This window comes from Chelonia mydas, chromosome 1, assembly GCF_015237465.2.
Source record: "Chelonia mydas isolate rCheMyd1 chromosome 1, rCheMyd1.pri.v2, whole genome shotgun sequence".
NCBI lineage: Eukaryota > Metazoa > Chordata > Testudines > Cheloniidae > Chelonia > Chelonia mydas.
The window spans coordinates 8,589,910-8,699,912 of record NC_057849.1 but is presented as its reverse complement, the minus strand read 5'-3'; the positions used below and the strand labels follow the sequence as shown (position 1 = coordinate 8,699,912).

Here is a 110,003-nt window from a genome sequence, read left to right as displayed (position 1 = left end):
GCTATCTTTAGAGTGCTAGCCACGCCCCGCTACCAGGCTGGGCTTGCCGGTGCTCAGTCCCGGCACCTCTTCTGTCAGTGGTGTTTAGTAACGCATGCAACTTTACTCTTGCAAGCAAGGTCATGCCATTTTGAGCCTCGGAACCTCTTTCTTTACAAATGAAAGCACTGGACGTATCCTCATGCTCCTAGAGTCACAAAGGGCAACCAGAACAAGACTGGCTTCTGCTGTTGCTCTCCCCTTCCAATAGCGGAGCAATGCTCTGTACTCCTCTGCACCCCAGATTTTGGATGCAGTCCTTTCTAAGCAGCACAACACATCTTGTCCACACTAGGAAAGTGACCTGTTGAGAAGCCGGCGCTCCTGGTCTTCCCTCCATAGATACTGAGGAGGGTTGGTTGTTAGTGTAGACAGAGCCAAACCATTTCCAGCTGGAGTTGAGGGTGGATAACCACCATTCTTTATTTTTCAGTGTAAATAAAAAAAAAAAAAGCATCTCGTGCCCACTAGGTACATGTACAAAAAGCTAAAAACACCATTAAACACAGCAGCCGAGCCAATCACTGCCGACCAGTCCGAATGATCTCCCTCGGCCACACCCCAAACTCCGGTCAGGAAAAACCCAAGAGCGAATGGATTGATTTTTAGACCACATTGCAAGGTCTGACTCTGGCTCTGTCCAAGCCAGGGGGCGTGTGCACATTGCGAGGGCCCAAGCAACTTCCAAAGCTGAGGTCTGTCCAGCAAGAATGGACCCGAGCCATACTGTCTGCTCAAGTATCTCAGTTGATCTGGGGGTGGGGGGGGGGGGGAGGGAAGACAGAGGGGTGGGGGTAAGGGGCGTGGAGCCCAGAAATTGCTCTGGACCAAAGGGCTTTGCGCTACAAAGGCCCATCACCGTAAGCTGCTGAAGAAGGTCGATAAAGCTGCCAGTGCAATCTTTGGAGGACAGGTGTAACATGCTCCACGTGATCAGCACTCTTAGTAGAGAGGCAGCTGCATTCTGCAGTAGCTTACGTCTCGGTGTAGTCTTCACTTGTAGCCCCAGGCACACAGAGGTGACCAAGGAAGGAGCCACAGTGGTGAGGTCCACGTGCGATAGGAAACGGTCGCCCTCCTTAGCCAAGTGAAGACTGCAAAAAAGTATTCTTGGCTGCCCTTGCGGCTTTTTTGGCCACCTAGAATGCAAAGGGCCTCCTGGACTATGGGCAGAGTAACAACAGGCTGTCCCACACCCTCAGCCGCAGGGGTGACACCAGCCTCTGTTTCCAACAACCGACCAGTAACACCTACGTTGGGATTCACTCGCTCATCCAAGCCCCGTCGGCACCAGATACCAGGAGAGCAGGAGACCCGACTACCTAGGTCCAGGGAAGCAGAACTGAGATCATCAAGATACCAGCAGAGAGATTGTTTAGCCTGCAATTCTCTTGCAGCTGACAGACATATCAAGAACCATACGAGTTCTTCTCCTAGGGTAGATGCACCATGAAGCGTGCGGCAGATCAGGTGGGACTTTAAGGCTCCAAAGGCGGCCAGCTGATCTGGAAAAGGTTAAACCTTGAATTCCCCAGCTGTGGTCTATGTTACACCAGGACCACTTTGGGAAGCCCTTGGAAGCATAGAAGACCACCAGAAACCATTACAATCCGCTGTGCTTCACAGAACAGATACGGACAGAAGTACTCCCTAATAGGTGTTCAGTTTAACAAGGTCTACTGCACAAAGGAGTGTGCAAACATTCCTCTGAAGATCCAGACTTTTGACCGCAATGGCCCCATCTGCGTGAGTCCATGATATGGTGTAATCAGCATCAGAATGGGACGTGTACAGCGCTTAATTTGTGCCAGGGCTGAGCGGTGGCACTTCTAGGCTTCACAGTTCATAGTCCCAGCATTTCTGGGCTTGCCACATCAGTTACGAATGTAAAAATATTGCTTAAGCCCTGGCACCTCTTTCATTACAAATTAAGCACTGAGCACCTATCAGAACTGGTTACAATTAAGTTACTTCCTATGGACATAGCCCCATTTTCAAATGCTGATACGAGGGCCTTGGGTCCTCCTTGATCAAAGAAGGCTAGATTAGTCTTTGCTCTTGAGTAGCCATGCCAATCAGTGCGGTGTGCTCCTGCCTCCTACCTTCTGGCATTAGAAAAGGTTCAGAAAAGGGCAACTAAAACGATTAGGGGTTTGGAATGGGTCCCATATGAGGAGAGATTAAAGAGACTAGGACTTTTCAGTTTGGAAAAGAGGACACTAAGGGGGGATATGATAGAGGTCTATAAAATCATGAGTGGTGTGGAGAAAGTGAATAAGGAAAAGTTATTTACTTGTTCCCATAATATAAGAACTAGGGGCCACCAAATGAAATTAATGGGCAGCAGGTTTAACAGAAATAAAAGGAAGTTCTTCTTCTTCACACAGCACACAGTCAACCTGTGGAACTCCTTGCCTGAGGAGGTTGTGAAGGCTAGGACTATAACAGGGTTTAAAAGAGAACTGGATAAATTCATGGAGGTTAAGTCCATTAATGGCTATTAGCCAGGATGGGTAAGGAATGGTGTCCCTAGGCTCTGTTTGTCAGAGGGTGGAGATGGATGGCAGCAGAGAGATCACTTGATCATTACCTGTTGGGTTTGCTCCCTCTGGGGCACCTGGCATTGGCCACTGTCGGCAGACAGGATACTGGGCTGGATGGACCTTTGGTCTGACCCAGTATGGCCGTTCTTATGTTCTTCCAGAGCAGACCAGCGCCTGCCCGTCCGAGCCCAACCCCGCCACTCCCCATTCCAAAGGTGTTATGTAGCCACCCAGGCCAAACGGTGGTCTAGATTTTTGAGAATGGCCTAGTGATTTTGGGTGCTCCACTGGAAATGCCTTGACAGGGCCTGGTTTCCAGAGGCTGGGTGTGCTGCCCTTTGAGTCTCTGCTCCCTTTAAGGCATTTGCAGTTGAGCACCTAAATAAAATCTCTAGTCACCCTTGAAAAATGAGGCCCGAGTGGTATCACATAGTATCTGAATACTTTATATAGCACTGGTTCTTTGAGGTCTTCAAGGGCTTTATAAAAGGGTGGCTAATAGTGATCTCTACTACACAGCTGGGAAAAACAGAGGCACATGGAGAGGAAGTGACTTGACCAAGGTCACACAGCAAGCCCGTGGCAGAGGTGGGAACAGAATCCAACAGCCCTCTGCTGGAGCCCTATACCACATGGCCTCTTAGAGCTCAGAAAAGTCACACTTTACCGCAACTGAACACGCAGAGACAAGCCAGCCAGCCAGGACTGGCTGTAAAACTGGTCCCAAACCGTAAGACACATGGAATTCACTTAACCAAAGTAAAATTGACAGGGGCAATGGGCATGGCCTGAACAAGTGACCCCACCCCACGTACTCACCAGAGCTCTTGCAAGGTAGCTGCAGAACCCGGCAAGCAAACAATGGATTTTTGAGTTACTCAGCCAGCAGCTGAGATCAGAATCCAGCCATTCCCTGGGCTGAATTGCTCTCAGAGCCGTCCCTTGGGTAGGTCGAATTGGGGTGAACACCCCAGGCCCTGCGCTTTGATAAAAAAAAATCGGGACTGTCCTGGTATTTAGCCCTTTATCCTGATCAATGTACGATCTGGACGCCATTTGTCCCGATATTCCGGTGAGGTGGCGGGCGGGGTGAAGAGGCGAACGGGGAGGTGAGTGGCAGGCGGGAGGGGGGGCGAGGAGCGCGGTGGTCAGGGCGCTGGACGGAGAGGACACTAGCAGGGAGGTGAGTGGCAGGCAGGCGGCGAGGAGGAGAACGGCAGGCGGGCGGGCGGAGGGGAGGCGAGCAGCGGCCGGGCGCGCTGGGCGGACAGCGAGGAGACTGGCAGGGAGGCTGATTTGTCCTGGGCCCCGCGTCCCCTAGGCACGGCCCTGCTAGCTCTAGTGTCAGGCGCTGTTCAGTCAGCTACTCATTAACAGCAACGAGCAGCACAGGGCTTGGGGAAGGTGACAGGTTTATGACCTAAACTAACAGCCACATTTTCTCCCCTTTCCGACAGTGTAAATACCTAGATAGATCTAGTTCATACTGATAAAGTGACCCAGACCCATCACTATTTGCCCTGCTACTTTACATCCCCCCCCCCCCCGCCCCATCTACGCTACAAGTAGAACCAGGGCTTGACATCCAGATCGTGTCACTCATACCTGGTGAGTCGGAGCCACCAACCATTCTTGTAACAGCCACGTGTCATCTGGGTTTGTGACTCTGCATCTACACATTGCATGACCACGTTCACATGGGTTTAATGGGAGGAAAAAGGGGGAAAACCAGCCAGCCCACAGTGGGTAGGCATAGATTGGTCAGAGGATGTTCGTACAGAGGGACAAGAGCACAGTCTAGTGGAGAGAGGGAAGACAACTTCACCAGCCATGTGACAGTCTAGGCCGCTATTAGGGGAGACATATGGTTCGCTGCCAATGGAGTATTAACCACATGTGGGGTGGACACAGGTCATGTTTACAGCCAACCATGCCAATAACTGGTTAATGTATCAATCCGAAGGCTTATCGTTGCCTGAACTTTGAACAGAAACAACAACAACAACAAAAACAAACACAGCACTAGTTACTATCAAGGACTCTATTTTGGTTTTTGGCACAGAATTTCCAGTGTTGAGGTTTCACTTTAAAAAAAATAAAAATAAAACCTCAAATCAACGGTGAATAGGGTTACAGGCAAGTCTGATTCCTTCCAGAGCAAATAAAAGATACAGTTAAATGTTGCTTCAGAGGGCTCACCAAAAGGTTGGGGAAAAACATGGCTTTTGTTCAGAGGGAGAGCTGCTTCGGCTGCTCCTGGACTTCCCTTCTTTCCGCACCGTAAGGTCTGACCGTCACTGATAAGACACCGTTTTGCTCACCCCAGTTTGAATTCACCTGGTTTCCCTGCCCCCAGAAGTAACAACACACTCATGTTCAACGGGCAGATTTAGAAACGATTTGGTTTTAAACCCCCCACAATGTCTTTTAGAACAAACAAACATCCATGGAAGTGCTCTATTGATATATACAGTACATGCACGGAGTAAGGTAAATATGCAGCCCATGTAACAATAAGAGCCAACCTGGAGTTAATTGAGTGTCCATGAAGGAGTAACAGTGGTCTCAGTATAGCATTCTCCTTAAGAACCCTGCCAATGCACCTCCATAACCTTGTGGCTCACCATGCTTCTGCTGATCCTGGGACCTCTGCCTAGATCTGCCAATGTACCTCATTCCTCCAGCACCATCCTTTGCTTCTCCTGACACTGCCAGTCTTATGGGAACGATCATTAGCTCAGGGAACCATGCGGCAAAGAACCATTGATCAATCAGAATATTGTGCTGTCTATTGAGAGTCATCTAGCACAGAAAGATGTGCAGCCCTTCACAAGCCTTGGCTACTGACTTGCTAACTCTCCGGGCACTGAAAGACACGCGGGCATCAATGCTTTTCCAATGCGTCGCGGTAAAGATGAAGATGAAGATGGCAGAGCTCATTCACAAAGCCCTAAACGACCGTAATACGTCAGGACCTCACGCTGCCACAAGCGGTCACATGCTGTCTGGAGAATTGCAGGGTCAGGCTGTGGAGCATAGGCAGATGGGACACATCCAAGGACTGCTGACCACGTCCCTATTCTCCGACACGCGTCTGAGTTTTTGTTCCAGACACGCTTCCAAAGACCTGGCCGATCCCTGTGTAGAACAGTCCTCTGGCTGTATTGCAACCAGACTGCTGCACGCAGCTCCTTATTATTCAGACACTTGGGGAGGATGTTAAGTATTTCTTTATAGAAATTAGACGGGACGGGGATCGTAACCACCACAAACAAAGGTAGATTTAGCTTTGTTTCCAGCAGACATCAGATTTATTGGGAGACCTTGCAAGCCCATTCACAAGCTGGGGAGGTTAACATGAAAGCCCACCAACACCATGACTCCTGGACTGCGCACTGAGGATGCCCAGGCTTTCACAGAAAGTCAATTTGGAAGGAATATGCTTGAACTGTTTCCTGAAGACGTCTCTTCAAATCATGAGCTCATTTGAATGCAATAAGGCAAGCTCCAGTCAGACGTCACTCACTGTGTGCTATGCACAAGGAGTGGCCACCTCATCCCCATCCGAGACTGAGTCAACCGTTACAGGAAGGTCTCCAGTTACTAAGACACGGATGCTTTAATAATCTAACTCATATATCACATGTTGGTAAAGCAAAACTTGTCAATCAGGGCCTGAGTCTGACCTCCCTCCCTCCCCCGCCCCCCGACTCAAGATGAATCATGCATTACCCCACAAAGGGTTCCACTGAATTCAACGGGACTGCTGAGTTAGCTAGTGAAGAGGAGTCATAATCTGGCCCTACATGAACAGACTATATTGATAAAGTCTTTTATTAAACTTGCCAAATAGTAAAAGGCAGTCACCCCCATTGGGCGCCCCAGGCACCCTGAACCAAGGTTCTGCCGTCCTTCTACAGAAAAAGAGCACATCTCTTTAAACACCCTTTGGTAGGGTATTTGGATTTCAACACACCAAACAGGGTTTTTCCTCCAACCACATTCAGAGAAAGCTCCCAAAATGGGGCAATTTGACACTTACCCCTTAAGTAGGTTTGTCTGTTCTGAGCTGTGGGGAAAAGCAAACAAGCCCCAGCAGTCTGTTCTGCCATCCCCTTTTTAGGATGATAGTTGGGGGGGGGGGGGGGGGGCTCAAACCAGGCTAGGTCATCTCAGCGGGTAGAAGATACACTGCCATAGAAAAACGTTGAAGTACACAGAACATTCCAAAAAAGGGAAGAGCGCAAAAAGAGATGGCTTGCCACACAAGACTGCGTCCATAACAGAGGTCAGACTATCGGGTTCATTTCCTCTGTTTAGTACCTGGCTCGCCAAGTCGGGAGGTGAGTATGCTCTAGTTCATCCCTTAGTGTTTTGCACTGGAGGCAGCTGCATGTCCCCGGTGTAGTCTGCAGGCTGTGATGTTACCCTCCCTTCCCTGTAGTTGGCTACCTGACTGCATTCCACCTTTGTCGTGAGCCCCTCAAACACGGGCCCGGCGTGCTGCATCTGTTCTCCTGGGCAGCGCCAACCACAGCTGGATTCCTAGGTCGTTCTGCATGTAGATGCCTTTGACAGGGCATGTGATGTTAAGTCCTAGCTCTCATGCCTCCAGCTGCGCAGTTCTGAGCTTTGCTCACCGCAGGCGCCTCTTCTCAGGTTAACTGCATTTACTCTTTCAGAATCCTGCCCTGACTACTGGGGAATCCAGCTGGCTTTTACAGCGATCAAGGGCCACAGGAGCCCTCTGCCACCAGCTTACAGCAGAGTCGCTAGCAACTGCTGTAAAGAAGAGACCTGAGCAAGTGGTGAGAGATCTGTTTTAGCCAGAGAAGGTGGGAAGGTACCTAGCAAGCTGCCGTGGGTTTCTGTGAGAGGTCTCTGCTAGCTTCCAAAACCAGCTTGGCTTTCTTTGTTCTAGGGACATAAGACAACTATGTAGAGAGGTGGCTGGAGGAGGGAAGTGGGACAAACATGAATTTCCTTTTTAATCTGCAATATAAAGTTTTAAATACGCTCATTAAAATAATTGTTTTAAAAAAGAATACCCTTCCCCCGCCCCAGCATAAACCCGCTTTGCTGGGAGCTGGCCAGCACAAAGTCTCTCCCTTCGTCCCTGGAGACACGTTGTGGGCATGTAAGATCCTGAGAGGTGAATGATACAAGCAAGTCTTCCTGGCCAGCTGCTGCCCTCCGCCACAGCTGTGGAAGTCCTGCTGTGATGTCCCCGGCTCGCTGGCCGCTCAGGATTTATTCCAGCCCCAGGATGTAGTTGATACCTTGTACCAGTCCAATGATAACGGGTTGCCAGGCCACCAGGTAGCGTAGCCAGTCGAGCAGCTGCCCGTACATGACGTGGGGCCTTTCCCAGCTGTATGCGGAAAGAGTTAAAGCAGCAAAACGGGGAAGCAGAGAGAGAAACGGGGGGCTGGCTCGGAAGGCTGCGGGCAGGTGTCTTACCTAGCTACAGCCTTCTGTATGCAGCCCTCTTATTTGCACCAGGCACCTTTGACTTGAGGATGGCAGAACAATAGGTAATGGCAGAAAGGTTAGAGGAAGTGGACCTATGACACGGTATCAAGATGACAACCCGAGATAATAGCAAAGAGGGACCTTCCAAAGCAGAGATCATACAGCTGGGCTTTCATTTCCTTGGGCTACGGGCTCAGGGTAGGCCGTGCCAGTAGGGGACAAGGGCAGTGCTGGAGTCTAGCATCGCTTGATAACCCTTCTTGTGTGTCCAGAACAGTGACCTTCTGTGCACTGCTGATGGAGTCCCTGGCACTAGCCCCTCGCCCTGGCACTCAGAATAGTGCAGTCCATGGGCTGAAGCGTATCCCCACACCACAGCTCAGTGCTGGAATGGGAGCCTGGGAATGGAGGAAGGGTTTCTGGGCTGGAGAACTACAAGGAAAGTAGTGAGGGGGGGAGGGTCTTCACCCCATAAGGCGCTATGCTACACAGCTGTGCAGCGATGAACAGGTAGTGTAGAATATCCTTAGGCACTGTTCTGATGAGGGTATGATTAGAACCTCGCCCTCTTTCAACCCAGCTTTGTAGCAACAACGGTACTAGGAACAAGCAGTCAAAACCTGACATTACAGCAAGCAGTCAGTAGCCCATGTATATCCGATCTGCTGAGTAAGATGGGGCCATGTTTACCAAGTCAAGCCAGACATAAAATTCCCCTCTTACCTGCCAGAATAAAAACTAAGCATAAGCACTAATTGGGGGGGTGGAGGGGAGACAGAGAGAGAGAAGTACTTGCCTCATCCCTATGAGCTGCCTGCCGAGGGGATGTGATAACAGGGTACACATTGAGTGAGGGGGGTAGGATCTTTTCAAGGATGTCTGACAATTGGCCCTACAACTTTACCTGAAGTGGGAGCTCAGGTGTAAGATGTACATGTTCATAAGAGGATACAATAACCTCTAATAACCCATGTTGATGGGAAAAAGTACAAACGGGAGACAGATGAAATCAGTTCAAATAAAAAGCGCTGAAAATGATGCTGGTTAAGAACAGGAGACATGGAGCTAGAAGTTAATGAGCCAGATTTGGTGTACATGATAGTCAGCTTGATTGGTGGACAAAACAGCGAGGGGAGCGGCTATTCCAGCCACCACTCCCTGTTTGGGTCCGTAAGAGAACAGCTTTTGGGGGGGAAGACAGATAGCAGACAAGGCGGTGGCTAGTGGAGTGAGCTTCACCATCCTGGCTGCCACCTGCACCATGTCCTGCGACCCCAGGGCCTTTGTCACCCTGACCCTGCGAAAGGTCCTGAGCAGACCAGAGAGGGGGCCCAGATGACACCGTCACTCTCCCAGCTCCAGCTGAATCCCAGCCAGCACCAGGACTGAAAGGACTTTAAACAGCAGCAGCACCAAGAGCTTCGATGCCATCTCAGAGACTGTCACACAAGGGGGTTTTCCCGTCTAAAACTCCTTCCAGCTAACAGGAAAGGTCACGAGGGATACTGTTAAAATAAAGACCTGACTTAATACTTCACATTTCCACAGCTTTAACTGGTTTCTCTCCGTTTCTGTATCTTTAAGAAAAGGTTACAGGGATTTTTAATGGTGTGTTGGCCAGGGTACTAAACCGGCTGCGGTCTCAGTATACCGAACCCCTTCCTTGTTTAAACCTGGGTTACGTTAACACCAGCAGCCCATTTATTCCAGCTACATTCATACAAGGGGAGAATAGAAAGTTGATGCTTAAGACAAGGAAAGCAAAACTGAGGTGGAGAAACATATCCCTGGTCCCCCTTACACAGGGCTTTATTTTGAAGCACTATGCAAAGGTCATCCAGGCCTCCCCCGACCCTTGTGACGGAGCGAGAAAGACATCCCATTTACAGATGGGGGATGAAGGGCAGGGAAGCGTCATGTCCAAGGCCATACAAGTTACCAGCAGAGCTGGGATTAGAGCTTGAGGCTTCCTTACTGCCAAGTAGGCTCATTCTTCCACCCCAGGCCACCTTCGTGATTAAGGGATCCCGGCTTGCTGCTGAAGTAAATGGGCGTTTTGCCATTGATTTCAAGGAAAAGCCAAATGCACCTAGGGTGAGCCAGGGAATCAGTGGAAGAGCTGTGATTAGAAGCAAGAAGCTCCTGGAGACCCAACCCTCACCCATCTCCAGCGCAGGGCTGTCATGTTGATTCATTAATAAATTTGCAGATCACCTTTAAGGTGCAAGGCAAACAAAAGAGAAGTTGCTAGGATTTGGTCACAAGGCCAGAAAAGGATACGGGTTACTGAACATTCTCTTGAGATCCACCTTCTCTTTGCAGTAGGGACACGTCTGTTTCTTCCCAACGATGCACCAGCCTCGGATGCAGAACTCGTGGAATCTGAAGGGTGACAAGTTAAGGGAAGCTGCTCTTGGGGGGGAAAAAAAAACACAGCAAAAGAGCGGAAACACCGGGATTAGAACTCAGCACCCCAAATACACGAGTCCCTGCTCTAATCACAGAGGAAGCCATTCAGATCTGCCCGAGCGGCCACGTATTTGTTCAGTCTACTTAAACACATTTTGGCAGCCAAAATGGGAAATAACTCTGCATGAATTTAGACTTGCTACTATGCACTGACCTCACTCCTGGGCCAGGCGTGCTCTACTGTTCACATCACCCTCCCCTAGGAGATAACAGCGCCACCTGAGTAGCCAAGTCACCGGCAGAACCAAGAACATAAACCTGGCCAGTTAATCCATCAGGATTTGGCGTGCAGGACAGGTTTAACAGTGGAGTAGACAGTGGGACAGGCACTCTGACTTGATAGTTACAGGTGGTGCAGGTAGACACATCGTCAAGGCTGCCCTACAGGTTTCATTGTAAGACAGTTTTCAGTTGCTTGTAACTATGCCTGACCTAAATCATTCAGGATGAAATTAAGGCCGAGCATGGATGGAACCGGCGATACGGACAGGCTGGAGGGCCAGGGGCAGAAGGGCCTGTCACCACTACAGAATGCTCCCCTCTTGAACCTAGAATTGAGCCCATTATTCCCAAATCTCAACATTCCTCTGCTGTCTAGCAACTCGCTGGGAAACCCATACTGCATAGACCTGACACTAGAGGAGCTTGTGAACTGCACCAGGTTCACCCGTATGCACACAGCTCCGTGAAGCAACTGCCAACTACTATCCCCAGCGGGCCATGGAAGAAGAGTGGAGTACAGACCGGCCCTCCTCAGGAGAAAGCAGTGCCCACCACCTAGTTTGGAAGGAGTGTAGCTAATGAGGCAGCGGACAGCTGGAAAATAAAACGAAATGCTGGTTCTACTATGGCTCCTTGGGGCACCTCATTAGCCTCTCCCACCACGTTGGAAGTTGACCAGTTGTTCCTGCTGCTCTCTGAGCCAGATTCCAGATCATTACAGCCCTCTACCTCTTACCCTACAACATCGATTCTTTAACAGACTCTTGAGGGATTTTAATCAAAGGATTTTAGAAAGTCCCAATTGTATCTACTGAGGCACCCTTATCTTCTATTTTGACGACTCCATCAACTGGTCCAAGTCCAGGGGTCGGCAATCTTTCAGAAGTGGCGTGCCAAGTCTCCATTTATTCCCTCTTATTTAAGGTTTAGCGTGCCAGTCATACATTTTAACGTTTTTAGAAGATCTCTTTCTATAAGTCTATAATATACAACTAAACTATTGTTGTATGTAAAGTAAATAAGGTTTTTAAAAAGTTTAAGAAGTTTCATTTAAAATTAAATTAAAATGCAGATCTTATCAGTTTAGTGTGATCCTTGCCCTTGCTTTTTCTTGCTAAGTTTTCCAATATCTGGCACGTATTTGGATACTTTAAGCTGCATGCAGGCTTCTGAGTAATCAGTTGTTAACCAGCTCCGAGAGGGACAGAGGACAGATTTCATACGTGAAAATACCTGTTCACACAGGTATGTGGATCCAAATGCTGAAAGCATTGCAAACACAATTTTCTTCAAAACAGTTACATTTCACTGGCAGGCACGTCCAGCAGGTGAGAACAGAGGCCCCATGATCTCTCTCAGTAGCTTCAAGTGCGCTCCGCAGATCTCCAAACGTTGATGCCCACAATTCTGAGCTTTTTAACTGAATGAGCTGCATTTTGACATCTTCAAGAACCCATCCACTGAAATACAGACAAGTCCAAGTCGCTTTTGTTGAACTTTTCAGGTTTAATTAGAAAAGAAAGCATTGGGCCAAATCGCTGGAAATCTTGAAATCTGTCAGAAAATTCTGATTCCAGTTCTTGCCCCCTCTTGCCCATCTGCACCCCTCACTGTCCCAGGCTGGGGCCAGTGGGCTGCAGCTGGGGTCGGTAGAAGAGCCCCAGGCCGGTGGCCAGGATCCCAGGCCGGCAGCAGAGCCCCCAGGACCGGTGGCTGGGGTCGGCAGCGGGCTGAGTGGGGCCGGCAGCGGAGCCCCTGGGACCGGTGGCCAGGACCCGGGCAGTGTGAGCGTCACTGAAAATCAGCTGGTATGCCGCCCTCAGCACATGTGCCCTAGGTTGCCTACACCGTGCTAGTCTGCCTGCCTAGCACTTGGGCCGCCCATCTCGTCATGGCATCACAAGTGCACAATCACGCTCTGGGGAAATTCTAACCATGACTAACATCCCATATATTTAGAAGTTCAAGATTATATTAGAGAAAGGAAGTTAGAGTAAGAAAAATATATGGTCACCTTGGCAACTGTCACTCAGTGTCAGATTGAAAAGGAGAACTTGTGGCACCTTAGAGACTAACCAATTTATTTGAGCATAAGCTTTCGTGAGCTACAGCTCACTTCATCGGATGCATACTGTGGAAAGTGTAGATGATCTTCTTATATACACACACAAAGCATGAAAAAATACCTCCTCCCACCCCACTCTCCTGCTGGTAATAGCTTATCTAAAGTGATCACTCTCCTTACAATGTGTATGATAATCAAGTTGGGCCATTTCCAGCACAAATCCAGGTTCTCCCCCCCCACAAACTCACTCTCCTGCTGGTAATAGCTTATCCAAAGTGACCACTCTCCTTACATTGTGTATGATAATCAAGGTGGGCCATTTCCAGCAGAAATCCAGGGTTTAACAAGAACGTCTGGGGGGGGGGGGGGGTAGGGTAGGAAAAAACAATGGGAAATAGTCATTATGCAAGGTAGCCTATTTCCCATTGTTTTTTCCTACCCCCCCCCCAGACGTTCTTGTTAAACCCTGGATTTCTGCTTGATTATCATACACAATGTAAGGAGAGTGGTCACTTTGGATAAGCTCTTACCAGCAGGAGAGTGAGTTTGTGGGGGGGGGAGGGGGAGGGGGTGAGAAAACCTGGATTTGTGCTGGAAATGGCCCACCTTGATTATCATACACAAACTGCTCAGCCCATGATAGAGAGTCATGTGCTAGGGCCAGTGTTCACACAGGGCCAGAATATTTATTCAGAACGAATAAACTCAGAATGGTGATTATGGCCTTAAAGACAAGGGCAGCCCATAGCTTCAGGCATGCTTTCAATGTGGCCCTTATTTAGGGCCAAGTTTAGAAACTCTGGCTCTGCGTCAATGGCTCTCAACTCGCGGCCCATGTGACATCCTCAGGGCCATACAGGTAGTATTGGATGCGGCCCACAATGGTAAATAGGTTGAGAACCACTGCTGTAGCCCATAGGATTATTTTGCTAGCTATTATATCCTACTAATCTAGCCAGCCGTATTAAATACGTTTCTTTTTCTGAATGAATCCATTCTTCTATTTTATCAGTATTAATTCCTAATTCCATGAGTCTCCTAGTAAGTTTTGCTGAAATGCAAGAAGCCTACCGCCCTGTAACATCCAGTAAGATCCGCTATATAGCTACAAGTATAATCAGTTAAGAGAAACTCAGCATAAAAGCTGGTAACCTTCGGCATAGATGAGAACGGTCCCTGAACTTTGGGGAACCAAAGGGAGGAACTAAACACAACACTGAACAGGTTTATCCGGTGTCTACAACTGGTTGGTAACCACAGGGTACACCACAACTTGGAAGTCGCCAAGAGAGCCTACGTTGGCAGTTTTGGAGTGAGATAATCCTTATTCATATATAGAAAGTAAGTGTCATAATCCACTAACCTACAGGATAAGGGTACCCATACATTTCTTAGGGTAAGGAAATAAGATTTGGGCCTGAATTACAGTGTCAGGATCCTATAAAATACCTTGTATGGAAGAAGTCTGGAGCGCTCTTCTAGCTTCTTTCTAATTATCAGCCTTTTCCTTTTAACTCTCTTTGAGCTCACTCTTTTAGCGCTTTTTTTAGTCTTTAGCTCTTTCTTTAATCTTTGTTCTCCCATATTCTATAGACTATCTTCTCTCATGCTCAGCTTGTGCAGTATAGTATAACTATGGGGGAAGTCAGCATCATCGTGTTATGGGGCATGCCAGGAGTAAGGCTGGTCCTTCACCTCCTATTACTGGATCCTCAAGGAAGGGTGCGAGTATGTTAAATTATGGTACTTATAATTGGAATGTTACCACCAGAAGTTTTGGAATTCTTTTATTGTTTTTCAGTTTTAAGTTTCAAAGCATTTATTATTCTTTTGTTAATCTCAATAAAGTTTTTATCAATTTGGTATTGTCCTCAGTGTAAGTGTTTTTCCCAGGCGCGCCGAGAGTCCTCTCCCGATATAGAACTCTCTGAGTTCTTGAACCCTGTAGTCTGAATTGGACAAGAACCTATAAATCTTCTGGTCGGATGCAATCCGTGGCAAGCCATAACTAACCCATCAAATTCAGGTCAACGCTGCGCTAGGTAATCTAAACTGTGTGTCAGGTTTTTAATTGTGCTATCAGCAGAAAACCCACAAGACCTTTAGTAGAGACAGCCACGCAAAGTGTCACACGCATGGGACCAGGAAGCCCCAGCATCACTGGGGCACTGTGTGGTTAACAACTTGCAAAGTAAGACGTGCTTTGAAAACCACAGTATTTTCAATCTGATCTGTATGTTCCGAAGATTTCCTCAAACACCACCTACACCTGATGTACACAGAGCAAAACTGAACCGTGACAGAAGCAAGTAGGACAAGTCCCCCTGCCCAAGAAAAAGCAAAACACAGGAAGAAGCAATGGTGCAAATTCCTCCAACACCGTCCCTTCGGACCTGTCTTGAGGGACAACCTCTACTGGCTGAACGGCTATCCCAAAGCTTTGGCCTCTGGACAAAGTGCATCAACAATGAGGGTCTACTAATGCCTGTTTTGATGGTGCGGACACTTATCCACTAGGAACTGGACCATAACCAAATTGGTTTCCCATAGATGACCACACCATCAGATGGCAATGACTTTCTTATTGCCAGCTTGGGCTGGGTTTAGAACTGGTGACCCAGAGGTGGAAGGTTCTCACTTCCACTGGCAAACCCCTTAGTGACTCAGCTGTCTAGTTCTAGGCAAACTTACACTGAGCCTGCTCCTAAAGCAGAGATAGAGGGAAGCAATTCCTGGAAAATATGTATGCTCATACATAGCTCAACCCGTTCCTGAAATGCAGCCACTTCAGAAGAGAGCTGCTGCCATGCAACTGGTTCATGTTTGTTCTTTTTCTAGAGATATGAACTCAGGAAAGGGGGAATTCTGGGAAGTAGAATGAAGTTACCCAAACAGCAATTCTGATCAGATTCCAAATAGTGACTCTCAGCAGGTAGCAGGCTACTTGAGGTGCTAGCTCTCCGGTTGCTCCAGGAAGAGAAAAGGATACACATGATTGCAGGAAAGCCTGTACGTGTTCTCTATGATCCCTTCTTCATTGACATCTACAAAGATCTGTTGGCCACACACAGCACAGACGCTGTCAGAAAGGTGCTTCGTTGGCATTCCTGATGCACTGTAAAACTGAACAGGATGACGGGAGGGGACAACATAAGACAAAAACTAGTCAGAATTAATGTGCATTCACTAACAAAGTCTTTCTCCTCTACAGTTCAAGCTAAAGGAGTCTGCTGCAAGATTAATTGGCAGATAGCGTGATCCACTGGTCACAGCAAGGACCTGGGAATATGAACTTCTGGCTTCAGCCACAGGTCTCCAGGGGCAGGCTTCAGCCCCCCTCCCCTGGTTCAGCCAGAGGCTCTGGCAGCAGGTTTCAGCCCCCCGCCCACCGCCATGGGGCTTCAGGGGTGGGCTTCAGACCCCCCCTCTGCAACACTCCAGCCGTGGGGCTCTAGCTCCAGGCTTCAGCAGGGCTGGCCTTACTGAGCACTATGGGCAAGAAGCAAGGAGCAGGGTGAGCCTGGGGTGCGAGGCAGCAGAAGGGAGCTCGGGGCAACGGGGAGGGGAAGCAGTGGGGATTGGGCGGGCATGGGCACACAAAAATACAACTGGACATTTTTATTATTGAGTCTGCAAAAAAAAAATCCTACATAAATAAAATTAAATTAAATTATTTGGAGACACATATCTGTGCATATTTATTTTTTTCCCGCTAAGTTAATTAAGTATTTTAGGAAAATGAGTCAGCCATCGCCATCAAAAAATGCGTTGTGAGAACCCGTCCTAGAGACTGTTACTGAAGGAAATGGGGAGGCTGCAGGCACAGGCTTACACACCTGTCTCAGTTACAGCTAGGGTGACCAGACAGCAAATGTGAAAAATTGGAACAGAGGGTGGGGTAACAGGAGCCTATATAAGAAAGAGACCCCAAAATTGGGACTGTACCTATAAAATCGGGACATCTGGTCACCCTAATTACAGCCCTCCCTGCCAGAAACACCACACTGGGGGTCCCCTCAGGCCACACACTATTGCCATTAGAGCTGGTCAGAACATGGCTGATCTCTTCTAGCAGCAGGTAGAATTTTGGCAAAAAAAGTAAAAGAAAACCAAAAAACCCCCAAATATTTTGATTCTGGAATGCCACTCCCGTGCCCCATGGGCTAGTTTGGATTCTCCTGTATAGCTCACACTCACTAGTCAGATTACTTCTCCCATGAAGCACCACTGTCTCTCCTGTTGGTGAAGGGAGGTAGTGAAACATGCCTGCAATGCATCAGGGGAGATTACGGGCTGGGCTCCCCAGCTGGATTTTGAGGTGAATGGGAGCATGAGGCACCATAATGACAGGTTTCAGAGTAGCAGCCATGTTAGTCTGTATCCACAAAAAGAACAGGAGTACTTGTGGCACCTTAGAGACTAACAAATTTATTAGAGCACAAGCTTTCGTGGGCTACAGCCCACTTCATCGGATGCATAGAATGGAACATATACTAAGATATGTATGTACACATACAGAGAAGGTGGAAGTTGCCATACAAACTGTAAGAGGCTAATTAATTAAGATGAGCTATTATTAGCAGGAGAAAAAAAACTTTTGTAGTGATAATCAAGAAGGCCCATTTCGACAGTTGACAAGAAAGTGTGAGGATACTTAACATGGGGAAATAGATTCAATATGTGTAATGACCCAGCCACTCCCAGTCTCTATTCAAACCCAAGTTCATTGTATTTAGTTTGCATATTAATTCAAGCTCAGCAGTTTCTCGTTGGAGTCTGTTTTTGAAGCTTTTCTGTTGCAAAATTGCCACCCTTAAGTCTTTTACTGAGTGGCCAGAGAGGTTGAAGTGTTCTCCTACCGGTTTTTGAATGTTAGGATTCCTGACGTCAGATTTGTGTCTATTTATTCTTTTGCGTAGAGACTGTCCAGTTTGGTCGACGTACTTGGCAGAGGGGCATTGCTGGCACATGATGGCATATATCACATTGGTAGATGTGCAGGTGAATGCCTGTTCTTTTTGAGGCACCATAGTGGCATTTTGGAATCAAAATATTGTGGTTGTTTGGTATTTTGATGAAAAAAAGTCAGTTTTCCATGGAAGCCAGTCATGTTTCAGAAAAGGTTTCATCTAGTCAAAAAGAACCAATTTCCATCGAACACTCCTGACAAAGTTTTTGACCAGGCCTATCCTAAAGCATGGGCAGTAATCAATTATCACTACTGTGGACTCTACACAGAGTGACTGGTGATTTTGGGAGCCCAACTCCAGACAGCTTAGAAAATGCCAAGCACCAGCTCTCTGAAAAATCAGGTCCCATTGAGGTGTCATGCTAGATACCCAAAGACCACGCTGCCCATAGTCACTAGTGGGTCCCTTTTGAAAATCTTGGCTGGTTAAATATAAATTGGGCACTTACGCAGAGCGATGGTCAAACCTACAATTTGATATAAAGTGCTTGAGTTAAAAAAAAAATAAAAGCTGCTATTTGAAGGTAAGGTTTAACATGAAGGCCAACGATCTTTATAAACACCACACCCAGCAATCTCTAGGCTGGCATAAGGCAGCCATTTAATTTAGGGAAAGAAGTGAGCCAAGTTACCAAATCCAACTGAAATGGCAGGTGGGGTTTGTGAGCAGCTGTGACCACCCACATAGGAAATGAGGCAACACCCCTAGTTCTGTGGAGAGGGCCATGGAAGCTTTACTGGCCACAAGGGAGCAGGACCACTGTCAGACCCCTCTTCAGCAGCACAGCTCCCCCAAGCACTATGCTGGGGCATGAGTCCAGGGAAAAGGCAGCCTACTGAGTCACCAACACTGGACGTCCCTTTTAGCTACAGCTAGGCGTTGATATGAGACCAATCAACGCAGTAGTTGAATGGCTGACTGCCTTGGGAATCTCTCTTCCAAATACTAATCAGGCCTGTTCCTCTTTAGCTGATGAAAGAACAGCTTGAGCTGTATGTTGGCAGGAAAAAAAAAAAAACCAACCAACCAGTACACTGTCTTTTAACCAAGGCCACACTTCGTTAATCACTTTAGCTGTGTCTGATTGGACAGCGTCTCTTCACCCTAAAGAGGTGGGAGACTGGAACAAGAATACTATTTTACGGCCTTTTCTTTCCCCAGAGAAAGGATTCAAACCCAAGTCACAGAACAGTGCTTGAAGTAGCAGAAATGTTTGATGACACAGGAAGTGCCAGACTGGATGAGGCCAGGGGTCAGTCTAATCTATAAGCTGTTCGCATCCAACAGTAGCCAGTACAAGTTGTTTTAAGGAAAGTGAAAGAAACCCTGCAGTAGTTATGCAATGGTCTTCCCTTGAGGAAGTTTCTTCTTTACTCTCAAAGAGCAGCCGGCTTACATCTTGGTTAGAAGGTTTACAAATCGGTCTCTCATTTCCCATAGTTAACCTTTAGTCAAAATGCAGATTAGCAGAATGCAAGAAAGGATTAGTCATATCTAAAGCTCTTGGTCTCAGTAGCAAGGAGTTCCAAAGGTTAGTTCGGTTGTGTACAATCTGTTCCCTACTCTCAGTTTTAGTGTTCTGCTTTTCCGTTTCATTGATGTCCTCATGTTCTTGTATTATGAGAAGTGCCCAATTTACCTTCTCGTTACCCTGCTCCCTCTTATTTATCTCCTCTCCAAACGAGACAGTTCTGACCTTTTCAGTCTCCTATGCCTCTTGCTATTTTTGTTATCTGTCTCTGAACCCCTTTTATCTGAGAGGTGCCCACAACTGAACATGCTATTCCATGAGGGCAAAAAGTGGATTCCTATAACCACACAGTAGTTTTTACTATTTACTCCACTCCACATGCATCCTAACATTGTTTTCTTCACCACTGGCTGCACGCTGAGCTAGACGTTTTCACTGAACCACCCGCAACTCCTCCCAGGCCTTTCAGTGTCCTTTCACAGACAGACGACTGCCAAGGCCCGGGCTGGCAAGGCCGTCTTGGAAAGGAAGGGATGGAGCCTTCGTTCCCTTGCTCTGCGGGCTCACGGTGTGAAGGCCTAATGCAGTGATAGGAGGAATGGTCTGCCTCCCAGGAGGATGGAGTCTGTGCGCATGCCTCTGGGAAAGTGGAAAGGCACAACATACTGACTAGAGCCATCCTTGGGTTCTTTGGAAGCTGGCTGTGGCCTATCAGAGCAGCTCAAGATTCTAATCCAGATAAAGTTAGAGGCCACCTCAAAAAGGTGACTTAATGTGGAGAGCCAAGATGGTCTGGGACACAACCCCGTGTTTTGGGAGTCCCTAAGCTTCTGATTGCCAGAAGCTAGAACTGGACGACCGGGGATGGATCAGTGGATAATTACCCTGTTCTGTTCAATTCCTCTGAAGCACCTGGCACAGGTCATTGTCGGGAGACAGGACACTGGGCTAGATGGACCATTGGTCTGACCCACTATGGCCATTCTTATGTTCTTATGACAAGGGACCCTTATGACCACAAGCCCAGCAGCCAGTTTTCATGTTTAGGATTGGAGATGGAACTCAATTGTAGACAAAGGAAACAACATAATTAGGCCTGTGCTCCCCACTGCCATGCTAGAGCCTCTGCATTTATTTATTGACAAATAAAACTTGCAGAATTTTAAAATACTGTGTGCAGAATTTAATTTTTTGGTGCAGAATGCCCTCAGGAGTAGCACCTCCAGCAGCATAACACAGATTAGCACCATGCTGAACATTGGTTTGGTACCAACTCAGAGGGCAGAATCTACCTAGGGGTTCACAGCACTATTCCCTGCAGAACCCAGGTATTCTTTAGGGAGATATCAGAAGCTGAGTGACTCAAGTTTCTGGGTTCCCAATTAACTCAGGGAAAGGTAGGTGTCATTGTGGACAGCTCAATGAAAAAAAACCAACAAGATGTTGGAATGTGTGTGGAATAGAACAGAAAACACTGATTGTGATGCCATTGTACAGATCAGCAGCATGTCCTCCTCTGGAATACTGTGTCCAGTTGTGATTTATCAAAAAGAGAAATATGCACTTCCTCTGAGCCCTGCTGGCTCTGTGACACAGGGAAGACACGAAGAGCGATTAGAAACACAGAAATACTTGCATACGAAGAGGCAATATGCTACAACACACAATAGTGACTTGCATAGAGAAGGTACATGGGGTGCTCTTTACTCATAATCCAAGAACAACGGACATGCAGTTACACTGAAAGGCAACAACTGTAAAACTAATAAAAGGGCTTTAGTACAACTCACTGCCACAAGATATCATTGAGATCGAACTCAGAACTCAAAGAGAGGCTGGAGATGTAAATGGGTAATCAGACAGCACAAAAGACTCCAGAAGGGATATAAACCCTCAGACTTCAGGGCATAAACCAACCGCTAACTGATGGGGGCCAGAAAGAAGCTTCCTATTACGGTTAAGCTATTCTATATTTGTCCACTACACAGGTGGTACTGGCTACTGGCAGAGACAGGATACTGGACTAGAAGAACTACTGGTTTGATCCATTACTACAGTTCTTATGTTCCAATCCAAATACTCAGTTCAGCTTTTGAGATCTGACTGGATCATAATATAACTATTATGGCAACAAAGGGGCTTAATTCTGGACACTTGAGTATTTAAATTCCTTCCAGTTTACCTACATCTTTCAAAGAAGAGCAACACATGATTAAGGAGCTAGACAGACTGATTTATGATGACAAATGTAACACCATGGTTAACTCCACAAGTCTTTGGTAGGGTGGAAATACCAAAAAGGGAGAGATCATTTAGGTTGGTATCTAAGTAATAGGAAATTAAAGATAAAGTCTGAGTTTCAAGCCAGACTTGCTAAAGTTGAAATCCACAAAGATTGTGGAATGGTCTTCCAAAGTGGACAATGGCAAAGTCTCTGCTGTGTCACTCAGAACGAGGCTGGACAAACCGCGAGCGGATAAAGCCTACACTAGTAACCCGAGAGGATGGACTAGACCCATTAGTTCTTTAACCATCTCCAGCCTCATTTTGAAGGGCTAGCTGCATTAAAAGATCAGCTTTAATTTCAGGCCTGTCACTGTTGCTATGATTCTTCAGGTCTGAAGAGCTCTGACTAGCTCGAAAGCCTCTCTTTCACCAAGAGAAGTGGGTCCAATACCTGATATTACCTCACCCATCAGGGTGGATAAAAATCAATGATTTAAAAATAAAAATAAATAAATAATGTAAAAAAAAAAAAAAAGATATTTATTTAAATAGGATTTTTTGGATAAAATGTTTTTCCCCCCCCTCAAAAAGCATTTTTTCTAAAGATATCTTAATTAAAACTATCATAAAATAGGGATTATAAATTCTAATTCTATAGTATGAGACAATATATTCATGTAATGTTTAAAAAAAATTTTGTAAATGAGTTCCAATAGTTCATGGATTAGGGACCCAATCGTATGGGGTTCCAGGGGCTTCTGTATAGATTTAGGTTAATCTTTCTATCTACCCAATCGGAATCAGTGCTCAGTCTAGAAGATACCATCAGAGAGGCTTACTTTTGCAATTCTCAAACTGTGGATTTGTGTCTCCAGAGATAACATGCTTGTTAACAGCAAAAATGTTTTTAAATAAATATATAGAGGTGAGAAATAACAGACTGCAACCCTATTGTCCCTCTGCAAATTTGTGTATACAGAGTCAATCCCTTACCTCTCTCTAAGGCAAAGTTTCAAAAAGTTCAATGAATAGAAGATTGTTGGGGGGTTGACTAGATCTGGACAAGGATAAGAAGTCTGGAGAGAAATGTGAGAAGGGAGGGACAGGCAGTAGAAACACAAGTGAAACTGTTTGAGTAGCATATTCCAGAAGTCTTGAGGTCTTTCTGAGTGTAGCCTTTGCTGATTTGAGATATACCATACCATTCTCTCACTAGAAGGGAAAACCTATCATGGCAGCAGGCGGTAAAAGAGACCCAGTTTGGGAATAAGAACCATTCAAGAAATATATGTTTGCTGATGTTTTAAAGAAAGTCACACCAGTGAACTGGTGGAAGTCACTTAAGCACTTGGATTCAGAGACTGCTGAAGTGACAATCACACATTTAACAGGAGTAGCTTCTGATGATGTAGAAAGAATATTTTCTTCCTTTGGACTAATTCATTCCAAATGGAGAAATCATTTGGGACCTGAAGAAGCAGGAAAGCCTGTTTTTCTTTTCCAGATTATGAACAAACAGGAAAATGAAGGTGAAGATGACTGAGTTAGCTGCAGAAGCCAATATTTTAAGTTTCTCATGTTGACTTGGCTGACAGAGTCAATTTAATTTTTTTTTAATTTCATTTAACTATTTTAGTTAAAAACAATTTTAAGAACAAACCTGATTTTAAAAAATTTGAATGTTTAAGTTCAGGTTTCAGAGTGGTAGCCATGTTAGTTTGTATCAGCAAAAACAAAGAAGAGTCCTTGTGGCACCTTAGAGACTAACAAATTTATTGGGACATAAGCTTCCGTGGGCTAGAACCCACTTCATCAGATGCACGGAGTGGAAAATACAGTAGCAGGTATGTTTATACATAGTACATAAAAAGATGGGAGTTGCCTTACCAGGTAGGGGGTGTGTGTGTTGTGTCAGTCTAATGAGACAATTGTCTTTAAATTTAAAACAATTTAAATGTCTGTCTGGTGATGTTCTTCTCCATGGCAAGAAAATCCTCCAAATATTAATGATTAACCTGTTGAATTGGAGATAGTTCACCTCCCAATGATGTCATAAATATCTGCTTCAAATTACCTTTGCTAAATGAAATAACCAAACAATCAGTGATTTTCTGATATAGATGTAAAACTAATCTGAAAAGTTTTCAAAATAAATCACTGTTTAAAAATGTATAGTGTGCACCTTCTAAAAATGAAACCTACATCTGAGTTGTGAACAATCTGTATTAAGGTTATAACAACCAACAAGAATGCACTTTTATGTAGAAATCCATGATTAAATGGAGTCTTCCTGACTAGTGATTTAAAACGATTTAAACCAAATCTACCCTGTCACCCACCTTTTCTCACTGCTGCTCTGAGTCATTCCTCTGACTAAGAAAGAGCTATAGTGCCAGCTAGTGGAAGACTATGAACATGTACGGCAGCCTCACAAAGCTACCGGTGAAAACTGAGCAAGCCAAGCCCAAGAAGTTCACTTGTCCAGCCTTTATCACGAAGAAACTAATGAGAACCCACTAGCCCCATCAAAAAAAAAAAAAAAAGTTTCCTTGCCCAAGACATGAAGAATTTTTCAAGGCTGATTACATTCCCCAGTCCAATGGAAGGAACAGTGTTGTTTAAGATAGGAAAGCCCTTGGGCCAGCTACATGAAGCGATGGGTTTCACAGTACAAAGACAGAGCCATAGCTAAAAAGAATTTGAATTGCTCTATGGCACTGTGAGATCAGCTCTGGAAAGGGGGAACTATTTCCCTTTGGAATCAGTACTCTCAGTTTGCGGGGGAAAAAAAAAAAAAGACATGGTTAATATACCAAAGATTGAGAGGAGGGGGTGGAAGGAGTGACATCTAAAGGCACCACTGTGGGAACTGAATATCCTCAGATGTAGTCAACAGATCAGAAGGTCACTTCCTGAAAACCATGTATTCTCATGCTAGTTTAGGAACCACAGTAGTCCAAGCACCCTCCATAGATGCTTTGGTGCTGGGAGGCTGAGGAGAAAGACAACCATCCACTTTCCAAAAGAGGACAGAACTGCCGAGGATAGAGCTTCTTTAGTACAGAGCTGTATGCTAAAAGAACTAACAGATTAGACATTACTGAAGAGAAGGGACGAGACTACATGGACGTGTGGTCTATTCCATCCCACATTGTTTAAGTTACTGAATAGCATCTGGCAAAGCTGGAAGAGGGGAGCTATACTGAAGAGTTTATTGGGCTACTGGGATTCTTTGGCCTTGTATAGATGAGTATATTAGACAGAACCTATCTATCTATGAGGGAAACTCACAGGCTCTACCCATTTCTTCAATGGCCTGTTCAGTTCATGTAGAAGAGAAACTGCTTCTAATTGTGGTCTTCCAAGAGTCAAGTTCTCTTAAGGGAAAGATCAGCCCCATCATTTATAACAGCAGCTCTCAAACCTGTGGATTGGAATACAAGGGGTTAATGAGCATTCTCCTAGCTGAGATTGCTCGTTGAAGCAAATTTACTCCACTGCTTGCAGTAGGAGCCTCATGCCAAGAGCTCTCCCATAACCCCCTGTGTAGGCTCCTGTGGCACCTTCTTTGTGGAGGACTGGCTACGAGAAGTGGGGTGACTGTAAGAGGTGGAGCACCTCTACTAACCACTATCTCAGGGAGCACCAAAGAAGAAAGGAAGGTGTTGTAGGCCATAATGTGGAACAGGCACATGGGGAAGTGGTTAGAGTGACAAACTGAAGGAGAGGGTAGTCATTCACTTAAGGTCCAATAGGAATACCATGTGGACCTGCTGAGAGGCATGGTAAAAAAAAAGTGTACGAATCCATAGTGGGCTCCACCTTAACATGAAGTCTTAAACCATCTTTACGCATGTGGGATGCCAGAAAAGTGAGCAGCAGCCTTCAGAAGCGCACAGAAGACTTAAGGAACATCCATGCTTAGATACAAAGGTGATAGGTGCCTTAGACACTCAATTTAGACAAACTTGAACAAGCTGCTATTTTTGGTGTCATCGTTCCTGACCCCTCTTCCCCACGAAAAGATAGTGTTATAGAGGCAAACTCCACAAGAAGTCCTCTGGCACTGAAGAGAATAATCACAGCTCTAGGAAATGGTGTGTCTACGCCAACTCACCCCTATGGTTGATGCCATGTAATCCGCACACATTTCAGCAAAGTCCCTCTCAAGTACTCCGTAATAAAGGCCGTAGAACAGGAGGGAAACACCAAAATCCATTGCATCTTCGGGTTTGATTCTGCAGTGGAAGAGGCAGAAGAACGTCAAACAAGTTCTTCAGTCAAACAAAGTCGCTCTCTGAACACGTGCAAAGTTAGCCTGCTGTAAAAACATAGCATGACAGGGTCAAAGGCCTCATTAGCAATATTTAATGGTGTGCTAGGAACTTCATCTACCAAGTAAGCATTCATAGTCTGGAAATGTACACACATAGGTGTCATGCACGACTTCCACGTCATGATCCCTGTAAATACAAGGTCTTTGGGACTTTTGGCAAGAGTTGCCATCTTCTAAATGCAGTGATATGCATTCATGTAGCATCTTGTGCTGGTGAATCTGCCTTTTGTTTTGACGGCGATCAGACTAGATGATCACAGTGGTCCCTTCTGGCCTTGGAATCTACAATCCTTAAATTGCCCAGTGTGTATGGAGTCCATGCCCTTCACTGCTACACTAGGACCACAGCCTCGCTTGTTCTAATGGTGAATTCTCAGGCAGTGTTTCATAGCTAGATTTAAGGAGTAATTCTGAGAGACAGGGGCTTCAGTTGTTGTAGGTACTCAACATCTCTCAAGGAGAGAGAAAAAGATAGCCAGAGTCTCCTTGATCATCAAGGCGAGAGACGTTACATAGTGGCAAATAACTTTAGAGCACAAAATAGAGACAAATCACAGAGCCTAACTTCTACATGCCTCGGGGGGGGGGGGGGGGGGAGGAGAAGGGAAGGAAGGAAATCAGATCAGATCAGTACAGCACAGGTAGGAAAAAACCACCATGCAGCTAGATAGGGTGACAACTCAGACCCAGTTACAATGCTACAATCACTTGTAAAACCAGCTCCAAGATACATCAGGATTCCTGTTTCCCAGGAGGATGAACATTAAAGGTACTGGGTATGGACATGCACAAGAGGAGGAGCTGGAAGAAGCTGGTGACGTTAACACTTAGGTGTCACACACATCCATTCCTTTTCCTTGAGCATCCTTGCTGAAAGCGGAGTTCTGGGCAGATACTTGGACCACTTTGAAGGATATATGTGCAGGCACATCGCTTGCGATCGCTCTAGCAGCCAAAAGAGAAACTAGTCAGCACTTTGGTCTCCTACATTATTGATAACATGACTAAGACTATATATGGCCGCACCTATTTCCCAATGTGTTTTAAAGAGCCCCACAGCTAACACTTGGCTCTACGCAGCTTTGCCATTTTAACTCTTTGATGGGAGCTAAGCAGCAAAGATTTACTCACCTGAATAATAAGTTAAGACCAAAAAGAGTGAACATTACAGCCATGTACCCGACAATTCCAGTGGCATAACTGATCTTGTATATCAGCAGAAACCATTTATAGACCAGCCTGTAAAACAAAACACACACCCAAAAGTGAGGTGATTTTACAGGTATTTTGAAGGGAGTTTCATGGAACACCTGAAGGAGCTTTAAGATTCTAACTAAAGCTAGTTTATCACTTAGGCCATTTGAGCTGTTCAAGTGAAAGAGAGATAGTGGGCTGCCCATTGACTGGGGAGCCAGATTTCAGAGTTCTAATCCCAGCTCTGACACTTACTCTCCCTGTGGCTCTTGGCAGGTCACGATGTATGGAATGTCATGACTTTCATGTCCAGTACTTCATGACCTTCTTGGGCTAGAAATAAATGGTGTCCCCCATGCTGGGAATACCCCCACTAGGACATGGGTCTCACCTTATAGCCCTGCAGGGCTATGATCTACCAGACTTTCCACCTGTTGCTCAGATCAGCACAGATTCTGGGGAAAATTAATATTTCAGTGATAGGTTGATTTTGTTTGAAACTGATCAGTTGTCAGCAATGTTAGAAGCACTTCTGACAGAGATGATTAGTAGGCAGAATCCAGGTGAGACGGTCAAAGGAGTGTGATTAATGCAGTCCCATTATAGGGTTGCCACCACAACCTGGAGTCAGAAGCTGAACTGCAAAGCTGCAGCAAAGCAGTAGGTCTGTTGCATGGAAATCTGAATTAAGCCAGTTAATTGCTTCTCTCACACAGAGGCAGCCTGCACAAAACCATGCCTAGTTTGTGGTTCATGTGGCTTATGAGGAGATGCTTGTGCTAACCTGGGAGTCGTCTGCACAAGAGGTTTACGAGTTGCTCTGAAAGTGACAAAGGCTGTGACAGCAGAGAAGAGGACCCAGATCACCAGGAATCGCCACCAGTGCAGCTTCGCTGTGAAATAAAGGGGAACAACCCACATCTGAAAGAGGGTCACCATCTGCAACAACAAAACAAAGGCATTTCAACTAAGACCAAGCTCACACACTGAATGGCATTAAAACAGGCTACACCAGTACCGGCAGTCTCTCGGGTCTACCATGCCCCTCTTAAAGAGAATACATTCTTGGCTGTATAGCCCTGGACGCTGTGAAATCTGAATTAAATAATATGTTATTGTGACGTTGCATAAGGCTTTATGGAAATATGCTTATGAATGTATATATGATATAACTGGAATAAGTTTTATGCTACATATGCCATGTAACATATCTCTGTAAAGGTTATGATCTACTGAATCTATTCATCCTATTTGTATGCATGTATCATTTTCGTATTTGAAGTTATGAATATTGGCAGTGTACTGGTTTGATTTTAAGTAGCCTTCGTAAGGCATTTGGGCAGCTTCTTTAGAAAGGAATTTGCAAGTTAAGTGCCCAATCAAGAAACACTTGACAATGGATCTTGGAAGGCTCCAATCCACATAAGAAGTCTACTTGAGGACGTTCAAGGTAGCATGTGACCCAGGGCTGCTACCTGTAAGTTCTGAGTCACGCATGGACATGTGACTCGCCGATGTGACTCCAAAACTCCATCTTGTAGCTGGGATTCTACACAGGGGGAGGGAGGGGTGTACACCCACAAGAGAAAGTCTATTTAAACCTCTGGGAGACCCCTCCATTTGGTCTTCAGCTGACTCAAGAGATATCCTTTGGGGGTCAAGAGGCTACCTGAAAGAAACTGGAACAAAGGACAGTAACCACCGGGGGCGGAGGGGTAAGAGTGATTGCTGGACCCAGACTAGAAGGAGACTAGTCTGTAAAAGGAAGCTTACTGGAACACCTCTGAGGGTGAGATTTTATCTGTATTCAGTTTTCTTACTGTATTAGGCATAGACTTGCGTGTTCTATTTTATTTTATTTTGCACGGTAATTCACTTTGTTCTGTCTGTTACTACTTGGAACCACTTAAATCCAACTTTCTGTATTGAATAAAATCACTTTTTACTTATTATTTAACCCAGAGTATGTACTAATACCGGGGGGGGGGGGGGGGGGGGGGGGGCAAACAGCTGTGCAGATCTCTCTACCAGTGTTATAGAGGGCGAACAATTTATGAGTTTACCCTGTACAAGCTTTACACAGGGTAAAACGGATGTATTTGGGGTTTGAATCCCCACTGGGAGTTGGGCATCTGAGTGCTAGAGACAGGAACACTTCTTAAGCTGCTTTCAGTTAAGCCTGCAGTCTGTGGGAGGTGGTTCAGGCCTGGGTCTGGGTTTGTGGCCGGCAAGCGAGTCTGGCACAACCAGGCAGGGCGCTGGAGGCCCAGGCTGACAGGGCAGGCAGGGGCAGGAGTAGTCTTGGCACATCAGGTGGCAGCCCCCAGGGGGTTTCTGTGACCCAACCCATCAGTTACCCAACATTTTTTCAGTGGGTCAAGTGAGGGGGGAGATGGGACAGATTGTGGGGAAGGTTTAAACCAGTGGGCGAACTCATTGTAACATTGTAAGTGAGCGACTGGGGTTTGCCCAACTCTGCTAAAAGAGGCATATCTGCTCAATTCTTGCCCAATCAGGTTTCGTAAGAGGGCCACACATCCCTCAAAGCGGATACTAAACAGATGTACACAATAAGATCCAGGTAGTCCTTTCCAGACCCTTTCCCAGCATAAAGATTTTGCAATGCAAATGGAATTGTCTGCAAAACCGACATGTAGGAAACAAGCCGTTGTCTGGCACCATTAATTGGCATCATGAGGCTCAGAAGAACGGAGGGTGTGGAGAATCCCCTGTTGTTCTTGAATGGAACGATATTCCCTGATCTGCAGTCTGATGCACCAGGATAGCAAAATCAATGGTGGCAGAGTGACCAACAGGCTTGAGAGGATTCTGCAAACCGAGCAATCGGACAAGCATTCTGAGCATTCAAATGGCAAATGAGGTTGGCGGCCATGAAATCCAGCTTCCACTCAAACAAACAGTCTGCGTTATTCTGAGTAACGACAAAGGTGAAATCCAGCTTCCATTTACATTGTTCTGAGTAACACCGGGGGGAGATCTATTTGTTCCATTGCCTCCTTAAGGGCAAACACAACTTGATATAACTCCTTACTAGCAAAGAGTTACATACGCCAGTGGTTCTCAGCCAGGGGTCCGGGGCCCGCTGGGGGGCTGTGAGCAGGTTTCAGAGGGCCCATCAAGCAGCCGGTGTCAGATTCACTGGGGCCCAGGGCAGAAAGCTGAAGCCCCACTACATAGGGCTGAAGTCCGGGGCCCTGAGCCCAGCCACCCGGGGCTGAAGCCAAAGCCTGAGCAACTTCGCTTTGCGGGGGCCCCTGTGGCGTGGGGTCCCAAGCAATTGCCCGGTTTGCTATCCCCTAACTCCGGCCCTGGCTTTTATATGCAGAAAATCAGTTGTTGTGACACAGGTGGGCCATGGAGGTTTTATAACATGTTGAGGAGGAAGGGGGGCTCAGAAAGAGAAAGGCTGAGAACCCCTGACACATGCTACACTGATAAAACAATTGTATTTTGTAACCTAACTATGGTTCTCATAGAGTTCCAATGCGTACTTTTGGACAGGGAAGGCAAATGGGTATTTCAACATCATAGGGCAGTCAGAGAATGACATTAATACAACTGTTTATATAGCTAATTGCCAGCTCCATTCAGCACCTGCAGCCAGAGGGCGGATGAAACAGGGTGGGAAATGCTTACATTGTAGGAGCGAGGATGTCTCTGTTTCCACTGTACCAAGAGGAGCTGTGCAACCACTAGCGTGGCAATGAGGATGAGGACCATTTCGGCATGCATGGCCTCGTGGCCACGGTGCTTGGCGTGCATCCGAGCATGCTCGACCCTGAAATGAAAACAAGGCAAGTTAAGTCTGGAGTGAACAGGCTGGGATCAGCAAGAACCTGGTATATAGAGCAGCATGGTAGGGTTGCAGGAAAGTTTCCATGTCAGGGGATGGAAAGCCATGTCGGAGAGGCTAGCAGAGAAAGATGCTGCTACACTCAAGATAGGAAAGGCAGAGGAACACAAATCTGGTCTGGCTCATGCAGATTCTAGAGCTATAAAAAGCCAAGCATTCTTTGGCTCAAGCTCTGTGCAGACAAGACAGATGAAGTTTGAAGTGTCTTCTTGGTGCTGTCAGCCTTTGGGAGCAAGGAGAAGCAGATTGCATGTCTTGTACCTACAATCTTGCAGTTGACTAGAGCAGCATTAGTGGCTGAAGAGACTCCCTGTCATCATGGCTAGAGGGAGAGGCCTGAGCATATGAACTGAAATATAAAGGGCCAAAATAAAATAGATGAAATGTTCTTTCACTCCAATTTTGCATAGAAAGAGGCATCCCTCTCCCTCCTACTCAACGAAGCGGATAGTAGCCCCAGCTCACACCTCATTTGCATAGGTTCACCTCTCCCACATCCATTGCAACGCACCACTCACCTCCATCTCTCCTCGGGGGACAGTCGTGATAGATCAACCTAGGGAGGAAAAGCAATCAGTTACTGAAGTCCAAGAGTGGCAGTTGAAGCCTAGAGGAGATCATTGCAATACTTTGTTTACACACCAGTTGAAAAAAACCTCTTTTCTGTGTAAGAGGAACTGTCCCTGGCTAAATGCTGTCACAAGCAATTTAAGATTATAACCGACAAGGAAACCACCACTTAGTACGTGCCCCACGGTAATCACGTTGCAACTCTGCCTAGGGCTGAAGGCAATGCAAGAGTATTGCGTTAATTGCAAGGCTGTCATTAAAGATCCCGGGGAATCATGGTCAGAGTGTGCTTCTTAGAATCAAGTAAGAGGTTCAGAGGAAGAAACCACAAACCCATGTTCTAGCCATCTTGACTAGTCATCACCTTAGTAATCATCCTCCCAACATTAGCTGCTAGCAACCTAGGACTTCCACCTCTGCCCTATACTCTGGGCACTTCTGGAAGTTCTAAAGAATCTTTGCACGACTCCTCACAATTGTTAGATCACTAGGGTGTCTAACGTACAGTACCACACACCACTTTAAGGAGTGAAATATGCATCTTGACATCTCACCAAGATACACAATTTAGGCCAGTTTGTTCTGAGCAGTGACTGCAATCTCAGGTACAGCCTAGTAACCCCAAGGAAGTAGATGATTCAGCCCCCTGCTTCATAGGTTTAAGGGTCAGACGGGACCAACAGGATCATTTATTCTGAACTCCTATATAACACAAGTTGCAGAATTTCACCGAGAAATTCCTGCAACAAAACCCATCATTCCTGACCATCTTTTGGGAAACATTCAATCTTGAGTTAGACATCAGGGGATTGTGAATCTACCACATCCCTTGATAAATTGTTCTAATGGTTAATTACCCTGAATGTTTAAAAAAAAATATCAGCCTTATTTCTAGGCTGAATTTGCCTGGTTTCAGTTTCCAGCCACTGGATCTCCTTATGCCTTTGTTTGCTAGATTAGAGAGTCCGCTTCAACTAGAAATCTCCTCCCCCTGTAGGTACACTTGGTCAGAGGGCATATTTTCCCCCTATGGTAACACAAACACTGACATGGAAGGCCAACAGTCACTTTGGATGTGGTTAGTGAAATCCCATAGATCCGACTTCATCTCAGCTCATCCTTAACTGTATTTATATTAAAAAGAAAAGGAGTACTTGTGGCACCTTAGAGACTAACCAATTTATTTGAGCATAAGCTTTCGTGAGCTACAGCTCACTTATACAAACAGTTAAAACCAACAAAAGCAGGTTGCCTGGGGCCCAGACCAACTGACAGCCACGTAACTATTTAGACAGGTCAGCTGTTTGAATACATGACAGCACACTGTTGAAGTCAGGGAGTGAAGGTGATATTTGTATTGGCACTTGGCTTTTCCTCACATCATAGTATCTGTAAACAGCCAGGTGAGCTTGTTCTGAGTGACGTACATATGAAACAGGTCGCCAATGCGTGGAGCCACAGCAGCTCAGTTTGAAGACAGGACGTGTCAGGGACACAGCATGCATTTCCCAAGTGCAAACGGTGTAAAAAAAATGAACATGCAACTACAAGATCATTAGATGACTAACATTCCAAGTTCAGATTTAACAGTTACCCTTTAATCTTTTCACATGCAGCACTTAGATTCGTGTCTGTGCAATACTGCTGGCGTCCCTCAACAAAACCTGCTGTCAAACAAGATAAAGAACTGAGTGTTCAACTACTTGTGACCATTAAAGATCTCACTGACTCTCTATCAAACAGGGACATGAGTCCCAGTGTCTTGATTAAATTCCATCTTGGCTAAAATTCTGGTTCCCCTGTAGTTTCTGCTGATAGGGTTTTCATTTCTTCTTTGCCGTAGGTTGTTGCACAGTGTGCCTGCGCACTATTAAAGAGCTGCTGTATTCTACCCCAGAACGGTGAAATTATAAGGGATTTAGTCCCTGAAGGCTTTGGAAAGCACTTTGGTAAATGTAAGATACCGCCATAAGAAAATTTTTATTTAACGTTTAGGGTTTGCTGAAGAGATTGAGCAGGTGGTGAAGATTTAGTACAGGAGCTGAAGAGATGTATTCAGATCTGTGCAACTCTCAATGCTACTTGTTCCTGACTATTGGATGCTATTTTCCGGAATCATGAGAGGAAGCCACAGGACTTTTAGTTACAGCAGAATTCAGTTTAAACAGTAAGGATCTGATAAAGAGCCAGAGTCAAGAAATTCCGTATGGCAGATAACCTGTTCCCAACTCACTGTGAGTGGGAGAAGCACCAAAGAATAAGGCTGCTATTCCTAGCCTGACTCAGCTTCAAGTTGATTAAATTTTGCTGGTGTAGAAATTACTGACATTCTCCTCAGAACACTGGAAAAACAGTTACTTCAACAAGCACACGGCAGCTTCTCTACCTCAGTGTCCTTACTGGATTTCCATGCTGGTGCAAGTATACTCCTGTCCCGCCCATATAGTCCATGTGCCCTAACCCACCACTGACCATGGGTATGTTGGGAAAGTTTTAGAACAGTTTCCCACTGTTGCTACTGACTGTCTTGACAGGCTGAGGAATAATCCCCCTAACGATGGAAACCCCGTTGCTTGAGAAATTTTAAGAGAAGAAGAGGAGAACTGGAAAATAAGCTATAGTAAAGAATCCTATGCAGACACGAGGAAGGATTGAAATGAGCAATTAGTCCATAGAGCAATGTGACCTCTGATTTCGTAACGTCTTTTTTTGAATGTTAAGTGCTGACAGATAAATTTTTCTCAGCATTCAAAACAATAATACAGTCTCTGCCTGCAGTAGCTTACAATTCACAAACACATGGGAAAGATTCGCAAACATATTGGTGCCAACTTAAGCAGTGATCCAGGACACACTGATTCAATAAGACTACTCCGGTGGATTCCAAGATTACCCGTGTGTAAAGTTACTCAGGTAACCTAATGTTTGCAGGATGAGGGCCCTGCCGTATTTTAAATAACAGGGGTAAAAAAAAAAAAAAAATTAGATTTGCCCATTAGCATAGTTAGGCTTTTTCAAAGTTAATCCTCATTGTAACGGAAGAATTTTTACTGAAGACTAAACTTCTCAGGTTCCCATCTGCAATCATCCCACAGGAGAGGGGACGAGCAGTTTCTCGTATAGTGTCATGCATCGACTAGACAAGAGAAGCTTTTAAGGGAACGTTACAATAAGCATACCAGTTGTTTGAGAATGCTGGACAGCCCTTGTGTCTAAATAGGTACCACCTGAGCAGAAGAGAGCCGCCTCTGGGGGAAAAAAAATGAATTTGGCAACTTAAAAATTACACACCTGAAAGGTAACCTGCAAAAGGGGGCGGGGGGGGGGAGGAATGGGATGGGTTTGTGTCATTGTTGCTTTATGATGTAGAAAAGAGACCCTGTCATAAATATAAAGGGAAGGGTAAACACCTTTAAATCCCTCCTGGCCAGAGGAAAAAACCCTTTCACCTGTAAAGGGTTAAGAAGCTAAGACAACCTCGCTAGCACCTGACCAAAATGACCAATGAGGAGACAAGATACTTTCAAAGCTGGAGGGGGCGGAAAACAAAGGGTTCTGTGTGTGTGTGTGTGTGTGTGTGTGTGTGTGTGTGTGTGTGTGTGTTGCTTTTGCCGGGACCAGGTCAGGAATGCAGGTCAGAACTCCTGTAAAGGGCTAATAAGCAATCTAGTTAGATATGCGTTAGATTCTGTTTTGTTTAAATGGCTGATAAAATAAGTTGTGCTGAATGGAATGTATATTCCTGATTTTGTGTCTTTTTGTAACTTAAGGTTTTGCCTAGAGGGATTCTCTATGTTTTGAATCCGATTACCCTGTAAGGTACTTACCATCCTGATTTTACAGAGGTGATTCTTTTACTTTTTCTTCAATTAAAATTCTTTTAAGAACCTGATTGCTTTTTCTTTGTTCTTAAGATCCAAGGGTTTGGATCTGTGTACACCTATGCAAATTGGCGAGGATTTTTATCAAGCCTTCCCCAGGAAAGGGGGTGTAGGGCTTAAGGGGATTTTGAGGGGGAAAGATGTTTCCAAGTGGGCTCTTTCCCTGTTATATTTGTTAGACGCTTGGTGGTGGCAGCAATAAAGTCCAGGGACAAAAAGAAAAATAGTTTGTACCTTGGGGAAGTTTTAACCTAAGCTAGTAAGAATAAACTTAGGGGTTTTTTCATGCAGGTCCCCACATCTGTACCCTAGAGTTCAGAGTGGGGAAGGAACCTTGACAGACCCTTTAAACAAAAGTTCCCTTTCCCCTTCAGTGGTACTAGGATTATCCAATCATGCTCTCTCTGTTTTCCTGGAGGATTTCTTAGATGACTTAAACATGGTTTCTAAGAATTAAACTGAAGGGGTGGAGACACTGAATCCTTAAACAAGAGGGTTTCTCTCCTAAGTATTCAACAAATCCAAACCAATTTGAATAAACTACGTTCAGCTAGCTATTGGTGAGTGGGAAGTACTTTGCTCAAGGTTTTTGTTTGGAACACACAATGAGCATCACTAAATTGAAGAGCTCTGAGCTATAAGAGGGCAATAAAGAGATTGCATGAAGATGGTGAACTCTTCTCTGTATGCAGCTATCCTTGTAATTTAACAAGTTTAACCCATGCTAGGAAAAAAAATGTTGTCTGATTCAGAAAGACGATCAGCCTCACCTGAATACATGATGCTTTGCCTAGCTAGCAAAAGCCTGTTAAACTTGTTTGAGACTTAGTAAAGGGAAAAGGAATTAGAGTGTATAATAAGGATTTTCTCCAGTTCAGACGGATCTTGGGTAGCAAGATGATTCACTCGAAGGCGCTCACAGCAAGTTTTAAAGGTGATTATGGCCTTTTTTGCTTCTATAGGATGTTTAGAGAAGAACTGAAGAAAAACAAAAATCTCATTTGCCGGGTTCCCCCCCCCCTCCCTTTTATGTTAAAAAAGAAAAATTCAGATCCTGTCTAGGTCGGAAGACCATGGCCAGGTCTCCATTCTATTATTAGTATTACTGTAGCACCTAGCAGCCCCTGTCATAGACTAGTACCCCATTGTGCTAGATGTTCTACAAACAGAACAGAGAGCGAGAGAGTTCCTACACCAAAGAGCTTAAAACTGCCATTTGAGGGGGTCTCCAACTGCTGCAGCTCCACCTGTGGAAGAGTAAGTATAGCCCACCCACCAGCCTTTTAGGTCCTGCATCATCTAAGCAGGGTTTCTCAAACTTCATTACACCGCAACCCCCTTCTGACAACAAAAGTTACTACATGACTCCAGGAGGGGGGATTGAAGCATGAGCCCACTCCAGCTCTGTCGACCTGAGGGTGCCAAAGCCAAAGAGCAAGGGCTTCAGCCCCAGGCAGGGGGGTCTATAACCTGAGCCCTGGGCTTCGGCATCTGACATCTGAATCTATAGCACCACAATTAAGTCAGATTTGAAAAAGTACTTCTTAAAAAGACTATATTCGCAGGATTCATCCTACACATTTCTCTTAGGGAAATCACAGCCAAATCCTTGGGACAAGCAATTCATCCTTTACAGCTATATTTTATGCAGTGGACTGATAGTATATGCAGCAAATATGGTGGTGACTGGAGAAGAGTTTTCAAATATCCCTGAGGTATTTGCTTAATACAAAGTCTTCCCTTAGAGCTAGAAACCACGCTTGATCGCTGTCTTAATTAATGGGGATAATTTTCACTCAACTCCTCTGTTCAATAGTTATATGGTTTTATTACTATTCCTTAAAGTTACCCTGTGACAGCTCACGGAACAGTTCAACATTATAACAATGAAGATTTTAAGATATAAAGGAACCAGTAACCTCAGAGCAAAAACAGCAGAGGCTCCAAGTATTGGTACTGCAAAAAAGACCAACAATAGTACTGTCCAGACAGCGAGAGAAAAGACAAGAAGAAGTCCTGAAACATGTTGATCAGAATCTCTTTATAATATTAGGCTTAAAAAAGATCTAATAAAACCAATCTTGAGAATGGCCAAGTGGCCACTTGTTTACATATCCAACTATAGATCCTTCTATTCCAAAAGCAAAATATTCCTGCAGTATTACATGTACCAGAAATGACAGATTTGTTGAGTGCCTGAAGAGAATGATGGTTAAAGCAAGGGAACAGGATTCAGGCTGCCTAGATTCCAATCACATATTCCTAGTTCTTCCACAGACGTCAGCAAATGTTTTCAGACAGGTCCATTTTTGGGTACCTAAAGTGAAACCTTAATATCTTTGGGCCTGATTTTCAGAAGTGCTGAGCATCCAGCAATTCTATTGCCTTGCAGGGCTCTTCTGGCACTTGTGTGACTTTGGGAAGTCCCTTAATCTGTTCTTCACCTTGCCCCTTATTTGTAAAGAGGGGAAAAGAAGTTCCCTGTCTCTCAGCATGTTGAGAGGCTGAGCAGGTATCTGTAAAGTACTCTGAGATCTTGAATGTAAGTGCTTAGAAAAGTGTGGAGTATAAGTCAATGTTAATGCCACATTTTTCAATGCAGAATGAGGCACATAGCCAATACTGATCCACTGATACAGCAACGACACACTATACATCCCAAAGCATCTCACAAGATCTCTATACATACACTACCATTGAAATGCTGCCACTTCTGCGTTAGAAGATGGCAACCAGGCACATGGCATGCTGCACAACAGGAATGAAGGAACGGGATATTTTGGTCAAGGACACTGGGCTTTTATGAAAAGTGTTACAGGACCTTTGTGACATTTGAGGTATCCTGTGAAAAATCCACACATGGAAAGCTATCAATTCATTGTTTCAGAGTAACAGCCGTGTTAGTCTGTATTTGCAAAAAGGAATACTTGTGGCACCTTAGAGACTAACCAATTTATTTGAGCATAAGCTTTCGTGAGCTACAGCTCACTTCATCGGATGCATACTCATATGCGTCGGATGCATATGCATCCGATGAAGTGAGCTGTAGCTCACGAAAGCTTATGCTCAAATAAATTGGTTAGTCTCTAAGGTGCCACAAGTACTCCTTTTCTTTTATCAATTCATTGTGTATGCCTTGGAAAGACAATGGACTGAGCTGACTTGGCTGGAGTTTGAACTCAGAGGGAATTGAGGAATTTCAAACCTGATGCTTACACTACAAAACCATCCCCAGTTAGACAAAGTATTTGCAAGACAAGGGCAGCCAATGAGACAAATTCTTGCTTGCATAAGGGACAGTGGTTATTCACATACACATTGTTCATATGTTCCTTTCCAGAAGCTGATGCTTATTTGTGCTGATCTGTTTGGCCCTCTCAGTACATTTCTAGGGCACTGCTACCCAAATGTCTTAGAGTCAGAAGGATGAACAGGGTTTTCAGTTATAAGGGTCAGTCTGCAATTGATTTTCTTTCATGTTTTCACATGCAGGAAAAGTCTCATATCTCCTGAGTTCCACTCTGCTGCTGGTAAAAAAAACAATTAAACAGCTTGTGAGAATGTCAGTTAGAGGCTAGCTTACCCTGATTAATTTGCCTTCAGTGGTAGAACTGCTCTAGCAAGGGGATGATTTTGCTTCTATCCAGGTCAAAGTGGTGGAGCTTATGATTTCAGAGCACCATATACAGTGATCAACCGGATGCCATGAGCAAAGGGAGTAGAAGCGGGTGCATTTGACCTGCACAATCCTTAAGAGATGATTCCAGCATACACAGAGTACAGTGGGTCTTATTCTTGCCTTATTAGATAAGGTTGAGATGGCACAGTTTCTTGTAACTCAAATACTCAGCCCAGAAGTTTATTTTGCATGAAGAGCCCATTGCTGAAGTTATCCAGATGTAAAAAGAAAGCCTTAGAAATACAGTTCAGATGCTTCTCATGCTGGAATAACTAGCTTTAAGAGGCCAAACCTGATGCATACAAGGAGTCATTCAAATCCCTCATCTTGCCGTCAAGGCACTGCATAGCTGCTTCCTCTACCAACATCTCTACTCCCTCTCCCTCCCCCCCATTTACTCCCTTTTCCTACGCCTCTCCTAACTACCCTCTCTCAAGTCTTCTCCCATGGGACTGCCACACCCTTGTGACAACATCCCACTCCTAAGGCCGCTCCATTTCAAATCCTTCCCTTAGACATGTTGTACCCTCAGGTCTTCCAGTGATGCTCCCTTCAAGATATGCTGTCCTTGATAATAAACACTAGCTTATTAGGTGCCTGCAACGTTGTCTGTCCAATGAGAACTTTGAGGGAATTTGTCATTTCACATGTTTTTACAGCACCTAGCACACTGATAACTCTCAAATGAGTGAGAACTTGACTGAAAAAAAGCTATCACTGAGTGAAAGGCACAAGGCTTATTAATACACAAATGGATACATGGAATTATGACAAATGACAACAGAGACAGAGCAGTAAACATGGATCATTTAGGCCTAACTGATCCATTTTAATTAGATGTCTCCCCTCTCCCTGCTGCAGCCGTGGGGCAGCCTGCATCCCAAACCCTTCATCCCCAGCCCCACCCCAGGGCGCTCACCCCCATGCATCCCAACCCCCTGCCCTAGCCCTGAGCCCCCTTCTGCATCCCAAACGCCTCATCCCCAGCCCCACCCCAGAGCCTGCACCCCCAGCCAGGGCCCGCACCCCCCCCCACACACCAAACTTCTGCTCAAGCCTTGAACCCCCGTCCCACTCCAAACCCCTTGGACCCACCCCTGCCACACATCACCTCCATACTGGTGTACATAACAAAATTCATTCCACACACAGAAGTAAAAAATCAGGGGGAACATTGGCTACAGGACGCACAAATTTTGCTGCTGCTGCTATTACCGGTGCAGAAAACCTTTAGTCCCACTCTGGTCACAATTCAACTGGAAACCAAGGAAGTACTATGACACCTCCCAATATCATACCCTACACACTACAAAAATTCTTCAATGCTAAAGAAAAAATTGGTCCAAGGCAGGGGATTGACCCCATGCAAGCACGAATAACGGTTACCATGATCCTCCGTGACCCTGCTCATGCAGGGCCAGTAGCACAGTTAGCTATACTCATCGTGCTGATATATAGTTATTATGTAAATATACTATGTTTTAAGGCAAGAAGTAGTTGTATTGAGTGCTATAGCTTGCAGTAATGTGAGATGCCAAGCAGGACGAAAGGCTTTGATCTGCCTCACACGCTGAAAAAAGGCAACAGGGTAGGAAGAGTAAGAGGTTGGCTGCAAAAAGCCTAGATAGGAAGATAATGTCTGAGCAGCTGACCCTTTGATAGCACTGTATGATGACTGTGGATGCAATGATGGGTACTCCTGAGGCTATATTCTCTCTTCTAGAAGGAAGTGGAAGCATACCTGCTTTCTCATCTCCAGCTAATGCACATCAAAGAGTTTGATCTTAACATAGCTTCTTCACCTGTCAACCAGCTCCCATGATTTACAAAGCAGGGATCAAGAAGATGGGAATCCCCAAGTTCTAATGCTAGCACTGTACGATCTGGTGCCAATCCTCTAACCTGGCTGTGCATCAATTTCTCTATCTACAACATGGGAATAATGGCTACCTGATTGTGTAGACCTGTGCGGCATAGTGCCTGTACCTTCAACGTACTGTATGAGAGTACAGAAAATTGTTGCCAGCAATTAATATTGCCAGCTCTGTAAATCTACCCATACTTTCCAAGTACACCAGTTACTGTCACATACATGAGTCCCACACAGATGTGCATGACCAGCCAAGCTATTTTGGTAACAGATCTCAGAAACAGTGAATCATGTAACTGATAAAAACACTGTACATGATGACAGGTTTCAGAGTAGCAGCCGTGTTAGTCTGTATTCACAGAAAGAAAGAGAGTATTTGTGGCACCTTAGAGACCAACAAATTTATTTGAGCATAAGCTTTCATGACCTACAGCTCACTTCAGTGAATGCATCCGAAGAAGTGAGCTGTAGCCCCCCACAACTTATGCTCATATAAATTTGTTAGTCTCTAAGGTGCCACAAGTACTCCTTTTCTTTTTACTGTACATGATGTTACACAGATCAAGCCATCATTTCTAATGCCTCTCTTCACCGAGCCAGGTTTTAACGGTCTGAGTCTTGGGGCAACAAATCACTGCTACTCTAACAGCACCTGCCAGCACTTGCTGAGGCCTTGAAACCATTTGAGAGCCATATCCTAGCTGTCCCCACACTGAGACCCCCGAACCACCCTCCACAGGTCCCAGAGACCTGGTCTGAGCTGCTCACCTGCTTCCCCCAGTACCCCCAACCCCTACACCCTGGCATTCAAGGGGTCAGTCACACTTTGACTGCCTGGCTCCTCCCTCACAGAGCCCTTAGCTCCCTCCACTCCCATGCCCGGCACAGAGCCCTGCGATGCGCCCCCCGAGAAACCCAGACCCACGTCCCACCCTGTTCCCTTCCCAAGCTGCCCCAAGCTGCCCCAAGCTCCCAGCACCTCCAGGTCACCCCCCACAGCCCCCTCCCCCATCACCCCCCTCAGCTCCCCCCCACAGCCCCCTCCCCCATCACCCCCCTCAGCTCCCCCCCACAGCCCCCTCAGTTCCACCCCACTCCACAGCCCCTCCCATCGCCCCAACTCCCCCCCCACCCGCTGCTCGCCCCTCACAGCCCTGGGGTGCCCCGTCCTCAGCGCCCCACACACCTCAGACCCCTCCGCCCCCCAGCAGCCCGGGGGTGCCCCCGGCCGCAGCACGAGGAGCCTCCCCCAGCTGCGCGCGCCGCCACCTCAGGCCGCCCTCACCTCCTCCACGTCCCGCTCGACGGGGCCGCCGATCTCCACCTCCAGCACCGCCGCCATCTTACCCTGCCTGCCCACTAGCCGGCCAGCTACTTCCCCCCGGCCCGCCAATCACCGGCCACGCCGACCTAACGTCCGCCAATCAGCGAGCAAGACGATCCGCCACTAGCCAATTAGAGAATGGAGGGGCGGGACGGCTTCCGGACGGCCGGAGAGCTGCCACAGAGTGAGGGGGTCATCCGACATTTACAACCACCAGAATGAAACGCAAAATCCTTTAAAAAAATTGGTACATTGCCAGGACCCACCCGAATCAGAGAACACAGTGATTCTCTGATGTCGCGCTGTAACGATAAAGCGTCCTCTCCACTAACTTCAATTTACGTTTTTTTCTGGGGTGCTAAACTTGGGAGACTCTCCCTACTCTTGTCCCGCCTCGCAGTGTGCGCCCTGGACGTGACGAGGCGCTCCGGAAAGACTACAAATCCCGGCATGCCCCGTGCGCCGCCTGACCTTTAACCCATCCTGCGATCCCCCCCCCTCCAAGGGAGGGAAAAAGCATAATAATTATGGGAGCATAACTATAATGAGCAGAATCATCGTGGGGCGAGAGAGAAATAAATAAAATATTTACAAATAGCCCTGGTGGGGCCTGAGCGCGGCTCCCAGCGGGGGGGGGGGTCAAAGGTCAGGTGGGTTTTGGCGGGAGATAGCGGCTTCCCCAGTGCTACCCTCCTGCCTGAGGAGCTGCGGCTGTTATTGGGCAAATGGGGGCGGGGACTTGGTGGGTGGGAGTGATGGTGTGTTTGCGGGCCGCTGCCGGCCCTTGGTGTGTGTGTCCCTGGCTCGGGGCGGGGGGGTGGTTGGGCGGTTGCGGGGGTTGGGTTGGGTTGAGTTGAGTTGGGGGGGCTGTTGGGTGAGAGTAGTTGGCGTAGTTGGGGGGGTTGTGGGGAATTGGGTTGGGGGGGGTGGGGGGTTGTTGGGTGGGATGGGGGGGCTGTTGGGTGAGAGTAGTTGGGCTGGGTTGTGGGGAGTTGGGTTGTGGGGGTGGGGGGTTGTTGGGTGAGGGGGGTGGGGTGGGGGGGCTGTTGGGTGAGAGTAGTTGGGCTGGGTTGTGGGGAATTGGGTTGGGAGGGTTGTTGGGGGGGGTTGCTGGGTGAGGGGGGTGGGGGTGGGGTTGGGTGTGTGTTTGCTGCTGTCTCTGGCTGCCTGGCCCTGGCCCTGGCCCTGCAGTGTGCCAATGCTACCCCCGCCCCACACACACTGGCATGGGAGGGTTGTTGGTTTGGGGGGGCACTGATAGCAGCAAGCTGGCAGGGCCAGGCTGGAGCAGCAGCTGTCTGTGATTGGCTGCTGGTTCTGCACTGGTTGTTTGTGGGGTTTGGTTTTGGTTTTCATTTATTTTTTTCACCATCAGTGCTGGTTGACATTACCACCACAACCACCGACTGGCACTTCACTCTCGCCGGCCTGGCTGGCTCCGCCACGGATCACCGCACCGCTGCTAGGCTTGAAGAAGAAAAGAAGACGAGTCCCGCTGAGCGCACCCCTCAGTAAGTGCCCGGGGCTCGGCTGAACTTATGATTAAAAGCTCAGCTGTGATTGGTCTTTCTGTTGGTGCATCTTGGCGGTGTTGCACCTCCTGCACCAGCTGGGGAAGGGCTGTCGGGGTGTGTGTGTGTGAGGGGCAGGGGAATGGCTGGGCGGGGGTCGTTGGGTGTCAAACTCTGGTGTGGGCAGGGATTGGGGATTGACGGGGCCAGGGTGGGCCTGGGGGCTGTGGGGGTGGGATTGGAATGGCACCATGCCACTACTGTTGGTCAGTAACGCTTGGGGCGTTTCTGGAGGTGTGGCGCACCATGGGGCGGGGGGCTTTTGAGTGGCCGGTGGTACTATGGCTGCGCCAGCGGAGCTGTGGATGGGTGTGCGTGCGTGCGTGTGTGTGTGTGCGCGCGCGCTTTTCATAAAAAGCTTCAGCTGTGGTGGTCTTTCTTTCTTGGTGGTGTTGGTGCCTTTCTGATGGTGGCGCACAGTGCACCGGTGGGGGGGAGGCCTTTTATGGTCTGCGAGGGGTGGGGGACACGGGCTGTGGGGGTTTGGGTGGGGGAGGGGACTGTGGGGTGGCAGGCACACAGCTGTTGCGGGGGGGCTGCAGCACCAGCTCGGGGCAAGGAGGACAGTCGGTGGGGGGATTTGGGAGTGATGCTTGTTGCTTGGTCACTGGGGGGCTAGAGCAGTCACAGCTGTCTCAGGGGCTTGTCGCGGGGGGGGAAGAAGGGGCACAGCTGAGAGTGTGTGTGTGTGTGTGGGGGGGGGAATGCGGGGTGGCCATGGCACAGACCTCGCGCTGTGTGTGGGAGCACAGTGCTGTTGCCTGCTCCATGCTCAGGATGGTGTAGGCGTAGAGCAACTTTGGGGGCTGTGGTGGGCCCCTGCGGTCCATCTACCATTTTTAATTACAACACTTAATAGTAACATCATAAGGTAAGTGACAGTTTGCAGCAGTGGTGTTCAACAAGGGGTACGTGTACGCCTGGGGTTACGCTGAGGTCTTCCAGGGGGTACATCAACTCATGTACAAATTTGCCTAGTTTTACAACAGGGGGTACATAAAAAGCACTAGTGAAGTCAGTATAAAGTACAGTTATTTCATACATACAATGAATGAAATGACTTGTTTATACTACTCTATATACTATACTGAAACGTGGGGTGCTGTAGCACGCAGGGAAATAGTTCACACACAGAGGGCTCCCCCAGACCCCCTGCGGGGAGCGGGGGGGCAGATGCTGCTGTATGCAACAAGTCCTCCCCCCTCCCCCCTCTGAGGTCCTCACAGAGTCCTTGTAATGTGGATGGTTTGTAGGTGTTGGTGGGGGCCAAAATCGTGGACATTCTTGGCCTGGTCCACCCACTTGACACATCAATTCCTATCATGTTCCAGGATAGCCTGTCTTGTCTGCAATTTTGAGGCTTATCCAAAGCTAGAGGAAAGAGCGCAGTGTAGATCAGCAGCAGCCAAGCACAAGAAAATGGGCTAAGTATGGAAAGAAATACAGAAAGGAATGGGGAAAAAGGAATAGAATTTAAAGTCTGGCTGAAGCCCCCAACTGGCGATAACGCACAAGCTTCTTGCAGATATTGCAAAGCCCTAATTCGTGCACATCATGCAGACCTTGTGCAACATTCATTTCCAACTGAGAAACATAAATCAAATACAAAACCATTTTCTGTGATGCACCTGACAAATATTGATTTCACTGGTTTCAGAGTAACAGCCGTGTTAGTCTGTATTCGTAAAAAGAAAAGGAGTACTTGTGGCACCTTAGAGACTAACCAGTTCATTTGAGCATGAGCTTTCGTGAGCTACAGCTCACTTCATCGGATGCATAGCATATCGTGGAAACTGCAGAAGACATTATATACACACAGAGACCATGAAACAAAACTTCCTCCCACCCCACTCCCCCGCTGGCAACAGCTTATCTAAAGTGATCATCAAGTAGAGCCATTTCCAGCACAAATCCAGGTTTTCTCACCCTTCCCCCCCCCCCCCCCCCACATACAAACTCACTCTCCTGCTGGCAACAGCCCATCCCCCTTTGAAACCCCTCTTTATAATGCGCATGATAATCAAGGTGGGTCACCTCCAGCACTAATCCAGGTTTTCTCACCCCCCCCTCCCCACACACACCCCCCCCTCCAAAAACCACACACACAAACTCATTCTCCTGCTGGCAACAGCTCATCTTACAATGTGCACAGCAATAATCCAAGTTTAACCAGAACGTCTTGGGGGGGGGGGGGGGGGGTTTGCAGGAAAAAAACAAGGGGAGACAGGCTACCTTGCATAATGACTTAGCCACTCCCAGTCTCTATTCAAGCCCAAATTAATAGTATCCAATTTGCAAATGAATTCCAATTCAGCAGTTTCTCGCTGGAGTCTGGATTTGAAGTTTTTCTGTTGCAATATTGCAACTTTCATGTCTGTAATCGCGTGACCAGAGAGATTGAAGTGTTCTCCGACTGGTTTATGAATGTTATAATTCTTGACATCTGATTTGTGTCCATTTATTCTTTTACGTAGAGACTGTCCAGTTTGACCAATGTACATGGCAGAGGGGCATTGCTGGCACATGATGGCATATATCACATTGGTGGATGTGCAGGTGAACGAGCCTCTGATAGTGTGGCTGATGTTGTTAGGCCCTGTGATGGTGTCCCCTGAATAGATATGTGGGCACAGTTGGCAACAGGCTTTGTTGCAAGGATAGGTTCCTGGGCTAGTGGTTCTGTTGTGTGGTATGTGGTTGTTGGTGAGTATTCGCTTCAGGTTGGGGGGCTGTCTGTAGGCAAGGACTGGCCTGTCTCCCAAGATTTGTGAGAGTGTTGGGTCATCCTTCAGGATAGGTTGTAGATCCTTAATAATGCGTTGGAGGGGTTTTAGTTGGGGGCTGAAGGTGACGGCTAGTGGCGTTCTGTTATTTTCTTTGTTAGGCCTGTCCTGTAGTAGGTGACTTCTGGGAACTCTTCTGGCTCTATCAATCTGTTTCTTCACTTCCGCAGGTGGGTATTGTAGTTGTAAGAATGCTTGATAGAGATCTTGTAGGTGTTTGTCTCTGTCTGAGGGGTTGGAGCAAATGCGGTTGTATCGCAGAGCTTGGCTGTAGACGATGGATCGTGTGGTGTGGTCAGGGTGAAAGCTGGAGGCATGTAGGTAGGAATAGCGGTCAGTAGGTTTCCGGTATAGGGTGGTGTTGATGTGACCATCGTTTATTAGCACTGTAGTGTCCAGGAAGTGGATCTCTTGTGTGGACTGGACCAGGCTGAGGTTGATTGTGGGATGGAAATTGTTGAAATCATGGTGGAATTCCTCAAGGGCTTCTTTTCCATGGGTCCAGATGATGAAGATGTCATCAATATAGCGCAAGTAAAGTAGGGGCGTTAGGGGACGAGAGCTGAGGAAGCGTTGTTCTAAATCAGCCATCTGATCTTGGGAGAAAGGCCAGTCCTTGCCTACAGACAGCCCCCCAACCTGAAGCGAATACTCACCAACAACCACATACCACACAACAGAACCACTAGCCCAGGAACCTATCCTTGCAACAAAGCCCGTTGCCAACTGTGCCCACATATCTATTCAGGGGACACCATCACAGGGCCTAATCACATCAGCCACACTATCAGAGGCTCGTTCACCTGCACATCCACCAATGTGATATATGCCATCATGTGCCAGCGATGCCCCTCTGCCATGTACATTGGTCAAACTGGACAGTCTCTACATAAAAGAATAAATGGACACAAATCAGATGTCAAGAATTATAACATTCATAAACCAGTCGGAGAACACTTCAATCTCTCTGGTCACGCGATTACAGACATGAAAGTTGCAATATTGCAACAGAAAAACTTCAAATCCAGACTCCAGCGAGAAACTGCTGAATTGGAATTCATTTGCAAATTGGATACTATTAATTTGGGCTTGAATAGAGACTGGGAGTGGCTAAGTCATTATGCAAGGTAGCCTGTCTCCCCTTGTTTTTTTCCTGCAAAACCCCCCCCCCAAGACGTTCTGGTTAAACTTGGATTATTGCTGTGCACATTGTAAGATGAGCTGTTGCCAGCAGGAGAATGAGTTTGTGTGTGTGGTTTTTGGAGGGGGGTGTGTGTGTGTGGGGGGGTGAGAAAACCTGGATTAGTGCTGGAGGTGACCCACCTTGATTATCATGCGCATTATAAAGAGGGGTTTCAAAGGGGGATGGGCTGTTGCCAGCAGGAGAGTGAGTTTGTATGTGTGTGGGGGGGGGGGGAAAGGGTGAGAAAACCTGGATTTGTGCTGGAAATGGCTCTACTTGATGATCACTTTAGATAAGCTGTTGCCAGCGGGGGAGTGGGGTGGGAGGAAGTTTTGTTTCATGGTCTCTGTGTGTATATAATGTCTTCTGCAGTTTCCACGATATGCTATGCATCCGATGAAGTGAGCTGTAGCTCACGAAAGCTCATGCTCAGATAAACTGGTTAGTCTCTAAGGTGCCACAAGTACTCCTTTTCTTTTTATTGATTTCACTGTCTCAAGACCTTCAGTTTCGACGATGCACCAAGCGGAGCTAAAACTGGTCTGCTATATTGCCTCCACCAGAGTTCAGTTCTGTGTATCACCTCAGTATGCTTGCTGGGTCAGCTTTTGAAAAAGATACCCGCCTCCATCGCACAAAATGCAGGGCATTAATCAACCAAGTTATGGCTCCCTGCATGTTCTACAACCTCATCAAAGACATTGGTGAGTCCCAGGATTCACGGATGATAGATGAGAGCACAGACATTGTTGCAGCAAAGCAGCTTTGCACTGTAGTGCGGTACTTCAGTCCCTCCTTAGGCAAGATTGTCTCCATATTTTTGGGACTAGTCAGTTTGGAAGGCAAAACAGCTGAAGCTATTGCCACAGCACTGCTTCAGTTTCTTGTCAGTGTTGGTTTGGATTTCAGTAGGTGTATTGGGATTGGGATCGACGGCTGTAGCGTCATGGTCTGACATAAAAATTCCATGTACATGCATCTGCTCAAGAAGAATGACAGGCTCAGTCTCATCAAACGCGTATGTCACTCCATCCAGCTGTGTGCCATAGAAATGCTGCCACGCAGTCTCGAGTTTTTAGTCTCCCATTCCTACAGCTGGTTCTCTCACAGCCCCCAGAGACAGTGTGCATATGCACAGCTATTCCAGGTGATGAATCCTGATAACACGCCACTGAAGCTTGTTCAAGATGGCTCTTCATGTACGACTGTTCTGTGTGCATACTGGATCAGAGGTATGCGTTGAAGCTACAATTCCAACTGAGCAAAGCTAAGCTGTGTTGCTATGATGCAGAAGTTCTGTACAACATGTACTGTGACCCTGTGAATAAGCTGTATTTACAGTTTCTAACACCGATTCTGCAGGAATTCTCCGGAATCAACGAACTGTTCCAGCTGGAATCTGGTGGTAATGCCTTCAAGATGCTGGACACCCTCCTCTCTTTCTTTTGGGGTCTTTGGAAACAATATTCTAGCTAAAAGAGCATCCCTGTATTGGACACTAAATTCCTGGAAGTCAATTTGCAGCCAGCCACTTGCCACTGTGCGCTGTTAATTTCGGTACAGTGTTCACTATTGTTCTAGGAGATGCAAAGCTGTTCAAGCCGGTATAAAGAGTTGTTAAGGTTCCTTCCCCACTCTGAACGTTAGGGTACAGATGTGGGGAGCTGCATGCAAGACCCCCTAAGCTTATTTTTACCGACTTAGGTTAAAACTTTCCCAAGGTACAAACTTTGCCTTGTTTTTGAACCGTATGCTTCCACCACCAAGCGTTTTAAACAAAGAACAGGGAAAAGAGCCCACTTGGAGACATCTTCTCCCAAAATATCCCCCCAAGCCATACACCCCCTTTCCTGGGGAAGGCTTGATAATCCTTGCCAATTTGTACAGGTGAACACAGACCCAAACCCTTGGATTTTAAGAACAATGGAAAAAAGCAATCAGGTTTTTAAAAGAGTTTTAATTAAAGAAAAGGTAAAAGAATCACCTCTGTAAAATCAGGATGGTAAATACCTTATAGGGTAATTAGATTCAAAACATAGAGAATTTTTTTAGGCAAAACCTTAAGTTACAAAAAGACACACAAACTTACAAACTTAACAGGAGCTGTGAGGCTGCATTCCTGATCTGTTCCCGGCAAAAGCATCGCACAGACAGACCAAACCCTTTGTTCCACCCCCCTCCAGATTTGAAAGAATCTTGTTCCCTCATTGGCCATTTTGGGTCAGGTGCCAGCGGGGTTACCTTAGCTTTTTAACCCTTTTCAGGTGAAAGGATTTTGCCTCTGGCCAGGAGGGATTTTATAGCACTGTATGCAGAAAGGTGGTTACCCTTCCCTTTATATTTATAACAAGAGTAGATGCTGAGAGTTCCTTCTTGAGCGGCTAAACTAGGGCAGCACAGACTACCAGTGAATATCAATCTGTGGAACTCTATATCGGTGTTCAGTCCATCGGTTATTCTGTCTCCGTCAAAACCTCAAGTAGCGAAGATCTCCATGATAAAAATTTTCAAAGGTGACTTGGGGGCCTTTGATAACCAGTATAAGCCATCAGCTCCCAGAAATGGAAGAATACAGATGACAAACAAGCAGAGCAGTTTTGGGTGGAAGTCTACAACTTTGAGGACAGTAGCGGCGAATGTTGCTTTTAAAGAGCTAGCCCTGTTTGCGCTCTCTCTACTTGCCATGCTTCTCATTGATGCGAAATGAGTGTTCTCGCAGATGAACATTAAGTTCAAGTGATTGTTTTTTGTTTTTTCTCTATCATGTAAAGCTATGCTTCTGTCTTTTGTCCACGCTTATGGGTAGAAAGAATTTGAACTGTACGTAACCTTTACTTCCTGTGCGGGGAAAGAACTCCTTATAAAGATAAGCCTCCATGTTCATACCACAGGACCCAAACAGACTGGGTTTAACGGGTTTGAACTGTAAGAAATGTCACAATTTATGTTGAGCCAAGCTATAAAAGCTCAACCTTGTTCTTTGTTCAGGGCTTCGCCATTTTCCTCTGTGTAGGAAATTGGTGAGCCCTTCAGCTGTCGTACTTGCTAGCATTAAAGTGCCTCATTTTATCTAAGAGCCATGACTCTGTGTTTGTTTGGCTAATACAGAAGTACAGGGAAGGCTACCCTCCCAACCCTGGGCGGGAGGGGAACCCTTTTTCCCTAACAAAGTACTGGAACAGGATGGGTCACCAGACTCTGAGCAGTATACTGCATATCCAGTACGACAGGGGCTGTGCTGTAAGGATTTTATTCCAATCCAGGATATGCTTCAATGCTTTACCATGGGAATATACCCCACACAGGGAGCAGATCCTACCACAGATGATGTAGAGAGTGAGGATAATGTTTAACTGACCTTGGAGTCCCACCACTCTACTCATCCTTGCTGAGCTCCCCTAGCTTGTTCTTCTGTTCCTGGCTCAGGTCTTCGTGATTCACCGCACCAACGCAGTTCCCGCACATCCAGGTGCGAGTGTGCAAGGGGAAAAAGTCCTGCTGTCTCCGAGGCTCGCCAGGCGAGGCAGCCAAAGGTGGCTGCTGAACCAGCGGGAGGTGCACGCCTGGTGGGGCGGCCAGGGTGTGGAAAACTAATGTTACAAATTGGGACTTGGTAACTCCTTTGCTACGGTGGATTCCCAGTGCAAGGGGAAACGGAAGCAAATCAAGGGCCTGGGTCAAACAACATGATGTCTTTCAATTTGCCCATCAAGAAAAGACATCATGAAGTTACGTTGTTTTGTTAAAATAAAGACCCAGTTAGCCATCAAAGTCTAAATGTAAGCTTGTATAGGATTTTCTTTAGTAAGCATGATTTTTAGAGAGATTCTTTACTGAAGCATTGAATGGATGTTATATTTATGGAATAGTGCATTGGAATTCAGCCCTGGGTCAGAGTATTTTCACAAAATAGACAAGGATTGCTGTTGGGTAAAGTCTTTTTTTTGTATATTTAGTCTTGCCACCGGAGGAGCATCAATTGTTTGGGCCTGAACGTGCAGTGCAGGACTGAGTCATCACTGGATGAGACCGAGATTAGGGTTCCCTGCCAAGGGTCGCCTGGCGGGGCAGCCTAGGAATGCCAAAGCTGAATCCTGACCTCCCCAGCCACGAAAGCCGCTCCCCGGAGATAGATACGTCGCGGGAATACAGTGCACGCCACAGTGTGTTCTCAGGACTCTCCAGGAAGCATCTGTCGGGCAGGCCAGAGGGGCGGTGCCACTGAGCGCTGCCTGCCGGACTGGCCAGAGGGGCGGTGCCGCCGAGGGCCAGCCCCCGTGGTGTTGTTGTTACTGTTCTGGGTCTTGTTGACACCTCCACGGGCTCCGGCCCGCTTGTCCTCCTGCAGTTTCTTCAGGTAGACTGGGTGGGTGCTCTCGGTGACCGGCCCCGGTGAGAAGCTGAAGTGTTTGAGCTCCAAGAACAGCTCCTCATCAGTAAGCTGTGTGGCCGCCGCCATGTTCCTCTGCCCTGCCACTGTGGTGTTTCCTACACACCCCAGCTAACAAAAAAACCAGGCATTGTCATCTGCATATCATGAAGAATCCAGGATTCAAGTCCAGGCAGCAAAAGCAAGCAACCTGGAGCAATAGGGATACAGTGATGTGGAGGGGTGGTGTGGCGGAGGTTGCAGAAAAGCAAGAGCAATCTCATTGCCAATCTCTTAAAGGGTTGTGAGGTTTTCTCTGTAAATCCTTCAAATGCATTCAAAATGTTTTATTTTATACATATATGGTTATAGTTTTCCGTCAAGTGTTGTTGAAGAAACCCCCCCGGCATATTTAACCTGTCCCTGTTTGCCGCAGTCTCTATCTGGCAGAATGGTTACAAGGTACCTTTTTGTTGTGTGCATTTTAATGCTAAAAATAAATTATGGTATTTTTATAAAAACATCCCATTTTGAAGTGTGTGGCTTGTTTAACCAAAGTGGGATTGGCTTGTTTTGGGCTGGCTTGTGGGTGTTAAGCATCGCCGAGTGGAAATGGATTGGGCTTGTTTTGGGCTTGTCTTGAAAAGGGATTGGGCTGTTTTGGGGCTTGTTTTGAAAGCCGGTTTGCTTATTTATCTCTTGAGAGTTGGAGGGCACCCGGGGACGTGGGGCTGAGGATCATCTACGCGGGAGGGCTTTTGGGGATAAGGGTTGTATGTGAAAGCAAAGGAGGGTTTGTGTCCGTTCCAGGTTACCATGGAAAAGAGATGCTGTAATTTTATACCTGACTTTTTTTTTTTTTCCTGAAGAAGTAACAGCTGAGATTTTTTTTGTTACGATTACATTGAATTGGTTCCCACAACCCATAGCAGTAGCATTTGCTCTGGGAAATAGATTAAAATTGGCTTCTTTAACTATTTTCAATAGCTTTTTAACTGATCCTTAAATCTGTGGATGGATTAATTTCTCATGTAAACATTAGTGGAAAAGTCTAGATGTCGTTTTTTTCCTTGTTGAAGTTTCACTTGTTGCTTTGTTTAGACACCACTTAAGGTGAATACTTATTCTGATTTTCACAGGCCAGTCCTGCTAGCTTTTAGGATATTAAAATGACCTGAAACAACTCCAGGCCAGTGCAGTATCCCTACATGGGGACTTTGTGTAATGAGGCTGCATGAAAACATCATGATTAATTTTATTTAGCAAAACAAATGTTTAAAGCATAGCTCAAAGTGCTCTATAACAGTCAAATGTTCTAAAAAATCAGCAGTTCAAAGAAAGATCAATTTCCTCCCCAAATTATTCACAGAATTTGCTGTGTGATCAACTTGGGGTAACCTGAAATGAACCCGTAGAGAGACTGGATTTGGGGGGAACAAAAGGGTACGGAGGAAGTGAGTGAAGCCTAAGGAAAGATGTAAAATTACATATTATTTCTACAGCATCAAAGGTGTACCTGATGCTTTGCAGATCAATACAAGACAACAAAATTCCTGTCCTCCTTCAGACCTAAGTCTTCCATGGAACCTACTAGCCATCTAGCTGGAGATAAATTGAGGGGCAGTCAGGTATAGTTTTAATTAAAAGTATACATACGTGAAAATGTTACATGCTTTGGTCCCAGTCCTCCCATCTGCCTTCACAGTGGGACTCTGTGGAGGGGTCTGTCCATATGGGTCCAATTATAAGATTTGGGGTCTTTGTATCCTTCTCCCCCACACTTCTTATGATGCTTGTCTTTTTGGGTCCTGATCCTGCAGCTGGATCCACATAGGTAGCCCCTTGTGACTGCATGGAGCCCTAGGTTTCAGGCTAAGCTTTCCTGGGCAGAGACGGTGTCTTTCTATCAGTGTCTAGCACAATGGCCCCTGATCCTGATTGGAATCCTTTATTTGTCATCACAATAATATTCCATGGAGTTTATCAGGTGGTTTAGTTGGACCAATTTCACCTAAGATGGGAATTTAAACTGATTTCAATTTGAGTGGCTTTATTTTTGGTTTTGCTTAAGGTGCTTGGAAATCAGTTTAAGTTAAATTGAAATAAGAATGTCCATATGGAGGTTTGTATTGAATTGATTAATCCAGTCATCATGAAATTCACACCTTAAGTTAAACTGGGGCATCTTTCCCATATACACAAGGCCTCTGATCTGATAGAAAGGAGGGCGCAGGGGATTCAAACAGGCATCTGACTGTGTGTTGTTGAGGCTTGGTCTGGACAGCACAGGGTGTAATATGCAATATCGAGCTCCTTCAGTGAAAGCAGAGGGAGGATCATAAATGTTCAGTGAAATTCAAATCCGCTTTTATTTCTGGCTGCGAAAATACAGCCCTTGGCAAACCTGCCCAAAGCGAGACCAAGTGGAAATGGCTCCAATCTCTGTAAAGAACCAGATTCTGTCTGTGTTTCTGCCAGACGCTGACAGACCAGATGGAGTGAGAGAGTGTTTCCGGGAAACCCAGAGGAAGCTTCAAGCAGGCAGCTGGGGGTGTTCTGAAGAATAAAAAATGGCTCCAGTTAAAATCAACCATGTGGTGTCCTTCACCTCTCAGGTAATAATAATGCTTTTCATCTTCAACTGCAGGTCTTTAATTGGACGTGAGAGGGTGCTACATTTTGCTGCAGAACTCTGCATACCCTAGAACTGTGAGATCCTTGAGTGAAATGCCTTATAGAAATTGAGGGTCTGATCCTCTGTTGGTATAAACTGACATAGATCCAGACTTCCCCACTTTACACCAGCTGAGGATCTGACCTGGAAAGTGTTGTGAATTGGATACAGTATTCTTCCTGCCATAAACTGTTGTATAATGTTTCTGTGTGCTGATAAACATCTACCACACTTCACCCCAGAAATGGCTGCACTTCAGCAGTGTTGTACCAATAAAATAAAAACCAGCAGGATCTTATTAAAGAGGAAAAGGCAAAATACCACATTTATTGTGAATACAGAAAGAATCATAGTAAGCAGTTAGTTACAGCTATAACATTCCATTCAATCTCATATTTATTCACACATTCATTCATACACACAGACACACACTGGTTCTGCAAGGTTGTTATCATAGTTACCAGCCTTAGAGTTGCTCATGCCAAGCCACCGGCCAGGTGGCCTGGACATGAGGAGGGAGCAGGGCCTTGTCAGATGCTCATCTGATGCTCCTGGAAGTTGGTTTGCAGAATCAGACCCCCAAAGTTCTCACTTTTTAGAGTCTATTTTTATAGGAATTTCTTCCTATGCCAGTCTATGGGAATTGCTTCATCATGCTGTTGCTGAATCAATCAGCAGATAGCACATTCCTGACGGCTCCGTGCTGCTAGATGTTATCTTGTTCTTTGGTTCTCCCATTCTTGAGGCTGTTGGGTGGATTCCAGTCTGCCCTCCGGGGGTCCTCTGGTTATTTCCACTTGACACCTTCTTCAGCCGATGGACACTGGATTCTTAGGCTGGCACCTCCCTGATCATTCAGTTATTATCCACACCAAGCATACATCCTCTATCTCTATTTTAATCACAATTGTTAATACAGCAAAAGGGCGGGGAGTCTCTGGGTGCTGTTTCTATTGTTAGAGTATTGCTTTGAGTCTCTCTCTCTGTGAATTGCTTTGAGAACAGACTCTGTCTTAGAACGTACTAACACAATTAGCAGCTTGCAAGTTTCACACACAGAGGGAGAGAAACAGTACCAAAAACCAAGAGACCTCTTAATTAATAATACCCTGGAATTTAAACTATGGGGAATCAAACTCATTTGTGATTTTAATACAGAACTTCTTTAATATGATCCAACAGCAGTAGGTAAGGTCTGATCCGTTTGTAAAATCTGTAATCTGCTTTGAGATCATTACTAGAGAACAGTAACTCTTGCTGACTCTTCCCCCCGCCCCCCTTCTATCCCAATCCCTCTACTAAGCACCCTGCTTCTGCTCTCTCCCCTCCCCACTGGTCTGGTGCAGGACCCCAGGTATCCAGTGGAGAATCTGCTGCATGATGATGACATTCACCCGTGGCTGAGCTGCCCCCAGGATCGGAGCAGGCAGCTGAAAGTGGAGCTGCAGCTGGAACGGGCTAGTCCTATCGGCTACATAGACATAGGTATGAGAGAGGGAGAAACAGAGACCCCAACCCCTTGTGGGAAGTCTAACCTGCAAATCTCTCTGGGGTCTCCTGCAATGCCACCGTGCTTGTCTCTACGCTTGAAGGGCTTGTCTTCCTTGTTAATTCATAGAATATCAGGGTTGGAAGGGACCTCAGGAGGTCATCTAGTCCAACCCCCTGCTCAAAGCAGGACCAATCCCCAATTTTGCCCCAGATCCCTAAATGGCCCCCTCAAGGACTGAACTCACAACCCTGGCTTTAGCAGGCCAGTGCTCAAACCACTGAGCTATCCCTTCCGAGGAGTCCAGAGGTTTCTAGCTACTTCCCCATACTGCAGTGGTAACACGGTGCACTTGTCTCTTGTCACAGTGGTCCTTGTTTTACTGATGGAGAAACTGAGGCACAGTGAGGGGAGGTGACTTGCCCAAGTGAGACAGGGGCAGGGCAGGGCAGTTGCTTAACTGCTAGTCCCCTTTCTAACTAGCCAGCCACAAGGGGAAAGTCTCTCCCTGTTAGCAAAATGTTCACCCCATATCTCGTGCCAGTGGGTGAATTCTGGTCAGTCTCTGTCACGTGCTGGGATACTGGTCCCTGGGTGCAGATTAGAACAACATCCCTCCTCAAAGCCGCCATTGCTGCCGGCGCCTGGTGGGCCTCTTGTGGGTGCTCCCAGCAGAGAGTGAACAGGCCACGGAGACCGAACAGCCCCGCTCCCTTCCCATTGACAGCTCTTTGGGGTTCCAGTATCAGTGCCCAGGTCTGGCTGATCAGTTTCACTGCAGCTCAGAGCTGAGGGAGGTTCAGCTGCTCCAGGCCTGACCTTTGCCCCTCCACGCGCAGGGAACTGCGGCTGTGCTTTTCTCCAGGTGGACGTGGGGCGCTCCTCCTGGCCGCTGGACCAGCCCTATGTTACCCTGGTGCCCAGCACTACACTGATGACGCCGGCTGACTCAAAGCTGGACAGGAACCGCTCCGGGGTCCGGATGTTTAAAGAGGGTAAAGAGGGCCCAGCTCACATGAGTGGCTGTGGGTCACTGGCTGGGTATCATTGATTAGGGCTCATGGCTGGTGGTGCATCGTGCCTGCCCTTCTGTGCCCTGTTATGGCAAGTAATCACATTTCATGATGGGAGTTCATCCCATCTCCAGGGCTGCCCTCTCTCCAGGTATTCATACGGGCCCCGCATGATAGGATCTGGGTACCTGAACTGGTCACCCCTGTTCCTGTATGTGTACAGTTGCCCTGGGGTGTTCTTTTTTTCTTCCTCTGAATCAACAAGTATTGGCCACTGAGACAGGATTAGGTGGGCCATTGGCTGGAGCTACTGGGGAAGTAGCCTGGGTGGTCCTGATGCGTTGATTTGGTTTGTCATGCGGGTGCGGGGGGGTGGTGGTCTCAGGGTGTTTCCAGGATGGATTAGATATGGTGGTAAGCTAGGGTCCCTGTGGTTGGATCTTACACTGTGGGGAGTGGCGGTCCCAGCGATTAGAGCTGGTGCAGTGGGGTGGTGGAGTACCAGTTGGGACAGTCCCAGTGGTTGGATCTGTGGAGCTGGGGCCCCATGATTGGATGTGGGGTGGCAGGGCCATGTTCCTGTGTTGACTGCAAGGCCCTTAGAAGGTGGCAGCATCTCGCTCCAGGAGTGAAGCTGCCCATCTGCTCCTGTTCTGTCCGCAGGGGATTTCCTGGCGGCGGCGCTGGGCGAGAAGTGGGATCGCGTGAGGATCACCTGCAGCCAGCCCTTCAACAAGCAGGCCCAGTTTGGCCTCTCCTTCATCCACATCCGCACCCCGTTGGACCCCAATCACAGCCAGGCGGCTCCGCCCCCGCCCCAGGTCCGTGCTTGCGAGCGATCCCCCTGCTCCTTGCACATGAGGGGCGGTGGGAGTCTGGGCTGGAAGGAGGAGGTCTCTTGTTGCTGCTGTGGCTGGTGCTCTCGCCCCCTGGCTACAGTGGGGATAGGCCAGTGGCCTGCTCAGCCCACCCTGGGTGCTGCGTGGCCTATGCACTTGAGTGTGCCAGGTTCAGAGGGGGAGGAGACCTGTCCGCTCCTCTAGCTGCCCGATGGGGACCAGTGCAGGATTGTTCCTGTGTTATGTGCTCTAGTGCACTGGCCATGGGGTGGGCTGGATGGGACTTGAGGGTCTCTTCCCTCTTTACTGCTACTAGTTCTCTGCGCACGCTGGCTCTGGAGGGGCTGGGAGATATCTCCCATGAAAGCAGGGCTCTGAGCTGTGTTTCCCTCTCCCCCAGATGGGTCACGAGCCCGCAGCCAGCCCCTGGCTTGCCAGCCCCGCCTTTCGCAGGGCTTTTTTCCCGGAGGTGCAGCCGTAAGTACTCTAGGGGGAGCGATCGCCTTTTAGAGGGAGGGGCCGTGCCTTGGAGCTGTGGGGCTGGGCCAAAGGCAATGGCATGGGCGGCTTCCCCTCCCTCCTGGGGCTGTCATGGTGCCAGTGACACTCACATGAGAGCTGCTCCTATGGGTCCCAGCTGGGGGCTTGCCAACCCCCTTCCAGTGGCTCAGGCTGGGAGGAGCCCCTGGTCCCAGTGATTGCGTCCCCTCCCAGAAACCCTCTCCTCTCCTGGCACAGCCTCTCTCGGTGTGTTGCCCCCATCGACTGGGCTGGATGGCCAGGCTGCCGCTCGGGGCTGCTCCAGGGGGCTGTTCTCCGCCAGCTGGATCTAGCCCTGTGCTGTGGCCTGAGCCGGACGGGAGCTGAGGTGGCGCTGGGAGCATGCCCCTCAGGATGCCCTCCAGGCCAAAGCCGTCATGGATGGCAGCCCCTTCCAGCTGGTGTCTCCCACCCCTCCCCATGAACGAGCCCCTGCTGCTACCATTGTATCCGAGCCCAGGGTGACTGTAGGATAGACTGTCTGACTCGCATGCCCAGCTGTGGGGTGGGTGGGGCTCCAGACCAAAGTCCCGATCACTCCCTGAGCTGCTGCTGGAAGGGATTTGGTACTGGCCTTGGGGAAGATCCCTTCCGGGTTGGGAGCAGGGAGTGTCTGTCCCGTTCAGGGGCGTTCCCTGGCCAATCGGCAGGAATCACTGGGTCTCTGGCTCTCTGCGCCCAGGAGCAAGGGGGAGGAGGAGGAGGAACTGAAGAGCCGACTGCAGCTGCTGGAGCCCAGCTGCGGGCCTCACCCACGCAGCCCGGCCTGTCTCAGCCGGACAGCCAGGATGGTGCTGTCGGCGGCCCAGTCGCGCAGCCGCGCTCTCCAGCTGGGCCCCAGCGCCACCTCTTTGGCCGCTGAGAGACGGGCGAGCAGCCGGGGGCAGCAGGGTGAAGATCCAGCCGTGAGCCCTACAGCAGCAGGTGAGTGGGAGCCGGTCGCAGCCGTGTGGGGACTCGAGTGGGATCCCACAAGCTCCTTCTCTGCCCAGCTGAGCTGGGGATGCTGCAGCGTGGGGGGGCCCTCTGCAAAGCCGTCCCGCCCCCTCGGATGGGATCAGCAGCTGCTCTTCTGGCACGCGCTCCTGTAATGATCCAGAGAGCTATGGGCATCTGGGACCTGGCATGGCACCCTGCCCAGCTGGCGAAAGGCACCCACAGGGCCCCCCGGCTGGAAGTGCTGCTACAGATCACGGATCCCAGGCTGCTGGAACGTGCCCAGGCAGCTGATGGGGAATGTCCACCTCCACCCTGGGTAAGGCCTGCTCTGTCAGTCCTCAGCCAACAGAGGGTCACACCGTTGCTGGGAGGATGAGAGGAGACCGAGGTAGATGAGCATTTTTGGGTCCCATCCAGGTTGTCCCTCTCCACATCCAGGGCAGGACTGGCCCTACGCTCTGTGGCGGAGACCCCAACTGGCCCATCTCTCCCTTAGAGGCAGGCGCCAAAGGCTCTGAAACCGTTCTGAGCTCTGGGCTGGTACAGCCCTCACAGATGGGCTTTCCACTGGGAGACTGTCCCACAGGAGGCGATCTCGCTGTCAGCAGCTTCTGTTTCATTTCCTCCCATTGCTCTCGTTCCAGCCAGCTCCCCTCTCTCTTTGGGGTCTCGACCCTCTGAGCGCAGAGGTGGCTTCCCCCAAGGTAGCTGAGCACCATCAGCCCTTGGTCCCCTGGTGCAGACTCCATGGGCTGGGCTTACCTGGTGTCCATCTCGGCCAGTGAATCATGTCCTTCCCCCATGTATTCATGGCTCAGCATCGCCATTCAAAACTGCTTCTTGTTGATTCTGGAGCATGTGAAGCTCCTGGTCTCCAGTCCCACCAAACTGCCTGCCAGTGGCACATCTGCCTGTGTTGGTGCCAACTTGGCTTGACTGTGTGGCCTGGTGGGCAGAGCCCTGGGCTGGGACTCGGGAGACCTGCGTTCTAGTCTCAGAACTGCCACTGGGCTGCTGGGTGACCATGGGCAAGTCATTTCCCCTCCCGTTGCCTCAGTTTCCCCATCTGTGAAATGGGGACAGTGATCCCAACCTACTTTGTAAAGCTTTATCCAGGAGCTAGGTACAATTCTGGTGCTGGTTATTCTCCAGGCCCCATGCAGGATGTCCATGACGCTCCACCCCTGAGGAAGGTCCGGGTGAAGCCAAGCAGGAGACGAAGATCGCAAGGTGCCGCAGGGAGGTAACAGATCAGCCCTGTTGTGTTCCCCTTAACCCTTCAAATGTCCCGATTTTCCCCTTTGGAGCCCAGCTGGCAGCTCCTTCTCTGAGCCAGTGTCCCAGCCCACGCAGTGCCTTCCTGGGGCTCTCCTCTGGGTCTCCATCACAGCCAGTGGGTGCATAGGATGGGATAGCTGGAATGAGGGGATCCTGGTCCTTCCAGCCACCACCTCTGGTGTGTCTCAACAGGCAGGGCAGCTTCTCTGAGCCTGGGCGGTACTTTAACCTTTGGGGTAGGAGGGCAAAGGACACTGCAAACTGGAGAAACAAATGCTCCTGAAATCTCTCTCTGCAGGTCAATGCCCAGGCCTGGCACCCAGGGAGGAAGAGCCAGGGGCTGGGGAGGAAGGCCCAACAAGTTGGATGATCGTGGAGAGGCAGGCGGGGAGATGGGTGTATGCCCCATCTGTGCGGGTGAGTGTTCTGGAGTGCGGTCTACAACAAGTGCCTTAGAGCATGTGTCGTCCTGCCTAAATCACTTTCTTCGGAAAGCCCTTTGGGTCCATCACACACACACTGTATCTGTGCGGCTCATGTGATCCACCCCTGAGATGCAGCTGGCTCTCGGGTTGAGCATGGCAGGCCCCTCCCTTAACTCAACTGATTGTAAAAAAGGCGTGGGTGATCCCTGCCCATCTGGTGGGTTTGCAATCAGTGGGGTGTTCAGCTTGGCGTCTCGCTTGATTCCGTCTCCAGAGCTGGACTCGAAGAAGAAGGTGAGCATAGACTTCAAGGTGAGAGCGGACCATTGTATCTGTCTAGTTTGATCTGGAAACTGTCCAAAGACCCTCACCCCATGAGTCCGGCATCCAGCCCAGTAACTTGGTGTTGAATTAGAGCAGTGTACTCAGACCGCAATGGTTCAGGAGCCAAATTAGCAACCAACATTACCCAAAAGAGCTACAGTAGTGTGAATTCAGCTTTTTCTTTGCTACAGTACTATAGAGTGAGATTTAAAACAGCGTGACGGGGAAATATTTAGTTTTTATATCTATATATATTATTCTCAGAGCAAAATGACTAACCAAGTATTATTATTTTAACAACTACAATTGGTTAATAACCTAGTAAAAGCATCCTGATGGGTTAATAACTTAGGTGGGTTAATAATTCAATCACACAGTGTTTTAATATCGTGTACTGCACAGAGCCGCAAGGGACACATTAAAGAGCCAGTTGCAGCTCGCGAGCCTCCATGCGAGTATCTCTGAACTAGAGTGTATCTTTAGGGTCTGTTTACACTGCAAGGGGAGGTGTGACCGTAGCATGGGTAGGCAGACCCGTGCCATCTTTAATCCAGTTTACGTGAGTAACAGTAGCAGTGAAGATCCAGCAGCACGGGCTAGCGACTGGGGACGTACTCTCGTTGCTAGCCCATGCTGCCGTGTCTTCACTACTGTTATTACGCGGGCTAGCTGGATGAAAGGTAGTACAGTGTTCCTTCCCGTACTACAATTACACCTTGGTTTGCAGTGTAGATGTGCCATTAGAGAGGCAGCCAGTCTGGATTGTAACCCATCTGACCACCATGGGGTGTCTCAAGGGCAGAGTCTCACACAGCATCCTTAAAACATCAGTAATAGCTCAGTTCCAGAGTTCCGGTCCCATCCCCTTTTACTGCCACGAGGGATTTCCTTGCACTCTCCCTCTCTCTCCAGTCTTAGTCACAGCCTTGCTGCCTTTATTCATGACTTTGCAGGTAGACGTGGACTAGAAAGATGACCTCCTGAGGTCCCTTCTAGCCTTGCGTTTCTATGATTCAAACTTGGTTACCTAAAAGGTATCCACTTAAGCCACTGCGGCGCCCAAGTATGGGTTTGATTTTCAGAGCAGCCAAGCACCCAGCAGTTCAGCCGGCTTCAGCCACACCTGCTTAAGGAGACCCAAAGGGGCGTAGGGAGGTGAGGTTGGTTTCACTGCCCATGGTTTGTTTGCGGAAGTTGTCGAACGCACAAAACCAGGGTTTGAGCTTGGAGACAGGCTGCAACTACACTCCACCAACCTGATTCTCCCCCAGCACTTTCAGTTGGCTATGGGAGCCTTTGCTGCTGTTCAACAACTGTCGTGTGCCACCCCAAAGATGGCTGCATTTCAATGGCAGGTGAATGCATACAGTGGCCTAGGCTCCTTCAGAATGAAAGCTCTGCTCTAGGAATTATTTTGGGACGGTTCTCTGGCCTGTGTTATACAGGAGGTCAGACCAGGTGATCCCAGTGGTCCCGTCTGGCCTTGGAATTTATGATAAGCACTATATACATGTTGATTGTTGTAAAGTAATAAACTGAACTCTGCATGCTACTGCCCTCTCCTGGATGGAATCAGAACTGCCTAGTTATGCAGTAGGCCCTATACAGGGAGTAGTTGACGAAGATCGAGTGACAAGGGCCTGGGGTTCCAAGTTCTAACCTTGCTCTCAGCCTGAAAACCCAGGTGGCCAGTGCATGCAGTTGGCAGCCAGGAAGTCCAGGTGGCCCTGGGTTAGCTCTACTGTCATCTCTCCTCGCTGCAGGCTGCTTCAGCACAGATCTCCTTCCCGTTCACGCCTCTGCCTGTGGGGAAGATGGCTCCCTTCCAGACACAGCCTGGCCATCCCCACCACGGGAAGATCCCCAGCGCGAGGAGCTCCCTGAGGCTTGGGTGCCATGCCCCATCTGCGAGTTCCGGTTCAGCACGGCAGAGGTGGAGAGGCATGCCAGCACCTGTGGGGAGCAGGCAGGAGCCCTGGAGACCCCCCATTCCTGGCTGTGGGTGGAATAGGGCTGGCAGGGCCAGGTCGGGTCGTAGAGGCACAACACTGGCACATGCCGCCCTATCCTCCCCATCAGCTCCATTTGAGGTATCTCTGTGTGTGAACCTCGGGGTCACTCTGCTCAGCTGGGTTGGAGCCTCCTTTGGACTGAAGGGCCACAGCCGTCATGGTGACCCTGGGACACAGGCCACATTTCATGGGCGTCCTGGAATGCTTCCAGCCCTGGGGCAACTCCATTGACTTCAGAAGGGTCACACCAGGGATGGACTAGGAGCTGTACAGCACAGAACAAAACGATGGTCTTGCCCCAAACTGCTTACAACCTAAGCGTACAACAAGAGACAACAGACGGAGACAGACTGAAGTGGGAGCACAAGGAAACAAAGACTGTATCAGCCAGCACAGCAGGTGTGGGTCTCGGCACATCAGTAGCCTGACTACTGTCAAGTTTTTTTGTCAGCCTCACAGCAAAAGAGAGTTGAGGGGGGGATTTGAAGGACAATGATGACTCAGCCAGAGCCAGACAGACGCACACATTCACATACACCTGTGATGCAGGGAAGGAATTTTAGTAGTGTTGGTGGAGCTGTGTAGGTCCCATATTAGAAAGACAAGATGCGGGAGGAAATATCTTTTATAGGACCAATGTCTGGTTGGTCAGAGAGACCAACTTTCGAGCCACACAGAGGTCTTCTTCAGATTTGGGAAAGGCACTTGGACTGTCACAGCTAAATACAAGGTGGGACAGGTTGTTAAGCATAAGGCGTTAACATATGTTGCAAGAGACCACTCCAGGTGAAGTGGGCAGCTAACTCCTCTGCAGTCACATGCCAAAGGAGGCTTAGCAGCTTGTGGATTGTTGTAATGAGCCATAAATCCAGTGTCTATATCAAATCTGTGATTTTTGGTGTCTAGCAAAGTTAAGAACATAAGAACAGCCAGACTGGGTCAGACCAATGGTCCATCTAGCCCAGAATCCTGTTTTCCGACAGAGGCCAATGCCAGGTGCCCCAGAGGGAATGAACAGAACAGGGAATCATCAGGTGATCCATTCCCTGTTGCCCATTCCCAGCTTCTGGCAAACAGAGGTTAGGGACACCATCCCTGCCTATCCTGGCTAATAGGCATTGATGGACCTATCCTCCATGAATTTATCCAGTTGTTTTTTTTTTAACCGCTGTTAGTCTTGGCCTTCACAGCATCCTCTGGCAAAGACTTCCACAGGTTGACTGTGCGTTGTGTGAAGAAATACTTCCTTTTGTTTTAAACCTGCTGTGTATTAATTTCATTTGGTGACCCCTGGTTCTTGTGTCATGTGAAGGGGTAAATAATACTTCCTTATCTACTTTCTCTGCACTAGTCATGATTTTATAGACCTCAATCATATCCCCCCTTAGTCATCTATTTTCCAAGCTGAAAAGTCCCAGTTTTATTAATCTCTCCTCATATGGAAGCAGTTCCATGCCCCTAATCATTTTTGTTGTTCTTTTTTGAACCTTTTCCAGTTCCACTATGTCTTTTTTGAGATGGAGCGACCACATCTGCACGCACTATTCAAGATGTTAGGTATTTAAGCTCCCAGGCTCGTCTTTGGAAGGTGTTGTGCAGGTTTCCTTGGAGGATGGGAATTGAGAGGTCAGATACGGAGTGAATGTTTTATGAAAAGTGTCTCCTTTCCCCCACGTAGTTGTTATGGGGGGTGAGCTCAGGTGGCTAGCCTGAAGCATCCACGCTGCTATTTGTCGTGTGCTGGCTCTGGCGAAGCTAGAGCGCATCTGTCTACCTGGCTGGGAGACTCACTCCCAGCTGCCATGTTAGATGTACCCTTAGATACCAAGGTGACAGGTAGGAACAGAAACAGGGACCCCACTTAGAGGGAGGACAGCCTTGTGGTTTAGGCGCTGGCCTAGGGGCCAGGTGCTCTGGGTTCTAGTCCCAGTGCTGCTGTCGTGGGTCTATCACGTCATCTCTGTGTGCCTCAATTCCCGTCTGTAAAATGGAGAAGACAATAAAGCTCTTCAGGGCAGGGCATGCCCGTTAGCATGTGCAGTGCCTATCATTGTGGGATCCTGATTTCAGTGGAGGCCTGTAAGTGCTACTTCAGTACATGTAATAATGACTCCCATTCCCTGCATTTAACTCGTAGGATGCACTGCAGTGTGGGTCTGTCAAGGTTCCTCCCCCACTCTGAACTCTAGGGTACAGATGTGGGGACCTGCATGAGAACCTCCAAAGCTTACTTTTACCAGCTTAGGTTAAAACTTCCCCAAGGTACAAATTAATTTTATCCTTTGCCCTTGGAATTTCCACTGCCACCACCAAACTTTAACTGGGTTTACTGGGAAACGTAGTTTGGACATGTCTTTCCCCCCAAAATCCTCCCAACCCTTGCACCCCACTTCCTGGGGAAGGTTTGCTAAAAATCCTCACCAATTTGCATAGGTGACCACAGACCCAAACCCTTGGATCTTAGAACAATGAAAAAACATTCAGTTCTCTTACAAGAAGACTTTTAATAGAAGTAAAGGAATCACCTCTGTAAAATCAGGATGGTAGATACCTTACAGGGTAATTAGATTCAAAACATAGAGAATCCCTCTAGGCAAAACCTTAAGTTACAAAAAAGACACACAGACAGGAATAGTCATTCTATTCAGCACAGTTCTTTTCTCAGCCATTTAAAGAAATCATAATCTAACACATACCTAGCTAGATTACTTACTAAAAGTTCTAAGACTCCATTCCTGTTCTGTCCCTGGCAAAAGCAGCATACAGACAGACACAGACCCTTTGTTTCTCTCCCTCCTCCCAGCTTTTGAAAGTATCTTGTCTCCTCATTGGTCATTTTGGTAAGGTGCCAGCGAGTTACCTTTAGCTTCTTAACCCTTTACAGGTGAGAGGATTTTTCCTCTGGCCAGGAGGGATTTTAAAAGGGGTTTACCCTTCCCTTTATATTTATGACAGGGTCGCACTGAACTGAATTCCCAGGAATAGGGGATCTCCACCCCACGCGGTTACGGGTAGATCCAGAATGGTACCGTGCTCTCGCTACTGCTCACTTGCAGGAGGGCGCTTGGTAATTTACAGACACAGCTGCCTCCTGATTCTCTGGGGACTCGACATGTCTCATCGGCACTGGCAGAGTGGCGAGAAGGAAGCATTGAGGGACCTTCATTCTACACTGCGAAGCTGATGCGGTTTAGGCATGGCTGGTTAGTGCTGATATTTAGCAGAGCTAAAGCATTGTGTGTCTCATCCTGTCCCGTGCTGAGCCAATCCATGTTAGGACCCAGCTGGTCCCCAGACGTTTAAGAGCCTTGCTTTACCTAACAGACTAGTTCTCAAAGATGTGGGGAACACTGGGAGCTGCAGGGTCCTGCTAGGGCAGAGGTGGGCAAACTACGGCCCGTGGGCCACATCCGGCCTGCAGGACCGTCCTGCCCGGCCCCTGAGCTCTTGGCTGGGGAGGCTAGCCCCTGGCCTCTCCCCCGCTGTCCCCCCTCCCCTGCAGCTATGCCGCCACGCAGGGAGCGCAGCTTGCGCTCGCCCACCTCCCAGGCTTTCCCAGGCTCTGAGCTGCATGGTAGGGGAAAGGGGGGGTTGGATAAGGGACAGGAGGTCAGGGGGCAGTTGGGTGGGGCAGAGGTTGGGGGGGTGGTCAGGAGAGAGGAAGCGGGGGAGGGGGTTGGGTGGCCCTGGGAAGGGGGGGGACAGAGCGGGGGGGTTGGATAGAGGGTGGGGTCCTGGGGGGGCAGTTAGGGATGGGGGTCCCGGGAGGGGACAATCAGGGGACAAGGAGTGGGGCAGGGGGTTGGATGGGGCGGGGGGCCTGTCAGGGGGAGGGGTGTGGATGGGGGCGGGGCAGTCAGGGGACAGGGAGCGGGGGTGTTGGATGGGTCGGAGGCTCTGAGGGGGACAGTCAGGGGGTGGGAAGTGGGAGGGGGCGGATGGGGGTGGGGACCAGGCTGTTTGGGGAGGCACAGCCTTCCCTACCTGGCCCTCCATACCATTTTGCAACCCCGATGCGGCCCAAAAAGTTTGTCAGCCTCTGTGCTTGGGCAGCTGTCTGTGGTAGTGCAGTCGGTCTTCAAGCAAGAATGTTTTTTGTCAGCTGTTGGCCAGTCCATGCCTCTAAGATTCCAGAGACTAAATGAAGATAACCAAGCACATCTCTGATTGCTGAGCAACTGCTTCACATCTGTCAGCCGTTCTTTGGCATCAATCCGACCACGATCATATTTGCAGATGATGCAAAATCACAAGGTGGGAGCAAACGTGCAGGTGTCCAGAACCCAAACTAGAGAGACCTGGAGAGATCAGAGCGGAGGGGGCTGCAGGCAGCAAGGGGACACGTGATCCTAGTAAGAATGAAGTCCTTCAATCAGGGAGGAGCTCCCTGGGCCATTAATGCTGATTTTTCAATACGTCTTGGAGCACTGGGGTAGTTCCAGGGGACTGCATGAAAGCTAACGTTGGGCCAATATTTAAAAAGGGTAAATGGGATGATCTGGGTAATTATAGGCCTGTCAGCCTGACATAAGTCCTGGCAAAGATAGTTGAGCGGCTGATATGGGACTCGATTAATAAAGAATTAAAGGAGGGTAATATAATGAATGTAAATCAACATGGGTGTATGGACAATAGATTTAAACTAACTTTATATTTTTTTTGATGAGCTTGCAAGTTTGGTTGATAAAGTGTTGATGTAATATACTTCCGTAAGGTATTTGACTTGGTATGATGTGACATTTTGATTGAAAACTAGAGTGCTATAAAATGAATGTGGCCCACATTCAATGGATTAAAAGTTGGCTAGTTGCTAGGTATCAATGTAATTGTAAACGGGGACTCCGCAAACGGGTGTGTTTCAGCTGGAAGCCCCCAGGCATTGGTTCTTGGCCCTACATGATTTAAGATTTTTATCAATGACTGTCATAAATATAAAGGGAAGGATAAACACCTTTAAAGTCCCTCCTGGCCAGAGGAAAAACCGTTTCACCTGTAAAGGGTTAAGAAGCTAGGGTAACCTCGCTGGCACCTGACCAAAATGACCAATGAGGAGACCAGATACTTTCAAAAGCTGGGGGGGGGGGGAGAAACAAAGCCTCTCTCTCTGTCTGTGTGATGCTTTTGCCAGGGACAGAACAGGAATGGAGTCTTAGAACTTAGTAAGTAATCTAGCTAGATATGCGTTAGAGTCTGATTTCTTTAAATGGCTGAGAAAATAGGTTGTGCTGAATGGAATGGATATTCCTGTCTTTGTGTCTTTTTGTAACTTAAGGTTTTGCCTAGAGGGATTCTCTATGTTTTGAATCTAATTACCCTGTAAGGTATCTACCATCCTGATTTTACAGAGGTGATTCTTTTTACTTTTTCTTCTATTAAAATTCTTCTTTTAAGAAACTGATTGCTTTTTCATTGTTCTTAAGATCCAAGGGTTTTGGTCTGTGGTCACCTATGCAAATTGGTGAGGATTTTTATCAAACCTTCCCCAGGAAAGTGGGTTGTAACGTTTGGGAGGATTTTGGGGGGAAAAGACGTTTCCAAACGGACTCTTCCCAAATTATATCCCTGTTAGACGTTTGGTGGTGGCAGCGATAAGTCCAAGGGCAAAAGGTAAAATAGTTTGTACCTTGGGGAAGTTTTAACCTAAGCTGGTAAAAGTAAGCTTAGGAGGTTTTCATGCAGGTCCCCACATCTATACCCTAGAGTTCAGACTGGGGAAGGAACCTTGACAATGACCTAGAAGAAAACACAAAATCATCACTGATGAAATTGCAAATGACTCACAAATTGGAGGCGTGGTAAATCAGAGGACCGGTCACTCATACAGAAACATCTGGATCGCTTGGTGAACTGGGCACAAGCAAACAATCCATGTTAATTTAATAAAGCTCCATCTAAATGTCTGCATTTAGAAAGAAAGCATGCAGGCCGTACTTCCAGGCTGAGGGACTCTATCCTGGGAAACAGTGACTCTGAAAAAGATTTGGGGGTCATAGTGGATAATCAGCTGAACATGAGGACCCAGTGCGATGCTGTGGCCTGAAAGGCTAATGCAATCCCTAGGATGTATAACCAGGGGAATCTCGAGTAGGAGAAGAGAAGTTATTTTACTTCTGTGGTTGGCACTTGTGTGAGCACTGCTGGAATCCTGTGTCCGGTTCTGGTGCCCCCAATTCAAGAAAGATGTTGCTACATTGAAGAGGGTCCAGAGAAGAGCCACAAGAATGATTAAAGGATTAGAAAACCTGCCTGATACTGATAGATTGAGCTCCTTGCGTCTGTTTAGCTCAACTAAGAGAAGGTTGAGGGGCGACTTGATCACAATCTATAAGTACCTACCTGGGGAACAAATATTTAATAATGGGCTCTTCACTCTGGCAGCAGCCTAAGGTCTAACATGATCCAATGGCTGGAAATGGAAGCTAGACAAATTCAGACCAGAAACAGGGCGTGAATTCTTAACAGTGAGTGTATTGGACCAATTTACCCAGGGTCAGGGTGGCTTCTCCATTACTGACGATTTTAAAATTAATAGTGGTTGTTTTTCTAAAAGCTCTGCTCTAGGAATTATTGAGAGGCAGTTTTCTGTCCTGTGCTGTACAGGGGGTCAGACAAGGTGACCACAATGACCCCTTCTGGTCTTGGAATCTGAGAGAAACTCGGATACCGAATGTGAGGGATGTACTCCAGCAGCCAAACCCATCCTCTTAATACTCTCCGGAGAGGTCTGTTGCATCTAAGCAAGGAGTTCATTTGCTGCAGGGAAAGGATTAGGGTGTGAAAGTGACTGACAGACAGAGGAAAGAAAAACAACCAAAGAAAAACACCTGTAGTTTCCCCGCAGCAGCGTGGGAGGGCGGTTGCTGCTGCCCTCGTTAATTTCGCCCTCTGGGTGCCTGGAGCGGCCCTGCTCTCTGGAGAAGGGGCAGGTGGGTCCTGCTGCTCTTACCTGGTCATACCCGTGCCAGGGACAAACAAGACTTCATCTCTTCCCAGAGCTCTGGAGGGTGAACGGAGGGAGGAAATAAGACGCCAGCTGCTGTCCAGGTGGAGGGAGAAGGGCTGGAATTGGAGCTTTCTGGGCTGAGATGTGGCACAGTTTGGGACTTCATTTTGTGGATGTGAATGGCCTTGGGCACTGGCTCTGAACCAAAGCTTCTCCCACGGGTGACCTGGTCCCAGAGCATCCTCCAGCCCTCCCTCCAGCTGGCTGCTTCTAGGCAAGAAGCGACCGGCGCAGCGGAGTGGTCTGCTGACCAGGGCTGGCCATGGAAGGCGTCATGGTGAGTAACAGAGTTCTCTCTGTAACAGCCCTGCCGTGCTGAGACCCGCCCTGCCTGTCCTGTACGCAGCGCAGTGTTGGGGCCACATGTGGGGTAACGCTCCGAGGAGGAGCAGGGAAAATTGGTTGCCCAGTAGGAAGGTTGAACAGCATGGTGCTGGCCACTTAAGAGGGGCTGCTCCTTAGAGAGGGTCCTTGGCTCCGGTCTCACCCTGTCTATGGCGCGTGGGTGGCACACACAGACCAGTGGCTGAGAAGCCCTTTAGTGCATGATCTTCAGAGTGCTTTGTGAGAGGCCCTCTCGTGGGTCCCTCTGCTTTCCCCACAACCCGACAGCTGGCTGTAGAGCTCCGTGGAGCGGCCAGTGACCTAGGAACCGGAGCAGGAGAACCCTGGGGCGAGGAGTTGGTAAAAGCTGATGGTCTGTTCAGAGCTGCGCCAGGCCTACTTTAGACCTGGGCGGGCATGCAGGAGAGTTGGAAAAGGATTGGGAAGCACAAAGGAATCAGTTGGACTGGGCATGAGGGGAATGCAGTTGGCTGGGGAACCAGGACCACCTCTCCTCCCCATTATATCCTGGGTTCCCCTGCCCTGCGCTCTTGGCTTTCCCTGGGGTTCAGTTACAGAAGCGCTCTTGGGCATTTAAAAGATGGAGTGGGGCAAGAGAGAGGCATGGATGATGCCGGGATGGGCAATGGTTTCTGCACCAAGTCTGAGACCACACGAGACCAAGCCATCAATGGAGTTGCAGCAGGCGTGGTCTGGCCCCTCAAATCCCTGGGTTGAATCATATCACAGCTGGCTCAGCCCTTCATCCTTCCAAGGGGCTGCAGAGGTACTGGCTTCCAGGCAGTGCACAGTGTGTGGCTGGATCCTGCTGGTTCCACCTAGGTGTTAAGGACCCAAGGGGAGGGAGGTGCAGTCAGTTGATCTGGGAGCTAGGAACTCCTGCCTTCTAATCCCATCTCTGCTGCTAAATCATTTGCCTCTTTTGCGCCTTGATCTCCCCATCTCTCAAATGGGGCCAGTGAACTACTGGCCAGGCCTGGGGTGAGTTTTAAGGGTTTGATATTGGTAACATGCTTTGAATTCATGCTTCTATGTGGTGGGGATTTGCTCAGGAACCCTTATTCAAAATATCCCCCACCCTGCAATGCACACATTTTTACTGTGCTCTGCTCAGCTGCTTCCCTCCACCCCAGAGGTGGCTGCATTGTAGTGATGCTGTATCTTACACATCAAGGTGCTTTGGAGTCCATCTGGACAGGAGCATCTATAGAAATATAAAATAAATGTTTTGTTCTGTGTATTTAGTTACTGTTAATAACCAAACCCCGGAGGTGAAAATATTAATCAGTCACACTCAAAAGAAGCGGCGGCTACTGCAGAAACTCTGGGGTTAACAGGAAAGCTACTTCTCTCTGTCTGTTTGTGTGACAGGTAAAGATACAACAGCTTAGCCATCTGAGCAGCTGCCCCCCTGAACATGGGACATGCTTTATTGCAATCCCAGACTGTACCTCTGTCCTTCCCCACTGACCTGCTTGTATGTCATGTGCAAGTGACTGAGATGAGGTATACTGAGGTTCAGGGCTGTGAGAAGTTTATGGAGGGGATGGTCTGATAAGACTGCCTACAATGGCACGTGGCCCATCGGTGACTGCTAGTAGCAAATATCCGCAACTGCCAGTGATGGGACACTAGATGGGGAGGGCTCTGAGTTACTACAGAGAATTGTTTCCCAGGTGTCTGGCTGGTGGGTCTTGCCCATATGCTCAGGGTTTAACTGATCCCTGTATTGGGGGTCAGGAAGGAATTTCCCCCCAGGTCAGATTGGCAGACACCCTGGGGGGGTTTCGCCTTTCTCTGCAGCATGGGGCAGGTGTCACTTGCTGGTTTGAACTAGTGTAAATGGTGGATTCTCTATAACTTGAAGTTATTTAAACCATGATTTGAGGACGTCAGTAACTGAGCCAGAGTTTGGGGTTCTGTGGCTTGTGATGTGCAGGAGGTCAGAATAGATGATCACAGTGAATCCTTCTGGCCTTAAAGGCTGAGTTAATTACAATGATCTCCCCATGCCACACTTATGTATAGCGCTACTATAGCCCATTTAGATCTCTGACATTCTCGGAGTTTCATTTCCCTCTTTTTACAGATGAGGAAACTGAGGCACAGAACAGGGACGTGACTTGCCCAACACCTAGTGAGTGAAATGCAGAGCTGGGAACTGAACCTAGCTCTCCTGACTTCTCTGATCATTTAGCCAGTGTGACAGGCTGAATTATTTTCAAGCCAGAGCTCCTTTGCAACTAGTTCCTTGCAAATGTTCGATTACCAAGCTGAGTTGGTTAGTTCTGATTGGGTGCTGAAGTCACATAGCATTGTTTCTCTTGCCTGATTGGATGAGCCTCACTCTCACAATCAGGTGCCTGGTGCAGATAGTCCCATGGAATTCACTCCCCCTCACCTCTTCTGTTCCTTGTACATATTCTTAGGCAGTGGGCACGACAGGGACTTAGATATGAACCAAATGATACAACCTGTTCCCATCCACCCGGCAGGGTTTGAACCTCAGAATACCAGTTCCACAGTATAGTACAGCCCCCTACCACTTGAGCTAAAGCAGTGACTCCATTTGCTGGCAGTGGTGGTAGGCTGTTATCCTTCAGGTGGACCAGTCTCTAGAGGGGCTGTACCCAGATCTTTGTCACTGTGAATGCCAGCAAGACGTTTTCTGAGCTGTTCTCCCCACCGCAGGCTGTTGCTGCATCTGGCAGGGCCCTTCTGAGCAGCTGTTCGTGATCCCGTCACCCAGCCTCCACCTTGTTTTTCTTCTCTTTAAAGAGCATCACTGGCTGGTTTCCAGCCCCATTTGGCTCTAATGCAGTCGAGGTGCTGTGAAATATCCAAGCTGTGAATTCAATCAGGCGTGCTTAATGAAACCTGGGGAGTTAATTAGCCAGCAGGTAATTAGCACCACCACATCTCTCCTGAGGCAGCATGTGTTGTGTTAAGCAGGGAGCTGCAACCTCTGAGCCTGGAAGGGGAGGATTAATGGAAAGAGAGGTTCCCAGCCAGCAGCAGGTCTCTCTCATCCCCCATTCCAACATACTTCTGCTTCCTGCCAATGCTGCTGCTCTGCAGAGAGAGCAGCAGCGAGGAGCCAAGGGGGTGAGGCTGGGTCTGAAAAGAGCTGCTGGGTCCAAAAGGAGAGAGCGCGGTGGGTGAGCAGGCCTGTGATGGCCTGGCTACCTGGTGGAATTTCAGTTCCCTGACTCGGGTTCTGATGTCTTGTGTGCAAGGCCCTGGACAGGGGTTTGCCTCGGCTGTGGGGGCAAGATCTTGTGCACGTCCCTTAATCTCTCTCCCCATCTGTAAAGGGGAAGAATAAAGCTTCAGCTTCCTCTCTCTGTCTTATCCCTTTAAGCTGTAAACTCTTGGAAGCAGGGACTGGCTCTTGCTGTGTGTATGTACAGCGCCGAGCACAGGGGGGCCCAGGATCTCACCGGGGGCCTCTTAGCACTGAGGTTAAAAAAAATAACAACAATCCATGGTGGCAAGGGCTGACGGTATGCGGGACAGAAGGGAAAGTTCAAGCCAGCCCAGCCTCCCTCTGGCAGCAGCAGCCCGGCCCCCCTAAATGGGAAAGAACCACTGGATGTCAGAAGCTCCAGTCTGTATCCTTGAGCCAAATTCATTGTTGGGTAGCTCCAACCAAGTGACCGCCGTGGGGAGGGGCTGGGTTCTGCTCTCAGGTACGTCCCTGGAGTAATTCCACAGACGTCAGTGGAGCGACTCTGGCTTCACTCCAGCATAACTGAGAGCCAGATACATCCAGGTTAGATGAGTCTGCGAGTTCTCCAGGAACACCCGCCCTGCAGACCTCAGGATGCTACTAGTTACTCATAGGAGGGATATGCCCTGATGGCTAAATCAGGCGACTGAGATTCAGGACCTCTGGGCTCCTCTCTGGGAGGAAAAGTGCTCTAGTGGCTAGAGCAGCAGGTGGAATTCAGAATACCTGGGTGCAGCTGGCTACGCTCCAGGGACTGGGGTTCACAGGGCATTTTGGTGTTTGTTCCAATTTGGAATGAAAGCAAATTTACTGAAATTTCCTGGCAACCTGGAGATCCCTAAAAATTCCATTTCTAAACCCCCACACTGTGGCCTTTGCGAAAGGGCATGTGAAATTGACCCTCCGTGGCTGCTATTGACGAGCACGTGTGAAACTGATGAGACCATCAGTTTTGCTCAGCTGCTCAGCAGAAAGGAGCTTGCCATTTTCAGGCAGCCCAAGCCCCAGCTCTAGCCAGGGTTCTGGCAGCTTGTGGGCTCCTTTCCAAGGAGCTGGTGCGCTGTTTTCTGTGAGCCTGCCAGGTCCCCAGCCCTGGCTGCAGCTGGGGGTTACACAGAGGCTTGCCCACCACTGTGCCCTGCTGACTCTCTGCCCCTCGCAGCAACCCAACTGGAGGGAGATAGTCAACAAGAAGCTGAAGTTTCCCAGCGAGCTCCTCGACGCCATCCAGGAGGGGGACCTGTTGCAGGTGCAGCAGCTGCTGCAGGGGAGTGACGGGATCCTGCAGCAGCAGGCCGATGGCGAGGACCGTGCATGGCGGGAAGCCCTCAACCTGGCCATCCGCACGGGCAGTGGGGAGATCACCGGGGCCCTGCTGCGCTATGTTAAGTTCGACTTCCGCCAGATCCATGAGGCCCTGCTGGTCGCCGTGGACACCAACCAGCCCCAGGTGGTGAAGATGCTGCTGGACCGGTTGGACCAGGAGAAGAGCATCAAGATGGACATCAAGTCCTTCTCCCTGGCCTTCTTCGACCACTCCATCGACAATGCCTGCTTCGCCCCCGGCGTGACGCCGCTCACCCTGGCCTGCGAGAAGGACCTCTATGAGATCGTGGACATGCTGGTGCGGAAAGGCCACTCCATCCCCCGACCGCACAAGATCTCCTGCACCTGCCTGGAGTGCAGCAACGGCCGCACGTATGACCTGCTCAAGTTTTCCCTCTTCCGCATCAACACCTACAAGGGCATCGCCAGCCGGGCCTACCTCTCCATCGCCAGCGAGGATGCCATGCTGACCGCCTTCAAGCTCAGCCGGGAACTGCAGCGCCTCTCCTGCAAGGAGCCAGAGTTCAAGGTGAGGCTCTCTGCAGTCTCCATGCTGAGGCTGGGGTCTTGGTTCCACTCTCCGTCCGTCCTTGTTCTGCGGGTAGCCGCGGTGCTGCACTCAGAATACAGGGTTCCACCTCCCATGGGGTGATGGGTCTGCAGGACCCAGGGAGTGAAGAGAGGCATCTGGTATAGGCAGGTGCAACATGCTAGACTTCAGTGGAGTTACACCTGCTTCTACCAGCTCTGAATTTGGACCCTGGGGGTTTAACACAGTCATCGTCCCTCCCCAGTGTGAGCCAGGAGTCGGGGGGAGAGGGGGAAATGACTTTTGCTTCCCCCTGATTCTACTCCAGGGAGATGTTCAAACATGTGCATCGTGGCATCCACAGGAGCTGAATCCTCTGTTGAACCTGGCTGAGATATTTGCCTCTCTTCCACCCTGCAGCAGGGAGTTCTACAGGTTAATTGTCCATATGTAAATGTGTGGCCCTCTCATTCTGAGCACCCCTTGTTGTGCTGTTATGGGAGGCGCCCCGCAGAAATGGCCCCTATAGACTACGGTCATACAGTCATAGAATGTAAGGCTGAAAGGGACCTTGAGAGGTCACCCAGTCCAGCCCCCTGCACGAATAAAGGAGGCAAAGCCATGACCAACCAGAGACAAAGGGCACAAGGAAAACCCTTGCAGCAGTAGAAGGTGATGGGACCTTTGCTCAGGTATTGTCCCCTTGCCCCCCACCTGTCTCCCTCCTGCAGCCAGAGTACCTCAGCCTGGAGCTGCTGAGCCAGGAGTTCGCCTTCGAGCTGCTGGGGATGTGCCGTAACCAGAGCGAGGTGACAGCTGTGCTGAATGACCTGGGGGACAGCGAGGAGGAGGAGAAGCTGGACAGCCAGGCCTTCGAGGAGGGCATCCCCAACCTTGCCCGGCTCCGGCTGGCCGTCAACTACAACCAGAAGAGGGTGAGTCCAGGAAGGAGACTAGGAGGCTTTGGTGTCCCTAGGCAGCACTGAGCCAATACCCCAGCGGAGGACTAGGGGGTGCTGGAGGCACAATCTTTCAGATGAGATGTCATCCGGGAGTCAAGGTGTGAACCCTGGAGTCCTGGTTCCAGGGTGCACCATTCCTCTCTAAATTCCCCCCTTAAATATCACTTGGATGTGGGATCATCCTTCACCCCATGCCTGTAGCTTTTGTTTAGTGAAGCTATGCAGCAGCTAAACCATGTGCCACCCCAGAGGTGGCTGCATGTCACTGGTAGGTGAGGGCTCCTTAGAGACAGTGTGCCTGTGTACGGCTTTGGGACCTTTTGGGCTGAAAGGGCTGGGGCAACAGAAAGCTACCAGTGGTTATAAATATTTTTGTTCCCACCTGACTGACTTCCTCCCCCTGTGTCCTTCTGGATCAGTTTGTTGCCCATCCCGTCTGCCAACAAGTGCTGTCGTCCATCTGGTGCGGGAACCTGTCAGGCTGGCGTGGGAGTAACACGCTCTGGAAGTTCTTTGTCTCCTGTTCCATCTTCCTGACCGTGCCCCTTCTGTGCTTGTTGTACTGGATTGCCCCGAAGTCGCGGGTAAGCAGCCTTCCAGGCCACGATGGGACCCAACAAGGGGGCAGAGTCTCCCACATCTGCTACTGCAGGGTTCTGACACCTCCTTCTGGACCCTCAAGAGACCAGAGACTGGCTAGAGAGACCTTGGGTCTTATCCAGGCTGCCAATCCCTACGTGCCCATGGAAACTTGATTGCAATTCTACTAATTTCTTTCCCTAGAACTGAGCCAACAGTGTGTGGGTGTGAATTATTCACCCATATCCCATGAATTTGAACTCCCCCATATTTGTGCCCCTTCTGAGTTCATTCTCCATTGTTCCAGCATGTCAGATTTGCTGCTGCAAATGCTCACGTAGGGGGAGTTTTATGCTTCCCCCTCGCTCAATTGTATGTCGCAAATTGGGCCCCGATCTGCGCGGGGAGATCCTTGCACAACACACTGGCTAAGCGTGCGTGGTGGCCTCCGCTAGCGGCAGCTTCGCTCTAGGGTAACAGCCTACTATTGCTGTCTGCTAATAGAGTCCCTCCGTTAGCTCTGTGTGGTGGTGCTGACGGCCCAAGGAGAGGCAGTCGCTGCGTCTGTGCAGCCCCCGCAGTGAGCTCCGTGGGTTCCAGCGCAGGCCAGGATGAGTGTGGGGCCGTGGGCCTCTGCCCTGCAGAAAGCGGGAATTGGCAGGTGTGGGACTCTTTGCAGCTCTGAGGCGTGACGCTGCCTGTGCATCCCTGGGCAGGTTGGCAAAATGCTGAAGATCCCAGTGATCAAGTTCCTCCTCCACTCGGCCTCGTACTTCTGGTTCCTGATCTTCCTGCTGGCGGAGTCCATAGTCCTGGAGCAGAAGCACCACATCTTCGTGGGACGCAATCAGACCCTGTGGGAGAACTCCCTGCACATGCTCTGGGTGGCTGGTAGGTTGCGGGAAGAATGCCTGGCGGGGAGGGGCGTTGGCAGGGGGCTACAAAAGCACAGGATTCAAGGAGAAGCAGGTGGCTGCTGCTGTCTTAAGCAGGGTGTCTAAGCCCTGTGTCAACTGTCTGCACCCCAGGGAATCCCACCCTCTGGGAGCAGCCCCCCCGCTCCCCCAATCCCTCTAGGCACTGCCACCCCCCAATCCCTCTGGGCGCAGCTCCCCCCGAATGTCTATGGACGCAGCTCCCCCACCTCTGAATCCCTCTGGGCACAGCCCCCCTGCCTCTGAATCCCTCTGGGCGCAGTTCCCCCCAAATGTCTATGGGCGCAGCTCCCCCACCTCTGAATCCCTCTGGGCGCAGCCCCCCACCTCACCCCTGAATCCCAATGTGTAGTAGCGGGGGCCGATTCAAGAGCCGTGAAGGGGGTTTCCCTCTCCACGGTTGATCGAATTTTTGCTGCCTCTGCTGAGCCGGCCAGCACGGGGCCTGTGGCGGTTCCTAGGGGGACATGCGCCTGCCTGGGACTGGACCGAGACCTCTCACTGACCGCGCTGAAGCCAGCACAGAGGCAGCTGCTGTTAATAATCTTCAGTTCCAAATCCAGCCCCTCGAAGGGCTTTGTGTCCCTAAGTTTTCTCAGCTCCTACGTAGACAGGAGGTTTCAGGGCAGATAGACCTGGGGAGGGAAATCAGCCTCCTGCAGGCGACACTGTCTGTACGTGCAGGGCCCCAGGGCTCTGGGGAAGAGAGAACAGCTGGGTGGAGCTGGCTCGACAGGAATGAGTTGGGTGGATGGTTTCCCTGGCCGTGGTATGATGCGATAATCAATTAGCTCTGAAGGGAGCCGCACTCTCCCATTGGAACCGGCTGAGCTGAGCCCCGAGGGTCGGAATCCGCCTGTGAGCACCAGAAGTGATCGCCTGCTGCAGGCTACCTGCTCCCGGGGTTGTTTTTGTTTTTCAGCCCGGTGCCCAAAGGGTGGCTGGATGCAGGCGGCGGGAGGGGATTCAGAGAAGAGCAGGGATGGGGGTGAAAGGGCCGGAGGCGTCGATCCGTGGGGATGGGATAAGAGAACGAAGGGCCGGATGCTGCATCCATTGCAGTCAATGGTGAAACCCTCCCCATGGGGGCAAGGCTGAGCGCTGGGTCGGTCTAGGGTCTGGGAGTGGCCTGCAGATCTCTCCAGGGTGCGAATCCCCAGAAGGGGAAAGAGAATTTGGAGGGGGGCGTATGGGGTCGTCGCTAGGGGTCGTCATGACTTTTATCGTGGAGGTCCCAGCTGCGATCAGGAGCCCGCTGTGCTGGGTGCTGTACGAACACGCTGCCCGGGGGAGCTGACGGGGCAGAGAGGCAAGGCAGACAAGAGGGGGAAGAAGGAAGGATGATTCCTCCTCCCCCCCTCCCCGATTTGCAGAGGGGGAAGCTCTGCCCAGAGGCTGAATCCAACCCACCCCCTCGGGAGGTATCTGCCAGAGGGGGCTTGGTGCTCACGCTTTGCCCCCCCACCCCGGTCAGGCTTCTTCTGGTACGAGTGCAAGGAGGTGTGGATCGAGGGGCTGCGCAGCTACCTCCTGGATTTGTGGAACTACCTGGACATCGTCATCCTCAGCCTGTACCTGGCCTCCTTCACGCTGCGGGTGCTGGTCGCCGTGAGGGGCCACCTGCACTGCCTGGACGCCCCTTCCTCGCCGGGGTGCTACTACTTCACCAGAGCCAGTGAGCAGCCGCGGCTGGGGCGCCCCGGCTTTAATCTCGGCCTCCCTCCGCCCCCTCCAGCTGCTGGCCCGGCCCCGCTCCTCCCGCTCGGCATGGCTAGTGCTACACATTCGTCCCCAGAATGGGCACTGCATGGCCTTGCTTCACCCCACCCTGCCCCACTGATGGGCCTTGGCCTTGCCCCGCAGACAAACCTCTCTCCGGGGGACAGGAGCTCTCTGTGGCCTATTCGCTCCTTGGCCTCTTACCAACAAGGAGGCCTGTCAGTGCTGGCAGGGACAGCGGTTTTGCCACCGGCTTTGGATCATTTCCCCCCGCCCCCCCGTTCCCCCCCGAGCCGAGCCATCCCCTCTGTGAAACCTCCGCATACCCTGCTTTGAAAGATTTCCCTTTCCAGCTCACAGCCGGACCTTTTCCTCCCTCCGGAGCCTTCCAGACCCCAAGCAGCATGTTCAGCCGCAAGTTACTGGCTCAATGACAATTATAGGCACTTTTATATGGCAAGTCGGTGTCATTATCCTCATTTTACCGATGGGGAAACTGAGGCATGGGGCAGGACAAGGACTCACTCAGCAGGCCAGTGACGGAGCCAGGAATAGCCCTCAGTCCCCACACCCTATCCACTAGGCCACACAATGAAGGTCCCCCCACCTTTCCGGCCCTGTGTCTCTGAGGTTCCTCTCCCCGTGTGCAGGACGGCACGAGTGGCAGCCCGAAGACCCCCAGTTCGTCGCCGAGGTGCTGTTTGCGGTGACCAGCATGCTGAGCTTCACCCGCCTGGCCTACATCCTCCCCGCCCACGAGTCCCTGGGCACCCTGCAGATCTCCATCGGGAAGATGATCGACGACATGATCCGGTAGGGGCTGAATCCCCTCCACCCCCGCCACCTTGGGGTCGCCTCCCACCCTGCGGCCCCATCAGACCATCCCTAAATGGAGCCAGATGGTGGGTCTAGGCCGCGGTGCGTGAATGCCTCCCAGTAATGTGGTGCTAAGCTCCGTCTGCTCTCGCTGATGTCACGAGCCAGGCCCAGAGAGGAGGCCCTCCCCCTCCCCCGGCGTATCTAGCGCAGGCCGCTGGCGGTGCGCGCTGCTGGCCCATGCTACGATGCTACGGGGACAGGCACAGGCTGAGGATCGGAATAGGACTGGAGAGGCCCAGCAGAATGCAGCGTTCGCTTTGCTGTGCGAGCCCCTCACAGCCTGAGGTCACGCGGGGGACATGTCCCTCCACCTGGCTATCGGGGTGTCCTGGGGGAATGAGCTAGGGGGCTAGCACCCCGTATTATCCACTGGCAGCTGCCTTGCATGTTGCTCTGGCAGGATGTCTTAGCCCCGTCCCTGTGGATCCACGTCCGCGGCTTGGTCTACACTTAGATTGCCGTAGCTACATCAAAACCCGGGGTGTGAAAAAAAAACCCCACCCCCCTGACCGAGACCCCTGTGCCAGCCTACCCCCGGGCACAGGTCCACCTAGGTCCAGGGAAGAACGCTCGTGGAAGCAGTGTTACTACGGGCGAGGGAAAACCCCTTCCGTGGCTGACAGCCTCATCTCCACTGTAGGGTTATGCTGGCAGAGCTGCGGTGGCGTAGGGTCTAAACTAGCTGTTCCCACTCATGAAAGATCTTGGAGTCATTGTGGACAATTCTCTGAAATCATCCACTCAGAGTGCAGCGGCAATCAAAAAAGCGAACAGAACGTTGGCACTCGTTAAGAAAGGGGTAGATAATAGGACAGAAAATATCATATTGCCTCTATATAAATTAGAGCTGTCAATTAATCGCTGTTAACTCACGTGATTAACTCAGAAAAATTAATCGTGATTAAAAAAATTAATCGCGATTAATCACACTGTTAAACACTAGAATACCAATTGAAATTTATTAAATATTTTTGGATGGTTTTTCTATATTTTTAAATATATGGATTTCAATTACAACACAGAATACAAACTGTACACCCCTCACTTTGTATTATTTTTGATGACAAATATTTGCACTGTAAAAACGATAAACAAAAGAAAATACATTTTTCAATTCACCTCATACAAGTGCTGTCGTGCAATCTGGTTATCGTGAAAGTGCAAGTTACAAATGTAGGAGTTTTTTTTGTTACATAACTGCACTCAAAAAGAAACCAAGGTAAAACTTTAGAGCCTACAAGTCCACTCAGTCCTACTTCTTGTTCAGCCAATCGCTCAGATAAACAAGTTTGTTTACATTTACGGGAGATAATGCTGCCCACTTCTTAATTACAATGTGACCTGAAAGTGAGAACAGACATTCACATGGCATTGTTGTAGCTGGCATCGCAAGATATTTACGTGCCAGATGTGCTTAAGATTCATATGCCTCTCCATGCTTTGGCCATTGTTCCAGAGGATATACGTCTATGCTGATGATGCTTGTTAAAAAAATAATGCGTTAATTAAATTTGTGACTGAACTTGGGGGAGAATTATGTCCCTTGCTCTGTTTTACTCGCATTCTTCCATATATTTCATGTTATAGCAGTCTCCGATGATGACCCAGCACATGTTGTTGTTCATTTTAAGAACACTTTCACTGCAAATTTGACAAAATGCAAAGAAGATACCAATGTGAAATTTTTAAGATAGCTACAGCATTCGACCCAAAGATGCGGAAACTACAGAACCCAAACCACCAAAAAAGAAAATCAACCTTCTGCTGGTGGCATCTGACTCATGATGATGAAAATTAACGTGCATTGGTCTGCACTGCTTTGGATCGTTACCAAGCGGAATCCGTCATCAGCATGAACGCATGTCCTCTGGAATGATGGTTGAAACATCAAGGGACACGTGAATCTTTAGCACATCTGGCATGTAAATATTTTGCGACACCAGCTATAATAGCGCCATGCGAACGCCTGTTCTCACTATCGGACGACATTGTAAACAAGAAGCAGGCAGCATTACCTTCTGCAAATGTAAACAAACTGGCCTATCTGAGCGATTGGCTGAACAAGAAGTAGGACTGAGTAGACTTGTAGGCTCTAAAGTTTTCCATTGTTTTATTTTTGAATGCAGGGTTTTTTTGTACATAATTCTACATTTGTAGGTTCAACTTTCATGATAAAGAGATTGCCCGACAGTACTTGTATGAGGTGAATTGAAAAATACTATTTCTTTTGTTTTTTACAGTGCAAATATTTGTAATAAAAATATAGAGTGAACATTGTACACTTTGTATTCTGTATTGTAACTGAAATCAATATATTTGAAAATGTAGAAAACACCCAAAATATTTAAATAAATGGGATTCTATTATTATTTGACAGGATTCTATTATTAATGTTAATTGTGATTTTTTTTTTATTGCACGATTAATCACAATCTATTTTTTTTTAATTGCTTGACAGCCCTAATATAAATCCATGGTACACCCACCTCTTGAATACTGCGTGCAGATGTGGTCGCCCCATCTCAAAAAAGATATATTAGAATTGGAAAAGGTTCAGAAAAGGGCAACCAAAATTATGAGGGGTATGGAACGGCTGCCATATGAGGAGAGATTAATAAGACTGGGACTTTTCAGCTTGGAAAAGAGACGACTAAGCAGGGATATGATAGAGGTCTATACAACCATGACTGGTGTGGAGAAAGTAAATCAGGAAGTGTTATTTACCCTTTCTCATAACACAAGAACTAGGGATCACCAAATGAAATGAATAGGAAGCAGGTTTAAAACAAACAAAAGGAAGTATTTCTTCACCCAATGCACAGAACTCTGGACATGCTTTCTTGGAACTAACCCCAATAAACATCGTATTGTCTGAACTTCGGACTTCTGGTCTTCTGCTTTCTGTCTGCATGACAAGAACCAGAGGAGGGGCTGAAGGGAAAGCCCCCTAACAGTTGTGAAGGCCAAGACTATACCAGGGCTCAAAAAGGAACTAGATAAATTCATGGAGGATAGGTCCATCAATGGCTATTAGCCAGGATGGGTAGGGATGGCATGCATAGCCTCTGTTTGCCAGAAGCCGGGAATGAGCGACAGGGGATGGATCACTGGATGATTTACCTGTTCTGTTCATTCCCTCTGGGGCACCTGGCATTGGCCACTGTCGGAAGACAGGATACTGGGTTAGGTGGACCTTTGGTCTGACCCACTCTGGCCGTTCTTATGTATGCCGGCACAGTCTCCATAGTGTCAACGTACCAAAGGGTGAGGGGGGTAATTGGCTGGCTGAGACTGTGGCGGTGCTGGGGGTCGGGGCAGTGGTGGGTTTGTGCACTGGACACATCCCCACGATGAACAGGGCTTATCAGACTAGGGTCCTCTAGGTCAGGCCCCGTGGCTCCCTGCCTCTCTGATCTCTTCTCTGGGCTTTCCCCCCACAGGTTCATGTTCATCCTCATGATCATTCTCACCGCGTTCCTGTGCGGACTCAACAACACCTACGTTTACTACCGGGAGTCCCAGCGGCTGGGGAAGTACGGCCTCGCGCATCCAGGGCTCTCCCAGGGCCTCCCGGCTGGGCCAGATGCTTTGCATCGCGATGCCTGAGGCTGAGAGAAAGGGTCAAAGGTCCCTGCCCTATCCAGGCGATTCCCTGGCCCCTCTCTGGGCACACGCCAGCGACGTGAACGGGGGTTGTAGCGTGAGCGGGGAGCCGTGGGGCAGCACTTTGGGGTGCTCTGCTGATGAAGCCTGTGGTGGAATTGGGAAGCACGGTTTATTGGTAGAAGGGGATTCCGAGGAACCCTGTGGGGAGTGGTCTATGGGGAGAATGAAAGGAGCTGAAGATGGTGATGAGGACTCAGAGGGGATGTGATCAAGTGTTTGGGATGTCCGGGCACTTCGGGAGGGAGCGGGGTTGTGTGGGGCGCTGGTGGGGATTTAACAAGGAATAATGGGGTGAAAATATAGGTTGCATCTCAAGCAAACCTTCCTGGGGGCCCAGGTGGGTGCTGGCAAGTGTCTTCTGAAGGGTCCTGTAGAAGTTAGGACTTGCCCAGGAAGATCTAGTGGACACACAGGCCAATCCTGCATCACCTGGGGAGCTGCTGTTGATGTCAGTGGGGTCAGGATTGGGGCTGTCTCGTACACTTGTTAGGGTGGGGCATGCCCGGCTTGTAACCAGGCCCCACTCTTTGCTGCCCCCTTTCTGTCAGCTTCAATGAGACGTTCCAGTTCCTGTTCTGGACCATGTTCGGGATGGAGGAGTACAGTGTGGTGGACATGCCCCAGTATGCCCTGGCGGAGTTTGTGGGGTGGGCGCTCTATGGGATCTTCACCATCATCATGGTCATCGTCCTTCTCAACATGCTCATCGCCATGATCACCAACTCCTTCCAGAAGATCGAGGTGAGGGCCGCTGGGAGCCCCGCCAGAGTGCGCCTGCACCCCGGGCCCCGCCCTGAAGCAGAGTGACACCTTGGGGAATAGGCCTCCTCTTCCGCAGCTTCTCTTCTCCCTGGCAGTCCTCGCGCTGTTAAAATAACCAGCAATTGGGCAATTCCACTCAGCCTCCCCTAAATCTCCCTCCTTCCTCCTCCCCAAGGCCCCATCAAAATGCAGTCCCTGTTGTTTGTCGTATTCCTATGCGCTGTCGAGAGGGCTGTGGTGCCCCACCCCAGAAGTGGCTGCATTTCTCCCTTACACATGCACTGGAGGCCCTTTGCGTACAAGGGTGAAATTCCCCTCTGTGCAGCAGGTCCATATGAGTCCCTCTGCTGACGACCCTGCACCGGTCACAGCTCTTGCTTTTGCAGTGATGCCAGCTTCCCCACTGGGCCTAGCATGTGTCCTTTGGCTTGCAAGTACGTTCCTGTTCACCGTCCCTGAGCAAGCCTGCTCCTGCCTGGCCCGGCTGCAGACCAATGGCTGGTGCATGCTGGGGAAGGGTCCCTGGGTGCTCTCCTTAAGTGGATCAGGCCCCACCCGCCAACTGGGGATGCCCAGGTGTTGCACCAGCTAGCGCCACACCTGTGATCTCGTTGAGTTCCGCCCCACAGGGCAGCTAGTGCCCAGGAACCGAGCCGGCCTCCGTCCCAGAGCCTCAGCCCCACAGCTCTCCCTGGTGAGAGTTGTCCCTCTCCCCTGCATGTGCCAATGCTGTTCAATACAATTTCACCCGTTATATGGCACCAAAGTGGAGGGGAGAGGGCAGGTCATGAGACCGACCAGCTGGCTGTGCTCTGAGGGAATGGGGGCGACCATGGGGCTTCTAGAAAGCGGGTGGGAAGATCACATGAGGCCCCAAAGGTCTCTGATGGCCGCCCAACGCAGGAGGCCCCAGTGTAGATCGCAACCTGCTTTCCCCCCCGTTTGCTTTGCAGGACGATGCGGACGTGGAGTGGAAGTTCGCCCGCTCCAAGCTCTACCTGTCCTACTTCAGGGAGGGCCTGACGCTTCCTGTACCATTTAACATCGTTCCCACGCCAAAGTCCCTCTTCTACGCAGTCAGGTGACGTCCGCGCCACGGCAACGAGTCACTCTAGTACACGAGCAGCTCAGAGATGTTCGTCAGCTCAGCCTCACGAGCCAGGATAATCCCCATTGTACGGGTGGGAAACTAAGGCACAAAGTAACTTGCCCAAGGTCACACAGGCAGTCTGTGGTGGAGTAGGGACTTGAACCCACATCTCTTGAGTGCTCATCCAGGGCCCTAGATACCAGGCCATCTAGCCACTGGCGTTTCACGTTCTGGGGATCAACTGCTTTGCAAAGAGAGTCACTTCTGAGCCGAGCTGGCTGAACTGGTTTTGTTCAAATCTATTTTCAACCAAAAATGCCCTTTTTTTTTAAAACTATGACAAGTTGTGAGGAAAATATTATGGTGGGTTATTTTTGTAGAAGTTTTTCAGATTATTTCTGACCCAAAAAACCCTGAAAACTGAAAATGTTTTGGTTTTTTGCTGTCTGGTTTTTCCTTCTTTCTCTCCCTTTCCTCCTCATTTCAGTGGCAAAAGGGTGGGGAAAACATTAAAGTGGAACATTTGGAAAGTTTTCATGAATGATTTCAAGTAAATAATTGTTTTTCTTCTGAAATGTTTCTCCAAACGTACCTAGCGGTTTGTCAACCCGTTCTCCTGAGGAGACCTAGACAGGTTTGGAGAAAGGAACTAATGCAGGGAACGCTGGAGTGTTCCACAAAGGAAAAGCTTCTCCCTTGATGCAGCGGGTTAAGGGAGATGATTCAGATATTACTAGATTTGAAGGCCAGAAGGGATCATTAGATCATCTAGTCTGACTCCTGTAGGGCAGTGTTTCTTGACCTTTTCGATACCCAGGACGGGCTTGCTGCCGTGTGTCAGGGAAATCTCAGGGACTGGTGCCGGGCCACGGACCGGTCGTTGACTCTGCTGTATGGCACAAGGCAGAGGCTTTCACCCAGTTACCCCTGTACCGAGCCCAATAACTTGTGTTTCACTAAAGCATCTTCCAGAAAGGGATCTGGTCCCATTGGAAGACAATCATCATGAGACCGAGAATCTGCCACTTCCCTTGGGAGTTTGTTCCAATGGTTAATCAGCCGCACTGTTAAACGTTTGGGCCTTATTGCTAATTTGATTTGGTCTGGTTTTAGTTTCCAGCCATTGGTTCTTTTTCTGTCTAGATTAAAGACCCCTTTTCTACCTGGTATTTCCTCCCTGTGAAGGTAGCTATACACTGCAATCATGTCACCTCCCCTCCTTCTCTTTGACAAGCTAAAATCAGAGCGAGCTCTTTATCTCATGGTGAGCCGTTTTCTCCAATCCCTGAATCATTTTTGTGCTGTTTCTGCACCCTCTCCGATTTTCCAACGTCCTGTTTAAAATGTGGAAGCCAGCACCGGACGTGGTGTCAGTCCTGCATCGGGCTCGCCAATGTCACCTCCTCCCCCCACTGGCTGTGACTGAGCGAATGAACTGTGCCATGCTGCGGGCTGACTCCCCGAGAGCTGCCCTCGGGGTGACTTTGGCCCTGTCTGTCTGTCTGCGCTCTACCGAGCATGCCGGTTCCGTTGTATGTTTCAGCGCCCACGTCCCCATGCAGCCAGAGAAGAAAGCATTGGCTGCATTGATAACGGAAAACACTGCTGCCTCCCACTGGCTCTTGCCTACGTTAGAGACACAGAGTAGAGCTGCCACCCATCCGAGTTTTACCCGGACGATCCGGTTTTTGGCTTCTGGGTCTGGGTGCCGTTTAGGGTTGCCAAGTGCTCGGCGGAAAGTCAGGTCCGAAAGGGGACCTGGCAACCCTAAAGGGCACCGAACCAAAAGTCCGGTTACCGCGGGGTGGGGGGAGGCGCCAGGTTGTTAACCCATGCCAGCCCCTGCTCAGCTGGGGCCACCACCTACCTGCAGGCAGCAACTTGAGATGATCTACCAATTGACTGGGATGTGGGGGGGCGGGAGAGGAGTGAGCGTTGGGGCGGGACCTTGGGGGAAGAGGTGGAGAAGGGGCGGGGTCTCAAGGGATGAGGTGGGCAGGGCCTTGGGGGAAGAGGAGGGGCAGGGATGTGGCCTTAGGAGAAGAGGTGGAGAAGGGGTGGGGCCTCAAGGGATGAGGTGAGCAGGGCCTTGGGGGGCCGGTTACCAGCAATTAGAAAGGTGGCAATCCTAACACAGAGGCAGTCGCTAAAAGGCTCCTATTTGCAGCCCAGCGCCCAGCACTCACTGAAAAGACTCACTGCGGAGTGAAGCTTGTTCCCGTGGGCTCTAGTCCTCATGGCTTGTTGGCCGCAGTGCAGCTGGGGCTAGCAGACCGTCTCAGATCTGCGGCTTGGTAGCTGTCAAGGTTAAAAGTTAGGGGATAAAATCTCTTCTGAAGGGTGATGGGCCTGAACCTGAATCCTGGAATGGTTTGGATCTGAACATTGTGGCTAGGACTCATCTCTCCATTGGGCCAGAACCAGAAACCGGCTCCAGACTCCCCCAGATTTTGGATCCCTTTGGACCTGGATTCAGATTTTAACGTAGCATCCCCAGGGCTGGCTGTACTTTCCGATGACATGTGTCCTTTTGCATTCCCCAGGGGCATCTTCCGGTTCATTTGCTGCTCCAAACCCAAGAGACAACCGGATTACCCCCCGATTCCCACCATCGTAAGTTCCTTGTCTGTCTGCAGACCGAGCCCTGGGGAAAGTTACCTGGGCAATGAGACTGCTTTATCCTCAGCCTTGTGCTCCCCTGGAGTCCATGGCAAACTTCTTTTCCAGTCGTGTCCTGGACTGTAAAATGGTTGCTTGAAGAGGGCGAGCGAGCCCCCCGGCGTTGCAAGATGCCAGGTAAATGCTAAGCCGTGCTGGTACCCAGCGCCCACGTAACCCTGTTTCCCACCCTCTTCAGGTTAACACCGCCCTGGAGGACATCGGCCTGGGCGGGGAGAGCCGCCGTACCTATCGGCTGCAGGTCATCAAGGCTCTGGTGCAGCGCTACGTCGACACGGCCAGGCGGGAGTTTGAGGAGAGCAGGCGGAAAGGTAACCCTGCCACTGTGAGGGGCCTTGGGCACTGGTGAACCGCGGGCCCTCCTGTTCTCTGCCCGTGGCACGTCGAGCCTAGTCTGCTGTGGGCTGTGATACTCCAGTCTCATTCGGTTGCTGGGCTTAGCGTCTGGCTGCTGGGAGGGGCTGTGGCCTGTGATACACGGCAGCTCACACTGGACGATCTAGGGTCCTTTCTGGCCTTAAACTCTGTGACTCTATCTGGTAGCTCTGGAGAGCCCCCTCCACTCTGGCAAATGAGGAGGACTTGACTGGGACTCCATAATACAGTGGGGAAGGGAGGGAAGGAGAAATAGAGGGAAGAAGCGGGCAGGATGAGGGTCAGGAAGAAGCAGGTGTCACATGTCAGCAAAGTGTGGGCCACGTCCCCTTCTAGTGGCCATTTCCCTGAAGGATAACTGCCTACTACTGCTGCCATTTAGTGGAGTTACTCCTTTAGCTCAGGCAGTAATGGTCTGTGCTATGCTGCAGAAGGTCCATGTGGATGACCCATGTGGTAGAAGGACAGGGGCACCTGGAAGTTGGAACCCAACGTGCCCACGCTGCTCATCCACCCCAAGAACTGGCTCCACATGTGGGTGTGTCTAAGGGCAGAGATGGGGATCCTTGAATCTGATGAATGCTCTTGAGCCCTAAGAGAGACAATGTTTCCAGTATTTAGAAACGGATGTAATCTGTACCAGGCTCCCAGTTACACCAGTGTAAAAGCAGAGCTCAGTGGAGTGACTCCAGTTACACCAGTGTAAAAGCAGAGCTCAGTGGAGTGACTCCAGTTACACCAGTGTAAAAGCAGAGCCGTTGCGTTGAGCTCAGTGGAGTGACTCCAGAGTTACCCCTGCGTAGCTGAGATCAGAATCGGGCCAGTAAGCCAGCCTTGCTCCTGGGGCTGCCCCCAGGCGAGATGCACAAGGATGCCGCTTGCCGAGCGGGCGTGATGGTTACCAGTGGGCTGCGGTGGGTGCAAGGCGGGCGGGCTCTCCCCATAGCCCTGCGCTCACCTGGCCGTGCCTGTGCTTCGTTCCCAGACCTGGGGAACCGTATCACCGAGCTGAACAAGTCGGTGTCGCGCCTGCACGCGGAGGTGAAGTGCCTGCATCACAGCCCGCCTGCCCGCCCTGCCCCCGCCAGCCCTCTGGACGGGGCCAGCCCGCTGCACAGATACATCCTGCGGGTCCAGGACAACTTCCAGAACTTCAGCCAGGCCTCGGGCAGCTCCGGCCCGGGCTCCCCGGCCCAAGTGATGGTGCACCAGGACGGGGCTGCCGGGAACGACCCCCAGCCCTACCCCGAGGAGCTCTCCCTTGGCCCCCAGCACAAGATGTCTCTCGGGGAGGGGGACCGAGCTGGAGAGCCAGAGGACCCGAGTTCCCGTCCAGCAGAGGAAGCCGACTCCGGCCCCAGCCTCTAGCAGCTCAGGGCAACGTTTGCACGGCGGCCTGGAGCCAAGCAATAACAGCCACGCCCATCACGTCTAGTGCAGCCGAAGGATCCCAAAGCATGTTGTATGCTGCTCCTGCTGGCTTGTGCCCCAGCTCAAGCAAGCAGGGAGCTCGCTGCCTCTCCCACACGGGGTGGGGGTTGAAGCATGGTTGATGGTCCAGTCAGGCTCCTGGTCCACCAGGCAGCTGCTTTGATAGAGAGCAATGCCTGAGTAGCCGAGCTCCCCGCCCAGTCATTAGGCAGATGGGCTGTAGCACCAGCTAGGTTTCTTTTACTTTGAGTCAATGTTTATGTCAAGTCCTTGGGTGTTACAAACTGGGCCCCTGCAACTTGAATATAGAGTCCCGGAGAAAATACCTCCACCCACTGTGCCCACCACTGACGTGCTCCCCCCTCTTGGGTGCAATGAGGCAGCTGACTGACAGCGATTGTTTGTTTGATCGAGTGCTGCCTGGGTCACAGTGGAAAGGGAGAGAGAGAGAGCAAGGGCCAGATGATTTATTTGAAGCATGTCTGAGCAGGGGACTAGCCCAGTGGCACGGGACTAGCACAGGGCACTGTCATGCTGGGGATCCTGCCGCAGGGCCAGGCTGGGATTGCTGCAGGGTGCTCGGAGGGGGGTTGACTTGTCCTCTAGGGTCCAGCTCCATGTGATGCTGGAGCAGGACAGACAGGCTGCGGAGTGAGCTGTGTGCAGCTATTGTATAGACTGTCCCATGTAGCTGTCTGGGAGGGAAATCAAGGGCACTCCTAGAGACACCGAAGCCAGTCCCTGCCTTCCTGGCCTGCCAGCTGAGATCTTGCTCATAGTCTGTTATAGGTGCAATTCTGTGATCAGGAGGTAGCCAGTTAATGAACCCAGGCTGCCGCAGCCTTGAAGTGTGGTTCTGCTCTGACACGTGACTGGCCGTGTGTGTGTGTCTGTGTGTGTCTGTGTGTTTGTTTTTGGGGAGGGGGGGAATCCATGCTTGTTGTGGCTCAATGACTCCAGCTCAAACGGTTCAATTTGCGATAAGAAGAATATATTGCTTTGGGTTTTTTCTTTCCTCCTCTAATCGCCAGCTCCACAAATTCCCACTGGGATCTGAGTGTCAAGCTGGGTTCTCTTCTGCTTCTGTGTGCTCCTGGGAACATTTCCACGGAGGTCGGTGGGCTTAGGATCAAAGCCTTCAGCACATTTCTCACGCCAGTTTAGTTAGTGCCCAGCTGTGTCTGCTATAGAAGATTGACTAGCTAGATTCCTGAAGCCTGGGAGCTGTCGGGAAGTTTAGAAGATGTAATATTCAGACAGGCTCTGTCCTGGCTTCTGATCTGTAACTTGTTATTTGTAGCCCCAGAAAGTGTACTAGGTTCTGCCTGGGTCTTTAAAACAATGCACAGTGGAAGGGTCTAATAAATATCTTATCTCACCGTGGAAACAGGAGTGAATCAAGCCCCACTTTGTGTCTTTAACGCCTTGTATTCACATTGTAGAATAAACTATTGCTTGGTCCCAATAAATACAGCAACCCTGTCTTGCACTGCTGTGTCACTCGTCACTGGGGAAGGTTGTAACGTTGCACAAGTGGATTCTGCAGTCCTAAAGCGAGATCTCCATTGGGAGTGGAGGCTGCAGGGTAAGGTAGGGGCTTGGTTTGGAAGACCATCTCCCAACCCTTTTTTGCTCAGCTGGGACCCACTGTGAGCAGATTGATGCAGGATCTGGTGAGTGACAAGTTAGATCCAGCGATGAGGGCCCTGGGCTGGGAATCAGGCGACCTGCGTGATTTTCAAATACATGGATTTCATTACAACACAGAATACAAAGTGTAGACCGCTCACTTTATATTATTTTTTATTACAAATATTTGCACTGTAAAAAAAGATAAAAGAAATGGTATGAGGGGAACGAAACATACAAGTACTGTCGTGCAATCTCTTTATTGTGAAAGTGCAACTTACAAAGGTAGATTTTTCTTTTTTTACATAACTGCAGTCAAAACCAAAACAATGGGGCCTAAACTTTAGAGCCTATAAGTCGAAGCATGAAGGGGCATATGAATGTTTAGCATATCTGGCACGTAAATACCTTGCAACACTGGCTACAACAGTGCCATGCGAATGCCTGTTCTCACTTTCAGGTGCCATTGTAAATAAGAAGCGGGCAGGGTTATTTCCTGTAAATATGAACAAATTTGTTTGTCTTAGCAATTGGCTGAACAAGAAGTAGGACTGACTGGACTTGTATGAGGTGAACTGAAAACACTATTTCTTTTGTTTATCTTTTTTACAGTGCGATTAATTGTAAGTGTTCTTTTTAATCTAGTTAATTTGTTTTGCATTGATCGCATGCATTAACTGCGATTAATTGACAGCCCTAATAAGAACTAAGTATAACTACAGCAACTGGTGCAATACTCCAAACCCATTTGAACAAAGCCCTGAGTTACACAGGAAGAAAGATTAAATCCAATCCAGCTGAGCTCTTCATAGAATTGTAGGACTGGAAGGGACCTCGAGAGGTCTTCTAGTCCAGTCCCCTTCACTCAAGGCAGGACCAAGCATTATCTAGACCAGGGGCAATTGGAAGCCACCTAAAAGTGGGGGGAAGCACCAGCGCCCTAACTGTGGCCCCGCCCTCCGCCCTGCCTCTTCTCCCCAAGACCCCACCCCCTTGCTCCTCTCTGCCCACTTCCCCCTGTCGCTTGCCCTTACAGCAACCTAAACCACCATTGCTTCTTGTCCTATTCTCAGACGTTAAGGAGAACAATTCTTCTCCTTCCTCCTTGTAACAACAACCTTTTATGTACTTGAAAACTATTATCATGTCCCCCCTCAGTCTTCTCTTCTCCAGACTAAACAAACCCAATTTTTTCAATCATCCCTCAGAGATCATGCTTTCTAGACCTTGAATAATTTTTGTTGCTCTTCTCTGGCCTTTCTCCAGTTCTTCCACATCTTTCCTGAAATGTGGCGCTCAGAACTGGACCCAATACTCCAGCTGAGGCCTAATCAGCACGGAGTAGAGTGGAAGAATTACTTCTCGTGTCTTGCTTACAACACTCCTGCTAATACATCCCAGAATGATGTTTGCTTTTTTTTGCAACAGTGTTACACTGTTGACTCATGTTTAGTTTGTGATCAACTATGACCCCCAGATCCCTTTCCACAGTGCTCCTTCCTAGGCAGTCATTTCCCATTTTGTATGTGTTCAACTGATTTTTCCTTCCTAAGTGGAGTATTTTGCATTTGTCCTTATTGAATTTCATCCTATTTACTTCAGACCATTTCTCCAGTTTTTCCAGATCATTTTGAATTTTAATCCTATCCTCCAAAGCACTTGCAACCCCTCCCAGTTTGGTATCATCTGCAAACTTTATAAGTGTCCCTATGCCATTACTTAAATCATTGATGAAGATATTGAACAGAACCGGACCCAGAAATGACCCCTTGGTGACCCCACTCGTTATGCTCTTCCAGCATGACTGTGAACCACTGATAACTACTCTCTGGGAACGGTTTGCCAACCAGCTATGCCCCTGCCTTATGGTAGCTCCATCTAGGTTGCATTTCCCTAGTTTGTTTATGAGAAGGTCATGCGAGACAGTATTAAAAGACTTACACAAGTTATGGTATACCACGTCTACACTTCCCCCCTATCCACAAGGTTTGTTATCCTGTCAAAGAAAGCTATCAGGTTGTTTGACACGATTTGTTTTGGACAAGTCCATGCTGACTGTTACTTGTCACTTTATTATCTTCTAGGTGTTTGCAAATTGATTGCTTAATTATGCTACTGATCAGCGAAGGCTGAGTGTGCGGAGCGACGGACTAACCCGAGTGTCCACCTCCAGCAACAACAAAAAATAAGTTAGGGTCAGAGTATTTAAGTTTCACATGAGAGCCAGGGAGAGGCAGGGGGCCAGTAGAGATTGAGCTCCACATTAGTCCTATTTAAAAAAAAAAAACAAAAAACCGAAGGGAATTCCCAGAGGAAAAAAAAACTTTGGCCCAGACCCTCAAAAGTATTTCGGTTCCTAATTTCCACTGATTCCAATGGAAGTTAGGAGCCTAAATAAGTTTGAGGCTCTGGGCCTTTGTTACCAAGCAATGTCAGAGCTAAAGTCTCTTACAAGTTTAAAAGTAACGGACCCCAGCTGAGTGTCTGTGTCACTGCCTTGTGAGCAGCAGCATTGCCATCTAAAATGGTCTCCGCTGGCTTTGGAGGTTAGCTCCTCCCGGAGGTCTGTGGCTAACGCTGCCTTGTCACCCCACTCTGATAGTTCTCATTTCCACTGCATTGAGACGGATGTGGCTACTTGGGGGGTGGGGGCTACTGGTTTCACACCTCCCTGAAGATGAGAGGGCTGGGCAGGAACTGAGTTCACACCTTTCCTCCTGCTATTGGGGTTAAGGTGACTTGCAAAGGGGGAAACAAACTGTGTTTGTATTTTGTTTGTCTTTCACGTGTTTAAGAAGGACAAAGGAGGTCACCCAGTGTCTACACTCCCCCTGCATCGACCTCAGCGGGTGGCCCCTGGCTCCAGGCCATTCGGGGAGGGGATCTTAGTGCGTTGACGTAGCGGAGCGTTTACATCTGCTGGGAACACAGTTGAGCATTGACGTGTGCACAAATAGGTGGCTGCATGGCACAAATAGGTGGCTGCATGGCACCTTACGTCGACCTAACTGCGGAGTGTCAAGCAGGCCTGAGTGGCCAGGGCTTGGCCATCTAGAGGGCAGAGGTAGGACTTGTAAGTTTTGAAACTGTTACACTGAAAGATGCGAATGGCTGTTATCAGCTGGGTCTAGGATCACAGACAACCACGGACCTCGTTAAAGCAAGTGGGTGCTGAGCACACCCATGCTGACAGCAAGAGCAGGCAGACCCCTTTAGGGAGTAGAAACAGCTGAGGATGATGGGGGAACCGCCCAAGGCATGAAGCCACGTGGCAGGCAGCAGCTAACCCGTATGGACTGAGGGGGTCTCCCTGTCTGCCAGTGCAAGGACTAGGAGACCTGGGGGCAGCTGTGTCTCTAAGAGGCAGGGGGGGCAAGAAACTGAGAGCAGACAAGAAGACTGGAAAGAGGGACAGTCTCAAGGACCAGCTGAAAGCACAGTAGCAGACCCTGATAGAAACCTGGAGAGAGGATTTTGGGTCCGGGGTGTGGGCGGCAAGTAGTGTTTTTGGTGCTACGAGCAAAAGAAATTGTTTCTTGCTGTTTGATTCCTTGTGCGTTCGCAGACACAGGACTTGGGACAGTCTTTGTAAATCAACAGACCTGCAGCCACGGAATACCTGACTGCCAGCAATTGCTACTCCCAGCTGGAATGCCCCGGGGGGCCCCCAAACTTCGACTAGCCCCTGGGATCAAAAGGAACAACGTTGTACTGTAGGGGGCCCTCCCGTGGTGGTCTCTGGCGAGAACTGCTCTCAGAATGGCTCAGCTGTGTTCTATACTGCTGGCAAAGGAAGGCGAGTCCCCGGGGAAATAGTCACTTTAGGGAGGTGGGGGAACCCCCATCCGTTGAAATGGCTCAGCCTGTACATTTAGAGCCCCATCCAGTGCCCCCGTTTAAATCAATGGGAAGGCTCCCTGGGCTGCAATGGGTATTGGTCGGATCCGCCCCTTGGAGCAGGAGGATCTGAGTTCTGTCCCCGGTGTTGCCAGGAAGTTCCGAGGGGCCAGGCTGGGCAGCGCCGGGACGCTGGCGTGTCCTGGGTAGTGCTGGCTGGGCTCCTGGGTGTATTGGACCCTGGGCAATGGGATCTCTCGCCCCTGTGACAAATAGAAGACTGTGAAAGGCAGCGAGGTGGTTTCCTGTCTGAGGGTGGGGAAGGAGGGGGGAGGCGAACAGGTTCAGCACAGTATAAGAAAGTGAGTCCCTTGGGCTGAGCTTCACTCTGAGCCTCCCAGGGCCATCCAGGCTTTGGACCTGCAGGTAGAGTAATATCTTTAACTCTTTGGGTCAAGTCCATCCCTGGGGTAAGCCCCCTGGCGGGGGGGAAGGGGTACAGCATGGAGACAGGTCAACCTTGTCTCTTCACTCAGACCTAGGGTTTTACGAGCAGCTCATGATTTGGGGGCCACGATTTTTGGAGACCCAACTGAAAGGGGTCAGATCTTTGCGGGTGGGGAGTGCTCTTAAGGTGTCTCAAGTTACTTTCCTGAAAATCACTCGTTACTTCTGAAAATTTTGTCCTAAGGAAATAAAACATGTCTGTATTTTAACTTCAAAAAGAAACAAAGGAAAGCTTTTGCCCAGACACATTCTTGGTGGCAACTCTTGCCCCAGCCTGTAAAGGTCTCTGCTTGTTTACAAGGGTTCCTGCTATCCGGATACCCATCCCTCTCCTGAGGTGGCTCAGGGGAGTCTCCATAGATGACCTCAATCGCCTTGGAACAAGGGAGCCAGGGCAGGCATTTCTCTTGGTTGATGTTGAGATTCTCATGGAATTTTCTTCCTGTCCCCCAGGTGAAGATGACATTTCTGTTGATCGCCGTGACTTACCTTTGCGCTCACACGTTGATGGACATCCCTCAGGTAATTCAATCTATGCTGTAAGGTTGGTAAGACCCAGTGCTGTCTAGTTATGTATCTTAAAGCTTTGCGCTGACCCTAGTACCTGACAACTTTCCATCTAAAAGAACTTGGCAATGGTAAGGTCCCTAGGGGGACTTCCTGGAGTCTCTGGCTCCTCTCTCTTCTGAGGTTATAGAAAGCTCTGCTGGGAGCAGGGTTTTCTCTTGGTTTATTTGTGGGGGAAGCACTAGAGGAGGTGGAAGGGACTGGCTGATGCTGTGAATGTTGTCCTGGGTTTGGTGGAGAAGCTCTGTTCAAGAGGAAGGTTCTGCAGGGTTTCCTAATGGTGGTCAGACCTGGATTATTCTAACCTCCTCTGGAACCTCACTGCAGAGCAGATGCCGTCACCCGGGAAATGCTTTGTACCAGGGCTTAAATTTAGCTAGAGCTGTCTGGGCTGGAACTCTGGTCAGTATATTCAACCCCGTAGGAGTCTCGGCATGCCCCATGGAGCTGAAACCCTGAGCCCCAGTGTCCCCCACCCCTGTGGGGCTAAAGTCCCAGCGCCTCCTCCCCCACTGCAGGGCTGAAGCCTCTAGTCCTGGTGCTCTCCCACATAGGGCCCTGAGACCCCCCCAACTCCGCAGCTGAAGCCCAGAGTCCCAAATGGGGGTAGGATATGGGTGGCTCCAGGAAAGTCTCTGAGAATTTAAGCTCTTCTTTGTAACCAGATCTTATGCACTTTGTTTTCTGCTTCGACTACTGAATCTGTTTCTAAATGAAGGGACAATCTGGGTATTTGTGGCAGACAAGAACATCACATGTTCCTTATGGACAATGCTGGGCTTAGATCCCGCTCTCCAGCTGTAAAGGCCCCGGGAGGGTCAGTTCCTGGGTGAACTCCGGCCCCTAGAGGAAGAGGAGTTTCTGCCACATCAGCTACTCAGGAGCTGGGACACTCAGATATCTTGAAATCCACGGGATCTGCCCATTCACATGAAGATCCTGACCCTCAGCAATGCTTGGCTCCCATCCATCTCCCAAGAGAGTCATGCCTCCCTCTGCTGACCCAGCCATCTCTGCGTCAAGAAACCCTGCTGGGGGGTAGACTGCAGAGAGTGGAACATGGAGCTTGTGAAAGCTGCCCCCCACCAGTGATAGCTGGTATGAGAAACTCCCCGTGGGCATGCAGATGCTCATGCAGCTGGAGAGCTCTGACCCATTTCGACCCAGGTGCCCCGATGCCCAGAGAGCCCCAGCTGTGCAGAGATTACAGACAGGGGCTTTGGTGGGGTCAGAGGAGCGAGGATTACACTGGGTAGATTCAATCACCTTCCACCAGCAAAATCTGGGCCATTTCGTTGGGTTTTCTGTGCTCGCTGCATAGAGACAAAGGGCACAATGTGACCCGCATCATCTTTGCAGAGGTGGCCTCCATACCTCTGCCTCCTTCGAAGACCATAGCTCTCATGCTGTGTTCTGCAGACCACAGGTGGGCAATGGAGCATCATCAGGGGGCTCATAGAATCAGAGAACCTAGATACGGGCAAGCTCTGTTAGACCCTCCAGTCCATCCCTGGGGCGGAGGGGGGCAATACTGGGTTGTTCCTGACAGCACGCTTACTGGGCCTTTGCACAGTGTAATTTTACCTAATGACGGGGCTTCCACCGCTTCCCTTGGGTCACTATTCCCCAGCTGAACTGACCACACTTTCTATTAAGGCTACATCTACAGATAGCTTATAAAGGGTTAACAGGTGGGTCAGTAGATGTCCTAAAACAGGACATGAGTATCAGATGCTATGAGCAAACTATTGACTCTGAGGCAACCTATAACAATTGATTAACCATCTATTAAAACATCTGTTGATCAGTTATTAATGCTGGTTCATAAACGGTCGATAGGTTTGGCAGTCCCACTCCTATTTCCCTAGCAGAATGTTTGTTTTTCCTGATCTTTGCTGCTTCCACCCCAGTAATTTCCCTGTGAGTCGAACTAATCTACTGTAAAAAGATCTAGGCCAGCCTTGACAAAACCCATGGGTGGTTTCACTTGTCCATCTGAAGACTCCATGCAGGACCCTCATTCGCAGAAAGGGCTGAGCTCCTGAGCTCTGAAAATCAGACTCCTCTGAAGTGCCTGCAGTTGGCCCCCCACCCCCCAATCACTTGTCACTTATAAAGAAAAAAATTAGGCTTAAAAAAGTCACTTCGCATGTCACGGTGTGAAACCATAATATGCACAGCAAGTATCTGCATCTGAAGAACCCTCCGTGAAGCCTCGCAATGAAATCCTCATGGTCCAAAGAGACATACGGAGGTGAGAAAGGAAAGTGAAACAGAAATACTGTGTGTGTGGCGGGGCGGTGGGGGTGGAGAGGTCAAGGGGGACTCACACACACACACACACACACACCTTGTGTTTTCAGAATTTTCTAAGTATAAACAAGTAATGAGTAGGGCCCTACCAAACTCACGGTCCATTTTGGTCAATTTCACGGTCGTAGAATTTTAAAAATCGTAAATTTCATGATTTCAGCTATTTCAATCGGAAATTTCATAGTGTTGCAGTTGTAGGGGTCCTGATCCATAAAGGAGTTGTGTGGGGTTTGCAAGGTTATGGTGCGGGGAGGTCACGGTACTGCTACCCTTACTTCTGCACGGCTGCTGGCCGCGGCGCTGCCTTCAGAGCCGGGCGGCTGGAGAGCGGCGGCTGCTGGCCGGGTCTGGTATTGCCACCCTTACTTCTGCCCTGCTGCCTGCAGAGCTGGGCCCTCAGTCAGCAGCCACCACGCTCTGGCCGCTCAGCTCTGAAGGCAGCAGCGCAGAAGTGAGGGAGGCCTGGTCCGGTATTGCCACCCTTCCTTCTGGGCTGCTGCTGGAGGGGAGCTGCCTTCAGAGCTGAGAGCCCAGCTAACAGCCGCTGCTCTCTGGCCGCCCAGCTCTGAAGGCAGCACAGAAGTAAGGGTGATGATACTGCGACCTTCCTAAAATAACCTTGTGACCCCCCTGCAACTCCTTTTTGGGTCAGGACCCCCAATTTGAGAAATACTAGTCTCCCCTGTGAAATCTGTATAGTATAGGGTAAAAGCACAAAAAAGATCAGATTTCATGGGGGGAGATGAGATTTCACAGTTTGTGACATGTTTTTCATGGCTGTGAAGTTGGTAGGGCCCTACCTATGGGTTTGTTTGGTAAGGGACACTCTCTCTCTCTCTCTCTCTCTCTCTCTCTCTCTCTCTCTCAAGCCTTGTTTATACCAGGGAAATTCAGAAAAAATGTCTCATGGTGGCTGGCCCAGCCCAGTTCCACTGGTGCCAGCTATGCTGGGAGCCCTGCAGCCAGGCAGCCATCCGCCCCTGGTGTTTTATATGCTGTGTTGTTCCAGGTGACTTGCCAGCCGGTGCTGGACATGGCATATGATGCTTTTGATGACCAGTATATCGGCTGCACAGAAGACATGGAAAATATAATCAAGTCTAAACTGCTGCGGAAAGAGAAGTCAACGCACAAGGTGTTTAGCAAAAGATGGGAAGCTGCAAAAAAACAATGGAATGAGAAGAAGAAAAACCTCTCTCTGCCTAAAGGGTTTAAGGATGAGAATGGAATAGCAATCCTGGCCTATACCAATGGAAATCAGATACCTCTGCACAAGGAGTTCAACAAAGCTGTGAGAGAGGCTGGTAAATCCCGAGCATATTATCTCAAACATTTCCCATTCAAAGCCCTTCATTTTTATTTGACCAGAGCGTTGCAGCTCCTGAAGAGAAACTGTGCTGAGATGTACGAGACGGAGGTGTACAGGGGAGTCCGTTCTCGCCGCTACAAGAAGAGAGGTAGCATGGTCCGGTTTGGGACATTTACCTCTTCATCTGTAGACTGGGACGTAGCTCAGAGATTTGGCTCGGCCACATTCTTCACCATCCGGACATGCTTCGGGGTCCCCATTGCAGACTTCTCTTATATCGGAGCTGAAAAAGAAGTGCTGATTCCTGTCAATGAGAAATTTAGGGTGTTCAACTTCACCCAGGACAAGAACGGTAATGCATTTGTCCTCCACAGCACAAACCGGACCTTCAGCCGTTACAACTGCGCCTACATAGAAGGTCAGTAGGAGACTTTGGGTCCAATTCTCCACACCCTAGGTTGTCACTTCGGTGGTGCCATCTCTTGGGGTATTTTTATCACAAGTCTCATGTTAGTTGGGTTTCTTCTTAAAGCCCCTGCTCCTGGAGTCAGGTCATTTATGGGACAATCTCAGATGGTGCAAAAGGGCTGCATCCTGGCTGGAGGCGGCTAGCAGAGAATTTCTCTTGTGGATGTAAAAGCAGCATAAGATGCTCCTGTGTTAGCTGCTCCCACCCCACATCTGCTGGGCGGGTGGGGTTTCTGAGGGCAGGGAGGGGGCAGGGCAGAGAGGAATTTACCACTTTCCCCACACCAGTGTGGGGGGTGATGAATGTCCCTCAGCCGTCACTAAGCCGTCTCCCATTCTGGTGCTAGGCAGGCTGGGGGAGAGGCTGGACATGTTTTAGAATTGACTGGGCAATTCATGAGGTGGCCTTTCGAACTCCATGAACCAGGCTGGGAAGAGATTTGTTACTGACCGGGCAAGAAGAAGAAAATTATGATCTGTATTCTAGCAGTGCCTAGAGTGAGATCAGGGGCCGGTTGTGCTGGGTGCTGTACAAACACACAGCCCTGCCCTGAAGAGCTCACAGTCTAAATGGGCAAAACAGACACCAGGTGGGAGAAAGGAAGGATCCTTGCTCCTATTTTACCAATGGGAAAGGGAGGCACCGGCTAGATGAAGTGACCTAGCCACGATCTCCCAGGGAGTCCGGTGCAGGGCCAGGGACTGAACCCAGATCTCCTGAGCGCCCGCCCATGGTCTTAGCCACACACCCATTTTCCTGTTCCTCCGCTGGGCTAATGGAGTGTGTCCGTGGTGCAGCACACGGCGACATCTCTCCGACTGCCCTCTTCCCACACCTTCCTTGCAAGGGTTCAGCGCGTTCTGGCAGCACCCCGGGATGGAGGCAGAACCCCCATTGCACAGGTCGCTAATCAATGGCAGAAATGGTGATTCCCAGCCTCACCACAAACAATAACCCTTCCTCAGTGGGTGAGCTGTTCCTTATACGTCTGCAAAGAGACGTGGTGGGTGCTCCTGGTATCTTCAGCGCGCGGCTCTCCAGCGTCTGGCTTGTTCTAGCTCTCATCTACCAATGAATCCCAGTGACCATTTTACTGTGAATGCAACCCGGCCGGCTGGCAGGGGAGCTGCCATTTCTGGGGCGTTCTGTCCCAGGGGGTTTCCCAATGAGGTCGCTAAGCAGGCTGAGTCAGACTGCAATTAACACAGGCCTTCTCTTTGCGTTTCAGGAAAGAAAGGGCGAGGGGGGGCCTCGCGCTTGGAAGGATTTCACGCATCCGGAGCACTTCGGGCTGGGCGTGCCGAAGCAGAGGCAGAAACCACGTGAAATGTTTGCTTTGCTCCTTTTCAGTCTCTTGTGCAGCCCACTTGTGTTCCAATATGCTATTAAACAGCCAGGGCTTGATGGGTAGTCACGATGTTAAGCTGACCTTCCCCAGCTTGGGAACTTGCAGCCTGCCAGTGATTTGTCAACAGATCACCACGAGAGGGCATGGGAGATCTTCCGCTGGATTCGCTTGCTGCATTTACAGCCAAAGCCTCCTGCTTTGCGGTATTTACTGTGTCCATCTCATTTAATAGGTAACTCTGAACCCCGGCTTTATGTCCTCTGGGTTGCAGATGTGAGCAGCATGTTGTCTGCTGGGATGATTTTGCTCTGCTGAGCTGATGTTTGATGCAACTTGTTTAATAAATTTGCTATAATTAACGAGAAGTACAGGGTCCTGACACCCCATTTCGTCACAAGTTCTAACTAGGCTGCTATGTAGGTATCCAGCCTTTCCCCCCACATCTCTTGTGGCGGGTCCGAAAAAGGGACTGGTGGGTGGAATAGCCCATCCATCATTGTTTGGTCCATGAACTAAGTCGAATTTACAACTCACAAATTCTGGTTCATCCATGTCCAGTCCCACGCTCTTCTTGTTTACCAGGCGTAAGCTTCACACAGCCCATGAATTCTATCAGGAGACCTTTTTGTTTGGACTAATTTTGCGTGTGTCCCTTTGGCACCTTTTCTCATTAACATTTGTTGATTTCAATTGTCCTTACATCTCTTGACCTTTCTCACAGTTGGGCGCACAGTCTAGGTAAATTTCTAAGCCCAAGTATCACAACACGTACCAGCCCCCTGTTATCAATGCAACAGAGCCCACTCAGAATGACAGGGCCATATTCAATCGATCATAAGGTCTCCTCTCGCTGCTCATCACTGTAATACGTGAGCGCATACCTCATAAAAGTGAGGTAATAGTGAAGTCCCTAGTGGCTTTCATGGAGGCTCTCTCTCTTCTCCATCTGCTGCTCTAGCTCTCACCTTCACAGATTTGAAGGCCAGAAGGGAGCATTATGATCAGACTCCGACCTGTGACACTACATACAGAGTCTCCCCCAGTGATTCCTGCACTGAGGCCAATCATCTCTCTTTGAGCTACAGCATGTCCTTTAGAGAAACATCCAGGCTCCATGTAAATGGAGAATCCTCCGTGGCCTGTGGCAAACTGTTCCAAAGGTTAATTGCCCTCCCTGTTAAAATGTGTCGTCTTCTCTGTTTGACCTTTGCTAACTCCAGCTTCCAGCCAGTGGATCTCATTGCGCCTTTGTCTGCTAGATTAAACCTGGTAGTTTGATGGATTGTATTTATGAAAACATTGCTCAAATTTGGAGCATGGGAGGAAGAAAAAAAACATCCCGCATAAACTTTGAAGGTGACTCTGAAAAGGAAAATAAGCAGCAAAACAAACCCTTTGTCATGGAGAAAGAAAGGTGGGGTTATCCTTCACCCACTCATTGGCAAAGGTTTTTCCTGTTTTAGTTTTACGTTTGAGATTCAGGTCTTGGCCACAGGAGAATTGGGAGATTTCTGACAACACAAAAACCAAGGAAGTGAAATCTGATAGAGATGGTTTAAAACTCCTTTAACATAATCTTTGACTTGGGTGCCCCCATCTGCATCTGAAGTCACTGGGGGACTTAATAAAAAAAAAACCCCAAAGACCTGATTTTTCTATACCTATAACTCAAATGTCTGACAGACACTTGGGAGAAAAACTCTGTGTGTAAATCCTGATGCCCTTTCACTGAGGGATGAAAAGAATCCCACTCTAGTTCTCCCCTTCTCCAAGGAGTTCTCTAGCAACAACAACAACAACAAAAAGGCTTGATATTCTCCATATTTCTGAAGTACAAAAAAAAACAAGCAGAATTTTAAAAGATTCAGGTCTCCTTTGTCCAATTTAAAGAAGTGAAAGACAAAATACAAACACAGTTTGTTTCCCCCTTTAACCACAATAGCAGGAGGAAAGGTGTGAACTGAGTTCCTGCCCACCCCTCTCATCTTCAGGGAGGTGTGAAGCCAGCAGCCCCCAGCCCCTAGTAGCCACATCCTTCTCAATGCAGTGGAAATGAGAACTATCAGAGTGGGGTGACAAGGCAGCGTTAGCTACAGACCTCCGGGAGGAGCTAACCTCCAAAGCCAGCGGAGACCATTTTAGATGGCAATGCTGCTGCTCACAAGGCAGTGACACAGACACTCAGCTGGGGTCTGCTACTTTTAAACCTTTAAGAGACTTTAGCTCTGACATCGTTTGGTAACAAAGGCCCAGAGCCTCAAACTTATTTACGCTCCTAACTTCCACTGGAATCAGTGGAAATTAGGAACCGAAATACTTTTAAGGGTCTGGGCCAAAATTTTTTTTCCTCTGGGAATTCCCTTGGGTTTTTAACGCACCCCGGGCCTCAACACCAACAGGAACAGAGGGCGGGCCAGAAGCCTAAAATCGGTCATGGAAACCTCTCAAAAATGCATGGTGACGAAGAGTATCAAAGTATATACTGCTAGCCTCCCTCTGAGTTTCAGTGAGGGACCAGCAGCCCCCTCACATAAGGTTCTATTCAATACATCTACGAGGTATCACCTTAAATAAATAACATCTAGAAAAACATCTGCCGTATGATGAGTTAAGTGCTGTCGAATGTCGTTGCTGTGGTAACACTGTCCAGGCTGCTGAGCTATTCCAGCTGCTCAGGGCTGCTGTTCAGGTACGTAGGGAGAAAATAAAGGCCAAGGCACAAAACAAGATTAAACTAGCTAGAGATATAAAGGGTAAAAAGAAAACTTTCTACAAATATATTAGAAGCCAGGGAAAGACCAATGGCAGGGCAGGCCTGTTACTCAATGAGCGGGGTGAACAATAACAGAAAATGTGGAAATGGAAGAAATGCTAAATGACTTTTTTGGTTCAGTTTTCACCAAAAAGGTGAGTAGCCGTTGGCTGTCTAACATAATGAATGCAAGTGAAAAAGAGGTGGGTTCAGAGGCTAAAATAGGGAAAGAACAAATTAAAAATTACTTAGACAAGCTAGATGTCTTCAAGTCACCAGGGCCTGATGAAATACATCCTAGAATACTCAAGGAGCTGAGTGAGGAGATATCTGAGCCACTAGCGATTATCTTCAAAAAGTCATGGAAGACGGGACAGATTCCAGAGGACTGGAAAAGGGCAAATATAGTGCCCATCTATAAAAAGGTGAATAAGGACAACCCTGGAAATTACAGACCAGTCAGCTTAACTTCTGTACCCGGAAAGATAATGGAACAACTAATTAAGCAATCAATTTGCAAACACTTAGAAGGTAAATTGCTGCTCTTAAATACAAAAAAGAAGCTTACAAGAAGTGGAAGATTGGACAAATGACCAGGGATGAGTATAAAAATATTGCTCGGGCTTGCAGGAGTGAAATCAGGAAGGCCAAATCACACCTGGAGTTGCAGCTAGCAAGAGATGTTACGAGTAACGAGAAGGGTTTCTTCTGGTATGTTAGCAACAAGAAGAAAGTCAAGGAAAGTGTGGGCCCCTTTCTGAATGAGGGAGGCAACCTCGTGACAGAGGATGTGGAAAAAGCTAATGTACTCAATGCTTTTTTTGCCTCTGTCTTCACGAACAAGGTCAGCTCCCAGACTACTGCACTGGGCAGCACAGCATGGGGAGGAGGTGACCAGCCCTCTGTGGAGAAAGAAGTGGTTCGGGACTATTTAGAAAAGCTGGATGTGCACAAGTCCATGGGGCCGGATGTGTTGCATCCGAGAGTGCTAAAGGAGTTGGCGGATATGATTGTAGAGACATTGGCCATTATCTTTGAAAACTCATGGCGATCGGGGGAGGTCCCAGATGACTGGAAAAAGGCTAATGTAGTGCCCATCTTTAAAAAAGGGAAGAAGGAGGATCCTGGGAACTACAGGCCAGTCAGCCTCACCTCAGTCCCTGGAAAAATCATGGAGCAGGTCCTCAAGGAATCCATTCTGAAGCACTTAGAGGAGAGGAAAGTGATCAGGAACAGTCAGCATGGATTCACCAAGGGCAAGTCATGCCTGACTAATCTAATTGCCTTCTATGACGAGATAACTGGCTCTGTGGATGAAGGGAAAGCAGTGGACTTGTTGTTCCTTGACTTTAGCAAAGCTTTTGACACGGTCTCCCACAGTATTCTTGCCAGCAAGTTAAAGAAGTATGGGCTGGATGAATGGACTATAAGGTGGATAGAAAGCTGGCTAGATTGTCGGGCTCAACGGGTAGTGATCAATGGCTCCATGTCTAGTTGGCAGCCGGTATCAAGTGGAGTGCCCCAGGTGTCAGTCCTGGGGCCGGTTTTGTTCAATATCTTCATTAACGATCTGGAGGATGGTGTGGATTGCACCCTCAGCAAGTTTGCAGATGACACTAAACTGGGAGGAGTGGTAGATACGCTGGAGGGTAGGGATAGGATACAGAGGGACCTAGACAAATTGGAGGATTGGGCCAAAAGAAATCTGATGAGGTTCAACGAGGACAAGTGCAGAGTCCTGCACTTAGGACGGAAGAATCCCATGCACCGCTACAGACTAGGGACCGAATGGCTCGGCAGCAGTTCTGCAGAAAAGGACCTAGTGGTTACAGTGGACGAGAAGTTGGAGATGAGTCAACAGTGTGCCCTTGTTGCCAAGAAGGCCAATGGTATTTTGGGATGTATAAGTAGGGGCATTGCCAGCAGATCGAGGGACGTGATCGTTCCCCTCTATTCGACATTGGTGAGGCCTCATCTGGAGTACTGTGTCCAGTTTTGGGCCCCACACTACAAGAAGGATGTGAAAAATTGGAAAGAGTCCAGCGGAGGGCAACAAAAATGATTAGGGGCCTGGAACACATGACTTCTGAGGAGAGGCTGAGGGAACTGGGGATGTTTAGTCTTCAGAAGAGAAGAATGAGGGGGGATTTGATAGCTGCTTTCAACTACCTGAAAGGGGGTTCCAAAGAGGATGGCTCTAGACTGTTCTCAGTGGTAGCAGATGACAGAACAAGGAGTAATGGTCTCAAGTTGCAGTGGGGCAGATTTAGGTTGGATATTAGGAAAAACTTTTTCACTAGGAGGGTCGTGAAACACTGGAATGGGTTACCTAGGGAGGTGGTGGAATCTCCTTCTCTAGAAGTTTTTTGGGTCAGGCTTGACAAAGCCCTGGCTGGGATGATTTAGTCGGGGATTGGTCCTGCTTTGAGCAGGGGGTTGGACTAGATGACCTCCTGAGGTCCCTTCCAACCCTGATATTCTATGATTCTATGATAAGTGAACTTCTGTACCTGGAAAGATAATGGAGCAACTAATTAAGCAATCAATTTGCAAACACTTAGAAGATAAGAAGGTGATAAGTAACAGTCAGCATGGATTTGTCAAAAACAAATTGTGTCAAATGAACCTAATATATTTCTTTGACAGGATGACACGCCTTGGGGATACAGGGGAGGTGGTAGATGTGGTATATCTTGAGTTTAGTAAAGCTTTTGATGCTGTCTCACATGACCGTCTCATAAACAAACTAGGGAAATGCAACCTAGATGGAGCTACTATAAGGTGGGTGCATAACTGGTTGGAAAACTGTTCCCAGAGGGTAGTTATCAGTGGTTCACAGTCAACCTGGAAGGCCATTACTGGTGCTACAGCAAGATGACTGAGACAGAGAGAGGAAATGTGTAAAAATTTAGTCTGAGGTTCGGAAAAGGACACAAATGTGGGGTTTTACAGTGGAAAGGTGGTGTTCTCTCCTTGAGAATCAGGCATTTATTTGGACTTGCATTCGAAAAGAGGATTCAGTCCTTAAAAGAGAAAACGTGAACCACTGAGAATGTGGCTGTATCCCCCCCAAATGTGTCAAAGCTCAGATATTTTTTGGCAATGTCAATCTACCATGGAAGAGCCATTTGAACCGAAGAAGCATCACCCGGCCCTTTGTTGTTAATAGAAATATGAAGGGTGTTTAGATTCATTTTCCACCCACCCGTTCAGTACATACCTCACACCCCTATGTTTCGCACCCATTCACACTGTGCACACATCCATCCCATCAGCCCCAGGAACAGCTCAGAGGTCACCCCACCAAACCAACCCCTCAGCTGCACCAAGGGAGGGAGAGCACCGCCCCCACCCTCCCCTTTACGGGCAAAGGCCAGGGGAGTGACGGCAATTCCATGTGTTCAGTGGATGTCCCTGTTACTCCCCATTCCTGACCCTATCCCTGCTTTCCCTGAGCAGGACACTGCCATGCCCTCGTCCCCATGTCACTGGCTCTCCCTCAGGATCCAAATTCCAATGCCTGGCTCCTTTACCCTGGCCAGAAAAATCTGCCCCCAAAGACCCAACTCCACACCGTATCCTCTAAACAAGGGATCAGCTCAGTAGGCGAACAGGAGATGCAAGCAGGGGAGTTTTTCAGGGCATAGCTGTGGATCTGGTGCATGGAGGTAAAGGGACTTGGTGCGTTGTGTGTGGGCCTGTTTGCTGTTTGTCTCCGTGTGGGTCGTGTGGCTGCTGTTTGGGTCCCTGACCGGGCGAGGTGACAGAGGTCTGTGTGTTTGTGTCTCCGAGAAGGTCGTGTGGCTCTGACCCTTGGGCCTAGGATCAGCCCTGGTGTTTGATGTTTGAGTCATCGATCACTCCGTTAGCCACAGGGCAGAACTAAGCAGCCAGGCACAGGGTGTATAAAGTAGTTAGTTGCCAAGCAAACACTTGACCAGGCACTTGGGTGAGGCACTGAACTATTCAACTGTGTCGTTATTGTAGCCCCATTCCCTAGGATGCAATCGACAGACCTGCAAGGCCTGTTGGGTTCTGTGTATTGTGCAGCAGATTAACGGTATTTATGAGTAAACACAGCAGCACTAGGTAGAGTATTTCTACCTTCCAAAAGCCTTT

The 110,003-nt window shown here is 49.1% G+C and overlaps 4 protein-coding genes across 19 annotated transcripts; 3 read left to right on the top strand and 1 right to left on the bottom strand.

Moving 5' to 3' along the window:
* Positions 1–4,608: 4,608 nt before the first annotated feature.
* Positions 4,609–42,285, bottom strand: RNF121 (ring finger protein 121). The gene is made up of 9 exons (XM_037912131.2): positions 42,167–42,285; positions 31,400–31,437; positions 30,665–30,806; positions 27,792–27,946; positions 26,945–27,052; positions 25,595–25,715; positions 15,800–15,933; positions 10,335–10,436; positions 4,609–7,953 (listed from the first exon to the last, which is right to left on the bottom strand). Exons 1-9 carry the CDS (start codon positions 42,221–42,223, stop codon positions 7,833–7,835), a joined length of 978 nt encoding a protein of 325 aa, XP_037768059.1. The 5' UTR covers positions 42,224–42,285; the 3' UTR covers positions 4,609–7,832.
* Positions 42,286–42,687: 402 nt separating this feature from the next.
* Positions 42,688–65,675, top strand: XNDC1N (XRCC1 N-terminal domain containing 1, N-terminal like). 13 transcript variants are annotated; one of them, XM_043526991.1, is made up of 12 exons: positions 42,688–42,850; positions 43,581–43,716; positions 53,614–53,739; positions 54,590–54,726; positions 56,089–56,270; positions 57,114–57,269; positions 57,951–58,104; positions 58,514–58,603; positions 59,349–59,590; positions 60,758–60,844; positions 61,182–61,300; positions 63,396–65,675. In XM_043526991.1, exons 4-12 carry the CDS (start codon positions 54,704–54,706, stop codon positions 63,873–63,875), a joined length of 1,533 nt encoding a protein of 510 aa, XP_043382926.1. In that variant the 5' UTR covers positions 42,688–42,850; positions 43,581–43,716; positions 53,614–53,739; positions 54,590–54,703; the 3' UTR covers positions 63,876–65,675. The 13 variants fall into 13 exon arrangements, with proteins under 13 accessions (XP_043382926.1, XP_043382924.1, XP_043382937.1 ...); XM_043526989.1 differs by having other exon boundaries at positions 42,688–42,855; XM_043527002.1 differs by having other exon boundaries at positions 42,688–42,947; positions 57,951–58,108; positions 58,527–58,603.
* Positions 65,676–69,996: 4,321 nt separating this feature from the next.
* LOC102945523 (short transient receptor potential channel 2) lies at positions 69,997–92,689 on the top strand. Of its 2 annotated transcripts, XM_043526981.1 has the most exons (13): positions 69,997–70,924; positions 75,384–76,076; positions 76,808–77,011; positions 77,458–77,622; positions 78,334–78,508; positions 80,027–80,227; positions 80,922–81,084; positions 84,591–84,683; positions 85,365–85,557; positions 86,532–86,659; positions 89,212–89,281; positions 89,526–89,658; positions 90,708–92,689. In XM_043526981.1, the coding sequence occupies exons 1-13, from the start codon at positions 70,910–70,912 to the stop codon at positions 91,088–91,090; spliced, it is 2,616 nt and encodes an 871-aa protein (XP_043382916.1). In that variant the 5' UTR covers positions 69,997–70,909; the 3' UTR covers positions 91,091–92,689. The 2 variants fall into 2 exon arrangements, with proteins under 2 accessions (XP_043382916.1, XP_037767870.1); XM_037911942.2 differs by lacking the exon at positions 69,997–70,924 and having other exon boundaries at positions 74,321–76,076.
* A 2,676-nt stretch (positions 92,690–95,365) lies between these two features.
* Positions 95,366–103,497, top strand: LOC102945985 (ecto-ADP-ribosyltransferase 5). 3 transcript variants are annotated; one of them, XM_037911842.2, is made up of 4 exons: positions 95,366–95,846; positions 97,580–97,648; positions 101,016–101,733; positions 103,013–103,497. In XM_037911842.2, exons 2-4 carry the CDS (start codon positions 97,586–97,588, stop codon positions 103,108–103,110), a joined length of 879 nt encoding a protein of 292 aa, XP_037767770.1. In that variant the 5' UTR covers positions 95,366–95,846; positions 97,580–97,585; the 3' UTR covers positions 103,111–103,497. The 3 variants fall into 3 exon arrangements, with proteins under 3 accessions (XP_037767770.1, XP_037767704.1, XP_037767624.1); XM_037911776.2 differs by lacking the exon at positions 95,366–95,846 and adding an exon at positions 96,963–97,045; XM_037911696.2 differs by lacking the exon at positions 95,366–95,846 and having other exon boundaries at positions 97,407–97,648.
* Positions 103,498–110,003: the final 6,506 nt, after the last annotated feature.

What these genes read in the sequence shown, in the direction of transcription:
- RNF121 (XM_037912131.2), bottom strand. Translation starts at nt 42,223, where the DNA reads ATGGCGGCGGTGCTGGAGGTGGAGATCGGCGGCCCCGTCGAGCGGGAC. An exon ending in TCCCCCGAGGAGAGATGGAG is followed by an intron (nt 30,807 to 31,399) that starts GTGAGTGGTGCG and finishes TTTTCATTTCAG; the next exon opens with GGTCGAGCATGCTCGGATGC. An exon ending in ACATGGCATCAACCATAGGG is followed by an intron (nt 15,934 to 25,594) that starts GTGAGTTGGCGT and finishes CATCCTGTTCAG; the next exon opens with TTTTACAGTGCATCAGGAAT.
- XNDC1N (XM_043526995.1), top strand. Translation starts at nt 54,704, where the DNA reads ATGTGGTGTCCTTCACCTCTCAG. An exon ending in TTTTTCCCGGAGGTGCAGCC is followed by an intron (nt 58,604 to 59,348) that starts GTAAGTACTCTA and finishes CTCTGCGCCCAG; the next exon opens with GAGCAAGGGGGAGGAGGAGG. An exon ending in AAGATCGCAAGGTGCCGCAG is followed by an intron (nt 60,845 to 61,181) that starts GGAGGTAACAGA and finishes CTCTCTCTGCAG; the next exon opens with GTCAATGCCCAGGCCTGGCA.
- LOC102945523 (XM_037911942.2), top strand. Translation starts at nt 75,159, where the DNA reads ATGAGACCATCAGTTTTGCTCAGCTGCTCAGCAGAAAGGAGCTTGCCA. An exon ending in GCAAGGAGCCAGAGTTCAAG is followed by an intron (nt 76,077 to 76,807) that starts GTGAGGCTCTCT and finishes TCCCTCCTGCAG; the next exon opens with CCAGAGTACCTCAGCCTGGA. An exon ending in ACCCCCCGATTCCCACCATC is followed by an intron (nt 89,282 to 89,525) that starts GTAAGTTCCTTG and finishes CACCCTCTTCAG; the next exon opens with GTTAACACCGCCCTGGAGGA.
- LOC102945985 (XM_037911696.2), top strand. Translation starts at nt 97,487, where the DNA reads ATGACCTCAATCGCCTTGGAACAAGGGAGCCAGGGCAGGCATTTCTCT. An exon ending in CGTTGATGGACATCCCTCAG is followed by an intron (nt 97,649 to 101,015) that starts GTAATTCAATCT and finishes GTGTTGTTCCAG; the next exon opens with GTGACTTGCCAGCCGGTGCT. An exon ending in CAACTGCGCCTACATAGAAG is followed by an intron (nt 101,734 to 103,012) that starts GTCAGTAGGAGA and finishes TTTGCGTTTCAG; the next exon opens with GAAAGAAAGGGCGAGGGGGG.